This window comes from Ceratotherium simum, chromosome 1, assembly GCF_057802395.1.
Source record: "Ceratotherium simum simum isolate JZ-2026a chromosome 1, ASM5780239v1, whole genome shotgun sequence".
Taxonomy (NCBI): Eukaryota; Metazoa; Chordata; class Mammalia; order Perissodactyla; family Rhinocerotidae; genus Ceratotherium; species Ceratotherium simum.
The window spans coordinates 85,082,914-85,223,989 of NC_141900.1; the positions used below are offsets into that span (position 1 = coordinate 85,082,914).

General features: G+C 45.9%; 6 protein-coding genes and 1 non-coding gene across 12 annotated transcripts in view; 6 read left to right on the top strand and 1 right to left on the bottom strand.

Moving 5' to 3' along the window:
• The window catches only part of GARIN1A (golgi associated RAB2 interactor 1A), a 10,802-nt gene extending 377 nt beyond the window's left edge, over window positions 1–10,425 (top strand). The window contains exons 2-5 of the mRNA XM_004418717.3: window positions 2,582–2,766; window positions 3,621–3,870; window positions 5,396–5,514; window positions 10,094–10,425. Of these exons, the coding sequence (XP_004418774.2) occupies window positions 2,582–2,766; window positions 3,621–3,870; window positions 5,396–5,514; window positions 10,094–10,289 (750 nt within the window). The 3' untranslated portion in view covers window positions 10,290–10,425. The remainder of the gene's footprint in view (window positions 1–2,581; window positions 2,767–3,620; window positions 3,871–5,395; window positions 5,515–10,093) is intronic.
• Window positions 10,426–31,592: 21,167 nt separating this feature from the next.
• Window positions 31,593–53,055, top strand: GARIN1B (golgi associated RAB2 interactor 1B). Its single transcript, XM_087434267.1, has 8 exons — window positions 31,593–31,823; window positions 33,015–33,199; window positions 34,331–34,583; window positions 38,684–38,805; window positions 41,364–41,401; window positions 44,216–44,423; window positions 52,591–52,852; window positions 53,002–53,055. The coding sequence occupies exons 1-8, from the start codon at window positions 31,593–31,595 to the stop codon at window positions 53,053–53,055; spliced, it is 1,353 nt and encodes a 450-aa protein (XP_087290393.1).
• On the top strand, window positions 52,800–82,295 carry CALU (calumenin). 2 transcript variants are annotated; one of them, XM_004418713.2, is made up of 7 exons: window positions 52,800–52,878; window positions 62,408–62,639; window positions 68,614–68,807; window positions 72,867–73,033; window positions 73,756–73,816; window positions 78,431–78,630; window positions 79,904–82,295. In XM_004418713.2, exons 2-7 carry the CDS (start codon window positions 62,419–62,421, stop codon window positions 80,006–80,008), a joined length of 948 nt encoding a protein of 315 aa, XP_004418770.1. In that variant the 5' UTR covers window positions 52,800–52,878; window positions 62,408–62,418; the 3' UTR covers window positions 80,009–82,295. The 2 variants fall into 2 exon arrangements, with proteins under 2 accessions (XP_004418770.1, XP_004418771.1); XM_004418714.2 differs by lacking the exon at window positions 68,614–68,807 and adding an exon at window positions 68,881–69,074.
• A 1,272-nt stretch (window positions 82,296–83,567) lies between these two features.
• On the bottom strand, window positions 83,568–86,813 carry OPN1SW (opsin 1, short wave sensitive). Its single transcript, XM_004418710.2, has 5 exons — window positions 86,456–86,813; window positions 85,983–86,151; window positions 85,466–85,631; window positions 84,808–85,047; window positions 83,568–83,803 (listed from the first exon to the last, which is right to left on the bottom strand). Exons 1-5 carry the CDS (start codon window positions 86,811–86,813, stop codon window positions 83,690–83,692), a joined length of 1,047 nt encoding a protein of 348 aa, XP_004418767.1. The 3' UTR covers window positions 83,568–83,689.
• A 6,178-nt stretch (window positions 86,814–92,991) lies between these two features.
• On the top strand, window positions 92,992–93,063 carry TRNAP-AGG (transfer RNA proline (anticodon AGG)). The gene has a single exon. It is a non-coding gene; the product is annotated as a tRNA-Pro (tRNA).
• A 5,440-nt stretch (window positions 93,064–98,503) lies between these two features.
• Window positions 98,504–126,485, top strand: CCDC136 (coiled-coil domain containing 136). 3 transcript variants are annotated; one of them, XM_087430393.1, is made up of 18 exons: window positions 98,504–98,586; window positions 99,344–99,451; window positions 100,990–101,244; window positions 101,338–101,412; window positions 107,492–107,815; window positions 110,313–110,424; window positions 111,029–111,197; window positions 111,446–111,586; window positions 111,924–112,082; window positions 112,361–112,531; window positions 112,948–113,133; window positions 114,771–114,965; window positions 115,442–115,669; window positions 117,106–117,612; window positions 117,986–118,207; window positions 119,308–119,589; window positions 120,263–120,580; window positions 126,253–126,485. In XM_087430393.1, the coding sequence occupies exons 1-18, from the start codon at window positions 98,529–98,531 to the stop codon at window positions 126,361–126,363; spliced, it is 3,621 nt and encodes a 1,206-aa protein (XP_087286519.1). In that variant the 5' UTR covers window positions 98,504–98,528; the 3' UTR covers window positions 126,364–126,485. The 3 variants fall into 3 exon arrangements, with proteins under 3 accessions (XP_087286519.1, XP_087286504.1, XP_014640526.2); XM_087430378.1 differs by lacking the exon at window positions 126,253–126,485 and having other exon boundaries at window positions 120,263–122,572; XM_014785040.2 differs by lacking the exons at window positions 98,504–98,586; window positions 99,344–99,451; window positions 100,990–101,244; window positions 101,338–101,412; window positions 126,253–126,485 and adding an exon at window positions 103,072–103,374 and having other exon boundaries at window positions 120,263–122,572.
• A 5,975-nt stretch (window positions 126,486–132,460) lies between these two features.
• FLNC (filamin C) overlaps window positions 132,461–141,076 on the top strand; it is a 28,666-nt gene continuing 20,050 nt past the window's right edge. For all 3 annotated transcript variants that reach the window (XM_087430401.1, XM_004418707.3, XM_004418708.3), the window contains exons 1-8: window positions 132,461–133,040; window positions 137,384–137,632; window positions 139,230–139,327; window positions 139,479–139,629; window positions 139,725–139,843; window positions 140,039–140,116; window positions 140,316–140,478; window positions 140,654–140,854. In XM_087430401.1, the coding sequence (XP_087286527.1) occupies window positions 132,686–133,040; window positions 137,384–137,632; window positions 139,230–139,327; window positions 139,479–139,629; window positions 139,725–139,843; window positions 140,039–140,116; window positions 140,316–140,478; window positions 140,654–140,854 (1,414 nt within the window). In that variant the 5' untranslated portion in view covers window positions 132,461–132,685. The remainder of the gene's footprint in view (window positions 133,041–137,383; window positions 137,633–139,229; window positions 139,328–139,478; window positions 139,630–139,724; window positions 139,844–140,038; window positions 140,117–140,315; window positions 140,479–140,653; window positions 140,855–141,076) is intronic.

Genomic DNA, 141,076 nt, shown 5'->3' on the forward strand with positions numbered 1-141,076 from the left:
AAAAGGAGACTTCAGCGCTCACTCCCAGGCAGGGTCCACAGGCACCCTCCTGGGGCCACTAGCGCAAACTGGTTAGAGGGGATGAAGGTAGCTGCCAGAATCCCTGCTCTGAAATCTAACCTCCTCTCTCTGGGATGGTTTAGAAACAGCCTCGTTTGAGAGCAAGGCCCCTGAATAAATTGGCCTTGGCCAGATTCTACCATCCCTCAAAGGGTGGTGATATGATGGATGGAAGTGAGCATTTGTGGCATGGAAAGCATGGAGCCACAGGGATATGGGGCGGTCATTTTAATATGTATGACACCTACCGAGGTGCTGCCTGTCCCTCTCTCGTGATCTGGCCGGAACCTGTGCACCTGTGCTCCCTTGCAGGTGTGGCATAACCAGTTAATAAGCAAGCTGTGTGTCGGGCAGGAGGTGCATAGAGAGATCAGATATTGTCCCTGGTCCAGAAGCTTATGAATTTGTAGGTTTCAAGGGCATGTTATAAAATGGTAACTGTTAAGAAAGCTCTATGTCAGATGGCTCGGACCAACTGATCCCTAAAGCATGAGCACAGAGAGTGGTGCCGAGGGAGTTCAGAGCACTCTCTCTGGATTTTGGCAGTTGAAGAAGGCTTCCCGGAAGACAGGGTCTTAAGCCATTCTTTGAGATATTGCTGAGACTTTCGTAAGTGGAAGAGTAGGGAGAGGATGTTCCGGGTAGAGAGACCGCAGGTACCTGGTGAAGGCAGGAGGCTGGAATGCTCAGGGAGGGTTTGCAGTCAAGAATCCATTTCATGGGGGCCAGCCCAGTGGCGTAGTGGTTAAGTACGCATGCTCCGCTTTGGTGGCCCAGGGTATGTGGGTTCAGATCCTGGGCGCGGACATACACACCGCGGATTGAGACGTGCTGTGGTGGCATCCTGCCTATAAAGTGGAGGAAGATTGGCACAGATGTTAGCTCTGGGACACTCTTCCTCACACACAAAATATATATATATATATATCCACTTGGTGTAGTTGAAAAGCCGTGAGGAGTTACAGGAGAGAGTGGGCAAAATTTGAGGTGGGTATTGGGCTTAATTTGGAGACCTCTTCACAGAAAAGCGAGCTACTCTCTGATGAAGTCCCCCAGAGTTCTAACAGCTGGTTCATGGCTCTGGGTGCTCCATGTCCCTGCACTGCCCCAGGGAGCAGCGTAGTTGGGCGATCAGCGGGCAACATGGGGACGCGCTCATTCCTAACACACTCTCGGTAGAGAGGGAGCAGTAACATGGGAGGTCCAGATTCTAGTCCAGAGATATGGATTCAGGATACCAAATTCTAGTCATTTCTATTTGGATGTGATTCTATTTTGGCAGCAAGTTTATTCTCTTAATAAGTTCTCTTTGGCCTAATATTAGAACTGTTTAGATTCTCTGGCTGGACACTAAGTGTCTCAGGCAGCAGGAAACTCAGACTGTGCCCAGGAGGGGGAAAGCCCGCCTGCTGAAGCTGACCCACGGTGGAGCTAACGTTTCCTTGAGATGATCCTCCCACACCATTATGCTGCACCCTCCCTCCCGCTCCTCAGCATCACCCTCACCTCCCTCACCTCTGAGCAGCATCACCCACAAACATTTATTTAGCACTTACTCTCAGTGTGTGCAGCCCTCTCTTTTTTGTAGTGGATATGAGTTTCATTCCACAGCATGTCTCCAAGAAATGTCACTTTTTTTTTCAAAATCAACATTCACTTTTCTTGGAGCACCATCTGGTCAGGTTTGTGGGAACTTAAATTTCAGTCATCCCTGGGGCTTTCCCCATGTCCCCAGTTCCACTAGGGGCTGTGAAATGATCCCGATGGTCTTACAAAGTCTAGAACATTGGGTGAAAGCCCTCTTGTCTTGGGAATATAGGGGTCACTCCTCAGATGTTTGTTACCCTGGTCCCTGTGGTTCCTTAGAGGCCACAGTTTTGGTGCTTCTCTGCCTGCCCTGGACAGTGAGGTGGGAGTGTCTTAGCTGAGACACGGTGCCCCAGTGCCAGGCATCCCGTCTCCCTGTCCTGACACAGCCCCGGGTGCTGCAACAGAACAGGTCGTTATTACACTCAAGACTCAGTAACAAGCTGGGCCCTCCCTCATCTTGGGGGAAGCTCCCCAAACCTCCCTCAAGTTGGACTGCCTGGGTCTTTCCCATTCAACAGCTCTTTCCTCACTCTCCTCCTCTTCCGGAACTTTCTTCACACAATCTCCCATCCAGACCATTGGAAACCTCTCCTGGTTTCCTCTATTCAAACCTCCTCTATTCAAGGCTGGAGGAATAACATTTTAATGCCACTCAGTTTTTCTTACTAGTGCATCCTTTTAAAACTAGTTAATGCAGAGGACATGAAGAAGGGCAATATAGCGTTCCTTTTGGCAATGAGCTTAAGTCTATTTGGGGAGACCTACAAAGAGGATGGATGCAGGTCATGGCCCCACCCAATGTTCCACGTGCCTGCAAGAAGCACAGGTGCTCCAAGCCCGTCGCAAGTTGAAGTGCCACTTTCTAGCACCTGTACCTTCCACCCTTGTCTTTTGCTTCTCTCTGACCCACATACCTGGGGCTGATTTCTAGGTCACTAAGCCCGGGAACTGGATGGATGTCTGTGAAGGGTCTACCACTGTGATCCTCGGGGTGACCTCCTCGGTGCCCTCCTTGCCACTCCCCAACATCCTCCTGATGGCCAACGTCACCTGGCCGCAGGGTCAGTCTTCCACTTGGAGCCCACCTGGTTCTGCTCCAGTCATCACCCTCAGCAGGTAAAGAAATGCTTGAGGGAGGGGCCAGAAGGGGTGGGATGACTGACTGCATGGTTTTGCCGCTGGACTTTAGATGAAAAGAAAGGACTGTGTTCTTTAGTGTATAAACTATGTAGAGTTCATTCATTCATTTAACAAATATCTATTTAGTATCTGTTTGTACCAAGCACTGTACTTGGTGCTGTGGGTAGAGCACCAGTCCCTGTCTCAGCCTAGTTTTTGAGGATATTGGCTTTTGCTTATTTTTCCTTTTGCTTATTTTTATTTTCTCTATATAGACTTACGGGGTTTCCAAAAAAAGGAGAAGGGTATGAAAGTCAAATGGGATTTTGAGGTGTTGAGATGGAAAAAAAAAATCGTGGTAGTATAGGAGACGTCCATCCTTCTCCTTACTCTTTCAACACAGTTAATCAGGATATAGGGAGAAGGAGACCTGGAAATGGAGTCAGAAAACCTTGGTTCCAGAAAACCTTGGTTCTACTTAAGAAGAACTAAATTTGGGCAAATCACTTAGCTTCTCTGAGCCTCAGTTTCCAATTCTGAAAAAGGTAATTAATAATACTTATCTTTCCTTCATCAAGGGGTTGTTGTGAGGATTAAATGAGATATTATATGTTGACCATCAGCCATTGTTACTGATGTGGGCAGATTCTTTAACAACTAAGGCCCTGGACCTCAGAGAAGAGTCAGTCTTAGTAACCATTCCTACTCTCAGACCACGAGCTTTCTCTCTTGGACATCCCCCAAGCAGAGGTGGGAGCCTAGTGAGGTTGAGCCAGGCTCTAGGTAGGCACCAGCATGGTTGATTAAAATCATGGGCTTCTCCACTGTGGGAATTTCCTGATTGTGTCCAGGATTCTCCCCCTGAAGTATGTGGAGCTGCGAATCTGCGACCGGCTCCAACGCATCCTGAGGGTTAGGACGGTGACTGAAAAGATCTACTACCTGAGGCTCCATGAAAAACATCCAGAGGCCGTGTTTCAATTCTGGATCCGCTTGGTGAAAATTCTGCAGAAAGGTCTGTCCATCACCACCAAAGACCCGAGAATCCAGTTCACTCACTGCCTGGTGCCCAGGATGCCCAGCAGCTCCACCGAAACAACAGTAAGTGGGCCCTCCCGCCAAGATCTGTAGAGTCAGGGGGGAAGGGAGGCATAGCGCCTTGTGGGGACTGGTGGATATTCAAGTCTAGTGAATTGACGAGCAGACTTCATTTTCAAGGGTCAATGATATGCACACACCCAATTGAGATCTACAAACATAGAAAGCAAATTAATTTAGTTTTCCTGAAAAAGAGCTATAAAGTACTTAACTCACATAAAAATGGTTTTCTATTTTTTTGCTGGTTTTTTTTTTTTCAGTGTTATAAAGGACTAATGCTCCTTGAAGAAAATGAAAAAATTACAGGAAAATCACCCCCACTTCTCTCCAGCCCCAAGCAATCACTTGGAACATTTTGGCATATTTCCTTCTAGTCTTTCATTTTAACTGAAGTTTTAATTTATATATTTGAGGACATTAAATATATATACATTTCTGAATGTTGCTTTTTTCAATTTAGCTTATATCATAAGCACTTTTCCATGTCTTTTAAAAGCTCTTCATACACATCAGTTTGATAATTTCATGCTATTCAGTTGTATGAACAAATTAGAACTTACTTCACCATTCCCCTACCAATAGACATTTAGAGTTATTTCTAACTTTTCATTATTGTAAAGGATGCTAAAAACAAGCATGCATGTCCACATTTCTGATTGTTTTCTCAGAATAGACTTTTAGAAGCAGAATTCAAAGGGTATGAACATTTTTAAGGTTCTTGATACATATTGCCAGATTATTTCCAGAAAGGTCATACCAAATTATACTCTCTATGAGTGTCTGTGTCACTGAATCCTTATCACAACTGAGAAGTATGAATTTTAATAAATTTTCTAATATGATAGCTAAAAAGGTGGCATCTTTGATTTTCAATGAGTTTGAGCATTGTTACATGTTTTTTTTGTTGTTTTTTTGCATTGTCTGTTATGTTGTTTGGCCATTTTTCTATTGGCATCCTTGTATTTTTCTAAATTGATTTGTAAAACAAAGCTTTTTATACATCAAGAATTTTAACCTTTTAATCACAAGCTTTTGCAAGTATTTCCCCCAAGGATTTGCTTTTCCCTTTCAAGTTATTTAAGATTTTTTTCTTTCCTTTGACACAGAGAAGCCTTTCCCAGGACCTGCTGAGGGTAGAAGCACAGGAAGGAAAAGCTCAATAGATTAGATTGCCTAAAATCTTCAGATTTCAGAATCCAAACACTTTCCCCCTCTCATTTAAGTTGTATGCTTCAGGTATGCCATCACTAACTTCGAAAGTCAGCTTGTACAGCTCTCCTGCTCTGGTTCTTAATGTTCCGATCTTGTGTTCTGGGCGGAATAGTCACAGCACCCCATCAGAGAGAGGAGGTGGTCCTGCCCCGGGCCTCGTTTTTGGTCTGATGATGCTAGGGCTTAATGTCTGAGGAACAGGTCCCCAGGGGTAGGCTGGAAGGCTCAACTGAGTGCCTTCAAGGTTCCGGCCCGAGGAGGCCAAGAACTATCAGGGAGCAGAGCTGGTCATCTGACTGTATATTTCTCCATCCAGCCTGAAAGCAGCCTCCCATCATCCTCCCAGCCCAGTGAAAGCTTCCTGCTGTCAGCAGCTGAGCAGACAAGCGGCAGTTTCTCACATCTCACAGGAAGGTCTCAGCTCACAGCAGACAGGTGGGTCCTCTGTGCAGGCAGCCCCGCATCCCTTCCTGCAGCAGAGCCATGGATGGGGTCAGTGACACCCTCTACCAGCCTATCTCAGTTCCTTCTTTTTATTCTAGACAGGTATGCACGTGACTTTTACCCCTCAACTTGATTGTAAGCCTGTCCTTGAAAACAGGGTCTGTGGCTGATTGATCTGAATATTTCCTAGGCAAACCCCAGTGTTTTCATATGGAAGGTGCTCAGTAAAAGGAATGAGGGATGAGTCAATTAATTCAAAGAAGGGTAAGCTAATAAAGCAGGCTCATGGGGTCAGATCCTATCGACTATCTCCAATCCTAACTCACCAAGGTCCCATGGGTAAGACAATCCCATGTTCTCTTTGCCTCACCTATCTCTTCTGTAAATGGACAGTACAGACAGTAATCCAAAAGGGAGACCATGACTGGCTACAAAGTTTTACTAATTTACTAAGTAATTGTATTAGACTCTTTCTGTAACAAGCAATAGAAACCCAAAGCAAGATTGTGCAACCAGTATGTTAAACAAATACAACTTGTAGGGTGTCACCAAAATGCAAATTTATTTTTGTCTTCCCTTTGTAATTTTTTCAGTGGGAGAAATTTTCCTCTTGCCCCTGGATAAAAGCTGGTTCTTGGGGCTGGCCCAGTGGCGTAGTGGTTGAGTTTGTGTGCTCCGCTTCAGCGGCCTCGGGGTTCACGGGTTCTGATCCCAGGCATGGAACCATGCACTGCTCACCAAGCTGTGCTGTGGTAGCGTCCCACATACAAAATAGAGGAAGATTGGCACAGATGTTAGCTCAGGGACAGTCTTCCTCAAGCAAAAAGAGGAAGATTGGCAACAGATGTTAGCTCAGGGCGAATCTTCCTCACTCTCTGGGAAGGCCCCATAGCAGATGAGCTCCCTCTTAGAACATAAAAGGTCCTTTGGTCCCTTTAAATTGCAAAAGCAGCATCCATCCTGAAATTAAAATGTTCAGTGGGTGAAAATTATCCAAACTCTGGACTGATCACACCTTTTCCCTTTTCTCAGCCTGGCCCCATATTAAGATGGCCTTTCATAGTAGGGACTGGGTTGTCACTCTTCTCTTTCTGTTTGCCTACGTTCAAAGCTGACTTTTTTCCTCTTAGGTTCTTTGGGTTCTTTAAAGTCCCCCTCATGCCCCCCCACCCCGACTGCAGCTCTGGTGATGCTGTGACACCTTCCTTGCATGTGGCCACCACCCCTCCTTGCGCCCTGGCTCTGCAGGAATCCGAGCCACCCAGGCACTAGTTGTCAGAGTCCCCTCACTCCTTAAGGGAGTCCTCTTGGGTGGGGTTTACGGTGGCTCCAGGCTGGCTCCTCGCTCTGATACAGTCCACCTCTGGTCCTCAGGAAATGCCCTCTCACACTTCGGCCACTGGAGAGGAGGACTGTGCCTCCTGGACACAGAAGCAACTCCTCTTCACTCCACCACCAAAGAAACCCCCTCTCCCATCTCTGCCACTCTCCATGTTTCCTGGGCAGGAGTTGTGCCCCTACCTACTGGGTCTCCCAGACCCCGGGGACCAAGCTCAAGCTCTCTGGGTGGTCTCGGAAGCCCCTGTTTTTCATTTTCGGGGGAAGAGGCAGCAGCTCTATACAAAGGACTCTCCACACATCCTCTCTGTTGGAGCTTTTATAGCCTCGCTCCGGGGCAGCGTCCCAGTGGTGGTCATGATGGTCAGTTCTCTCAGGTCACACTGTGCCTTGTATGTACTTTCCAGTCTTCTGTTTGTTTGTTCGTTTCAAGATAGTTTTCTTGAATTATAATGTAAATTTTCTTCTTTGGGTGCCCTTATTATTTGTATGTTGGATCATCTTTGCCCATCTAATAGATCTGTCACTTTCTCTTTCTTTTATATTCTTTAAACTCTCCTCCCTTTAGTCCTCTATCTCCCTTGAGGTGATATCTGCTTTCTTTGATCTTGTGTTCTTTATAGTTTAGGCTTCATTTTGGAAATAATTTTTTTTTCCTAAAAATGTCTAATGTTTGTCTCAACTTTATCACTTCCTCCATAAATCTTTAAAATTCTGACTTCTATTGTTCTTTCACGTAGTCTGTCATTTTCTTAATTTCTTTTAGCTCATTTTGAGATGCTAGGTTGCAGTTTCCATGTGTTTTGTAGGCACATCTTTTTTTTTTTTGCGAGGAAGATCAGCCCTGAGCTAACATCTGCCAATCCTCCTCTTTTTGCTGGGGAAGACTGGCCCTGGGCTAACATCTGTGCCCACTTTCCTCCACTTTATATGGGACGCCGCCACAGCATGGCCTGAAGAGCAGTGCCTCAGTGCGCACCCGGGATCCAAACCACGGGCCGCCAGCAGCAGAGCACGAGCACTTAACTGCTATGCCACGGGGCCGGCCCCTGTAGGCACATCTTTTTAATGTACTTTCATGGTCTGTAAGGATTTATTATGCTTCATATCCTCCTCCTTTCTTATATAATTTTGTGTGTGGTTTGATTATGATCCTTTACTGATGCTTATTTTTACGTGAAATGGTGTTCCTGAACCTTTGGGAAGGTGGCAGGCGTCCGGTAGCTTTCCGGCTTCTGCTCTAGAGCTCCCTCTTGTGTCGTTCTTGTGAAGTGTTTATGGCCCTCTTTGGCTGTGTTCGTCTCTCTTACCTTCAGCTGACCTCTCTCTTTGCTTTGCTTCTATTGTCTCTATCTTACTCAATTTGTTTGTTTGTTTGTTTTTTTAGGTGGACTGACTTTATAATTTTATTTATTTATTTTTTCCCCCAAAGCCCCAGTAGATAGTTGTATGTCATAGCTGCACATCCTTCTAGTTGCTGTATGTGGGACACGGCCTCAGCATGGCCAGAGAAGCAGTGCGTCGGTGCGCGCCCAAGATCCGAACCCAGGCCACCAGCAGTGCAGTGCGCGCACATAACCACTAAGCCACGGGGCCGGCCCTATCTTACTCAATTTGGATTCAGTTTCCAGTGGCTTTTCCTTAGCTTGAGGCTGTGTCCTGCAAGGGAGAGTGTTCTGATGGTTTTGAGAGTTCATAGGGCACATAACGCTCCAGCCCCTTCAGATTTCACCACGGACCCCTGGCACTTACGTCCAGTTTCCTTCTTAAGTTGGCCTGCAGCACTTTCTGGAGAGACTGTGGGAGATTTAGGAGCACTCCTGTTTTTAGGTACATCAGATACCCTGTTGCTTCTCTCCACTTCCTCTCACACAGATACTGATATCACATGGGTCTTGAGCTGTCTGGCGCTTATCTCAAACAGACTTTATCTCAAACATGTGGGACTCATATTCCCCCAAATTTTGGTGGGAGGGGGAGGTGGGGTGAGGAGTGACTCCAAAGCACCATTGTAAGTTTGCTTCTGTCAGGTGCCTCAAAGATGTTACTGGCTCAGGAGAAATCTTTTATACTAGTTTCTCAGCATGGGAGTTCTTGGACCATTTCATTACAGACCTCAAACCAGCATGAGGACAGGCCCAAAGATAAGAAATTTCAGAAGACTTTTTTTTTGACCCAGAATCCAGGTTGATATAGATGAGCTTGTGACCCTGGATGGATTTCGTTCTGGTGTAACTTTTTGCCAAGAATGTAGCTTTGAAAGTCCTGGATTTATATACTTAAATACTTCAGTTAGCTCCCCGTCCAGCTTGGGCCCTAGACCTTATCTCCTGTGTCAGAGGGCCATGAAAACCCCAGCCCTGGGTGACCAAGACTGGCAAGTCACTCAGGCAGCCCAGGTTCTGCTCACACTCACTTCGCCGGTCTTTAATTTTTGGCCCCTGGGATTCTTCTTTACTTCTTGTGAGTTCAACAATGCATTTAAAATTATACTTTTTATATTTTATCTAGCATTTCTAGGTGTGTTGTGGCAAAGAGGTTTTTAGATTATTTGGCCACATTGCCAATCTAGCTAAAAAACTCTAAAATTATTTTCACTTAAAAAAAAAAAAAAAACTCACTGCACTTATGTATGAATAGTTACAGTGTGAGTGATTTTTATTTTCTTTTTGGTGCTGTTTTATAGTTTCAAGCTTTTTCATTTAGAATAAATATGTATTTCACTTGGAATCAAAATTTAAAAAAAAAATTTTAGCCACACTGTGTGTTTTTCTAGACACACTAAGTGGTTGTGATTTTTTTTTTTTAAGTTGCTACTGTTTTGGAGAACTGTCTTAAGGTTTTCTTTGTGCTTAGGCTGATGCCGGACAGGTTATAGTGGGCATCAGACAGATATCCCGGTGGGTTCAGATTTTGCCTTGAGTCGTGACATGTTAGGTTCTCAACACATAAAAGCAATGCTTAAGGTTTGGAGGAGTGACTGTTTGACTTCAGCAGAGCAGGCCTTAGCTCCAGCCTCTCTCCCACTTGGCTTTCTCTCAGGTCACTCTTAGATACATCATACCATATGTACATATTGTCATGGCCTGTCATTTCCATGTTCACATCTGTGTTCAAGGCATTTGTGCTGGAAAAGACGTAATTAGAAAACAGTTTTTAAATTAGATTTTTAACAATGCCTTCTTTTTCTTCCATTGCTTTCAATGATTCCAAAATTCCTGGGCTCCAACAGAAACTCTGACACTGCCATTGAGATAGATGATTTCAACAGCTGCAAGACACTCTCACCTGTGGCATCTCCAGTCAATATGAATGTACCCATGAGAGCCACCTTGAGCCACAGCCTCTGGGAACAAGACAATCCGGAGGAGCACTTCCTTCAGACTCCTGTAGCCAGTGCCCTTGGACAGAACTTTTTGGGACCCTGAGATGGAGCTAAAACGTGGCGATCTTCCCTGACTTTATTCAGTCACTTGCTACAACCTCCTATAATGCTGTGTTCCCATTGTGGGCCAAACTCCATGAGAGAGGTGAGATGGTGTTTATCACAAGGTGCTTCTGTACTTCCACCAATAAACCTACAAGTGAGTCCTTAATTGTTGTAGGCTGTGCTATAGGGGTCTCCAGGCTGGGGAAGGACTGATTAGGAGCAGGAGATCACTCCTTGGGAAAATAAGTGGGAAAAACCTTCTGTCTCTGCTCAGTTGAAACCCTAAAGCAGCCAAGCAAAGCCAAGAGAGCTAGTTCAGAGGAAAGGGGCTGAGGAGAAATCCAACTTCCTCTTTCAAAGGGGGAGGCAAGGGGAACAGGCTGGGCTGCTACAAGCCCAAAGTGAAAGAAATCCTGAGAATGATGGTGACCAGCTGGGAGATGCATTTGTGTTGCCCACTTATCTCATGCAAGAAATTGGGCCTTTACCGCCCCACTTCCTGTGTTAGGGTAAAGCTAGGAAGACTCACCCTGGGCTGTGCAAACTTTGGTTGCTAATGAAGACATGGCTTCTGGTAAGGAAGATGGTGACTGCCCATCACTGGAAGTCCTAATTGACTCTTCCTACTCAGGACCTAATGAAAGCAAATGGAAGACAGTGTCCATGTGTGTCAGGGATAGGGCAGGAGCTTGATCCAACCTCTGGACAAGTGGGGAATGTTACTTGGAAAATACTACCACAACGTTCAATAAATATTTATTGAGCTCCTGCTAGGTGCCAGACTCTGCCCGATGCTGGGTATGCTAGAGAGAACAAGACAGATGGACAGTTACATGCCTCTAGGGAAGGTATGGGAGAGATACTGAGCCCTATTTTGGAGACAGAGGAAGGCCATTAAGGTTGCCATGATGTTTGAGCTACCTTGTCTGCAAATAAAGGCTGGAAGACCTGCTTTCCTATAGTTCACACTGTAGGAAACATAGTGATGGAGGGAGAAAGAACATGACTGCCCTCCCCTTGTACGTGCTCAGTTGGACTGAGCAGTCAATCCTGGCTATTGGGTCAGAAAAGGTATCTGAGCTGAGAGGACGCCTAATGTTTGTGGGTTTCCCCCTGCCTCCAATAAAAATACAAACAAAACAAATTTCCTTTTGCCATGTCACAATCAAATAAGCTGAGCATTGTTGGTGCTGGTGAGAGACATCTAGAAGCTGAACTTAGGCTAATGTGGAGGGTGACCATACTTCCCAAGTTATGCTTGTTGTCCTAGTATCATTATTAAAATGTACCCATTCCACTTTCAAAAGTGTCCCTGTATGAATGGTAAATCATTCTACTATATTTTTTTTAATTTTTTTTTTTTTTTGGTGAGTAAGATCAGCCCTGAGCTAACATCCGTGCTAATCCTCCTCTTTTTTTTTTTGCTGAGGAAGACCGGCTCTGAGCTAACATCTATTGCCAATCCTCCTCCTTTTTTTTCCCCAAAGCCCCAGTAGATAGTTGTACATCATAGTTGCACATCCTTCTAGTTGCTGTATGTGGGACGCCGCCTCAGCATGGCTGGAGAAGCGGTGCGTCGGTGCGTGCCCGGGATCCGAACCCGGGCCGCCAGTAGCAGAGCGCACGCACTTAACTGCTAAGCCATGGGGCCGGCCCTCATTCTACTATTAAGGTGTGCTTACAAATACTTAAGAGATCTCCACCCCCACCTCTGTTGTCTTGGTTTAAACCTCCATCAACTCTCTTTAGACTATTGTGATAACACCATTTGGTCTCCCAGATTCTGTCATCATTATAACAATAATAGCTAACTTGATTGGACACCTATTATGTCCCAAACACTATGCTCAGACTTTATAAAGGTCACTTCATCCACACACCTCTTCGGGAGGTAGATACCCTTATTATCACATTTCACAGATGATGAACCTGAGCCACAGAGAGGTTTAAGAGCTTACTTAAGGTCATATAGGTAGTAAGTAGCAGAGCCAGGACCTGGGTTCTGAACCCAGTAGCCTGTCTAACTCCAAAGCCTATACTCTTGAGGACTCTGATTTCTTCCCGATCCATTCCCCTTCCACACCTCTAATAGAGCAATCTGTGTGAAACAGAAATCTGACTACAGCTTCCCTCTTGACAAAACCAAACTTTTCGATATAAAATGACCAGGCCTATCTCTCCAGCCTCTCCACTGGCCACTGGTCCCCTTAAACCTCAGGCTCCCATCATGCCAAGTTTCTTGTGGTTTCCCTAATGCACATGTGTTTAGATACTGCAAGGATGTCGCACGTCCTTCACTACCCAAAGCCCTGTCCTTGTATTTTCTACTATTGCTTTCAGGACACTTATCCTCACTGATGAAGTTTTTCCATGCTACCATTGCACCCTGCAAGTGCCTGTAGTATAGCATTTCTCACATCGTTGTAGTTATTTGTTTACATGTCTGTCTCCTTGGTGGGACTATGAACTCTTGGAGAATAGATACCATTTTATATGAGTTAGAGTTCTTTGATTTCCAGTAAGAGAAGCTGATTCTAATTTAAATGAAAAAGAATTGACTGGAAGGATATGAGTTGGCTCACAGAATCAAAGGGACAGCTGAAGAGCCAGTCTTGGAACAGCTCTGGGGACTCAGGTAGGGATGGCTAATTGACGATCTCATCAGACACTCTAGCAGGCTGGGTGGTTTCCCCAAAGGAAATTGAGGGCATTATGAAACAACAGCTAGGGGAATGGATGTCTGGCAGCTGATAACAGCAAATGTCCACCACAGCTTGACTCTCTGCTATCTGTTGGAAGAGGCACTCTGCCATGGGCCTCAAGTGTCTTGCACATCCTGGCTGAGTATGCCAGATTTCGAGGCCTGACTGTCCTCTGAGCTGGAGCCGTTTCTGTCACTAGTCACGTAGGCAATTAAGTAGGTCGAGGTGACTACTGTATGACTACCTTATAACTATGTGCTCTCCGGAGGAGGTTGCTGGTTTAGTTACTGTTTGGTTATGATTTGTTGAGCCCTCAGCCCTGGGTTCCTTAGCTGCATGCATCCATTGTGTGCATGGCCCTCATCTGGGCCCATCGTGTTACCCTCCAGGGCTTGGGGTCAAGGCAACCCATACTGCCGTGCTGATGCTCCTGCTGTTTGCTGTGCTATTAGTAATAAATTGTCTTGCTTTGATCCGTTGCATCTCATTGTCTACTTTGGGCTCCTTTGGGATTGTGGTAAGTCAGTCTGCTCGCTTGCTTGGTCATTTTCTTCAGAGCATTGTTTCTCCTTGTGAGAACCTGGGTTCTTCTCTGACACTGTCCAGACCCACATACACTCTGATTCTATAATTGTTTTTACTGTTAAAAATAATCTCCTACTAGCATACTGCCTCTATTTAGGGGGAAAAAACCCTCTTTCTAGAGAAAACGCAAAGCCTCCTCAGTCACTGCATCCATTTCCAAATCTAGGTTCACTGGGCCATGTCCATTCTTCCCCTGGTTTGTTGCTATCTTGCCTTCATATTCCAAAACTTCTAGACTGAATGGTAAATTGAAGAGCCACAAACACACCCTATGTACAATAATGAGAGAAGGAATAATTTAAATAATATACATGACTGCAAAGAAAGAAACATGGGTGGGAGCTTTAGTTCTTGTTCCTGCCTCTTGGTGACAAGGCAGTAGCTGGTGTTCATGGCTCCCCTCCTCTACTGCCCATTCCACACACCCCTTGCTTTGACCAGCGCCTCAGCTGGTTGGGGTTCTTATCCTGGTCAGAAGACCACAAATCTTCATTCCTGAGAAACCTAAGGCCTTGATGGTCTTGCACGTGTAGAGTCATATGCTCTTCTGTTAACTGAGCAGGGTGCTCTAGAGAGGCATCTCAGGGATTATCTGGGTTCCCTTCCTACTCCTCCCTGCCCCCAGCTTGTAGAAGCAACTCTTTTTGCCTTTGAGGGTAAGAGTCAATCCACTCCAAACAACTCCAGAACCTCTTTTATACATAACCACCATGTTCCCCTAATGGCAAGAGGAGTCCAAAATGGCAGCCTCAGACTCCGTTTTCACTCAGTGGAATGATTTTTCTGGTGCTGGAGGAATCATTTCCATCCTTAGGTATTAAAATCTCCAAACTTCGGACATGCAAGTTACAAAATTTTTTCATACAACTCTTGCTTAGGAAACTCCTGGAGGATGCACTCCATTAAAATGAAGTAAACTCAGAAGGAGGAAAACATTGACCCAGGAAAGGGGTGGGTTCAATGTAGGAGAGAAGTGAAGGAATGTCCAGGATGCTGAAGGGAGAGCCCACAATGACAGTGAAGGACTCAGGGCTTATTGGAGCAAAGAGGGGACTCTGCTAAATGCATCTCCACAAAGATCAAATTGGTGGAATGCCTGATAAGTTTAGATTTACACATATGGCAGAGTTTATGGGTGTGCTAGGAATAGGTATACAAGACCAAGAAAACAATAAAGTGACATAAATGATTAACTCCAAGAGGAAAAAGTTGTACAAAAAAGAATATGTCAAGTATATACTTTATCTGTGATTATTCATAATACTGTAAACATGGAACATAGATTTAATCAAAGATAACAAGAACCACATTTGGAGGATGGATGTGTGTCTGTGTGGTGGGGGGAAGGAGTGGGAGAGGAGGGAGATGAAGATTAGATCTTCACCTTCCATAGTTGGAAATCAATGGTTAATACCCAAAACTGAAAAATCAAGAGGTAGCAATATAAGTGTGTCGCTGAGAGATTTGAAGATAACTGTTCAAAAAAATGTCTAAAAGAGTTTAAAGTTATTATTTCCGAGAGATGAACATGGGGATGAAGGGCGTGTGGACAAGTGACTGCCACGTTTGATAATAAGCCTTGAGAACGCCTCGACTTTGTATACTATGTTCATGTAAAATTTTGATGAAAATCATTAAAAATTTAAAATAAAAGTAAAATTATGCAGGAGACACTTGTATCTCACTATGCAGTTTGTGTAAAGAAATATTGGCAGTACAGCTGAGGTATCTCTGTTACCCTCCTTGGTTTGGTCCTCAATTCCTTGAACCCAGGGATGATGATTATCCTGAATTTGCTGTTTATAATTTCCATGTTTTAAGAAATTATATCTAGGGGCCAGCCCAGTGGCCTAGTGGTTGAGTTCGGGGCGCTCCACTTCGGCAGCCCAGGTTCATGGGTTCAGATCACAGGGGCAGACCCACACACTTGTCAAGCCATGCTGTGGCGGCGACCCACATACAAAATAGAAGCAGATTGGCACAGGTGTTAGCTCAGGGCGAATCTTCCTCAGGAAAAGAAATATTATATCTATATCTATCTATCTGTATATGTTATTATATATCTGTATCTCTATCTATCTAGCTATATATCTATATCTATCTCTGTCTCTATCTATCTATCTTCAAGTAGTTTGTAGGTTGTTTTACAACACGTGCATGTTTTGAATAGGGATGAAGTGTTTAGACAGATGGTGTTATACTTTGTGTGTTCTTTTGAAACAGTTTTTTACTCAACACTATGTCTAAGAAATTCCATTCTGACTGACAGACTACACAGTAGCATTCAGGACCCCCCCATTGGTGTTAACTCAGAGTCAATAGCCCATGGTCCCTGAAAGTTCATGTAGTTCCCTTTTACCAGGGCACATTATCACTGTAAATGGCCTAAGGTCTCTTTGGGGACACCTAGGAGAAAGGTTCAGAGTAGGTGCTCCATGGTGTTTATAATAGGGTCCTTGGTTAAGTGTCCCGGGCTTTCCTACATTTGAGGAGCTCCGGGTCTGAGCATTGACTGAGAACTGAGGAGTGGTGAGCAGCCATGATTCTCTAACCTTATCATCAGAGCTAGCATTCTTTGATGAAACAAATGACCTTAGTCATTGCCTATCAATTATATTCCTAGAGACTCTAAATCAGTCCTATTTTTTAGTTGTCAACAACCAACTCTAACTAGTTCAAGCATAAAATGAACATTTTAAAGGATATCTGGTAGCTGACACACTCTCTAGAAAGGCAAGAGAGAGATGGCTTGAAGGCTTACAGAGCCAGGAGAAGGACCAATAGCCCAACCACTCTGCAGGACTGCTCCAACAAAGACCCTACACCCCCACTATTGCATCTGCCCTATTGTACTACAGCTCCCACCAGTGACCCTGGGCCAGGAGTCTGCTATCACTGTCTTCTAAAATTAGACACTTCTACTGCCACCTGACCCAGGAAAACAAGACTCAACACAGTGCTAGCTTCCTTATGTTGCTCACTCCCAAGTCAAGATCTCATGCAGGTAAGTCTGTTTGGCAGAACCTGGGTTCCAGGATGCACCTGAGCTGAAAGGGAGGCTGGGAAACTAAGGTCTGGTGTCCTCCTGGAGGAGGTGAAACTCACAGTATGTAAGTCCCCAAATAGAAGTACAGGCAGCCAGAAGGCATGAAAAATGTCCCCAACGCACCTTGATTAATTACAGACACAGTTTTTGAAAGGTTAAACCATTCTCAGCTCTGATTACCAAGCCTGACTGTACTTCTGCTCCTTGACTGCTCCCCAGAATCCTCTTTTCTCCACTGAGATCATGAAGCCCATTTACTGGCTTAGAGAGAGCCTATTAAACATTCTAGTGCTTTCTCAAAACCTTGGAGATGTGCAAGTATTCAGGGTCTTCTCAAAGGACAGTGTTGGGAGAGGGCAGCAATAGGTACATGATGGATCTAAGTTAGCATCTTTGTCTCCCAAAACCTTTGAATTCCTTTTTCTACATCATGGCAGGGAATTTCTGGCCTCTCATTGTTCTTTACCGTGAACCGGGTTGAATCCAGGTTCACTTTAGCCAACACAGCGAACTACTGGAAACATACAGAGCTGTGAGAAACAGCATGACCATTACGTCATCTCTGGCAAGTGCCCCCATATCAATAAAATCAGCCCTAAAATTATGTTCTCCCTCCTACATGGCGTGCCTTAAAATTTATTCTAATAAATACTCTCAGACTTTACAGATACTGTACAAATTGTCAAATTTCTACAATATATTTTCCTGGGTAAATACCTTCTCTTCCCTACTTTGATGCCTAAACTTACCTACCCCGACCCCGCCAGGCATTATGGAACTGAATTCTGGTTACCAGCCTACTAACACTAAGGGGAATTTTTAGCATCCTCCTGCAGGAAGGGAAGGCTTCCTCTCACAATTGATGGTAGTGGGGAGTTTTCAGAAGGATTTAGAGTTTGGATCTTCCAAGGCTTCTCAGCTGTCCCTGTTCCGGTTGTTAGAGTTTCCCTCTGTTTCTCTGTGCCTCTCTTTTCAACTGAAGCTGTGACTTCAACAGCCTTCGTAATTCAATAAACCAAAGAACCAACTCTGAGTTTTTTCTTTTAATTTTTTGTTCTCTTTAAGTTATTCAGTATCATCAGAAGCACCCATCCTACCGCATTGTCCTGCAATTCTTCTTACCCTTTATGCTGTCCTAAGGCAGCAGCCATCTGGTTCCCCAGATACCCTCTGTAGCCAGATGGTCCTAGTTATCAACAACTGATAATTTAATGAGCTGCGGACTATTGACAGTTGAGTTCCCTCCCCAGACTATTGGTGGAATCTTGCTGCATTCTATTCCATCTTCTTAGGTTAATAAGCTTCCTGCCATCCACTCTCTAGTACCAATTTCTATATCAGAGTTCTTCAGTTGCAAGCAACAGGAATGACTCTTAGGCTGAAAGAGCTTGAGGTTCGTGCCCTCCTGTCCATTTGAGGATGGCTCACAGAATCAGAGACAGTTGAAGAAATTGGCTTGGAAAGGGCAGACCCAGGGCAGTGCCAAGGATGTAGGACTCGGATTTATTCTACACTCTGTTTGGGACACGGTCACTGGCATGAATAAGTCTCCACCGTGTTCTCTGTCCTTGTGTTTTTCCATTTAACATTCAATGTCCCGGGAATCCTAGCTTGGACCTTGTGCCTACCTGTCCCAGTTATCTTCCTTTTTCCCCTCAAATCCATTCTTCCCCCTTCGCCACCCTCTCTGTGCCCTGGAACTCTTTTGGTTCCTGCCTGTTCTCCAAACTGATCTGTAGAGGCTGCATCAAAGGTCCTCTGGTTTCCAGGTGGGTTTGGCCAGTGGCAAGTCCAAGTGGAAGATCAGAAGGAGAGAAGAGAATGGGGTCAAGACAGTTATTCCCTCCCTTGTAGTCATGGAAGGCTGGCTGTGTCCCTTAACAGAAGGAAACTGCTCCTCTCATGGCGGCCTCTTCTAGTCAACGTCCATTTTCTTAGTTCCAGTAACCATTCCTTCCCCTAACGCTTCAGGTCCATGGTATGGACTTGGCTAACTGGATGTTCCTTCCTGAATTTAAATCTTGAGCACAGGTGTCACTCATCCCCACGAAGTTGTGGCAGTGGGGGCAGCATCCTGACCAGGCAGTGCTGGCTGTGTGACAGCCAAGCTTCCGCCCAGCTTATTGCTCCTCTTTTGGTTCCTGCCAAGAACCCAAAATCCCCCAAGCCTGTTTCCTTTAACTTTCAGTTATTGTCAAGACCCCTCAAGTAGTCTTCCAATAAATTTCCTTTGGCGTAGGTTGGCCTGTCGCTTCCTGTTCTTACAACCGTGAAGTCTAATTGATGTGGTGCTGCTCCCAGAAAAGTGGGTGCTGTGTAAGCAAACATGGCAACTATAGGTGTCTTTATAGGTGTCTTTTTCGTTTGTGTATCCTCCAGTGCCTGGTTCCTACAGGACACCCAATTACAGCTTGCTAAATAAATCCGTTTCTGCCATAGCCAGCTCTGGCTGCCCCACACTGTTTCTCCCCCAAAAAGGGAGGAAACTACAGCCTTTGCTGAATGGACTTATCATGGAAATTGACTTCCCAGAGACTATTTCTTAGATGAAAATACCACCACATATGGTATTGGTAAGGCTTTTAATGGCCAATAAATACATCATTTAAAAGAGAAAAGAAACAAAACATTGTTATCCAGAGTCAATTAGAGCCCACCAGGACATAACATTTGCAAAAATAATGTAAGAATGCATCTTAAAGTCTCTGAAATGGAATTCAGAGAAAAGAGAAAATGTCCTCAAGGAATAATACCAAGCGGGACCCACTTAAAAATGTGTGATGAAAATGAGATTGAAGCTTTGCAAAAGCCCTTGTATGTCTTAAGAAAAATAATAAACAGCTGGTCAATTAAGACTCCAGTGGTGTGGTGAGACAGCAGGGAGGGGAAACAGAGGACCTGGGGACACTGAGCATGTAGAAATGAGCGGTCCTGACCTGCCACCTGGGGGCACCACAGGATTCACTAATGTACTTGCAGAACCACAGGCCATTGATTTAGAAAACAAAACAAAATACAAATTTCTCATCTTCAGCAAGAATCCTGTTAGGTCAACTTAGCCAGAATTCCCCCTACCCCTCATGTTTCCTCTCAGTAATTTTCCTTCCACTGACCCCCCACCCTACTCCTTGGCTGTAAATTCCCACTTGCCCAGGCTGTATTCAGTGTTGAGTGCAATCTCTCTCCTCCACTGCAAAATTCTATTGCAGTGGTCCCTATACCTATTGTAGTCCCCCTCTCCCAAATACACTCTTCCTTACCATGCTTTAAAAAACAACCACAAGAACAAAAAGCCCACAAGGTATCAATCTTGAGAAATCCAAGACTATGGCTTCAAAAGAGGGAAACAACCTTTCCACTTCTTTATGTCTTCTTTGATTTCTTTTAATAATATCTTGTAGTTTTCAGTGTATAGGTCTTTCACATCCTTAGTTAAATTTATTCCTAGATATTTTATTCCTTTTGTTGTTACTGTAAATGGGATTGTATTCTTGACTTCTCTTTCTGCTAGCTTGTTATTAGTGTATAGAAATGCAACTGATTTTTGTATATTGATTTTGTACCCTGCGACTTTGCTGTAGTTGTTGATTATTTTTAATAGTTTTATGGTGGATTCTTAGATATTCCACACTAATAGATTGGAAGAATAAACATAGTTAAATGTTCATATTACCTAAAGCAATCTACAGATTCAATGCAATCCCAGTCAGAATCCCAATGACATTTCAGAAACAGAACAACGAATCCTAAAATTTATATTGTGGGGAGAGAGGGAGAATCCCCCTCTGCCCTTTCCCTTAAGGTTCTTATGGCTGGCCAAATAATCAACAAGACAAGTTAGCAGGAGAAAATAATACCAAGTTTAATAACATGTATACATGGGAGAAACTCAGAAATGAGCAACTCATCCCTCTGTCTAAGCTGCTTGCTTAAGTATTGTAGCTAAAGGTGCGGAAGGTGTTGGGGGTGGGTAGTGGTCTGGGACTTCAGAGGGCAAGAAGACAATTCTTTTCAGGGTCATCTATAGATAATGTGGTCAGGGAGAGAGAGAGTTTTTTTGATATAAGGGGTTGGTGCCCCTCCCATTGTAACATCTATTTTACATTATCATTACAGCCATCATGATAGAAGATCTGTTCCAGGAAGGAGCCACCATGTCAAATTCTTTAGGCAGTTATTGGGGGAGGTCAAATGTCCCTCAGAGAAAACAATCAAGGTAAAGAGATACATTTCAGGGTGGCCAAATCTTGATCTCCCACAATATGGAATAACAAAAGACTCCAAATAGCCAAAGTAATTCTGAGAAAAAAGAACAAAGCTGGAAGTATCACAATCCCTGACTTCAAAATGTACTACAAAGCTATAGTAATCAAAACAGCATGGTACTGGCAGAAAAGCAGACACACAGATCCATGAAACAGAATTGAGAGCCCAGAAATAAAACCATACATCTATGGATAGCTAATCTTCGACAAACGAGCCAAGAATGTACACTGGAGAAAGGAAAGTCTCTTCAATAAATGGTGTTGGGAAAACTGGACAGCCACCTGCAAAACAATGAACGTAGACCATTACCTTACACCATTCACAAAAATTAACTCAAAATGGATTAAAGACTTGAATGTAAGACTTGAAAATATAAAACTCCTAGAAGAAAATATAGGCAGTACACTCTTTGACATCGGTCTTAGCAGTATCTTTTCAAATATCATACCTACTAAGGCAAGGGAAACAAAAGAAAAAATAAACAAATGGGACTGCATCAGACTAAAAAGGTTCTGCAAGGCGAAGGAAACCATGAACAAAATGAAAAGGCAACCCACCAACTGGGAGAAAATATTTGCAAATTGTTGGGGAAGAGGGAGAATCCCCCTCTGCCCTTTCCCTTAAGGTTCTTAAGGCTGGCCAAATATTAAAAGACAGGTTAGCAGGAGAAAATAATACCAAGTTTAATAACATGTATACATGGGAGAAACTAGGGAAACTGAGTTTCTCTTCACAATGGCGAAAGTTTTCACCTTAAATAGCATATTCAGGTAGACAAAGGAGGATCTTGGGGGTGGGGGAGGAGACAGTTCTGGGGGATTACTGGAAAGCACAGCAATCAAGGGTATGTAGATTTAAGTCCTCTCCTTCCGTCCTGATAAGAGTTTCCAGAGATAAGGTCATCCCCCCTCTTCCCAGTACACAGAGGGAGATACCTTTAACCATTTAAATGTTTGGTAAACAGAACTTTGTTAAGAATGGGCTTAGCGAGGACGCTGCCAGTCTGTCCATACCCAGAGTTAAATCCCTTTAGGCAGTTAGTGGGGGAGGTCAAATGTCCGTCAGAGAAAATAATCAAGGTAAAGAAATATATTTTGGGGTGGCCAAATTGATCTCCCACAAAATCATATATCCAACAAGGGGTTAATTTCCAAAATATATGAAGAACTCATACAACTCAGTAACAAAAAAAAGAACAACCCAATCAAAAAATGGGTGGAGGATATGAACAGACATTTTTCCAAAGAAGATATGCAGATGGCCAACCGGCACATGAAAAGATGTTCAACAGCACTAATTACTTGGGAAATGCAAATCAAAACCACCATGAGATATCACATCACACTTGTCAGAATGGCTGTAATTAACAAGACAAGAGGAGCTGACCCAGTGGCGTAGTAGTTAAGTTCTTGTGCTCCACTTCCACGGCCTGGAGTTCACAGGTTCGGATCCTAGGTGGCAGACCTACACACCGCTTATCAAGCCATGGTGTGGCAGGCATCCCACACATAAAGCAGAGGAAGATGGGCACGGATGTTAGCCCAGGGCCAATCTTCATCAGCATAAAGAAGAGATTGGCAACAGATGTTAGCTCAGGGCTAATCTTCCTCACACACACACACACACACACACACAAACAAGACAAGAAATAATAAATGTTGGAGAGGATGTGGAGAAAGGGAAACCCTCATACACTGTTGGTGGGAATGCAAACTGGTGCAGCCACTATGGAAAACAGTATGGAGATTTCTCAAAAAATTAAAAATGGAAATACCATATGATCCAGCTATCCCATACCGGATATTTATCCAAAGAACATGAAATCAACAATTCAAAGAGATTTATGCGTCCCTATATCCATCGCAGCATTATGCACAATAGCGAAGACATGGAAGCAACCCAAGTGCCCATCAACAGACGAATGGATAAAGAAGATGTGGTATAGGGGCCGGCCCGGTGGCACAAGTGGTTAAGTGCATGTGCTCTGCTGCGGCAGCCCGGGGTTCACCAGTTCAGATCCCAGGCACACACCAATGCACTGCTTGTCAAGCCATGCTGTGGTGGCATCCCATATAAAGTAGAGGAAGATGGGCACAGATGTTAGCTCAGGGCCAATCTTCCTCAGCAAAAAGAGGAGGATTGGCATCAGATGTTAGCTCAGGGCTGATCTTCCTCACACACACACGCGAAAAAAGATGTGGTATATATATACAATGGAATACTACTCAGCCATAAAAAAAGACAAAATCGTCCCATTTGTGACAATATAGATGGACCTTGAGGGTATTATGCTAAGCGAAATAAGCCAGACAGGAAAAGACAAACACCATATGATTTCACTCATATGTGGAAGATAAACAAACACATGGATAAGGAGAACAGATTAGTGGTTACCAGAGAGGAAGGGGGTGGGGGGAGGGCAAAAAGGGTAAAGGGGCACACATGTATGGTGTCGGATAAAAACTGGACTGTTGGTGGTGAACATGAGGCAGTCTATACAGAAACTGATATATAATAATGTACACCCAAAATTTATACAATATTATAAGCCAATAGACCTCAATAAAATAATTTTTTAAAAAAAGAGGGAAACAACCACTAAGAGTAGTAAAGCTTCATAAAATAGCATTTAAAATGAAAATTAGAATCATTAAGGCTAAGACCACTCACAGGAGCTATAACTTGAATGGAAACATCCAGAAATACAACAATCTAGAGATATTCTAAGAGGGGGTAGTTCTGGTTTTTGCTCTGTCTCTGATTCCTGCCTGACTTAGGATAAATCAATTTCACCATTGGGGATATGGATTTTTTAAATTAAAATAACACCAAAATTTTTAATTATATACAAACAAAACATTGTTTTTGGATGTTAATAGTTGCAATAGTAACTGGAAACACACCTTGTATCCATACAAAGAAATATTCATAGACAGTTTATTCTAAATTATAAATTTAGAATTTATAATTATAAATTTTTTTTTAAGATTTTATTTATTTATTTATTTATTTTCCCCCCAAAGCCCCAGTACATTGTTGTATGTCATAGCTGCACATCCTTCTAGCTGCTGTATGTGGGACGCGGCCTCAGCATGGCCAGAGAAGCGGTGCGTGGGTGCGCGCCCAGGATCCAAACCCGGGCCGCCAGCAGCGGAGCGCGTGCACTTAACCGCTAAGCCACGGGGCCGGCCCTATAATTATAAATTTAAAATTATAGTCTCTAAGGTCTCTCATTAAGCACATTGGCTTGCACAAAGAAGGAAAGGAATTTCTGTCACTTCCACCCCTCCCCTCTCTGCAGTTCAAAGGTCATGTCTAGATGCAAGAACGTTGCAACTAGTAGTATGGGATTGTCACACACGCATACTCAGAATATTCCATTTGTAAATGCTTTGCATTTTTAAAAGTGTCTCCACATCTACAATCTAACATCATTCTCATAATTGTGTAAGATAGCTGTTATTATGAACTATACTCCAGAGATGAGAAAAGTAAAGCCTGGAACAGCTTGGCACGAGCTTTGGGCACCTTGTGATTCTCAAAGTCCAGAGAGCAGTAGGGCAATGGCCTCTAGGCCTCTTCTCACAGGCGTCAGTCCACATCGTGCCCATTCCCGTCATCACTGAGACCTTTGGTTGCAGGCTCGGCCCAGCCTAGTTGCTCAGCCAAGGGGCCTGCGCACCCCAAGACCCAGGTTCTTTCACATACCTACGTAAGCAGAGCCGACAACTGCCACCAGGTGGCGCCAGACCACAGCTGGGACCCCCCCAATGGATCGGATCTGCGCCTCCTTGCCCCTTGGCTGAGTAGGCTAATCCCAAGCATTTTATTGACTTCGCGGTAACACCATCCCACCCCCATTGACTCTTTGGGATCCCACTTATCCATGTTTTTGAGTAGTCAATTCAATACACCTTTACAGGTCTTTTTTTGTAACTACTGCATTCTGGGTACAAGCTTCTGATTAGATTGTATTATGACTTCTAATAGAATCATGCACTAACATTCACATATTGGAATATATATTGTTTTATTATAGTTTTTTCCCCTTTATATTACAGTTGGGGCAGTATATCGACTTTTGAAATAAAATAGGTAGGTTATAATCACGAATTTTATTTCAGAATGGTAAAAGGGGTGTTACAAAATATTTGTCACGAAAAGGAGACTTGGGTCTGACAGGATTGAGAACCGCTGTCTTGGAGTATGGACCTTCTCCTGAATACTGCCCTGTTGACTTTGATGATATTTGAATAAACAGCAACTTTTCAGCCTCCTTCGCTCTCTCCACTCTTCTCCTGCTCCCAACCCCACCCTGGGGCTGCTCCTGGAGGCTCCTTTGCTCTGCTGGTCCCACACCTTCTCCTTAGCTCTCAGGGAAGCGAGTCCCTGACAGCATCACTTGTACCTTGTACAATCCCAGCAGAGCCATCACCGCTCCTCAGGCTCTCTCTCACTCTCCCCTGCCCCACGGCTACATCTTGCCTGTTCTGCCCTCACTCCCACTCACTTCTCATCTCCACTCTCTTCTGCACTGTCTGTCCAGGTGAGAACTTGGGCTACACTCTCTCCTGACAGTTTTTTAAACATTCTCTTCTCTAGTTGGGAGTGTATCCTGTTCTCATGGAGTAATCTTTGTCAATTCAGCCTGCAGATCTGAAAACTGGCGAGCCCAGCTGAGGTCTGTGGAGACAGCGCTGTGATCAATAGGGGCCTCCACTCTTTTTTTTTTTTTTTTTTTAATTTTTTTGTGAGGAAGACCAGCCCTGAGCTAACATCGGATGCCAATCCTCCTCTTTTTGCCCAAGGCTAACATCCGAACCCATCTTCTTCTACTTTATATGGGACGCCACCACAGCATGGCTTTTACAAGCGGTGAGTTGGTGTGCGCCCGGGATCCGAACCTGCGAACCGCGGGCCGCCAAAGTGGAGCACGCACACTTAACTGCTGCACCACTGGGCAGGCCCCTAGGGGCCTCCACTCTTGAAGATTTTTCTTACGATTGTTTTCCCCACGCTGATTACTCACTCCCTCGGGCTGCCTCTCTCAATTTGGAGGGGAGGAGTTAGTTCGTGAGAACACACACAATTATCTTAACCAGCTCTCTTTCTCTATCGTCAGACCATAACCAGATTTTCTGTTCTCCATATTCTTTGGCCACCACTCAACCTCTTTCCTTGTTAGGTTTCCACTAGTTAAGTTTTTGCTATTAAAAAAAATTATTATGTATTTACTGTGGATGTCAGAGGGAGTAATTCTGTGACATGGCTTCTTTGCAGAAGCTGCTGATTATCCACCAATATCCTTAAATAATAAATAATAGAACTCCCCAGTTCCAGGTGGGCTCATGGCACCCAGCTAAAAGTTACATTTCCCAGCTTCCCTTGTATCTGCGTGTGGCCATGTGACTGAATTCCAACCAATGGAATGTGAGCAAAAGTGATTATGCCATTTCCAGGTCATGACCTTAAAAGGAATGAGTGTGCACTCCCCTTCCCTTTCCTCCTTCTCACTGCCCAGGATGCAAATATGATGGCAGGAGCTGGAGCAGCCAACCTGGAACCCAGAGATGGAAGCCATATGTTGAGAATGGCAGAGATACTCTACCAGTTCTGGACTGCTTACCACTGGACTACTGTGTAAGAGAGAATCAAAATTCTGTCTTGTTTAAGTCACCATATTTTGGGGTCTTTTGACTACCTAGACTATACTCTAAGTAATACAGCTTTGTGCCACTACATTTACCCAGAAGCCTGTACTTCCTTGTTATTTGTACTTATTTGTGGGTTTTTTTATTTCAAATTTTATGTTTTATGTCTTCCTTTTTTTCAAATTAAACTGTTGGCTAGTGGTTTGTCTAATGTTTCTTTTTCAAAGAACCAGTTTATGGATTTATTTATTCTGGTGTCCTTAGAGTTTTGAGATTATTTTTGCTACCTTTACACTTGAATGAATTTCTAGCCATTTATGGAATTATTGGGTCACATCTTTTCCTCCTCAACATTCCTTCTACATTGTCCCGTTGTCTTATGCCATCTAAAATTGCTGAAAAGAAGTCTGAGGATAGTCTCACTGTATTCCCTTTTTTTGTTATTTATGAGGAAGATCAGCCCTGAGCTAACATCCATGCCAATGCTCCTCTTTTTGCTGAGGAAGACTGGCCCTGATCTAACATCTGTGCCGATCTTCCTTCACTTTATGTGGGACACCGCCACAGCATGGCCTGACAAGGGGTGCGTCTGTGCGCACCTGGGATCCGAACCGGGGCTGCCAGCAGCAGAGCGCAAGCACTTAACCGCTACACCACAGGGCCGGCCCCTCATTTTATTCCCCTTGTTAGACTGTCGGCTCCTCTGTCTGGATGTTTGTAGTAGAATGCGTCTGCTATCTCTAAGATTTAGGAACTTCACAAGAACCATTCTGGTCTCAATGATTTCTTTGCTCAATTTACCTGGAATATAGTAAATCCTGTTCATTTGCCAAATTGAGTCTTCTTGTTTCAGAAATGGCTTTTTCTTTTATGTTTTTGACTACTTTTTCAATTCCATTTGTTCTGTCTTTGTTGGGGACTCTAGCTGTATGTTGGATCAACATAAATGTCTTACAGATCTATCATTTTCATTCCAGTCAGTTCATCCCTTTGCCCTTCTTGGCTGTGTTCTGTGTGACATTCTCAATGCTGTCCATTTCACTGACTCAGTTTTCTGTCATGTCAACTCTACTTCTTGTGGCTTCTAATGTGACTTACAGATATCGAGTGGGTTTTTTTTCTATTCTTTCCTTAACTTTTCAAGTCCTCTCTTCATGTAATTTTGATCTCTCTGATTTTTTTTGTTTCATAGGGTCCCATACTGTATTTAATTTCCTTGAAAATGTAAAGAAGATTCTTTTCAAAGACTTTATTCTATTTCCTGGAATCATTTTTCTTCTGATATGTATTCTCTGTATGTATTTTCCTACAGACACTCATTAGGAGAAGAGAGTACTATCTCACATAGATCCTATGGTAGCCCTTTACCAAGAAATAGTGATGATTTTAGTTTTAAAAAGTGCTTATCTGAACCCATCAGCCCTTTAGATATAAGTTCTGTTTCACAGGAAATATAGTGGCTAGAGAAGCAAGCTAAACACCACAAGGAAGTAACCAGACAAATCCAGAAGGTGGGACATTCTGTAGGACAACTGACTCCATTGCTTCTACTAGTAAGTGCCCATAAAAGGGACGGTACTAGATTAAAATAAACTCAAGGGGAATGTGTGGTCCTGGATTGGATACTGATTTGGATAAAGCAGCTGTAAGAATAATTGGAGTTAACTGGAGAAATTTTAATATGGCCTGGAAAGTAAATGAGATGAGAAGAAAGTATGCCAAAATGCAAAGGTAGAGAGTGTTTACTAAATAAAACAGGTTATAAAAAGGTTATAAAACAATTTTTAGAGTATGATCTCATTCGAGTATGCACACACGTAGTTGTCACAGTGATGTTTTCTCGGAGGTAGGAATATGCTGTTTGTTTTTTATTTATTTTATTTTTTTTGCTGAGGAAGATTTGCCCTGAGCTAACATCTGCTGCCAATCTTCCTCTTTTCATATGTGAGCTGCTGCCACAGCATGGCCACTGACAGACAAGCAGTGTAGGTCCACACCCGGGAACCAAACCCGGGCCACCGAAGTAGAGCGTGCTGAACTTAACCACCAGGCCACCAGGGCTGGCCTCTGTTTGTTTTTTAAACTTGTCTGTATTTTCTCATGTTCTGCAAAGCACATATACTGCTTACATAATAAAGATTTTTTAAACAGGGCCACAGATTTAAATGAGACAGATTTACTAGGAAGATAATAAAGTTTAGCCTTCAGCGTCCCTTACTCGCACAGGCCCTTCCAAGGCCCTAAGAGGACCTCTAGCAATTTTGTATCATACTTTTGAGGGATTTTTAAATTTTATGTTCCAGCATTTTTTTGTTGTGGTAAAATATACAATTTACTATTTTAACCATTTTTAGGTTTATAGTTCAGTGGCATTACAGACATTCACATTGTTGTGCAACCATCGCCACCACCCACCTCCAGGACTTTGTCATCTTTCCAAACTGAAACTCTGTACCTATTAAATAATAACTCCTGATTCTCCCCTCCAGCCAGTCTTTTTGTTTTTAAGAGTCTCTAAAATTGTATAAGCTTTAAACCCCACAAAACCTGGATCCAGTCCCAACTGACAACCAGATCCCCTAGTCATGCCTGAGCAAGCTTTGAAATGATATCTGACACTGCCAAGGTGACTTTAACCTCAAACCAAAGGACAATCAACACAGTCGAGGAGATTGCCACCAAAGTGCTCATGGCCGAATGTGCAAAAGGCAACGATTGTGGCAGCATCAGCATCACTGAATACACCGAGACAAAAGCAATGAGTTTCTTATATAATTGGAATATACATTTATACAACTTTCCCCAGAAGCTACAAGTTTGTCATCTTAAGGTCCTAATTTCTTCTAAATTAATCTTATTTTCTTCACTGCTTAGAATTATTGGTAAATAGGACCATCATTTCCTGTAAAATCAGTCCAGAAGAGTAGATAGGAGTTTTATATAGTTGTATCAGCTAGTTTTAAGTCTGGCTCAATATACCAGAAAACCCTAATTTATGTCTCTCATACTTAAAAGAAATCTGGAAGTACACAGTCCAGAACTGGTATGATAGTTTTGTGATCATCAAAGAAATGGAGGACTTTTATCTTACTATGCTACTATCCTTAGCATGCCACTTCACAGCCAATAGGGCTGCTCAGGCTCCAGCCATCAAGTCTGTATTCCAGCCAGAATAAAAAAAGCAAGGAGTGAAAAAGACATGCCCCCTTCCTACAATGATTCCTCACAGAAATTGCACCTAACACTTGAGCTAACATCTCTTTTGCCAGAACATAGTCATATGGCCTTATCTAGCTGTAAGGTAGGCCAGGAAATACAATCTTTATTCCAGAAACATGTGCCCAACTGAAAATCAGACATTCTATTACTCAGTGAATGAAGAGAATGGATATTGGGATAGGCAACTAAGCATCTGTCAGACAGTTTTTAAAAAGATTCGGTGGGCTAGTTTTTGAGGTTTGGTGGGGGCAGGTAGGAAGGGATAGACATCTTAAAGCACTATTTATATCATTGCTTAGTATTTTGTTTAGAGCTAAAAGCTCGCTTTCTTAATTAGTTTTCTAGACTGGGTCTAAAGCCTCTTCCACACACCACAGAAGTGGACTCAATAGGCTTGAATGGAAAGCAGAAAAAGTCTGTTTACAATTTCTGTCTGTTTTGAAAACAGTTTCTGTTTCAATCTTCTCAGTTGAAGGGGACTTTTGAATGTCTCAGTGGCCAAATACGTCCAAACCATACATCTAAGCCAGGAAGCTTTCCTGTTGTGGGTAAGCTTTAACCGTGAAAAGCATCACGCCGGTTTATTAATTACTGCCGCTTTTGTACTGTGTTTTCCGTTTCCAGGGAAATGCAAACCACAGGACGTGGTCTCTCACCCCATCCTCAGAGATTGTTACCATGGAGGACACTTTTCCCACATGGTAAACAAAAGAAAATGAGGAACGTGGGCTCAGAAGTTGTTTTCCCGACCTGGAAGCTGTTACAGGTGCTTGAGCGGGGGTGTAAGAGAAATGCCCAGACGAGGGGCTGATGGAGCCAGATGAGGAAAGCCTCAGGACCCCTTCAGCCTCTCCCTGACTTGATAACGAGATACCAAAATAAACCTCCATGCTTGTCTGCTGCATTTTTGGTTGTCAAATTGCTTTTCTAACTTGATTGCATTTGACCTTGATGGTTAATACATTATTTAATAAATTCTGGAATTCTGTACAAATTAGAATATGATTTCTCCCTGAAATGGACTTGAGTAGTGGGCAGCCTGCTTGGTTCTTTGACCTGATCTAGCCACCCCAGGATTTGGGCTCTTTCTTCCTCTGGCTCAGGGATGAAGAACATTGTCTCTCTGAGAGGGGGGATGGCCTGTTGATCCAGCAGGGCTGCTCAGCAGGGTTCCATTCCTCCAGCTGGCACCCTCACAAAGCCAGCTGCTGGGTAAGAAACTAATTCCTTCTACAGCTCCTTCAGTTTGACCTTCTAAGGAAAATAGGCCCGCAGACGTAACCAGCCATCCATAGCAGAGCACACAGCAGGCACCTACAGCCCTGCAACTCCTTCCAGAACCAGAAAAGGCTACTGCAGATAAACCAGGGTGTGAAGCAGCCCACATTGTGGAAAGCTCAGGAAGGCTGGGTTTTAAGTAGACGACAGCTCTTAAGACTCTTGGGGGTCGGTTGCATTAAGAGTAAGGGAGGGTTGAAAGGCAGGGAGGGTACTTTCCTCTTCTCAGTGGAAGGAGCTTCCCGGCAGCCTTCCTTCCTTGCTTCCTGCCTGGCTCACTGCTTTCTCAGCAAGTTCTGGGGGAGCTGTGTCCTCCGGGCCTGAGAAGGGCTGGGGAATGTCAGGGCATAAACAAGCCAGAAAAGCGCTCTGGAGGAAAAGGGAGGCTCCTCTGCATTTCCCTTTCCCGCAGGCCTGCCCTGGTTTTTCGTGATGTCATCCATTCATCATTGTGATCTGGTTGGCGGTCCCAGGCTTGGCCAGCTGCCCAAGGCCAGGAGGGAAGAGAGAGATCCCAGGACAAACGTGCAGTGGGCCCCTGAACTTGTGCGGAAATGTCATCAATTCCACAGAGAAAGAAGAAGACAGTAAAAGTCACAAGATCCTATCCAACCTTCCCTACCCTGAACGCCTGGGAAGAATTCAGGGGCCTCTTGCCTGTGGATGGGGAGCCAAACCCTGGAGTGGGCCTGGGTGTGGAGGAGGGACTGCTCTGCCAGATGGTTCATTCTCCGGAATTCAACCTGTTTCCTGACTCAGTGGTGTTTGAAAGCAATTTTGTCCAGGTACTCTTGGGTCGCTCCGAATGGCACTCCTTGGGTCGCTCCGAATGGCACTCCTTGGGTCGCTCCGAATGGCACTCCAGATTCTTCTAAACCTGTTCCCAAGATGTGACCAGGAGAGTCTGTCCCTGGGACTGGAGTGGAGTAAGAACCGAGGCGAGGAGAAGTCAGTGGGCCCGGAATGCAAGGCCACCCTCACTTGACCCTGACTTTGCACAGCCCCAGACAGGGCTTCTCCTGCAGACAGGTGTCACTCTGGGGAGAGAGGTCAGGTGTTCGCTGCTCTCAGTGGAGGATTTGGTATCCGAATCCCTCAATTTACTTCCTCCTCCAGGCTGTCAAGCCAAAGCAGACGAACAAAGAAGCAGTGAAACCAGATGCCCTTTGTGGGCTCGGACAGAACTGCTCTTTGGTGAAAGAATAGGAGCTAGGCACCCAGAGAGACCTGGGCTCAAAGTCTAGCCCACTGCTTTCTCGTCGGGAGACGTCATTGAGCAAGTGACCCGTGCACCCTGAATCCCAGTTTCCTCTATTGGAGGAGGGGCTGGACTAGCCTGGTCATTACATGTGAACATGGCAGGCAAAGGCCTTAGTACAGCGGGCACTCGGTGCATTTTTGCTTCCTTGTCCGGGCTCTCCTCCTGCCAGATGGGACCCGGGATAAACAGGACTTGGGAGCTGGAAGGGACCATAGAGTGTGGGAAAGGTGCAGGAGATAACAGAGCCCCTCAAAGAAGGGCCAAAGGACAAGTTTTTCAAAGAAAAGCCAGGACACAGTCTGGGCAGAATTCACAGAAGTGTGACACATGTCAGGGAACTCCTGGGGTATGGTTCTCGTGGGCAATTGCTAGCAGTAGGGAGTATAAATACTATGACAGTTGCTTAACCAACATAGATCAAAACAGTGGTTCTCAACAAGTGATGATTTTGCCACCACCCTCCGACCAGGGGGCATTTGGCAATGTCTGGAGACATTTTTGGTTGTCACAACTTGGGGTGGGAGGGGATATTACTGGCATCTAGTGGGTAGAGGCCAAGGATGCTGCTAAACATCCTACAATGCACAGGACAGCCCTCTCCCCCAAACAAAGAATTATCCAACCCAAAATGTGAACGGTGCCAAGTTTGAGAAATGCTCAGCTAAAACCACTGCTTCTGCCAAATGCTCAGACTGTGCCCGGGGCTGCTTTGCAGGTCAAAAAGGACAGGAAGTGGATAAACATCTACAAAGCCTCCAACACCATGGCCCTCGGGGTCACCTCCTCCGTGCCCTGCCTGCCCCTTCCCAACATCCTCCTCATGGCCAGCGTCAAGTGGCACCAGGGTCAGAGCCAGACGTGGAACAGACCATCCACAGCCCCACACATCATCCTGAAGAGGTAAGCAACACAGACGGGAGCGAAGGACAAGCGAGGTGAGGTGTGGATCCTCGAGGAGCGGAGGCTGCTTTGTGACTAAACTCAGGGTGGGAGAAAGCAGAGACGTCATCAGCAGGGATGTTAATTTTTTTAGACAGGCAGTGCACTGGAAGCATTGAGGCCAAGCGGGGCAAAGGGAGGCGCGAGGGGGACAGGAGTGAGAGGCCAGTCGACATGCCTGCTTTCCTTCCTGCTGCCTGCACCCCACTGAATCTTAGGAAATCTCTCCCCCTTTGGTGGAGGAGCAAGGAAGCCAGGAGGTCTGACAGATGGAGCACTGGTTGGGAGATGCAGGTTCTAGTCAGAAAAATAATTTTTGAGTCATAGGTTACTTGCTGCATTTCAGTTTTCCTCCCAGTAACATGAGTGGAACTAAGTCTCACTTAGAACTGTGACATATAGTGACGTCATGCTTGTCTAGGATGAAACAGCCCTTTTTGATATTTGAGCGTCTTGAGGATATTATCTCAAGAATCTCTAGATATTCCCAGAAGTCCAGGTAAACCCTTCATTTCTCCACGTTGCCTCAGTGCTAAATAAACCTCTCCGTTATATTCTGGGTGTACCTGTAGCCCGGCCCCTGCTGACTGATACCAGATCCAAAGCCAGCTCCTGAACCTTAGCTCCTTAGGGAAGAGTAACTGGGGCATTAAGGTCAGTGACTGGCCAAGCTGGACAGTGGGGCCAACTCTGTGGCAGAGGAGGGCAGCTGCCTTTGTGCTATCAAGAAGGAAACTGAAAAACCCTATGATCCCAGCTACCTTACTCCTAGGCTGTCTCTCCCAAGCAGACTCCAAGGAACACCAGCATGAGCATCATGGCAGGCTGGGTGGAGGTTAAAATGAAGATTCCAGGGCCACAAGCCAGACCTACTGAATCTGAATCTTTGGGGGTGTCTTCAGGTGTCAGCATTTTGAACAAGCTCACCAGGTGAATCTGATCTCCCCAAAGTTTGAGCACCACTGTGCTAAGCACTCTCTCTCCTACCCCCAAAAGGCTCAGTTCTGAAGGAGACACTCCTCATTTTAATAAACATAGTGTCAGATCAGAAGCACTGGGGTCGTCAATGTGTGTCTTCCCTCGTGCCTTCAGGATTCTCCCACTGAAGTTGGTGGAGCTCCAGATCTGTGACCACCTTCAACGCATCCTGCGGTTGAGGACAGTCACTGAGAAGATCTACTACCTAAGGCTCCACCCTGACCATCCTGGGACTGTCTTCCGCTTCTGGATCCGACTGGTTCAAATTCTGCAGAATGGCCTGTCCATCACCACCAAAGACCCTAGGATTCTTGTCACTCACTGTCTGGTACCCAAGAACAGCTACAGCCCCTCAGGAGATTCTAAGGTAAGTGGGCACCATTGCTGCCTCCAGCCAAGGCCAGAGCTGAGCTGTAGAGCTTAGGTGAGCTGGTATGTGGGCATCGTGTGAAGGTGATTCCTGCCTTAGGCCTTTTCTACTCAGTTTTATTGAGGTACAACGTACAACCATAAAATTCACCCGTTGTAAGTATACAGTTCAACACTTTCAGTAAATGTAGAGAGTTGTGCAACCATCACCACAATCCAGTTTTGGAACATTTCCATCACCCTAAACAATTCCTTTGTGCCTATTTGCAGTTATTCCCTGTTCCTACTTCCTGCCCTAGGCAACCACGGATCTGTTTTCAGTCTCTATTCACATTTCTGAGACATTTCAGATAAATGGAATCCTACAATATATAGTGTTTTGTATCTGGCTTCTTTCACTTAGCATAATGTTTTTCAGGTTCATCCATATCATAGCATGGGGCCAACTCTGTGGCAGAGTCACAGTTATCAATAATTCATTCCTTTTAATTGCTGAATAGTATTCCATTATATAAATATACCACATTTTGTTTATTCATTCACCAGTTGATGGATATTTCAATTGTTTCCAGTTTTTGGCTATTATGAATAATACTGCTATGAACAAGTTTTTGTATAGACATATATTGTCATTTGTCTTGGCTCGATTCCAAGGAATGAAATCACTGAGTCATATGGTAAGTTATGTTTAAACTGGGAAACTATTTTCCAAAGTGGCTGCACCATTTTACATTTCCACCAGTAATGCATAAGGGCTTCAGTTTCTCCACATCCTCACCAACAATGGTATTGTCTTTTTTATTAAAGCCATTCTAGTGGATGTGTAGTGTTTTTAATTTGGATTTCTTGAATGACTAATGATGTTGAGCAACTTCTCATGGGCTTATTAGTCGTTTATATATCCTCTTTGGTGAAAAAGGTCCAAATTGTCTATTCAAATCTTTTGCCCATTTTAAAATTAGGCTTTGTCTTCTTATTGAGTTGTAAGAGTTCTTTGTACATTCTGGGTACAAGTCCTTTATCAGATATATGATTTGCAAGTATTTTCTCCCAGTCTATGAACTTTTTCATTTTCTTTTTATTTTTTTTTTAAGATTTTATTTATTTATTTATTTTCCCCCCAAAGCCCCAGTAGATAGTTGTATGTCATAGCTGCACGTCCCTCTAGTTGCTGCATGTGGGACGCGGCCTCAGCGTGGTGGGAGAAGCGGTGCGTCAGTGCACGCCCGGGATCCGAACCCGGGCCGCCAGCAGTGGAGCGGGCTCACTTAACCGCTAAGCCACAGGGCCGACCCCCATTTTCTTAATAGTGTCTTTTGAGGAGCAAAATTTTTAATTTTTTTTTTTGTGAGGACGATCTACCCTGAGCTAACATCTGCCAATCCTCCTCTTTCTGCTGAGGAAGACTGGCCCTGAGCTAACATCTATGCCCATCTTCCTCCACTTTATATGGGACGCCACCACAGCATGGCTTGACAAGTGGTGCGTTGGTGCACGCCCGGGATCCGAACCAGCGAACCCCAGGCTGCCGCAGCGGAGCACGCGCACTTAACCGCCAGCGCCACTGGGCCGGCCCTAAAATTTTTAATTTTGGTGAAGTGCAATTTATCAATTTTTTCTTCTGTGGATCAGGCTTTTGGTGTTGTATCTAAGAACTCTTTGTTCAACCCAAAGTCACAAAGATTTCATTCTAATAAAATCATAATATCCTAAATTTATAGATTTAGCCCTTACATCTAGGTCTATGATCCATTTTGAGTTAATATTTGTGTATAGTATGAAGGAAGGGTCTAAGTGCTTTTTTTTGACATGTGGATATAAAATTGTCCTAGCACCATTTGTTGAAAAAGACTATCCTTTCCGCATTGAATTGTCTTGGCACCTTTGCCAAAAGTCAATTGACCATAAATGTAAAGATTTATTTCTGGATTCTCAATTCAGTTCCATTGATCTGTTTGCCTATTCTTGTGCCAATACCGCAATGTCTTTTTTTTTTTTTTTGAGGAAGATTGGCCCTGAGCTAACATCTGTTGCCGATCTTCCTCTTTGCTTCCTTTTTTCTCCCTGAAGCCCCAGTAGACAGTTGTATGTCATAGTTGTACATTCTTCTAGTTACTCCATGTGGGACGCTGCCTCAGTATAGTTCGATGAGCGGTGCATAGGTCTGCGCCCAGGATCCAAACTGGCAAACCCTGGCCCGCGGAAGCGGAGGCGCAAACAACCGCTACACCACTGGGCCGGCCCCTACCACAATGTCTTGATTAATGCAGCTTTATAGTAAGTTTTGAAATTGGGTGATGTAAGTATTCCAATTTTTTTTTTCAAATTGTTTTGGCTATTCTAGATCCTTTGCATTTCCATATAAATTTTAGAATCAGCTTTTCAATTTCTACAAAAAGCATGCTGGAATTTTGATAAGGACATCTTGAATTTATGCATCAAGTTGAGGAGAACAGCCATCTTGACAATATTGTCTTCCAATACCTGTATGTGGAATGTCTTTCCATTTATTTTGATCTTCTTTAATTTCTCTTAGCAATGTTTTGTAACTTTCAGTACACAAGTTCTGCACTTTTTTGTTAAATTTATTCCCAAGTATTTGATTCTTGTTGATACTATTGTGACTAGAATCATGTTTTCTTAATTTCATTTTTGCATCATTCATTGCAAGTATAGAGAAATAAAACTTATTTTTGTATATTAATCTTGTTCATTAGTTATAGCAGTTTTTATGGATTCCTTGGGGTTTTCTACATACATACATACATGTTATCTGTGAATAAAGACAGTTTATTTCATTTCCAATCTGGATCCATTTGTTTATTGCCTTATTGCATTAGCTAGAACCTTCAGTACAATGTTTAATATAAGTAGCAAAAGCAGACATCCTTGCCTTATTCTCGATCTTAGGGGAAAACATTCAGTCTTTCATTAAGTATAATGCTAACTGTGGGATTGTTGCAGACACCCTTTATCAGGCTGAGGAAGTTCCCTTCTATTCCTTGTTTATTGAGAGTTTTTATCATGAATGGATATTGGATTTTGTCAAATGCTTTTTCTGCATCTATTGAGATGATCATGTGGTTTGTCCTTTATTCTGTTAATATAGGATATTATATTGATTTATTTTCAGATGTTAAACCAACTATGTGTTCCTGCAACAAATTCTACTTGGTCATGGTGTGCATAATCCTTTTTATATGTTACTAGATTCAGTTTGCTAGCATTGTCTTAAGGATTTTTGCATCTATGCTCATTCAAGATACTGGTCTCTGGTTTTCTTGTGATATCAGGCTTTGGTATGAGGATAATAATAGCCTTATTGAATAATTTGGGAAGTGTTACCTCCTCCTCTATTTTCTGAGTTTGTGAAGAATTGGTATTATTACTTCTTCAAATATTTGATAGAATTCACCAGTGAAGCTACCTGGGTCTTTTTACCCCAGGCCTTAGTGTGATGAATATAATCCTGATCTGAGCTACAACATAAACTCCGTGAAGATGGAGATTTTTATCTGTCTTTTCACTCTATTCCCAGTGCCTGGCACATAGTTGACATTCAATAAATATTGAATGAATGAATGAATGAATGAATAAGAGTGGCATGCACAACTAGAACACTTCAGGGTATCACAGGCAACAGGAGAGAAAGCGATTTTACCCAGGCATAAAAAGCAGCTCAATATAAGATTTTTCTAAGAGGAATTAATTTTTAAAACATTTGTTACATTCCTACAATAAATATTCGATCCCTCTACATTTAAATATAAAACCAAGTAGCATATGCTTTATTAAAGTTTATATTAATGGGCTATTCAATAACATATTAAGTTATGTTAATAAGAATAGTTTATCTACTAAATTATATTTAAAGTATTCAGGGATGACATTTTCCTTAGGACACCAAAGGATATTTATAACAATACAGGGGGCGTAAACAAACAGATATGGCCTCAGAATTGCCTCTCTGAGCAGCTGGCATGGCTGCCCAATGGAACAGTTTGAGTTCCAACACTTTAGGGTCTGGACCATGATATTAGGAAAATGCAGAGACCCTAAAGCCTTGACCACATGGTTTTGCTTTTTTTCTCCATCTAGTTAGTACAGAAGAAACTCCAGGCCTCCCAGCCCAGTGAGAGCCTCATGCAGCTGATGGCCAAGGGGGAGAGTGAGGCCCTCTCTCAGATTTTTGCCGACTTGCACCAGCACAACCAGTTCAGGTAAAATCAGGCCAGCCTGACATCCCTTCCTGCAGCCCAGATAGTCCAGGCCATGAGATCCAGAAACCAAGTAACCTGGTTACTGAGCACAGGGAGGGACATGAAACACTGCCACTCTGTATCCAGTCTTTATCTTTGACTCAGGCAACCTCTCCCAGTTCTCTGTGCCTTATTCTCCTTCTCCACACAGCAAGCATGGTAGGCTTGGCTCCAGAGGAGGAATTTTGTAAAAAATGAAATAAAAAGTTAGCAACACAGGTGGAAAAGTAAAACCTAATTTCTAATCCAGCTCCTAATCCTACAAAGAAATAACCAAAACGTTGTTTAAAACAGCGTCTACTCATTGGGTTCCTTTACTGACTTACCTGGCCTCTGCTTAGACTTTGTGGAGCTTCTGTGGTCATTTTCTAAAAAACCTCCATTGTGCAGGCCTCGCTTCTCCATGCCTAGGGAAATGTCCCTGTATGTACAGATGACTTAGGGTTGAGTCTTAAGACTGGCTGGTGTGAGAGACACAGGAGTTGAGAGCACTTAGACCACAGGGCACCATGGCCAGAGAGCAAGGAGAAAGTGGGAACCAGGGTCCTCATGAACCTGATTTGTGGGGTAAGAAAAGGGAGAATAGAAATAAATTAGTAAATGTCACCAGAAGAGTAAAACAAGGTGTCAGAGAGAAGGAGACTTTTGTCATTCAGAGACAGAGCAAAAAAAAGAGAAGTTTCTGAGTGCTGGTAATAAACTGAGAACCAGTAGAGCTCAGAGGAGGCAATCTCTCGTAGTGGGTAAGAGCTTGCACAGACCAGGGCCCAGGTCACTGCTCTGACCGTGAGCTCTTGGGCACATTGCTCTTCTGGGCCTCAGTTTTCAGATATGTAGAATGGAAATTATGATAATGCCAACCTCATGCAGATATTGTCAGGATCAAAGGAGCTCATACGCATCAAGAGTATGGCACCCTCCTCAGCAAATGTAGAGGCAGATATAAGTAAACTCTCAATAGATATTACCTTGTGTTATTAACTCTAATTTGGGCTGGCAATAGAAAAGTATCAACACGAGAAAAAGACTTATTAGTTGCCTGCTGTTAAAGAATTTATACTGGGGTCATCACTCTGTATATCTCAGAGAAATCTGTGATTAAGAAGTTTCTGGGTAAGAGGTCACATTGGTGAGCTGGAGAGCGCTGGACTCGCAAAGAGCAGGACATGTTGAAGCAACTTTTTTTTGGGGGGGGGAGGAAGATCAGCCCTGTGCTAACATCTGCCAGTCCTCCTTGTTTTTTGCTGAGGAAGACTGGCCCTGGGCTAACATCCATGCCCACCTTCCTCGTTTTTATATGGGATGCCGCCACAGCATGACTTGCCAAGCGGTGCGTCTGTGCATGCCCGGGATCCGAACCGGTGAACTCCGGACCACTGCAGCAGAGCGCGTGCACTTGACAGCTTGCGCCACCAGGCCGGCCCTTGAAGCAACTTTTTGACTGTCTCAAAATGTTAAATCACAGGTGTTTCTATTACTGTTTGAAGGCCAGCTTCTGTTTATATTTCTTGGCCACAATTCAGTCACCTGGCCACACCCAGCTGCAAAGGAGGCTGGGAAATGCGTTCTCCATTCTGCATAGCCATGAGCCAACACAAAATCAGATGCTTTGCCCCCAAGGGAGAAGGGAAGAAGGGATACTGGTGAGTTTAGAGAAAGGAAAGGAAGGGAAGAGAGGTGGAGGTGTAAGGACATAAGTAGCAGTGGGCAGCAGCCGAGCAAGGCAGGGCCTGGGAAGCCACGCGAATGAATTTAGACTTTGAGTGTAATGGGATCCTTAGCAGCATTTTAAACAGGGAAGTGATCCAATTTACATTTTGAAAAGGTCATGCTGGCTGTTGCAGTGACGGCTGATTTGAAGAGACGGAGAGTAGGTGTGGAGACACCAGCCAGGAAGCCATGGCAACCTAGTCTGGGCTGTCACATACAAAATGGATCAGAGGGATGCGAGAAACAGGGAAAAATTAATTTTTGCTTCAGAGGGATGCGAGAAACAGGGAAAAATTAATTTTTGCTTCACTGTTATCTCAATAATTGCTTTGTACAGACATTTAGTTTCTTCTCTTTAATTTCCCAGAATAAAGCCCTGAGTGATGATTTTTCTCCTCATTCAGGCAGGTTCTAGTCTGGTTACAATTATATCAGATTTTGCACATTGGCAACAACATGCAACTTACAGCAAACAAAATAAACGGCTGAGACACAGGACTGAACAGATGGAGTTATATCCACTCATCCTCAGCAAAATCAGCAGCATGGGTTCTGCTCCCCACCACCCCACCCCATCCCACCTCCCCAGCCCATCCCACCTCCCCTTCCTTATTTTCTTCTGCTACTTTAATGTGCGTCACACCCACGCAGTAGAGCCACAGCTGGCCTTCTTCATATTTATATCTGCATCTCAAACTTTTGCATCAGGAAAAATATAACTAGAAACAAGACTTGAAATGAGAGTTTCATGCTCTATTCTTTTCCTTTTGACCTTCATTTCCTTGATCCTGAAATGGCTGGAGTTCCAGGAGCAGCAAAAAGACAGACACCAAAAAGGACAGCTCAGGTAACAGAGGGCACAGGGCACCCGTGTCTCGGAGAACTTTATGCACCGCAGTTGTAGGAATAAGATCCCCTCCAGCTCCCTACCCGGCTTTCCTGGTGCTGTCAGGGTTGCCACCATCCTTCCATACCTTAGTGAGTTCCTCTAGGCTCTTTGGACAACATCATCAATTTGGCACCAAATCCTACCAATTGCTTTCTTTGAAATGTTTCTTACATCTTTTACTTCATTTCTACTCCCACAGATGCTACCTAGTCCACCTTATCACCTCATGCCTGGACTACTGCAGTAATCTTCCGCTAGTTCATTAATTCATTTATTCATTCAAATACATGCGTCGAGCACTTGGTAAGTGCCGAACACTGTCGAAGGCTTTGGAGTCCCAGTGAAGAAAGACACAGTACCTCCTTCAAGGGGTTTATCATTTGGTAGAGTCAGATGGGTAAATCCTAAAATTACAAAACCTCTCCCTCCAGGCAACATTCAAAGCTCATGCCTGGGGTGCTTCAGAAGCACAAAGACAGGGGGTCCCTCACTCTCCCCAGGAAGCTATCCTGGAAGGCCTGGGACGTAGGTGAGCTGAGTCGTAGAGGAGGGTACAAGTGGGCTGGCTGAAGTGGATGAGGCAGGGCATTCTAGGAAGAGAACCTGTGTGACAGAGCACGACACATTGTGGAAACAGCAGCCAGCTTCCTATTTATTTCCAGGTTCCAGTTTACCCCAAATCCACGCATTTTGGCATGCATGACCCTGCATAAACGTCCTCTATTTTACCCATCTCACCTGATGGCTCACTCCTCAAATAAGAGCCCTCTGTCTCATCTTCTCCAGCCAAAATCTTCTACTCTAGCCAAATCTTAGCTATGGGGAACATGCCTCATTCATCCCCTCTCTGTTCCCTTTCCCCCGATGCTCCACGCTAAATCCTACCTATCATTCCAGATACACCTCACAACACCATCCTGCCCAGATGAATCTTGCCCCAGGTGAATCTTGACTTAGTTATAACCTCTCTTACGTTATTCCCTAATTATTTTGTAGGTTTAAGTCTTGTTTCTTCAACCAATACTAAATTTTTTTCATTTCTCTGAATTATCCACAGCAGCAGAGCTGGGAACACAACAGGAGCTCAATTAATATCTGTGCACCACACCACTAATAAATTATTCCTCCAAATTGGCTCAGGAGGCAGCCAGAATATCATGTTATATTTAGAAATTTAGAGGAATCTGTAGACTCCAGGGGAGCTCTGCCAACTTTCATCCATTCCAGGGATTACAAACTCAAGTACCTGCAGGTGGAATAAATGGGTAAAGAGTCTAGGTGATGTGGATATAAGAAATGGTTAACTTTTCTTTCAACTCTGTCATAAGTAAAACAACAGCTTGGCTGACACTTGAATTTAGCATTGAGGAGACAATAGGGAGTGGTGGGGACAGTGGCAACGAGAAACGAAGGTTTCAATTAAGGCTTCAATTAATTGTTGCCATGCTGGAACACAGGCCTGGTGTTGCCAGATGATCTGATTTTTCAAGAGAAGCCAAAAATATGGATTTTTATGTGACATATTCTCCACCCCATAAAAAATTAAAGCACAATATACGCCAACACTTAGTGGGCAAACAAAATATACCTGCAGACCAAATTCAGCCTGGAGGCTGCCAGTTCACAGCCCCTGCTCTACATGGTGAGGAGAGCTGATGCTGGCTCACATCTTCTCTAAGTCTATGAATGCTTTCTCACGTTATGTGACTGATAATACAATGGTGATTCATTTCTGTTTTTACACATATATTCAAACACACACACAAACACATACACCATACCCCATGAAGTTAGGGTTGAGGAAAACAGAAATAGAGAATATTTCAAACTTATTTCTGGGACTTCAGAGAACAGCTTGAGGATATCTGGTGTGAGGGAAACTACCCCTCCCAAGATGTCCCTAGGCTGATTTCAATTAATCATCCTGGGATGTCCTCAGGACACTTCTCTTTCCTTGGAGCTGAAGAAACTTCTCTTTTCTCTCTGGGCTCAGTAGTGTACTCTTTCACTTTGGAAGGACAGTCACACCTAAGCCTCTTTGAACTTTTGAATGAAAAGTGAGAGAGAGAGAGCGCACTACATTTGGAAAAACCAGTGTCCCAAACCTTACCTGTGTGGCTGAACCTTTCAACTCCCCATCAGCGGGTGGTGTGGCCTATTGCACTGCTTCCCAAACTTTAATGTGCAGACAGTCCCCTGGGGATCTTGTTAAAATGCAGATTCTGAATCAGTGGGTCTGGGTGGATCTGAAACTATGCATTTCTAACATGCTCCCAGGTGATGCCAAAGCTCCTGGGCTGCGAGCCACCCTTTGAGTAGCTGAAGCCAAGTGGACCAAGAACAGGCTCTGGCTTGAGGCCACCTGGGTTCAAGGCCATTGCCAGTTCAGCAAACTGAATATCCTGGGGAGATTCACTCGGTTAACCTCTCCAAGCCATATAGGTTCCCTCCTTTTACTGGCACTGCCTTGTTCACGTGATGTCGTGGTAAAAACACGGGCTCTGGAGCTGGGCTGCCTGGCTCTGCCTCCTCATTATATGACCATGGTTAAGTTACTTAACCTTGCCCAGCCTCAGATTCCTCACCCGTAACATAGGGACTATGGCAGCACTGAACTCTCAGGGTTGTTTTGAGGATTAAAAGAGCATTAATGCATGTAATTGTTTGGAATAGTGCCTGGCCCATAATAAGCACCCCACAAATGTGGGCCATAATCTGTGAGCATGCTCTGTGAATTAAAGTACAAACAAATGCATTCCCTTTTTGACCTAGAGAAAGATACTCCCGGTGAAGACTGCATCCCTTGCACCCGTGACCTCAGTTGGAGGGATTCGCTCACCTATGGAGAGTGGGAAAGAGAGAACCCCTCTGGGCCGCAGCCCCTCTCACTCCTCAGCACTCTGGCAGCCTCCACAAGGCCACAGCTGACCCCACTCATAGGTACAGTCATGGGATTAATCTGGCTGCCTTCATGGGACAGGCCTGGAATTCCATCTCAGGCTCACCTAGGTTCAGGTCCTAGGGTCCTGGGGTGATTCCAGGAAGCTGTGGGGTGGGAGTGGAGGTGCCAGCCACAGCCACCTCAACCCTCTTTTTCCTGCCCTGTTCTTCTCTACCTTCAACTGGGCTGAGTGAAACCCTAAGCATGGCACCTCCAGAGCCCCCAGAGGCCCCTGGGAGTTCCTGCAAGTGGCTCTGAATGGAGACCAGGATGACGCTATTGTCACTAGAGCTGCTTTCTCCCTGCTGGGTGGGAGGCATGAGGGTTCCTGTGGGCTCTTCCTTCGAGGAGGTGGGGAGCTGGCTCTCCCTTTTCCTTTCCAGAGCTCTGGGGGAGCCCCAACCTTCTGCTGCGGAGGGTAAGAAGGAGCTAGGCCAAGAAGGGTGGGAGTCAGACTTCTCTGGGGCCCAACCCTTATCTCTCCATGCTCCAAGTCTTATCCACCCATCCACGTACTCATTTCACAAACATTCGTTAAGTACTCCCTATGTGCCTCTGTCTGACCAGAGAAAGATCCCTAAAGAAGGTAGGAGTGGTTTATACTTTCTAAAGTAAAATACTATTAATAAACCACTAACTCTTACAAGATACCTGTTATTAATAGTTGACAAAAAAATTAACATAAGTATCTATGTGCTCACAGGAGACCTTTTTAGGCAGGTGATGTCCTCTTGAGCATTATTCTCTCCTATACTAACAGGAAATTCTATCTGAACCACCCTTTCACACTGGAGAGAATCTACGCAGCCCTCACCAAAGCCACTCTGCAGCATTCATCTTTCTGAGGGGCTCTGTCTGGATGGAGGGGAGGAGAAAGCTGCAACTACAGGAAAATAGAACCATCTCACGCTGATAGCATAGCCTTTCCTTGGAGAACGATTTGGGAGCATGGCTCCCGGACGAGAAGCATTATTCCAGCATTATTCCAGCACGTAACTTCATGTCCTCACCACCACACCTCACCTCCGTTCCACCACCAGACGGGCACAGGAGGACATGCTCTCAGGATGCCCAGGACCAAGAGATGGAGAGAAGGAAGGAAAGGGAAACAGGACCAGAGGAGAAGTGGAAAAGAACAAAATGGAAGTGAAGAGGAAGGTGGAGGGAGGAAGTCAGAGAAGAGGGGAGATACGGAGAGGTGGTAACAGAAAGAAATAGAAGAGAGTTGGGAGAGAAGCTGAAGAGGACGAGAGAAGAAATACACTGCTGAGAGATGCCAAGCTTCTATTTATCTAATTTAACTTGAAAGTAAGGCCATATACCAAAAAAGAAATATGTTTTCTTCTCTGCTCAGATTACTCTGGACAAGTATGAGGGGTCAGAAATGAATTCCAGCCATGGGATTCTCCTTAAATTTCCCTTTCTACCAGTTTTTCTTGTTAGTGCCTCTTTTCTGATTCAAGCTTTGGCCTTCTTCCTTAGCCCATTCCCTATCCGAGACTTGCTAGCCTGGCCCTGGTGTTCCAAATGGAGGTTTGGGGTTGAGGCTGCAGAAACGTTCCTGCAGGAGGTGGTAAGACAAGGTGTGTGAGGAAGGGAAATTTCTCTTTTGTATTCAAACTTTCCAAGTCTGCTAATATCTCAGCCCTACAAACACTGGCTCAATTTCTTTTGCATATGACACCCCCTTGAAATGTCAACATACCTTGTTAGTGCTTATTAAATTAGTGATTCCAAAGAGAGGAGACACAGGCTCAAAGCATAGGTAACTCAGAGATTTCAGGCTCAAAGTATAGGTAAAATCAGGGGTTCACAAATTATCAATCAAGAGAGTGTCCCTTGCCCGGTGGCCTAGTGGTTATGTTCGGCGCGCTCTGCTTCAGTGGCCCAGGGTTCAGTTCCAGGGCATGGACCTACACCACTTTTCAGTGGCCATGCTGTGGCAGTGACCCACATACAAAATAGAGGAAGATTGACACAGATGTTAGCTCAGGGCCAATCTTCCTCAAGTAAAAAGAGGAAGATTGGCAACAGATGTTAGCTCAGGGCCAATCCTCCTCAGCAAAAAAGAAGAAAAGGGGGCTGGCCCTGTGGCTCAGCGGTTAAGTGCGCGTGCTCCACTACTGGCAGCCCAGGTTCGGATCCCAGGCGCGCACCGACGCACCGCTTCTCTGGCCATGCTGAGGCCGCGTCCCACATACAGCAACTAGAAGGATGTGCAACTATGACATACAACTATTACTGGGGCTTTGGGGAAAAAAGGGAGGAGGATTGGCAATAGATGTTAGCTCAGAGCTGGCCTTCCTCAGCAAAAAGAGGAGGATTAGCATGGATGTTAGCTCAGGGCTGATCTTCCTCACAAAAAAAAGAAAAAAAGAAAGAGTGTCTCTCAGATGACCCATGGACTGGCCTCTTTGTTTAAAATGCACAATATTTCATATTCAATAAACCAGACAATGAGTATTTCAGAAAACCTGCTCAACTTTCCAATTAGAAAGGTTTTTGGGATGTCCTGCTTTGATTTAAGACATCCTAGGAGGCTCTTTTTCTTCACTGAAGTGGTTTTCAGACTGAAATGGTTGGAGGGCTACAAAGTGAGCTCCTAGATCACCATCACTCTTTCCAAGGATGACTTATGTCCTAATTCTTGGTGATTTCAAAATCCACATAGATGAATCGTCCTATAACCTGGTCACTGTTCCTTGAACTGCTGCCCAATGGTCCTGTCCTCCACCCTCTTCAGCCACTGACACCCATGATGTTACCCGAGAGTTTGTCATTAATAACTGCATACCACCCCCTTATTCCCACCCTCCAGCTATCCCACCTCCTAACTTTCCCCCTGAGTCCAATAATCCTTCGATCCCCCCAATCCTACAATCTATTGCTCCTTCTGGGTTTTCTCTGTCCCTCACTCTCCTCACGTCCTCATTTCCCTTCCCTCCATCCTAGATTACGTGATGAATCATTATTATTATCACTCCCTTGCATGCACCCTCAACACCTTTGTGTCTCTTCCACTATAATCACTTGGCTAAGTCCAGCTCTCCACCAACTCCATGCCTGCACATGCTGCTAAACTTGCCTAGAGAAAATACATGACATACTAACCAGTCTCACCTCAAAGTCATAATCACAAGCCTCAAGAGGGTCCTTAATGTTGCCTGGAGATCACACTGTGCTCCCCTCATCTGTTCTCTGCTGAATGGCTATTTCACACCTTCTCTCTCCTCAAACCCCCAATGCCTCCTGATGACCCAGCTTCCCATTTCACTGAGAACACAGTAGCAATTGAAAGAGAACTCCAAGCTCTCACCACCATGTCTACCACTTACCTAGAACCAGACCCATGGATCTAGTTTCTCTCCTTGTTACTATGGAAGAACTGTCTCCGCTCTAAGCAAAGTTTAACTCTCTCCCTTTGGTACTGGATCTCATCCCATCTCACCCACTCAAGGACATTGCTCCAGCACCTCTCCCCTCTTTTTCCTACATCATCAATTTGATCCTCACTCCTGGATCCTGCGCACCAGTAATAAACAAGCTGGTATTTCTTCTAAACATACTGTTATTTCTTCCATTTTAAAACAGAACAAAATAAAACAAAACCTCTCTTAGCCCCTCTGTCCCCTCTGCTTCATTTTTCTCCACCCCTTTAAACTCCTTGAAAGGGTTTCTAATTTCTTGCTTCCCATTCTCTCTTGAACCCCTCCGGGAGGTTTTTGTACCCACTACCCCACCAAACCTGACCCCCACATTGCTAAAGCCAATGGCCAACCAGTCCTTACCTCACTGTTAGCAACATGTGACATATGTGATTACTTCTTTCTTCTTGAAACACTTTCTTCACTCGGCTTCTATAACACTGCATTCTCCTGGCTTTCCTCCTCCTTCACTGGCTTTTACTCTCATTTCCTTTGCTGCTTCATTCTCATCAACACCCCTCTACCATCTTTGAACATTAGAAATTTCCAGGGCCTGCACCATGGCTCAGCGGTTAAGTGCGCGCGCTCCGCTGCTGGCGGCCCGGGTTCGGATCCCGGGCGCGCACCGACACACTGCTTCTCTGGCCATGCTGAGGCCACGTCCCACATACAGCAACTGGAAGGATGTGCAGCTATGACATACAACTGTCTACTGGGGCTTTGGGGGGAAAATAAATAAATAAATAAATAAATAAATAAATAAATAAAATTTAAAAAAAAAGGAAATTTCCAGGACTCAGTCCTTAGGTCTCTTCTAATCAAAACTCATGGCTTTCATACCACATATACACCAATTACTCCCAAATTTGTATCTCTAGTCCAGACCACTGGAAACTCCACAGATACATATCCAACTGCCTACTTAGCATCTCCATTTGAATGTCTAACAGGCATCTCAACACGTCCAAAAACAATCTCTCAATATTATCTTCCAAAACTTGCTCCCCGCAAAGTCTTCTCCATCCTAATAAATGGCAGCTCCACTTTTCTAGTTGCTCAAAATCTTGGAGTCATCCTTGACTCCTCTTGTTCTCTCCACTCCATTACCAACACACCAGGAAATCCTTTTAAACTACTTTCAAAACATATTCAGAATCTGACACTTCTCACTATTTCCACTGCTACCACCCTGGATCAGGTCATCATCATCATCACCTGGATTGTTGTAAAGCCTCCTAAGTGGGCTCCCTGTTTCTAACGTTACCCTCTTCAGTCTAATGTGACCCTTTTAAAGGCTTAGCTCATGTCACTTCTCTGCTCAAAATCTGCCAATGGCTTCCCATCTGTATTAGGATAATGCTGGCTCTGTAAGAGATAAACCCAGTGTATCAATGGCATAAAACAACCAATAGAAGTTTATTTCTCACAGAAAGTCCAAAAAGGGTGTGCCTGTTTGGTGAGTGGCTCTTTAACAGGAAACTGGGCTCCCTGCAGGTTGTGACTTTGCCATCTGCACTACACGGCTTCTAGGGTTGCCACAGAAAGAGAAAGAGCTTGAAGAATCACACACAGCAGGTTTGTATGGCCAGTACTGGAAGTAGTGGATATCATTTCTGCCCCTCTTCCTTTGGCCAGAGCTCAGTCACATGGCCACACTGCATGGGAGGCTAGGAAATGTAGTCTAGCTGTGTTCACAGGATGAAGAGGAAATGGTTTGCTAAACAGCCAGTCTCTTCCACACCATCTCACTCATAGTAAAAGCTAAAGTCTTTACAATGGCCTAAAGGTCCTACATGGCGTCCCTCTCCCCTTTGCCCCCATCCCTGTTTCTACTTCTCTGACCTCATGTCCTCTACTCCTCAATTACTCCACTCCAGCCACACTGGCGTCCTGCTGCTCCTCAAACACTCCAAACATGCTTCAGCTCAGGGCCTTTGCCCTTGCCATTCCCTTTTCCTGGAATGTTCTTCACCACCTTCAGATGTTCACTCACACCTCACCTTCTTCATGAGCCCTCTCTGGCCACCTTTCTAAGATTGCAACATCACTCCTGATAGTCCCTACACTCCCTGTCTCCTTTCTTGCCATATTTGATTTCTTAGTACTTATCACCACCTCTCATTCTATACATTTTTCTTTTTTATCTGGTTTTATTTTGGCTACATACCAGAATATAAGCACCACCAGAGAGTGTAGTCCATTTTGTTCACTACCGTATCGCTAGTGCCTAGAACAGTATCTGGCACACAGAAAACAATATATTTGTGGAGTAAATGTTCAGTAGCACCATATGAACAGAGTTGGGATGCCTGAAGGACATTACCCTTTTGAGGTTGACATCATTATACCTGCCACAAACAGTCCTTCAGTGCTTCTCTCAGAGATAGAATCCAGGGCTAGATGGGCCTTGAGTGCAATTGAGGTGACATTTCTTATGTGTGTCACCCCCCAAGTCCTTTCCTCCTCTACCCACCTTCTAACTCTGGAGCTCCCAGGAGGTCTAATCTGCTTTTCTCTCCTCAGAAAGCTCATTTGTTCTCATGGCTCCATCAGCTGCCTCTTGGCCAATGACCCTTCTAAGTATCTCCTCCAGCCTATTGGCTCTTTCTTTTTAGATGTTCTGCCATCACCTTAGATTACTATGTCTTGAACTCAATTCACTATTTCTCTCATCTTCCACTCATGTAGTCATTCTCCCAGTTTCCTATGATTAAAACTTTAAATTTTTGAGTGCTGCTCCTTCATTTCTTTCATCCAAGCAGTCAATAAATCCAGGATTTGTTTTCCACTTTTAAAAGTTCTCTTGTATATAAGTGTTCATTACCATTTCCCTTTCTCTGCCTAGGCCAGGCTCTTATCCACAGGGAATCTCAGGATTGGAGGGCCACATCCCTGGCAGAGTCCTGCTACCTCATCCAGCCTCCTTTAGGACACTTCCAAGATGGGTGGCTCTCCCACTAGGCTACAGTTTTGTAAGGGCAGGGACCATGCCCTCTTCACTGTGGGTTCACCAGCACCTAGCATAGTGCCTGACTTCAAGGAGGTATTTTTAAAAGTTTTTTAAATACCTCCGGATGCAGCCTGTTTTATAGTTAATCCTTATTAGGAGGGCCGGCCCCGTGGCTTAGTGGTTAAGTGCGCGCACTCCACTACTGGCGGCCCAGGTTCAGATCCCATGAGCGCGCCAACGCACTGCTTCTCCGGCCATGCTGAGGCCGCGTCCCACATACAGCCACTAGAAGGATGTGCAACTATGACATACAACTATCTACTGTGGTTTTGGGGAAAAAAAACGGAGGAGGATTGGCAATAGATGTTAGCTCAGAGCCGGTCTTCCTCAGCAAAAAGAGGAGGATTAGCATGGATGTTAGCTCAGGGCTGATCTTCCTCATAAAAAAAAAAAAAGAAAGCAAAAAAAATCCTTATTAGGAGATGCGCCTCCCTGAAAGAACCACTTCATTCCATTCCACCTCCCACATAGGCACAAGCTTAGAAACCTTCAGAAGATGACCCACAGTTCCCACTGCCTTCAGCTCAGGCTCCTCAGATTGTTAAGACCTTCCACTACCTAGAGAAACTTATCATCTATGCTTTCCCTTCATGCCCCCCTCTCTTTTTTACCCCCCTCACCCCCTACCTGGCCTAAGAATTTACCTCCTACTCTGACCCCAACTTGCCCTTGTTCCTGTTATTCCTCTTCTGAATAGCGCATTCAGGACTTCCTTAGTCCTGCCTGAGTCACACCTCCTTAGGAAGCCCTCTCTGGCTACCAGAGAGGTCACTGTCATTCCTTTGTCTGAATTCCCAAAGCATTAGTTGTCAACTTCTGATCTTGGTGCTTAAAAGTTAACTAACTTGCTTTGTATTTAATTCTTTCATGAACATACTACTTGTCTCAACTGGATTTTAAAGTATAGAGGCTTTATGTGCTAAGAACACAGTAGGTTTATATTCCATTTGTGTTGCAAACATAGTAGCCCTCATTTAACATTTGTTTTAATTTCATGACACGAAAATAAGTGAATAATTTCCTGTGTTCCTCTTAAATCAGGGACGTGCAATGGGTTCCACGCATTCAGTTCACTTAACATTATTAAGCATTTACTTTGAGCTGGGCAGCAAGCTCAGACCTGTACATACAAAGATGAACAAGGTAGATCTCTACCCTGGAGCTTAGTCTGCAGGAGGATAGATGGATAAGCAGTATTTTATAGCAAAATTTGGCAAAGCGTACTAAAGATACAAAGTGCTATGAAGGCAAATAAGAGAGAAATTATTATGCCTAGTAGGGTGAGGAAACGCTTCTAGAGATAATATCTGAGCCAGGATTTCTGTGAACTGGGACTTCTATTCGCATTGACAAAGCAGAAATTCAGAAAACGCACTTATTCCAAGCGGAGGAGGCCACTTGATGAAGAGAGGCCATAGATGTGAAAGGGCGGGTGGTTCGGGAACACAGAGATGATGGTGGCCAGAGCGCAAGATATGTGAGGGGGAGTGGTGGGAGACGAAGCCGAAAGATACACTGGAGCCAACGAGTGAAAAGGCTCCTGTAGGCTACCCCATCAGAACAGTAGTGCTGAAGGGAAAGGAGAGGTTGGGGCGACTGATACAGTCGGATAATTCGGCTCTGGGTGCCTGTGGGCATGAAGATAACCGGCGGGGTAATGCAAGAAGCCCTGTGGAAGCCGAGTCACGCGCTGTGAACCCGGACGTGGCGGCCAGACAGCCGCGCCCACACGCCACCCGGAGTAGGGGGCTGAGGCCCACCAAGCCCGCAGGTCCGGGGACCAGAGCAGGGCGGGAAGCCGGTCCACGCAACTCGGCGCGCTCGCGGGGACGTGGCGCTTTCCAGCCAATCCCAGCTACGCGACTGCGGGACCAATGGCTGTCCGGGGCAGCTATGCGTCAGCGGCCGGTTTGTTGACGATTGGTCGGGAGGCCGCCGGCGAGGCGGAGAGGGGCGGGGCGCGGAGCCGCTTCCGGTTGGGCGGTGCTTGTGCGCGTGAGCTGAGCCGGTGGGTGAGCGGAGGCTGCGGCACGGTAGGCTGTGAGCGCTGTGAGAAAAGGTAAGTGCGGTGGTCCGCGGCCCCTACTCCGCAGCCTCGTCCTTTTTCGCTTTCTTTTTGTCCTGAGGCCTCGTTCCTGACGCGGGATGGGCCTCCTTCTTTCGGGGCCTGTGTTTTTGCTAGCTCGGGGACCCGGGGCCTGAGCCGGCTCGCGACCCCAGGGCCCTCGGCGCGTAGCCTGGGTTGGAGGCCGCCGCTCGCCTTTCCGCTCGCTGTGAGAAGGGGCCCGGGTCTCGCGAACTCGGGCTCCCGGCTTTGCGTCCTGTGGGTGCTGTTTTGTGCCTGGCTTGCTACGTCCTCTGTCCGTGGGCCTCGCCACTCACCGAGTCCGTCCGACTAGGGGCCACTCTTGTTTGCCTCTTGAAGGTCGGAGGGCATCAGGTAGTGTTATTCTAACAGCTCCCTGCCACCTCCCACTCACCGGCCTGCTTGTGTCCTCCGGCCCCACCCCAAGGCCACATCCCCAGGGTAGGGTGCATCTGCCAAGAAAGTCGTGTTCGCTGACTTTGAGGGTGTAGAAACAAGGGGAGACAGAAAGCTTGAAGACACTCTGTGATTTTTTTTTAAAAAACTTGCTGTAATTTTAATAGCCGAATGTTTCAAGCTTCTGTGTTTGGCTGCGTACTTCAATCAGCGATGGAAAATAGTTTTGAAAGCTTTATTAGGAAGGTGTATTTTTACCTTGTTTTGTTGCTTCTAGCCCCAGACCCTCGTTCTGATTTTTGGCATGCTGTGTTCAGAAGTAAACTTAATTCCCTGTAGCTGCCCTGATTAAGACTAGAGTAGTGTGGTTTGCAGTTTTGAAAGCTGCTTTTGGGTCTCCTGCTAAAACTTTAGGGCCTTTGATCTCAATTTCTAAGTGTATAAACTCCCAGAATAATTTCTTTGAAAATTGAATTGCATTCACATCCTGGCATGGACCATGAAGTCAAGGTTAATGAATCGGGAATAAGGTTGCTTCTGATTTTTTTTTTTATAGCTGGCAGGTAGAGAACCGTGTAATCTCTGATAAGTTATTCTTTGCTTTGCGGTAGAATGGAACTTGACACAAGACAAATGGGTTTGAACTCATTCAGTAAATTTAGTTAACCAAGTACTAAACAATGGCCCTCACTGAAGAGTTTACGTAGTACAGTACAAATGAGGGTCTAGAGATAACCTGTAAATTGTGTTTATGTGTAGAGAGGATGAATTTGCCCAGGCCTAATCTGAGTTTTACAGTCATTCGGGGATCTGCAATAGGATTTTTTTGAGAATCAAAACCGGGAGAACCATGAGCTGGCAAAGATGAATTGAGTACGCCTGAGTGGATAGTACTCAGATACAGCTCTGAAATCAACTCATCATCACTCTCAGTATAATCGTTGTTTGCTCCCATTCGTCCAGTGATGTATCAAAAGGTTCTTATTGATGACATTTTATATATATGTTGCACCAGTATAGGAGATCAGTACATTGATATTAACACAGACTTTCTGTAACCTGGGTGTGCCAGAATTGTTGGAAGGACACAGGTATAGCCAGGGATAGCTATTAGAGATGCTTGCTAGGCCATAAGGTCCTTGATTCTCTCTATGAACTCTTAAATATGGATGTTGATGTTGTAATTTATGTATTAGAGTTAAGACAGCTGAAATAACACTTTGCCTTTTGCTGGCTGATGGCCAGATCCGGTAAGGGGAATTGGGGGTTGGGGAGCACAGACAGGCAGGAACTACATTGCTGCCAAGTGCCCTCCAACTAATCCAGTGAAATGTATTGGTATATAAAAAGTACAAGACGCTGTATTAGGGACTGTAGAGGGATATTAATTTATATTAGCTGAGATCCCTGCCTTCCAAAAATGTAGCATCCCTAGGGGAGTCTCCTATAGGAGACAACTTAAAGTAGCCTATGGTCATTATTGTGGAGTGGTACAAGTTTTATAAAAGTTTAGGGGAATGGGTACAGATCACTTCCTCCTGGAGTGGTCATAGTACATAGGTCTTTTCATCTAGGATTGTAAAATTATTTATAGACATTTGGCACTGAAGGAGGTTGAACTAAAATAACTACCAAATTCTCAAGGACTTTATGCATGTTACACATGCACAGCAAAATTACAACTAGAAACCAAAGTTCTCGTCCCTACATGTTGCATAGCATTTCTATGGCAATTATGTATTCAAGTTTCATCAGCCAAAAGGAAACTTTTTTCTCCCAAAATTTCTAGAACTTTTTTTTTTAAAGAAAATTTTCCACTCTGTAGCCAGAAAAATTAAAGTTTGTACTGAATTGTTTTGGTTATAGAACCAGTGAAGCCTAAGGAATAGTTTGTCCTTCTCAAAGCTTTTCTTCTACAGCCAAATGTTGCACTTTTATATTCTCAGCTGTCTTAAAAATCTGTGCCTTCAGTCACACAAATAATTTAATTGGAATGTATTAATGAACTAATGTAAATTTGCTCCATAATTAAAGAAACATTGAATAAATGGTTTGTCATTGTCATAACTTTTATCAAATCGTGAAGGATGACATTATTACTTTAATGTGATAATCCATTAGTGGTACTTGTGCTAAAGTTTGTAAGAGAAGAATATCAGATAGCTTTGATTTGTAGATTTTGTAACCTGGACCTTAGTATGTATAGTTAAATTGCTTTCAGGCTGTTCCCTCCAATCCACAATTGCAGTAGACCCTTAAGCAGTGAGGTCCTACTTTTGCTGCATTATAGAGGAATGCCTTTCTTTGCTGAATATCCAGCTCAGAGAACTGGAATTTTACCACCACACCCATTTCTCCCACTTGTTAACATTGAGCAATGGGTCTTTGGTCAACCAGAATAACTGTGGGATCACTCAATGCTAATGTTCTTGAAAAGTTAAATCTAATCCAGACATCTAAATTTCTCTGAAATAATTTATTTTAAGTGTTCTGTGACCAAAGGATTTTTACCAAAAATGACTGGGAAGGAAGAGAGGAAGGAAATAGCAAGAATTTAGAGCTTTCAAGGAAATTTTTGAATGGATAAAATAAACTGATTCTTAAGGCTGATCATTGTTACTGAAAGAAATTCAAGCTTATGCTATTAATCTTTTCTCCTTATAAATTAACTGGAACAATTCATTAAAATAACTGTGCAGGAGACCATTATTGGTGGTCTGCAAAAGGATGATAGTTAACTTGATATCTTTTCTGTTCTAGCGCTTTAGTTTGTGTCTCTAACATGGCACTGTCCAATAGAAATATAGTGCATGCCATGTATGTAATTTTAAATTTTCAGATGATTTAAAACAGGTTAATTTTAATTAACAGGTCAATTTAATAATTACTTTTAATAATTTGTTTAATCCAATACATATAAAATACCATTCTTTTGATATAAAGTATAACACTTATACCACATCTTAATTCACACTAGCCACATTTCAGGTGCTTAGTAGCTACATGTGGCTAGTTACTGCCCTGGACAGTGCAGGTCTAGATTTTTTTTTCTTTTTAAGAAAAAATATTAGATGTTACCCTGGGTGAGGGAGGGGCAGAATTTTAGAAAGAGAAACTTATATGTCATTTGAGAAATGGGAGATGGAGAGATGCATTTTTCACAACCACTGATTTACTTTCTTTCTTTTTTTTTTAATAATTTTATTTATTTTTTTTTTTCCCCCAAAACCCCAGTAGATAGTTGTATGTCATAGCTGCACATCCTTCTAGTTGCTGTATGTGGGATGCGGCCTCAGCATGGCCGGAAAAGCGGTGCGTTGGTGCGCGCCCGGGATCTGAACCCAGGCCGCCAGCAGCGGAGCGCGCTCACTTAACCGCTAAGCCACACGGCCGGCCCTGATTTACTTTCTAGATCACGTGGTAAAAGCTCATACAACCAAGTCCTTCATTTATGTATATTACATATTTTCCTAATATTCTGTTATCCATTGATGTGTAGCTGTGATGAGGGGGGAAGGAGAAAGAGAAGGGTCATTTAGCTTTCTGTCATTTGGTTTTTGGTTGAAAAGAGAAAGATACTTCGGAAATAACTGCACTAATGTAGTTCTTCAAATGCCTTGTGTGAAAAATTGTTTTGTACCGTTCTCACGTCTTCCTACGTAAGATATCCTTTGTCTTGGGGGATATCCTTTGTTTCTACTTGAACATGTTTATGTGTATATGGATTTAGATCAATCTAGTACAGTCTTTTTTTTTTAGTGTCTATATTCATAAAACAAGAGGCCTTTTGTTAAAGTTTCTAATAGCCAGGATTGGTATATTATATGTGGGCGCAAAGAGCATTGTTGTTAGTGCCATCGAGTCGATTCCAACTCCTAGCGACCCTGTGTACAGCAGAGCAGAACCCTGCCTGGTCTTTTTGCTCCATCCTCTCACCTTCCAGCACTATATCAGACAATGCTCTGCTGCTATTTACAGGGTTTTCATCGCCAATTTTTTTGGAAATGGGTGGCCAAGTCCTTCCTAGTCTGTTTTAGTCTAGAAGCTCCACTGAAACCTGTCCACCATGGGTGACCCTGCTGGTATTTGAAATACCGGTGGCATAGCTTTCAGCATCATAGCAACACGCAGCTGCCACAGTATGACAACTGACAGCCGGGTGATGTGGTTCCCTGACTGGGAAACAAACCTGGGCCGCAGCAATGAGAGCACCGAATCTTAACCACTAGACCACCAGGGATGGCTAACAAAGAGCATATATTTAAAACAATTTTTAAAAAGTTAAAGTGCAGGTTTTTCATTGCCCAACTGCAGAGAGATGAAGGTAGGACCAGTGGCTTTGTCTATCAGGTGGTCCTTGATGACTCTTTTAGGCAGTTTCATCAGTGGTAGATAGAAAGCCAGATTTCAGGGTGACAGTATGTGGTGAGGAAGCAAAGGCAGCAGTATAAACAACTCCTAGAGACTGTGTGGGTGAAGGAAAGGGAAGAACAAACTTGAAAGAATAGTAGGGTCTGGGAAAGGCTGGTTTTGGGTTGTAGAGACCTGAGAAGTATTAATTGACAGAATAAAGTAACCTATAGAGGGGTGGGATTGAAAGTTTCATTGAGAGAGGGAAAGAAAAGAGAGATGGATAAATGATAAAGCCAAATCACCTGGCCTTTATTCTGGAATTCTTCTCTTACCCTTGTATCACGATGTTAAGCCTCAAAGTTAAATGTAGTTTTCCCTCTAAATCACAGTGAATCAATCCGTCACATTTCTGTATGTTACATGTATCAAAACTTTGTACAGTATCTGTGCTAGGCCCTGATAGTGTTAATGGGCTTAAGCATTTATTCATATTGTAACATTTGGGGGTTGCAAACATTGTTAGGGTATTATGCAAGAATTGTTAGGATGTTTTATTCTAGGGATGTAATTAATCCTTTATAAAATTTTCCTAAAGGTGAAGTCTCCCTAATAATAGGCATAGGGAAAACCCTCTGTTGAAGTAACTTGATTTTACTTGATTCTGTAAGCCTCTAACATGGATATTTTTTGGATGTATCACAAAATATCAATAATGTGTAATTTGTTCCTTGTCTCTAGAGACTTTTGTCTAAAGAATTATTTGTAGTGTGAGATGGAAGTTACATTTTGCCCTAGAATAAAGTCATACTCACTTTGATATTTAAGAGAACCAGTAAGTCTCTAATTTTCTCTTTACTGTTCCAGTAATTTGATTGATCAGTTGAATTATTGAAGGGCAGGTTGGAGTGTTATTCTGGAGTAGTAGGTTTTACTTTAAAAATAGGGTTGGGGCCTGCCCAGTGGCGTAGTGGTTAAGTGTACACGCTCCGCTTCTGCAGCCCAGGGTTCGCAGGTTCGGCTCTCGGGTGCACACTGACGCACTGCTTGTCAAGCCATGCTGTGGCGTTGTCCCGTATAAAGTGGAGGAAGATGAGCATGGATGTTAGCCCCGGGCCAATCTTCCTCAGCAAAAAAGAGGAGGATTGGCAACAGATGTTAGCTCAGGGCTGATCTTCCTTACACACGAAAAAAATAAAAATGGGGTTTATGTCTTAAGAATAGATATGTGTTTTTCCTTCAGTCTCCTTTTTCAGTCTGGAGAAATGGCTTGAAAATGTTTGCTTTGCTACCTAATATTGAAAAGAGTTTTTATAATATTGTTTAAAGAGTCATACACACAAAAAGGTAATACACATGTGTGTACTCATTTACAAAAAATAGACAGCACAACATAGTACAGTATTAAAGTTCACACCAGCCTCACCATGCCACCCCCAGACTCTTACCCCTTGAGCCTAGGGGTTACCACTGTTTACAGATAAATGTTTATCCTTCCACACTGTTTTTGTCCATATATGTTATATTTTATACAATTATAAACAACCTGAAGAGGTTGTTTGGTTTTGCTTTTTACATAAATGAGGTCTTGACATTGTTTTGCAACTTGCTTTTTTTGTTCACTTAGCCTATCTTGGTGACTTCTCAGTTTCAGTGCAGATAGATCCACCTCATTCTTTTTAACCTCTGTCTAGTGTCCCATAATATAGATTTAATATACATTTACTAGTTCTCTGGTTTAGTTTTCCATTTTTTTATCATTATAAACTATCATCATTGAACACCTATGTACAAGTATCTTTGTATACACATTTGGGTGTTTCAATGGGATAGCATGAAATGAAATGTTGATTAACTTTCAGAATCACGGCCAAGTTCTAACATTGGTGGGAACAGCTTAAGAAAAGTTCCACCTTGTTCCCTTTTCTCTGGTCTTGCTTTCTGCCATGGGTTTTCATCAGTCTTAACAACCATCCAGTTGAGAGTACCTTTTTTTTGAGAATGGGCACTTGGGGAGTGACTGCCTCCTGTTATCTCCTTAGCTACATTTCTGTTTGTCTTATTGGCACTGTCCTATTTACTCTAGAACACTTTCTACTCTCTATTCATGTATCCTCCTCTGCCATTGCAGGACCTTCCCACCCTCCTCCACTGAGCTGCTTTCCCAGTGATTGCATACAGTGCCAGTGATTGCATACAGTGCCCTATGTGCCCTTTTACAGCCTGAAAGTTGTTCATAGAGGCCTCAGGTTGTACCGTTGTATCATCAGTTCTCTAGGTTATATTGGGATTAAACATATTTTTCTATTTGCTTGCCTTCTACTTTTAAGGCAGTTTATATAACATGCTCACCATTAGCTGTGCTAAGCATTTTTTAGTTTATTGAGTCCAAAGGACTCTATAAATCCAAGGTAATACAATGTAACTTTCTTTAGCTGCTGTTTGGCAGTTACAAGAAAAACAGATACATTGAACTATGTCTAATCTATTAGCATATTTAATTTCCTTATCCCCTGAATAAGGAAAGTTCACTCTCTTCATTCTAGTTCCCAAAACTTTGAGGCAGGATCAGATATATGCAGTTTCTTCATATTAGGTGTACTTTCGGGTCAAATTTCTTAAGATGTTACTATGGCTGTTTGAGTCTTTGGTTAATATAGTGGTTCTCAACCTGGCTGCCTTTTAAAAATAATGGTAAGGGTGTAATTTGGTGGTCATATTTTCTAAAAACTCACCAGGTGAGTCTAGAGTCTGGATTGAGAACCACTGAGGTAGAAGCTATGCTGAAAGAATTTTCATATGTTTAAAAATATTTACAAATAAAATGTGAGCCCTTAGACTAGATCATTCCACTAGTGACATCCTGGGGAAGGTAAAGTCTGTGGCTGGTTTAATCTGTAGATTAGGACAAGGAAATGCATTTAACTTTCATGTGATGCAGTGTCCCTCTGTACTGTAGCCTTGTGTTAGTTTCCTAGAGCTGCTGTAACAATTTACCACAAACTAGGTGGCTTAACAGGACAGAAATTTATTCTGTCGTAGTTCTAGAGGCTAGAAGTTAGAAAGGTGTTGACAGGGCCATGCTCTCTCTGAAGGATCCAGGAGAAGATCCTTCCTTCCTTCTTCCTAGCTTCTGGTGATTGCCAGCAATCCTTGAGGTTCCTTGATGTTCCTTGACTTATAGATACATCACTCCAATCTCTGCCTCTTTTCACAACCTCGTTCTCTTCTCCGTGTGTCTGTGTCCAAATTTCCCTCCTTTCATAAGGACATCAGTCATTGGATTAGAGCCCACCCTAATCCAATATGACCTCATTTTAACTTGATTGTAGCTACAAAGATCCTGTTTCCAAATAAGGTCACATTCACAGGTACCAGGGATTAGGACTTCAGCATATCTTTTTGGGGGACACAGTTCAACCCACAGCAAGCCTCATGCCTAATAACCACCTACCCATCCAGTAAGGGAGCCATTAGTCATAAAGGGAAATGAGTAAGAGGTAATGTGAAATTGCAAAAACTTATTCTCACCACAGGGGGAAAAGCATCCAGAATCTGTGCTCTACTGATGAAGGATTAGTTAAAATATGAACACCTGGGATAATCTTTCCCCTTAATTTTTAACTTTACAGTTTTTTCTCAAAGACCTTAGTCTCCCTGGATAGTACTGTGGGGTATCTGTAGAGCACGCTAAACACGTTACTATATTGCAGCTTCTCTGCAATTTTTTTGTCACATTTTTCAATAAAATTTTCCAGGTTTGTGTTTGTTCATTAGAATGACCTTTGACTGCAGAGCTTGTGAAGGTATGGAGTAGGGCCTGAGAGTCTGTACTTTGAGCAGTACTACAGGTGGCCCTTATGCCTGGGAAAGTTTGAGAAACACAATTACGAAATGATAAAGCAGTTGTTATCCATCACTGCACCATCTGAATGGTTTAATCTTTGAAGGTGATTTGAGGTTGAGCCTGGGCGTGGGAGTTGACTTGGTGCTGTAGGCCAAGGAAACTGCCCAGCTGTTTCATTGGTTCCTAATCTAATGCTCATCAGAATCACCTGAGAAGCATTTACAGCTACGAATGCCTGGATTCAACTTCAGAGATTCTAATTGAATAGGGGAAACTTTTTTAAAGCTTCCTAGGTGATTCTGATAACCAGCCAGGTTTGAAGACCAGACCACTGATATAGTACAAAAAGTAAAGTATTTGGAGTCAGTAGGTGTGGATTTAAATTTTGGTCCTTTCACTTTTAAGTCCTATGAACTTGGGCAAAAGGATTCAAGTTCTGTTTTGGTATTTTTTAAAGGGAGACTGCTTACAAGGTGGGTGTTTTAACTATAATTCCTTGTCACCCTAGAATCAGATGAAGGAAACTGGTGAAAATTTCTCACCATAAAACTGGAAAGTCTGGGGAGCCAACCTGGTGGTGTAGTGGTTAAGTTCACGCACTCCGCTTCAGCGGACTGGGGTTCACGGGTTTGGATCCCAGGCACAGACCTACACTGCTCATCAAGCCATGCTGTGGCAGCATCCCACATACAAAATGGAGGAAGATTGGCACAGATATTAGCTCAGGGCCAGTCTTCCTCACCAAAAAACCCTGGAAAGTCTGATATCCTACCGTACTTATTTTATGAATTAAGTAATAATATTTGGAATAATATCAAATTAATAATTTAACTGGATGTGAGCTTTTAATTTTTCTTTAATTATTAAGCACGGTGCTTTCTGAATTAACTAGCTTTCTTTATCTTTAAGATCTGATTATCATGGACCTGCGACAGTTTCTTATGTGCCTGTCCCTGTGCACAGCCTTTGCCTTGAGCAAGCCTACGGAAAAGAAGGACCGTGTGCACCATGAGCCTCAACTCAGTGACAAGGTTCACAATGATGCTCAGAGTTTTGATTATGACCACGATGCCTTCTTGGGTGCTGAAGAAGCGAAGACTTTTGATCAACTGACACCAGAAGAGAGCAAGGAAAGGCTTGGGTAAGGTGCCAGCTCTCAGAGGGCTAGTTAGAGTAATGACATTTCTTTATAAATCAGCTCATTCTTTTTTTCTCTTCTAGCTCAGTCGCCCAGTAAAGCTGTGTTGAGCTACATTTTCTGAAAGCTAACCACAGAATTGCTATCACTAAAATTTAATTAAGCACTTGTTTTCATACATTTCTCCACTGAATAACAGTTTTTACCTCATTCTAAAAAGTAAAGTCATTTTTGCATGAAAGTACCAAATCCTACAGGACCCATCTTGAACTGTATCATCTTGATTTCAAAGGAACATTACATGGGGAAGCTTCTCATCCCTGCTGCTTTTAATTTTTAAAACTATCTGTGACCTATTCATTGTTGCCTAAGCCAAGTCTTTGAGGATAATAAACTGCAAATTAGACCCCGGGACTAATTTCTGTAAAGTTTATGATTTCTGAGAACGCCCTTCACCTGCTTTGTTTTCATTCTCAGGTATTTGCTTAATTAAAAACAAAAACCAAAGGCCAGCTCCATGTAGTAGTGGTTGAGTTCGGCGCACTCCACTTTGGCAGCCCGGGTTCACGGGTTCGGATCCTGGGTGCAGACCTGCACCACTGGTCAGCCATGCTGTGGGGGCGACCCATATACCAGGGTAGAGGAAGATTGGCACAGATGTTAACTCAGGGCTAATCTTCCTGAAGTGAAAAAAGCAGAAGATTGGCAACAGATGTTAGCTCAGGGTAAATCTTCCTCAGCAAAAAAAAAAAAATGAACGAACCAAACTTGCCTTTTAGGAGACTATAACAAGTAATGATCTTTTTTTTTTTTTTTTTTTTATAATTTTGTTTGTTTATTTATTTTTCCACCAAAGCCCCAGTAGATAGTTGTATGTTGTAGTTGCACATCCTTCTAGTTGCTGTATGTGGGACGCGGCCTCAGCATGGCCGGAGAAGCGGTGCATCAGTGCGTGCCTGGGATCCGAACCCTGGGCCACCAGCATCGGAGCATGCGCACCTAACCGCTAAGCCACGGGGCCGGCCCTAAGTAATGATCTTAATGTCAGAATATGAGTTGCTGTTTCAGTAACAGCTGTGCCATAGTCAGGTTCTGTGGCTCTCTCAGCAGGCAGCTTTTAACCTAAAGAGTTGATTTGGTAGAATCCCAGTTGATTATTTCTAACTGAGGATCTGAGAATGTCTTTTTGTTTCTTCCAAAGACGTGCTTTTTAAGGAAATGCAGGTTAATTTAGTGAACATTTTCTCCTCAATGAGCACCGTTGGTTTAACTTTCTGAACTATAATCAAGACATTTGTCTGGAAAGTTGTACCACATAGCAATTTCTAAAAATATTTTACCCTCATGGATAGTGCTATGATTAGAAGACATTATAGAGTTTGCTTTGGGTAATACTTTAGAGTAAATTTATTTTATTCTTTCATTGAGTTATCTGCTAAGTGGAGGGTACAATATTTTGTTCTTAAACGCTGACAGAAATAATCAAAAGATTTTGCTGTGTAGAATGAGAGACTATCCCAAGACATTTGAAAGTAGATAGGGAAAACAGAAAGATATGAGAGTCAGTCTTCTGTTAGGTTGCTTTTCTAACTCTAAGAGACTATGCTCACTTTTCATTTTAATCTTATAACTGTGCTAACATTTCGGACTGAAAATAGGGATGCATGAGGTGTTCACAGTCTTCATGTCTTGTCTATTAATAACGTACATATCCAACCCACATTTTGGTTTGCATATATGTCTTTGCAGAATTACTCTTAAAATAGTGAAGAGCTCTTAGGTTTGGTGTCAATCAGGATGTTCTCGTTCTGTGCAGGTAGTGGAATAGCTCTGCTAGCAGTTTTCAGTAGAGGGGAAATGTTCCTTTTTGTCATCAGTAACTATCAAAAGTTCAACATGTAAGCAAACTCCATTTTTGGTTAGAATAAGATGGTTAAAATCATGTTTTTCCTGGAATGTATGAATGAACTAAGTACTATTAGTTTCTCCCAAATTTTGGAGATAATGACAAATATCCCCAGTTTATAAGGTGACATAGTTGGAAGCAAGAATTCCAGGTGAACTTTTTTTTTTTTTAACTTATTCACTGTGGCATTTCCAAACATTGTTTTGATGGGTGACTGTACACCAGAGTTTGAGAACAACAGATTCCCCCTCTTTTCCATCTGTCTAGAAGGCAAGTAATTATTAGGAGATAAGATCATTGTTTATACCTGTAGTTGCAAAAATTCACTACTATTTTTAAATCTTTAGTTATAATATCTAAAAGACCACAGAAAGCATTTTATAATTTTATTTATTTATTTTTTCCTCCAAAGCCCCAGTAGATGTATGTCATAGCTGCACATCCCTTTTAGTTGCTGTATGTGGGACACGGCCTCAGCATGGCCGGAGAAGCGGTGCATCAGTGCGCACCTGAGATCTGAACCCGGGCCACCAGCAGCGGAGGGCGCGTACTTAACCACTAAGCCACGGGGCCGGCCCATGGGAAGCATTTTAAAACAATTTTAATATACAGTTTTCAGTTCCTTTTTCTTATTAAGAATGTTGACAAATAGAACATTTTTTCTTTCATGTGTGTTCTCAGCACCCCCAAAGAAGTCTAAGCATACTTAATTTTCATTTATGTGTCCTTCAAATGAGGGTTTGTTTGGAGATGATGTTCCTTAATATAAAAAAGTTCTCACTCTTGATATATTTGCTATAGAAATGAACTAGAGCAGTTCATCATTCTTTTTGGGTCATAGGCCCAGCCCCTTTGGGAGTCATGAAAGCTAAGAACTCTTCCTCAGAAAAGTACACGTATATGACTATATATAAAATTTTCCATACTGAAAATTTCAGGAATATTGTGAACCCTACTGGAGCTCACTTATTGACCCAGGTTCTTAAAAAACTGGTTTTCTTATGCCTCTTGAAATGTAGAGGTGTGTGTTACCTCTTAGGAGAAATAACATAAGGTCCCCTAAGTACATTGTGTCTGTTCTGGAATAAATGCTTATTTTATTTAGTGGCATCATAACTGCATCTATAGGATTCTCCAGTGTCGTAGGAATACGATACCATTAGCTTCATAAATTTACACAGGCTTTTAAAGATCAGAGTTTAGAGCTTCATGCCTAAAATAGAACATGCCGACTTCCAGCATACTTTCACAGCTGCCTGCAGGCTGAGATGGCCAGCGAGATAAGAATGACTTTTTATATTTTATAATGGTTGTTAAAAAAAAAAAAAAAGTGAAAGACCCTACATGGCCCACCAAGTCAAAAATATTTACTATCCGTCCCTATCTAGAAAAAGTTTGCCAACCTCTGGATTAAACCATTTGGGATATTTCTCTTGGAATAAATAGAATGGCATTCAGCCAGCTTCATGTAGAAAAGCCCATCTTGAACAGTCATAAGCCTTTTTTTTTTTTTTTTTAATCTGAGTGATCCTTCTCTGAGGTTATTTATAATAGTTTAAAATTTTGTTTTGGGAATGGGAGGGGTTCTGATAGCTTGTCCTTTTTTTCTTAATGTTACAGTGGCACTATTGGTAGCCAGTACCATTTGGACACAAACTGGATCTCATAGATAATGCAGAAGTTTTTAATACTGGTATAACTTAATCTTTTAATATATATATTTTTTTAATAATTTTATTTATTTATTTATTTTTCCCCAAAGCCCCAGTAGATAGCTGTATGTCATAGCTGCACATCCTTCTAGTTGCTGTATGTGGGACGCAGCCTCAGCATGGCCAGAGAAGCGGTGCGTCGGTGCGCGCCCGTGATCCGAACCCGGGCCGCCAGTAGCGGAGCATGCGCACTTAACCGCTAAGCCACGGGGCCGGCCCTTAATATTGTTTAATGTTTTTTTTTTTTGTTTTTTTTTTTGTGAGGAGATCAGCCCTGTGCTAACATCTGCCAATCTCATCTGCTGAGAGAGACTGGCCCTGGGCTAACATCCATGCCCATCTTCCTCCACTTTATATGGGATGCCGCCACAGCATGGCTTGCCAAGCAGTGCGTCGGTGTGTGCCCGGGATCCGAACCTGTGAACCCCAGGCCACCGCAGCGCAGGGTGCCCTCTTAACCGCTTGCACCACCAGCACTGTCACCGGGCAGGCCCTATTTAATCTTTTAATATCGGGTTAAAGTTGCAAATTTTTTTTTTTTTCTGAGGAAGATTAGCTCTGAGCTAACATCTGTTGCCAATCCTCCTCTTTTTTGCTGAGGAAGATTGGCCCTGGGCTAACATCTGTGCCCATCTTCCTCTACTTTATATGGGACGTTGCCACAGCATGGCTTGACAAGCGGTGTGTCGTCTGTGCCCGGGATCCGAACCTGTGAACCCCGGGCCACTGAAGCAGATTGCACGAACTTAACTGCTATGCCCTGGGCTCGCCCCTAAAGTTTCAAAAATTTTTTTGTCCTATGTCCACGTAGATAGAGGAGAGTATTTAAGAGATGGCTTCTTGTTGCTTTACCTTTTCTATTAACATTTTAGAGCAAAAGCTACAAGATTACACATTCTCTGAAGGAAAATGCTTGTTGATTGTAGGATTAAAGTAATAGACAGTTATGGCTAACACCATATCAATATCAAGATGAATCTCTTCATAGTGTGGCTAGTACTCTTGTGATTCTAATGACTTTCTAATGTTGTGTTCATGAAATGAACACAAACTGGCAAAAGACATTATTTGCTTTCAAATGACAATCTTTTTCAGTCCTGTAAATAATAGAGCATAGGAGTATGCCAAGATTTCAATTCTGTTGGAAGTTTTTATCTGAAGTTCCCATTCCAAACTGGGCTACTTACTTGCGTAACTTCACATAGGTTGTCTTAGCCTCTTTAAGTAGGTGATTGCATCTTTAAACAGGAGTTTTCATATCGCCCATATTTTGAAACCCTTAAAGTGACAGAGCTAGAAGAAGGAAGCTCATGAAGGGCAAAGTATATTTTTTATTTTTGTAGTTTTGCTTTATCATCTGCACTCTAACCCTCTCAGCTTATTAACATTCTCATAATCAGGGATATACTTTCTTACCACATAATTTCCTCAGACTTCTCAGTTTTTGTGGTTATATGTAAAACTCCAGTTCAACATAGTATATAATAAGCTGTTAGCCATTTTTTAGAATAAGCATGCTTCTGTCTTTATGTACTTGATTTTTTAAAAATAATCTTGAGGTGTAAGTGATCCTCGAACTATTTTTGATATCTTTATATTTTTAACAAAAGTGTTATCTTTTTTAAAAACGCAGCTGAATTTTTTAAAGTCTAGTTTAAATTTTTGAAATTTTAGAAAACCATGTCAGTGGTTGTGATTATTTACCAAGAAATTGAGATTCTGCTAAAAGCAATAAAGGAAAATATAAAGATTTGCAGGTTTGATACATAGAGTGGAGAACCGAGATAGAAATGGATTTTCGCTCCTGAATTCTGACCATCGGCTGAAACTTACCTCTAAAGGGATAGGCTGGGTTTGCTTTTGGATCCAAGTGCACCAGCCATGGACTGTGCTTGCCTTATCCAGATGGCTCATTACACACCAGTAATGGGCCACTTAAGAGAAAAATTTTCAGTTGCCTGTTTAGCAGTTTTGTTTTGGAGACAGTTTTTTTTGTGTGTGAGGAAGATCAGCCCTGTGCTAACATCTGCCAATCCTCCTCTTGTTTTACTGAGGAGGACTGGCCCTGGGCTAACATCCATGCCCATCTTCCTCCACTTTATATGGGACGCCGCCACAGCGTGGCTTGACAAGTGTCGCGTTGGTGCGCTCCCGGGACCCGAACCGGCGAACCCCGGGCTGCCGCAGCGGAGCATGCCCGCACTAAACTGCTTGCGCCACTGGGCCGGCCCCTTGGAGACAATTTTTTATTTCCATGCTTTAGCCCTGGGCAACACCTGTGGTCACAGCACACACCTGGCTAAGTCCAGAGCCTTGTGTCCTTTTAACCTCTTGCTGGATTTCTCTGCATTTTCTACAGAAAGATTGTAAGTAAAATAGATGGCGACAAGGACGGGTTTGTCACTGTGGATGAACTCAAAGACTGGATTAAATTTGCACAAAAGCGCTGGATTTACGAGGATGTAGAGCGACAGTGGAAGGGGCATGACCTCAATGAGGACGGCCTCGTTTCCTGGGAGGAGTATAAAAATGCCACCTACGGCTACGTTTTAGGTAGGTCCCTACTATCTGGGGGAAAAAGCCTTGTGGAGCCGGCACCTTGAAACGTAACTGTTTTGTCTTGTAGAATGATTGTAGATAAAATAGACGCGGATAAAGATGGGTTTGTGACGGAGGGGGAGCTGAAATCCTGGATTAAGCACGCCCAGAAGAAATACATATATGACAATGTTGAAAACCAATGGCAGGAGTTTGATATGAATCAAGACGGCTTAATCTCCTGGGATGAGTACAGAAACGTGACTTATGGCACTTACCTGGGTAAGGGGCAAGATGTCAGCCTGGCAGAGACCATGGGCTTGAGTCAAAGAAACAAATGGGTCACGAAGTAAAGGAAAGGAAGAAATTGTGCTTATTTTAAATAGTTTGATGCTGAACTGATTTCTCTTTATTTTATTCATTTTAAATTGTATAATGTATTTTTTAATATTGGTTTTCTAAAGTCTAGCGTCTATATCTTTAGCATTTCAAATATATTTTATCATTTTTTCTTTCTGTCATACCTCAGACTGTTTTTGGAGTAGATCTTGTTTAAAAGGCTGCATTATTCCAACAGTGCAAAGCAAGAGGCTTTGAGATGTCTCTTGACATGGTCACCTTGAAGTGTTGCACCTGAAATTCAAACCAAATTAGATTCCTTTATAACTGGTGAAAATAGGAGGAAAATTACTGTCTTTCCTTAATAAAATAAAGATCAAATAGCTTTCTTTTTTGGGCGGGAAGATCAGCCCTGAGCTAACATCCGATGCCAATCCTCCTCTTTTTTGCTGAGGAAGATTGGCCCTGGGCTAACATTCGGGCCCATCTTCCTCTGCTTTTTATATGGGACGCTGCCACAGCGTGGCTTGACAAGCGGTGCATCGGTGTGCACCCAGGATCCGAACCTGCGAACCCCAGGCCACTGCAACGCACTTAACCACTGCACCACGGGCCTGGCCCCAATATAATAGCTTTCTTTGATAAAAGTTAACTATTTCAGTATGTCTGCTTACTGAAGTTTAAAAATGAAAATTTCCCATTTGTTTTCTCTGGCACATGAGTTTATCAGCCTGCTTTGCAAATGCCTCAAGGCAAAATAAATGTGACTTTAATTGCTTTCTGTTGATTTGGTAGCTTTATGCTTGGGCCACCTGTTAGTAATTTTCTTTTACTTATTAGACTTGCCTGCTGCTGACTGCTAGGTGGCGATCTTACCAAGTTGATGACTTAGGATATTTTTCTTAGTGAGATTCCTCTATTGTACATGGTTACAATTTGAGACAAGAATGTGTAAACGTTACTTTTTGCATTTTTATCCTGGAAATGAGGCAAATTTCAGAGTTAAAGCAGGTGTTCACCATTGACTAACATGCAGGGAGTGTATAATGGTCTGTTTCCTCCACTGGACAGCCAGCTGTCCGTGTTAATTACAGGACTGCATGCATTTCTGGTGAAGAGACTTTTATTTCTGTCAGGCTTGTTCTCATTCCTAAGACTGAAGTGGCAATCTCTCTCCATGCTTGACACTTAGCCAAGAACCAGACATATCCTTCACTCATTTAAGAACATGTGTATTAAAACGTCAGTGCAGATGGAAAGGCATCAGTGCTTCTTGCTTTCTGGCAGAGACCCAATACCCTCCTGATCTATTTAGAATTAATTGTAAATATAAAGCAAAGGGTAGGCTATTGGTGATCTAAACAGAATGGTGTGTTAATAAATTTCAGCTCAGACTTAGGCACTCACTTGCTGCCCAGAATAAATCTTAAACTCTTTGTATGATTATGTGCATAAAAATCTGTTGAGAGCTCTGTTGCCTCACAGGGCAAATGATTCAATGTAATGGGTATTTCTACTGACTGAGACTGCATACGCTGAAGCATTGGCTGGAGAAGCAATGTCTTTATAAGGCATCTTTCCCTGGAGGCGTGTGGGTGGACAGAGCTCAGGGGGTAGTGAGTCGGCTTATTGAAGTGCTACGGAGTTTTATGTGAGAGTGTGTTCCTGATTCAATTTTGAGTTCAGGTATAAATCATCTTAGCTTTTAATTAAAATCTGTCTTAATCTGCTTTCCACAAAAGGAACATTAACACTATCTTTGCCCCGAGTAAAATACGAAATACTAAAATCTACCCTGCCTATACCAAAACTAGATCAGAGCCTACCCAAAGCTGTTTGCAGGCCAGCAGGGAAGTAAACTGGTGCTGAGGATGGATAGATACCGTCACTTGGAGCAGTGATGATAGGCACATGAGTTTAGTCATTAAAAACAAAGTTTTATGTCTTCCTTTTTCTTCCTTCTATATGTGCATGCTATCAGGCTACTTGATTCCAGTCACCATGTTTTACCCTAAGGGGGAGAGAAGGGCTCTTAGCTAAAAATCTAGTCAATGTATAAATTGTCTGTTTTCTGTTATCTTTTTTGTGTATGTTACATAGTTGGTACTGAAACTTTGTTTTGAAGAGATGACTTAGTATCTGAGAAAAGTGGTATTTTCCTTAAATTCTCCATCTCCAACCTATTATGGTTTTGAGTATACACATATAGGGCCCCCAAAGCCTCATGATTTAATAAGCTGTCTTACTGAATTTTGACACTCAACAAAGAATGAAGCTTCAAGCTTCTCAACTCTCAAAATAGAGCAGTAGTTTTTTTTTTTTTTTTTTAACTGTGCTTAAATTATGGAAAGATTGAACTACGGTATCAAAAGTCAGCAGTGTGATGTTATTGTTCAGGGGGCCCTGTGGGTCTTTTTATAAAACTAGTACCGTATCTTTTTTTATTTGCTCAGTATGTTGCAGGAGCAATCGTTTCTTACCTTTAATGTGGTGTCTTTTACTTTTCAAAATGTCTTCACATGTTATTTTATTTGGTCCACACAGCAACTCAAATTGAAAAGGTTTCTTTTTCCTTTTCTGCAATTAATGCCTTCACATTTTTTCAGCTTGAAACTAAATTTCATTCTTCTAGATTCTTATGTAGAGACTGAATAGCTACTGCTTGTGCAGTTCAACATCCTGACAGATGGATAGTTCCAAATTCAATTTGGTTGTAATCTAATGTTTATTTTTTGTAACGGCTTTATTGAAGTATAATTGACATGAAATACATGGCACATATTTAAAATGGACAGTTGATGAGTTTTCACATATGTGTACATCTGTGAACCCATCTCTACGATAAAGATAAGTGAACATATCCATCACCTTAAAGATTCACGTCCCTTTCTAATTCTGCTCACCTTTCCTATCCCCCGTCCGTAGGCAACCACTGATCTATTTTCTGTAACTCTAGATTAGTTTACATTTTCTAGAATCTTACATAAATGGGGAGGAGGAATGAGCAGTACTTATAACTCGTGGTAGATTTCTGAGATGGCTGAAAAAACTAAAGTGTGACCTTTCAAAGGGTGATGTTCTGTTGTTTGAATCCAAGTGGCGTTAATATGGGATAGAAGGCCTTTGATATCTAGCTTCTTAATGGGAGCCTAATGTTTAATAAAAATTGCAATGGGTAACATTTATTAAAAGCCAGCCATAAGCCAGGCACTTATTCAAAGCACTTAGATTTGTTTGCTTATTTAAACCTCATAACAGCCCTATGAGGCAGGCACCATTATTATCTCCATTTTACAGATGAGTAGATTAAAGCACAGTTGCTTGCCTAAGGTCACACAGCTAGGAAGTAGTAGATAGAATTAGGATTCAAACCCAAACAGTATGATGTTAGAATCACCATTGCCCCTCAGACATAAGTAGAAAACTCGAGTCCTTTAGTATCCTTAACACCAGTAGTAGTGGAGCGTTACATAATTGGTTACATAGTCCAGGAGCCAGGGTTCCATGTTGAATGGCAAACATTTATATTCAACTTGGACCTGACTTTGAGGTCTTTGATTACTGGAGCTTTAGCCCCAAAATGAATGTCTTTATACTGTTGCAATTTTGCCTGTGTAATCCAGAGTTATTTCTTCATTGATTGGTTTATCTTCCTTGGAAATTGATTCCCTAGCCCACACATTCTCATGTTTTCTGCAAGTCCTTTAAGATTTGACCTAAATTTTTGTTTTCTAGATGATCCAGACCCTGATGATGGATTTAACTATAAACAGATGATGGTTAGAGATGAGCGGAGGTTTAAAATGGCAGACAAGGATGGAGACCTTATTGCCACAAAGGAGGAATTCACAGCTTTCCTGCATCCTGAGGAGTATGACTACATGAAAGATATAGTAGTACAGGTGGGTGAGAGCGAGGATTCTCAATGGAAACTCAGTTTCTCTTCTTGTTTACGCTGTCTTTCCTCTTTAGCTTTTCCTCTGTATTTGGAAGAATGACTTGCTATACAAGTCCTGGCCAGATTTAGAGTCCAAGCTCTGTCGCTATGTTTTTTGTGACCTTGATCAAGTCATTTATCTTGTGTCTTTGGCTTTCTGTTTAGTATGACAATGCTTAGCATCAGATAATGTGTTTTACCATTTCATTAGTGGCTTCATAGAAGCATGGAGGTAAATCCTATTTTTTAAAATATCCTATGACCAGTAATCAGACACTGAGTAGGAGTAATTATAGTGATACTGAAGAATTCTCACAGAAGGCTGTTACCTATAAAACAGTCTGTAGCTATAGGTATACTTGCTGGTCACATCTCCTGGTATAGTATGATTTAAGCATGACTAGGGCTACCAGATCATCATGGGCTTGGTGGGGTGGTTCGCTATTAAGCAGTGCCAGTGTTCCTCCAAGAAAACTCATAGTTATTTTAGGTTGAAGCATTAAAAAGTGATAATATTTTACCTTTTTTTAGCTAGAAAAATAGCAATTGCCTATGGTTTAACCATACTCACACACATAACACATATACTTGTATACATATACACATGTACGTGTGTGTGTTATAATGAATGATAAATAATTGCCTAAATACTAACTTTAATAGTCTCTTCTTATTATCTTCATCTAGGAAACAATGGAGGATATAGATAAGAATGCTGATGGTTTCATTGATCTAGAAGAGTATATTGGTAAGTCGGTTTCTAGTGTATTTCTTAGAAGAAGGTGAGAAGCTTTGGAAAATATGTTCACTCATAGACACAATTTACCCCATGGGTCAACTCTCAGGACTTCATTTAAGCCAGACCAGCGTGAGGAGTAGTAGGTCGTGATAAAGTATCTGTAGCCCCCCTGTCCAATCTAAATGTAAATGTGAGCCTCATATGTAATTTTAACTTTGCTAGTAGCCACATCAAAAAAAAAATAAAAAGAAACAGATGAAGTTAATTTCAATAATATATTTTATTTAGCCTAATATTCCAAAATACTATAATTTCGACATGTTATCAATTTAAATTATTGGAGTTTTTTTTTTTCATACTAAGTCTTCAAAGGTATATTTTACACTTATAGCACATCTCAATTTGGACCAACCACATTTCAAGTCGTCAATAGCCACATGTGGCCACTGGCTACCATACTGGTCAGCACTGATATAGTGCATCCCAGTTGCCTTATGGAATTGACAGTAAAGAGTTGTAGGGAGCCTAGACTGGCATTAGGAAGCCCAGGAGAAGAATGTAGGGAATGGAATAAAAGAGACAGGTGGGTACATAAGTGACCAAGAGGGGCTGATTCCTCTTAGAGCCTTTCCCTTTTTTTTTTTTGATCTTACACTTCAAGGCTAATTTCTCCCAAAAAACTGTATTTTTATCCTCAGAATAATTTCAGAATTTACCCATTGCTTTAAAAAAAGGAGCTGCATATCTTACCAAGTAGTTAAGCAAATTGTTTCACAATTACTGTGATTAAGTTAATTAATGTAAGTAAAGGAGGAGAGATGGAAGGCATTAAGACTTTTGTTACAAATGTCATTCCATTTTGAAAGATACTAGATAATTTTATATTTCATATTCTTTTTTTTTTGTGAGGAAGATCAGCCCTGAGCTAACATCCATGCCAATCCTCCTCTTTTTGCTGAGGAAGACCGGCCCTGAGCTAACGTCTATTGCCAATCCTCCTCCTTTTTTTTTTTCCCCTTTTTCTCCCCAAAGCCTCAGTAGATAGTTGTATGTCATAGTTGCACATCCTTCTAGTTGCTGTATGTGGGACGCTGCCTCAGCATGGCCGGACAAGCAGTGCGTCGGTGTGCGCCCGGGATCCGAACTCGGGCCGCCAGTAGTGGAGCGCACGCACTTAACCGCTAAGCCATGGGGCCAGCCCCCCTATATTGCACATTCTTATTTTTACTCATAGTAAGTTAATTCTAGTAACACCACTGGTTTTGTTTTTCGTATGCCAGTTTGTTTTTAGACCTCTGATCTTTACCTGAAATGTTTATTTTAAGCATGAAAGGGAGACTTCAGCCCTGCTTCTATCACGTGTCACTTAAACTGAATTGCACCAGTCACTCTTTTACTCAGATTTTGTCTAATTATACCTGCTATTTATTTTCTAGTGTTATCCCAGTTGAATTACTCCTTGAATATTTACCAGTCTTTTCTTCTAAGATTCAATGATGTACCTTGAGTTTTTTAGAGATAGAAGGATGAGCAATGGAAGATAGGATTTTTTTCCAAAATGATTTTTTTTTTTTTTAGTGGAGTTCATTAGCACAGCCTGGGTGCATTTACTGAGCCCGTTTCAAAGTTGAGTATTTCTACTTTTAAATATTTTGTCTTTTCATTCTTGGCTTTTGCCATTTTATCACCATTACTAAAACTGAGGAACTCATTTGAACCTCCTGAGGAGAGGAATTAAGTTTTATAACTAAGTACCATCATTATTAAGCATTGAGGCCAAATAAGGAGATATTTCTGTCTCCTTCCCCATCATATAGATTCAAGGGCAGAGGAATTGTGTCTTGAAACCACTAAAACTATCCATTGTGTGTGGGTTGCTTTCTTTTGCAAATCAACTGATGCAAACACTTTCACATCTGGGATGCTGAGCTTTGTAAAGCCAAAAGTCTCCCAAACAGTATCTTCTAGTTTCTAGAGATGTGCTAGTTTCTACCCTGTTGAGGAGCAAGACTGTAAAGAAAAAAATGGACTTTGCCTCTTACATTTAGCATTAAGAAGTACCTAGAGATACAATGTTGAATTCTTTTTATTCTTTCAGTTTGTTATAGAGCATTGCAAACATACTCAAAATTAGAAAGAATAGTGTAGTGAATCCCCGTGTACCTATGCCCCAACAGCCATGAGCCCACGGCCAATCCATATCCACTTCCTTACCTAGACAGCTACTTCGAACTTGGAATCAGAAAGTGCCTTTTTTTCAACTTTAACTTTCAACTTCAACTTTATTATTTTGAAGTCAATCCCAATCATCATCTCATTTCGTCTGTAAACGTTTGGTTATGTATCTCTTGAGATGCATATATATCTCTAAAAACGTTAACATAATCTCAAAAAAATTACTGATTCCTTAATGTCATTATATAGAGTGAATCCTTTTTAAATAAACTAATAGTATTGTTCTTATCATCTTTATTCATCTAGCTTTAAAATGTACTTGCATTATGTTGTATATTGTAGCTTATATTAAAAGTATGTCTTTTAAGCACACATTTTTCCCTCTCTGATTCAGAACTTCCCAATCTGTATACTATAAACAGTGTTCTTGACCCTCAGGACAGCTAGGGCAGGGCGCTGCCCCAGTGGATCATACATGTACTACATTTTCTGAATGTGCTGTAGCATGGAAAAAAATTGGCAAGTCCTGCTCTTAGGACCTCCTTTGTGTTTAAGACAGAGGAGTAGTCCTAGTCTTAACCCTCAAGTTCAGGAAAATGACAGTACTAACTGTCAAATGACAAAAATAATACAATTTAGTAACCAGTCTGATGTCCTTTATTCAAGAGAACAATCCATGGATTGGGGGAGTACAGTGCCTCACAAGCAGTGCAGCACTGTTTGCAAGGGATTTTGGGCAAGACTGAGTTTTAGAGTGTTAGAAGAGGCAACACAGAAACGTTGGCTAGGAGGTGGGGGATTTTCTTATAAGGCTAGTAGCCTAGCCTATTTTCTAGGGTCAGGTAAACTACCTAAAGCTGGGTTAAAGGATTGTGATTGGTGATTGTTAGGTTTCCTTGGCAGTGAGACATTTCCTGGAAGTGCAGGCTGACTTAGGTTTAGGTCTGTAGCATGGGCCGGACCACTGGGTGGGCCTCTATTTTGTGGGTCCCAATATACGAATTACCTTTATCACAACTAAATAACTACCTTTCCTTAGAACTGCTAGAAACTATTTAGACTTATATTAGGTGTCTTCCCATACCTTTCATGAAGTGTATGTACACTTACTTAGATGTAGTATAACTCAGGAGTCTTCAGACTTTTTCACTCACATAATTCCTAAAAGAATTTTGACAAACAGTGTTCCCTTACATATTTTAAAGTTCATGTTTTAAAATATTTAAATAGAAGTTTAAACAGTTGTGAAGAATAATCTTTTTGGTTGTAAATATTGACATTTTAAAGTACTTTAACTCTTTTTTGTGTGTTTGTGAGGAAGATCAGCCCTGAGCTAACATCCGATGCCAATCCTCCTCTTTGTTTTTTTGCTGAGGAAGATTGGCCCTCAGCTAACATCCGTGCCAATCTTCCTCTACTTTATATGGGACACTGCCACAGCGTGGCTTGACAAGCGGTGCATCGGTGCACGCCTGGGATCCAAACCTGCGAACCCCGGGCCACTGAAGTAGAGCGCACGCACTTAACCGGTTGCGCCACCAGGCCGGCCCCATAGAGTACCTTAACTCTTAAATAAATCTAGTAAAATGTAAATACCATAGCAACTTCTTACCTGCCATCATTCATGTAAATAATTGGAACAAACCAACTTTATAATTTTATTGATTTATTTTTTTCCCCCAAAGCCCCAGTAGGTAGTTGTATGTCATAGCTGCACATCTTTCTAGTTGCTGTATGTGGGATGCGGCCTCAGCATGGCCGGAGAAGCGGTGCATCCGTGCGTGCCCGGGATCCGAACCCGGGCTGCCAGCAGCGGATCACGCGCACTTAACCGCTAAGCCACGGGGCCGGCCCGGAACAAACCAACTTTAAAAGATAATTAAGGAAATTCAGATTTGAACTGGGTATTAGATAATACAAAAAAGTTGATTTTGTAAAATATGATAATGGCATGACTATTTAAGAAAATGTCCATCAATTTTAGGAATGCATTCTAAAATATACTTAGTAATTGATTTATAGACAGTTTGGCTTATACGTTTCTCAAGTTTCCATGAGAATTTAAAACAGCACCTTTCTAAAACCAATGGTCGAGTTTAATTAGCTACCTTGAAGTGAAATGGAGTGTAGGGAACAACTATCTTATAAAAGTTAGTCTGTCTTTCTTGATGCTGGTCATCTCCCTTTATTTCTTCATTTTTTAAGAGATAAGGACTCTGCTCTCATATCACTCAAGATCAACAGCTGGAAACACTCTTGTTGCAAGATCAATAATTAAGCTTCAGGAAAATACCTTGCTTTCTAAGGTCTCTCTAACCTAAAATACCCTTGTATGTGCTATTCCATTCCAGACAGATGGATGAGGAAGAACGGTTAGAGTAGATTAGCATGGGGCAGTATTTAGAAAAAGACAAATGTATCTTTTGTTTGTACGTCTGTGCACACAAGGTGACATGTACAGCCATGATGGAAATGCTGATGAGCCAGAATGGGTAAAGACAGAGAGAGAACAATTTGTTGAGTTTCGAGATAAGAACCGTGATGGGAAGATGGACAAGGAAGAGACCAAAGACTGGATCCTCCCCTCAGACTACGATCATGCAGAGGCAGAAGCCAGGCACCTGGTCTATGAATCTGACCAAAACAAGGTAAGTTTGGCCAGGCCTAAACAATCTAGCAGTGATCAAACTGTTTCTAGGAGATTGCCTAAAAAGTTCCTATTAAGGTACATAGAACATTTAAGGTCTTAATTAGTCTAAATCTGCTATGGGTCTGAAGTTGGCGATTGAAAGCTTAAAGGGCAGCACTAGCTATCTGATCTCATTTTAGAAATCCCTTTGCCCAGTGTTCATAGCATTGGAGGAATTTAGGCTTTGGAAAAGAGCCTCTGTATGTAGCCTGTGCCCAGCATGCATCATCTTTTGGATCTTTGGATCCCCAGGAAATTTTCTTTGCTTTTTTTTTTTCCTTTGTTCTTTTACCTATTACAGGCTCATTTTACCTACTCAAACCTAGTTATTTCCTTCTTAAATCAAATATCCTTTTTATGTCCTTTCTAGTAGGTTATATGTCAGCTTTTCTCTGGATCCTGTTAAAATTGTCCTTAATGAGTTATCTGAGGCATTCAGTTCATTAAAAGAGTGGTGTTATCACTAACCCCTGTCATCTTTTTCGGAGGTTGAATGCCCTGCGTAGAGTAACCTGAAAATCAGTCTAAGGGGGGAGGGATGGTTTAGTATTCTGAACATTTCTTTTTTCTAAGCTAATCTTCAGTTTCAAACACAGTTTCTTATCATCGAACCTTTTTAAGGGTCAGTCTGTTTTGAGTTCTTGCTCAGTCACTTCAGTAGCCAGGTGCTATGTCCTGAGATATGTGAGAAAAGGAAACTCATGTAGTCATCCCTTGCGAGTCTGGCCTACATAATTTTTGAGATGAGTGTCTGAGCCTTCATTTGGAGTTGTGTCTGGAATCTGATTGGTGGCTAGGGCATGGTGGAGGTAAGGACTGTGCTTGATATTAGCAGATGTCATTGTTCCTGTTAGGCAGTGACCTCATTCACGTTGAAGTATTTTACCCAGTTCTTCTTGACTATCTCTTACCCATACCTAGGAGATGTCCCACATTTTGCTCAAAAGAGAACATTTTCTTCTCAAGAAACAAACCCATGTCTCTAGCATTGAGTTATTGAACTATATTATTTCCATCCTTCCACTTTTAACTTGCTTGATAAGAAAAACATGTTAATGGCTATTTTCTTCCCTCTATGTGTATGGGTAGGGCGGGGGTGAGGGTTGAGTTCACATTTAATTTAGTGGGAATTAGAATCTCAAATCTTGACTAACCCGTATTCTGTAGCAGTGTTTCTAAATTAGGAATGGGAAATATACTTTGCCTGAATTCTCTATTCTTTCTAATTTCAGGATGGCAAGCTTACCAAGGAGGAGATTGTTGACAAGTATGATTTATTTGTGGGCAGCCAGGCCACAGATTTTGGTGAGGCTTTAGTACGACATGATGAATTCTGAGCTGCAGATAGAGGAATCCACATTTCTTCAAAAGTAATTTATTTTTACAGCTTCTGGTTTCACATGAAATTGTTTGCGCTACTGAGACTGTTATTACAAACTTTTTAAGACATGATAAGGCGTAACGAAAACCATCCCGTCCCCATTCCTCCTCCTCTCTGAGGGACTGGAGAGAAATCGTGCTTCTGAGAAACAACTCTAATTAGTACACTTGTGTTTGTAGATTTACACTTTGTATTATGTATAACACGGTGTGTTTATTTTTGTATTTGTTCTCTGGTTGGGAGTATGATATGAAGGATCAAGATCTTCAACTCACACTTGTAGGCAGACTTCAGCCCTTCACTCTTTCTCAACCCTTACCATATAATTTTTGTAATTCCAACTTAACTAATTTTTTAAGCCTGAGATCAATAAGAAATGCTCAGGAGAGAGAAAAGGGAAAAAATATACCCCACAATTTAATTTAGAGAGAGAACATTTAATCTCACCTACTGAAAAGTATATTTCCTCAGTAGTAGGGGCCGTATATTCCATTCAGTTGCTACAGGTTCACCAACTGATCCTGGCATTATCTGGGCAAGGACAGATCCCTGTGCTGTAAGAAAACTTGGCTCAACTTGATTTCATTCATTCTTTTTTTTTCTTCCCCATAGGACTAGCTGTTTGCTAATTTTGTTAAGCACAGCTGTGGTGGGAACAGTTAGGGCCAGTGTCTTGAAAATCAATCAAATCATGAGTGTGATCTCTTTACAGAGCTATAAACAACTGGAAAACTGAAGGAAAAATATAAGTATTTTCAGGGCACACACTTTTTCTGGGTATGCATCTGTTGCAGTGCTCAAGACTGTCTTGCCTATTGAATCACTGTAAGTGCCCCATTTGGCTCCTATTTCCCCAGGTGTTCTGAGGAACTGATCTTGCTTTCACTGCAGTTAAAGTGTACTCCTTTCCAATCATGTCACTGAAAGTGCCTTTAACGAGAGAAATGATCACTGAATGAGGATTCTTTTAAGAAATCCTAAGATAAAGAGAAGATTATTTGGACCACCTTATATGACAACTTAGAACCTCCCAATGTAATGGGGATTTTTTTCTTCCCTTTCTCTTTCGGACAGTGGTTAGATAGCAGTATTAGTTAGGAGCTTGGTTGCAGTGTTCTTATCTTGTGGGCTGGTTTCCAAAAACCATGTGCTGCTGAATTTACCAGGGATCCTCATACCTCAGAATGCTAACCACTTACTACTAGCTGGAGAGCTTGAGCTCAGACTCAAAGATGAGAGGGCATACAGAGAGGGCTCTTTGGTTTGAGGACCATTGCTCACCCTTCCTGCCTTTGACCCGTCATTCCCTATTCCCCCATGTCTCCCTCTCCCCACTGCCAAAAGAAAAGTTTATCATGGATCCACAGATTGCCAGTCTTTTTCAAAGAGAGGGCTGTAGAAAGAGCTGAAGAAACCATCCTCTGTTCCCAACTCACTTTACCCATATTTTACATAACACAAACTATCTTTTTTGGTCCCTTTCTTACAGATGGACCTCTTTTGAGAAGAATTATTGTATTCCAAGTCTTTAGCCCTCAGGTTACTAAGATAAATATATGTATATCTAACCTGTATTATTTCATATATCTTTCTGGATAATACATTCAGGTGGTGCTGGGTGATTATTATAATCTGAACCTAGGTGAATCCTTTGGTCTTCCACGATCGTGTTGAGGTGGGCTGCTTGGCCTGGTAAAAAGCCACGTCACGTAACTTCATCCCAGCTTTTGCATTGACCTCTTCAGAGTGGATAAACTCCTTAAGTTTAACCCCCATATAGGAGAATGGAAATTCTCTGCCCTCCAGATTCCCCATTTTTATTGTTAAGAAGACCGGAGATAATTAATGATGCCACCAACCCTGGCTTAGTTAGAGAGGGCACATCATGAGCTGTGTGGCAGGAGAGCCTCACAGCTCACCAGGTGCAGAGAACCCAGGCCTTATGTGAAAGTCACGCACTTAGAAAGCAAACCTTCATGTGCTGAGATGGCAACTTCTGGATACTGGGTGCTAAGCAGCAAGCATTGTACTCTAATCTGTAAGGATCCCCCTGGATTATCTTTTTGGTTTAAATCAAGCTTGAGGCTGGTGAACAGTACCTGCACACCCACATTGTGTGTTCTGTGAATGCTAGCTCTCGTGAATTTGGATACTGGTTATTTTTTATAGAGTGTAAACCAAGTTTTATATTCTGTAATGCAAACAGGTACCTATCTGTTTCTAAATAAAACTGTTTACATTCATTGTGGGTATGGATGTCCTTTATTCTTTTAAGAAATGGAACTCTTGGGGCTGGCCCGGTGGGGCAGTGGTTAAGTTCGTGCACTCCACTTTGGCAGCCTGGGGTTCTCATGTTTGGATCCTGGGCATGGACCTACATGCTGCTTATCAAGCCATGCTGTGGCAGGCATCCCACATGTAAAATAGAGGAAAATGGGCACGGATGTTAGTCCAGGGCCAGTCTTCCTCAGCGAAAAGAGGAGAATTGGCAACAGATGTTAGCTCAGGGCTAATCTTCCTCACCAAAAAAAAAAAGAAAGAAATGGAACTCTTGCTTAGAATTATGGGTGCTATAAAATGTCACAGAAAAGGAGCTCTCTTAGAAGGTTTACCATGCCCCCTTCCCAACCCAGAGAAGTTACTTGACTGCCTTCTCCCAAATTGGTTCCTTCTTCCTATTTCTGAAATCTCAAGCGTCCTTCTCGCTACAGCTGTAACCCTTCTCTGCTTCCCTTGGGCCATCTGACTGGAGAGGAACCCAGCTGCTCATTACATAATTATCTGATACCGAACACAAGCCATTCCTGAATGTACACACAACATTTATCTTGATTTTTATTTCAAAAAGGCTCTTCTTTTTCAGGCGGCAGAGAGGGGTAGTATAAAGTGTAAGGTAAAACAGTTTTTTGAACCCTTTGCTATAGTTTGTAAACGGTATTAAGATGTACAAATTCATTTTGAGAACATGAAGGGAATTAAAGTATTAACTTTAGGAGCTTCACAGCCTAAGACAGATACATAGGTTTAGCCAAATAGCAGAGGAGAGGGAGAGGAAGCACCTGGAATAATTCACACTGGCTCAGGGGCTTATGGACATGGCTGTCCCTCCCAAAAGTACAGCGACTATTGGCAGGGATAGAAGTTCTGTCAAACTCATATTTGGGGCCTACTGAAGGTTTTATTTTTTTTTTCCTTTGTCTCTCCCATTTCTAAGGTGTGTTCTTAAGTTTGTCCTAATTCAGAATATATCATCTCAAAACAGATCCCCAGTAGGAAAAAAAAAGTTACTAAAAAGGAAAAAAATTGTCATCCATACACTAAAAAATTAGCTGTTCTCCTTTATAGTCGCCTTGTGTGTAGAAATCAGTTCTCCAAGTGCTGTGAATGGTTCCACTTAGGTGTACAAACTGATGATTGTTGCAGTGGCCTTTGGGGTGTTCTGAAGTCAACCCAGCTGGAACAGTAGCTTTGTAGGTAGAAAGGGAATAATAGGAAAATGGAAAATTGACCCCCCAAATTCCATCACTCTCCTTTCCATCTGTGTTCTGTGTTGTTAGTAGTTTGGTTTTTGACCAAGAAAGTAGAAATTTCCTTAAATATAAAATCCTAGTTGCTGCAAATAGGCCAATACGGCTCTTTAGTTGGGGTCAACTTGGCTAGAAGAGACAGTAGAAACTTCTGTTTTCTGGGAGGTGTCAGACTCATCTGTCATGGACTTCCCACACACCATCTCCATGATGCAAGCCCGGAACTGGAGGGAAAGGGCAGAATTGGAGATAGCCCCCTTGGCAGACGGTACAGAGGAAATAACATCGGGACATGTGGGAAAAAAGATCTCATTCTTTGTATCCCCAAAGCCTCAAACAGTGCTTATACCCAGGATCTCCTCAGGTGGCTTTGAATAAATCTTCCCAATCCTGAGAGGTAGCTCGATTCCAGTCTAGGACTACCTGCTACTCCTGGGTCTACAATAATAGTCCCTACACATTCTGGCTAACTCGGAGGCCTCACTGTTGGGAAACCTCACAAACCAGTGTGCCTAATAAGAGCACTGTCAAAAGCAGCCCCAGAGTAGGCCTGCCCACCCACCCCACTGTTACTAGAAGGTGCTCCCAATTGGGAAAGGACTGCCAATTCTGTTTCCATCCAGGAGGTTTCACACTAGTTTTGAATCCATCTCTGGGATCGAGGAAACAAAATAACTATTAATATTTCTCAAAGCAGGGTGTTTGCCCTACAAGACAGGAACTCTCCTAGATTCATCTGAGTTTGCAGTTTTTATTAGCTGAGACTCAGGATTTGGGATAGGAGGCCACCTGGTACCTTCAGATGATAAGCTGTTTTAGAGACTTATGCATGTGTTGCAATTGCTGTGCTTCACATATGCTCCTTCTGGCTAGAAGTTGGAAGGGAAAGGAATAAGAACTCGTGAAATAGAAGGACTAGAAATTTAGGGGAACTATAGATCTGTCGGTTTTTTAACAAAGTGGAACACTTCACTTCTCATCCTGCCCTTGGGAGCAACTTGATTTTTATGGTTCAAGTTCCATCTTCCCTGGGTTCCATTATCTTGTCTTGATGATTACACCTTCCTTCCTGTGCTTACCAAGGGCTTCCCAGCCTACTAAGGGTTTCTATGGTTTTCATTGTTCACCCCTAGGAACCCTTTCAGTAGAGTCCAAGGTTAAAAGTCAATGGTGAGAAGAACCAGGTCTTATGGACTAGGGTCTCAGGAGTGTAAATAGAGAGCTTTACCTGCTTATTCATGAAGCAGTAGATGATGGGATTGTAGACACAAGAACTCTTGGAGAAGAAGGCAGGAATGGTGACAAACCGTAAGTCCAGCCCGTGGTTATGGTTGTTGACCATGTACATGGCCAGAGCAGCATAGGGCACATAACAGAGACAAAAGGATCCCACCATCACTACCACCATGCGGCTCACCTCCCGCTCAGCCTTCTGGGTTGTAGCTGACTCCTGCTGCTGGGCTGCGACCTGGGCAGAGCACAGAGAGAACATCAAGCCCTCCCTAGCCTTCAACTCGCAGAGCTCTGGACGCTTTTCTACCAGGGAGCATCTGCTCCAGTTGCCTCCCTTCTGTCCCAGCTTCTGGTCTAGTCCCTTGGCTCTCCTTCCTTGAGACAGGCAGGATGGAGACGGCTCTCCGGTCTCTAACACTGGAAAGGATCACATGCATCTCTTGACACTTATATTTGAGCAGGGATTACTCCACCTTATTCTTCATTACATTTCATCATTCTCTCTGCCCCTACTTCCTTCACTGCTTTTAGATATCCCGTCTGCGTGGCTATCGACACTTCCAGATGTCATGTTCTAGAACACTCACCTACTCTTACCTCTCCCTTGGAGCATGCTGACCCCCTCCTCCCTGACCCTCACAAAAGCCACTCACAGCTCTGAGGGTCCCCAGCAGCTGAGAGTAGGAGAAGCAGATGAGGGAGAGAGGCACAATGAAGCAGAAGATGAAGAGGAACCAGCTATAGTACTCGCTGCGATATTTGGTGCCCACGGTGTACCAGTCGGGGCCACAGGAACACTGTAGGCCCTCGGAGACGAACCTGTAAGGGACCAATCACTTACCCTTACCCACCAGACAAGTACTTGCTGACCGCAGGGCTCACCACAAGAATTAGTGGAGTGGGAGCTGAGATTCCCAGATTGTGTTCTCCACTTAGAACCCAGAGGATGCCCAACGAGTGTGGTCAGGGATTTTCTGCTCTCACCAGCAGAGGTTATAGCAGTTCCAACTGCAGAGTAAACTTCAGCACTTGTCTCCCAAAGCCCTTTCCCTTACCTACTCCACCAGTTCTTTAAAAAGTAGAGGTCAAAGACTAAAAGGTTATACCCAACTCTTTCCACCCACACCAACCTGAGCTAGCTAAGTCAGCACCACTGCCCTGCACTCTCACCGGCTCCAGCCAAAGAAGGGTGGGATGGAGACGCCAATACCAATGATCCAGGTGGCCAGGACCACCATCAGTGCATGCTTGGAGCTGAAGCGGAAGTTGCCGAAGGGCTTACAGATGACAATGTAGCGCTCAAAAGCCAGGAAGGCCAGTGACCAGCCTGTTACCAGACCTGTGGAGAAACATGAGGGTAATGGGGTAGACAGCCCTGCCCAGCCTGGCAGGTGGAATAGACTACAGACAGGGTGAAGCAAGCACGGGAGACAGGGTAGGACTGATGGTTGGAGTAGAGTTTGGGACTCAGTTGGTCAAACTCTAGGCTGGGCTACTTTGTACCCCAGTATTCAAAAGAGCACCAAACTCCTCTCCCCCAAACTCCTCTTTAGCAACCTACTCTAACCCAACAGCCTGGTCCCTGGTTCCAATCCTGGAGCGGTATCCTTTGCCTCCCTGCCAGCCCGCTTCCCCTGCAGTACCTGCTACAGAGCCCAGGCAGCCCTCCAAAGCACAAACATGGCGGCCAAAGATGAAGTATCCATGACAGCTGGCAATGAAGACGGGGAGGACAGAGAAGATGCAGACAAGGAAGCCCCCAAGGGACACATTGACCAGAATATAGTTGAGTGGCTGCCGCAACTTTTTGTAGCGCAATGTGGCCACAAGTACCACGGCATTCAGTGGCATCCCTACAACGAAGACAATGCCCATGAAGGCTGCCTGGAGTTGAAAGGCCCAGACAGGTGCGATGTGGTACTGAGGCCCATCCCACGGCCCCACCGAGGAGATGTTCTTGAACAGATATAACTCCTCCTCCTCCTCTGACATTTTGCTCATAGGATGTCCCCCACCCCCTCTGATTCCTCTTATAGATTATCCTCCCACCACCACTTCTCCCCTACCCAGCCAAAGAACCCCTCCTCCAAAGCCACTTTTGGACTCTCCGAGTGATCAGTACTGATCCTAAACCTCCTAAGGACAAAGTTCGGGATTAGAGATCCCCAATCTCCCACCTAAACCTCCTTTTGTGGCCCCAAAGCCGATTGTGTGTTCTTCAGAGGATAAAAGATTGGGCTCAAAGATTCTGGAAGGACAATGCTGGGTGCTGGAATGAACAGGAGTTGGCTCACTGGGTCCTGTGAGATGCTGACCTGTATTCAATAAAGATGCTTCCACCACTTTTTTTTTTTTTTTTGTCTTTTGAATGGAGCTATCGAGGGCACCCATCTCCATTTGGCTTCCGGCACCACTACATTCCTATAGGTTTCTACACCCCATCTTCCCCTTTATGGAAGGTGCCCTCTGAGTCACCGTCTCCAGAGACCTTGGGCTCTCAGCCAGCGTGGGAATCAGCCTCAGGCTGCAGGAAGGGGCAGAGAATGGGGGGTGCCCTGGAAGCACCTTAGTAAACAGCCTTCATGGAACAGTGCAGTGGCAATGTGACAATGCCTAGAGGTGTAAGGCACAGCAGGCTGCCTCTTTTCTTCGTGTTGAGTCTCCTCAGAAAGCGTACCTTTCCTACTCAGACCTCCTCCAGCCAGGTTGAGGTTGGTTTGCTCACACCGTGTCCCTCTCATGTTCATGCCTGTCCCTGTCCTTAGTTCAGCGGTGCCCAAACTGCCAGTCTTCCTCCTGTCTGCTCATCCAAGTCCCGCCCAGCCTTCGCAGCCTAACTCGCAAAGACCTCTTCTGTGAAGCCCACCTCAGTGATGGCCAGCTCTGCTTTAAGCTCCACCTGCACTTACAGTCAACACTACACTTCAGCCCTTATGGATGTGTCTTCTTCCCCACCTCAGTAGACCATCAATATATAGATAAAAGTGACGTTGTTTAAATATAGATAAGTTAAAAGTGAAAGGATGGCCCAGTAATAATGGCAGAGTAGTTTGTATCAAATGAATCCCCCATAGGTAAAAATGATAAACTCTGGACAAAATTTGAAAAACAACTACTTGAAAGCACTGTACCCCAAATCAGGCAGAAACTGAAAGGACTAAACCTTGAGTGAAAAGAACCTTCTACATTTAAATGGATTTTTTCCTGAGGGCACTCTCCAGTCTAAATGGCAAGGGGCAGCTGGAACTCAGGCAGAAAGCCCAGCTTTTATTGGCTTGAAGAGTCAGGGGACAGGGTCTGGGGCTCCAGAGCAGCTGAAAATTGAAGGTGGGTTTCCTGGAATGAAGGAGGCCACAGAAGGGGAAGCCTTCAAGTCTATGTATAAACTCCCCTCAAATCCTAGGCTGACTGCTGAGCTATGCATGGAGGAATCTCCAAGGAGCACAGCAAAGGTGGGAGCTGAAAGTCTGAAAGCTGAGCAGAGATTTTGGCTGCTACCCACTGCAGCAGAGAAAGCATTTGAGTTTGATTCCCACCAAGTTAGAGGAGCTGGGCAAACACTTCAGGCTTTCCATTTAAAACTCCCAAAGGCCACACCTTAGGACTAAAATCTACATCCCTTGAATCCTGAGCTAGAGAGGCTCGATGGAGACTTGTCAGCCATTTCTGAAAGGCTGACCTTTTCATGCACATGTGCATACACACACACACAGACACACACATTCCATACAGACACTCACCCACAGGTAGGATTCCTGGCAAGATCCAGCTAAGGGTCCAGGAATTGCAAGGCCGCTTGGTTTCCGCTAGGTTGCCTGAGTCAGCGCATCCCTTGTCCTGGGCAGGCCTTTAGGACCAGGGCCAGAGGCCACCCCTGAAGGCAGTGTGTAAGGTGCCTATCCCTGGGCAGGGAGTGTGGCTTGTGTTAGCCTGGGCTGAGTGGAATGAGTCAGCCTCAGCTGTCTGTAGGGTTCTGCCAAGGTGCCTACCTCTACAAATGGTTCTGACAGGAGCCTGCAAGGGCAGCCCCTGGGCTTAGACTGCCAACCCAACAGATGTGGGTAAAAGACACCCCAGGCCCTCTTACTCCCACTACCCAGGCCAGGTGGCTACATCTTTGGCCTCTCCCAGTACTGTCCTGACACATTCCCAGACAGTCCCCACCCACCCTACTCCACCCCACATCAGAGGGAGGGGCAATGGGCCCAAGCTAGGGCCAACCCAGCCCCAGCTAAGAGGGGGCAGATGCCCCCTGGGGGGCTCAAGCCAAAAAGAAACTTACCCAAGCATAGAGTCTCACTGGTACCTAAGCAAAGGACAAAAAATTTCCAGAGTCATTGAAGCCATAGAGTAGGGGGAGGGGAGAATTTGAGGGGGGAGCATTTGGTAAAGGAGGAGGGTAATGATACAAAAACAGGAGACATTTTAAGTACATTTAATATTTATATATAGTGCCCTTTTCAGGTTTAAAGTCACTTCATTAATTTAGGAACATGATAATACACTAAGGCTTTACAGAAGATCATGTTAGGTATATTTAGATCAGGATTTCTCAACCTCAGCACTATTGACATATTGGATCAGACAATTCTTTGTTGGGGGCTGTCTTGTGCATTATAAGATGTTTAACAGCATCTCTGGCTTCTACCAGCCAGATGCCAACAGCACCACCACTACCCTAGTTACAATAACCAAAAATGTCTCCAGATACAAATGTCTCCTGAGAGGAAAATCGCCCCCTGCTTCCCTCCCCTCTGGTTGAGAACCATTGATTTAGATTTAGACTTATAAACTCCCAGAACTGAATGGAAAACAGTAAAGAGAAAATTTGTTTTTTCCAATTGTTCTAAGTGACCAGAAAAAAGGAAAGTCCTAGAAAAAGAGGATATTTTCTGAATAGTTCCAGAGTTTATTTTTTCCTATTCTCTTCCATAGTGCGTTCATTTATACTCCCACCTCTTCCAGAAATAGTTTAAGGGAGGCTTGCAGGAATATATGGGACACAAGAAATCAGGAATCAAATGTAGGAGCAAAAGAAGAAAGAGAAACAGCAGAGGGGAGTTCAACAGACAGGAATGAAATTGAAATATGACCACCCCGTGAGCTTGCAACTGATGGACCACACATTCGTGCCTTCCAGCAACTACTCATTTACATAATTCAGTGTCCAGAAAGTAAACAAAAGCCAACTGTTCTTGGCATTATGACAGACAATAATGCCTCCCCAGGGACTTCACAAAGGAGACATTAGTGTGATATTATAAACAATGTCCTCAACAACATTCCTGAGTAGACACAACCACCAGTTTCACAGGATTGAGTCTACTACTGAGTATTACCCTCATGTGGACTCGACATAAAGCACAGTTTAGAACTGGACGTAAACCAGAATCGTTAGGATGGGGGCCACTACCAGCTCTGCTGGGCTGCTCAATCCAGAGGACACTTCAGCTCTCTGGAGGCTGGAAATGCATTTCTCTCTATCCTCTGCAATCGTTGCTTCTCTCTGCTTAGTTTTTTTATAATTTAACTTCCGTTTTTGAGTGGATTATATATATGCCCAGGGCTCACATACAAAAAATTCAAAAAGTACAAATGAATATACAGTGAAAAATAAGTTTCCCAGCCAGCCACCCAGTTCCCCTTTCCAGAGGCAACCGGTGTTTGCTTGTTGCTGTGTTTTTGTTGTAGGAGGTGACAGTGAGCTTGAGATGATGTGTTGTGACAATGTTGTCTGTTAAATACTGACCGTAAGGCTCTCCAGACAAGTGATGAGATAAGAAAAAGGTCAACATGTTCTTGTGAAAAGAAGGAGTCATCCGAGGATTTGCCTGACTAAAACCATCCTCATGCCTGGGAAGAAATGGAGGAAGGTCCCAGAGGTAGAGCCACAATTCTCCCCAGAGAATTCCATCTGTGGCTTTTTAAACACAGACAAATGAGTCATTGAGGGCCTAAAGTCCTACTGCCTGGAGCAAGGCCACAGTAATTTTACCCTGGAAAAAAATGCTTAGTAGGTGCCAATGGATTTCCACCATGGCAGCACTCCTGCCCCGGGACCCCACCATCCTGGAGGCATTTGGAATTGTGTGGGGCAGTTATATGGCTGCCACAACAGGGGAGGAGGGATTACTGGTATTTAGTGGGCAAGACACTGCTCCAGACAGGCCACACAAAGAAGGATGATGCTGCCTCAGATTCCAACAGGACCCCCAGAGAGAAGCACTGGGTGGGGCCCACCCGCTGTCTCAGTTCTGAAACATTCTCAGCAAAGTCCCCCTTGAGCCCTAGCGTGGAGCAACCTCACTCCCCGGCACACCCACCAAGAGGAACAATTTAGGGAATGTGTGCTGAGGTAATGCAATGACGCGCCGAATGTGCTTTTATTTATAAGCCACTTTAAAGCTGGGGAACAGCTACCCAAAAAAGTCTCTTTGGTTTTAGACTAGATGAGCTGTTGCCTTTCTCTCTGGCCATGATTAGTTAGCAGAGCCAGCTGTCTGGCCCAGACACTCCTAGATGGAGATAATAAAACTTCATCCCCTGGGTACAAAGGAATGCTGGCCAATCCATTCTGTAAAGTGAGGGCCATTCTTCCTTCCTGTCCAAGAGAGGGATGGTTCATTAGGAAGCCTGCTTACAAGGATGGAGGGTGGGAGGGTTTCTGCAAGCTTGTGTTTCTACTTGCAGCCAACTGATGAGGATTCACCTGAATATCTGTTGCCACAGTGATGTTTTGTGCACGCTCCTGACTTTCTTTCACTCATTCATTCATTCATTCACTCCACAAACATTTGCTAAGCGATGTCTACAACAACAGTTATGCTGTGAGGATGAAATGAGATTAATCTGGTAAAGTGCTTACACAAGGCCCAGCACATAGAAATGCTTGGAAATCTTTTGCATTGTCAGCAGGATTGCCAAGTGCTGGACACAGGGCAGGACCCAAATAAGACAGGCTTCTGGCGCCACTGTCTTATTTGGGCTCCCAGCCTTACAGAGGGCAGTCCCCCTGTAAGCAAGCAAGGGTCCCCAGGGTGATGGATGTGGTGCAGTGGAAGCACAAAAGGGAGTCTGGCCGAGCCCACAGGGGTCTCCAACAAAGTCCCAGTTTCTGAGGCTCAACCTCCCCTCTCATGCTCATTTGGGAAATTCCAGCCCCAAGGACCTCCACCCAGGCCACCCTCAGCCTGTCGGCAGTTTTGTCCCAGCAGCTCCCTGGGCAGGACAGCAGGGCTGGCTGGGGTGAGCAAGGGAGTATGGGTATGTACAGGATGTATTCCCATCTCTGCTTTTCTAGAAAGTCTAAGTAGCAGTGTGCACTGCATTTAAAACAGGCTTTGGATTCAGATAAATGTGCCTCTTATAAGCTGAATTTAGGCAAATTTCTTTTTCTTACAATGATAACAGCTACCTCACAAGGTTGTTATGAGGTCCAATAAGATCTGTAAAGCACAGAACACATGCCCAGCCCATAGGAAGCATTCAGTGGCAGCTTTCCTATTGTGTATTTTCCCCTTCCCTCATGTTGCCATCATAATAACCTCTTTCCTTTGTACGGCACTTTACAGTTTGCAGAGTGCTTTCTCGGACATTGTCTCACCTGATCTTCAAATTACACTATAAGGCAGACAGGACAGGTGTTACTCCCCCAACTGACAGATGAAGAAACTGAGTAATTTAGCAAATGTTGCCTAGTCATGGGTGATCTGGGACAGCCTTCTGGGTCCTCACCTAGGAGGCTGATGGGCTTGAAGGACTTTTTTCTAGTGGTCTGATCATGAGGTAAGAAAGAAGAGTGGTTCTTCACTGGATGCAGGAGATGCTAGACAGGCTCCCTCAACCAAGAGTTCCCCTGGAAGTGGAGGTGGCTGGAGCCTGGCTCCTTCTCTGTCCTTCCCCAGCGGCACCCTCACGAACTCCGCTTGGCAGCCCTGGGGGAGAGCTGGCTGGCCACGGGAAAGAAGGGGCCCTGCCTGGAGCACTGGGGCATCTGTGTGGCTCTGCAGCGGGCCTGGGAGGAGCAGGAGAGAGCCAAGGGGCTAAGCCTGCTGGAATGCAGCCGGCCTGGGCTGGGAGCCAGCCTGGAAGGAGAAGTGAGGCCGCCTTTCAAAACTGCAAACTGCAGCTGCTGCCGATGTGGCAGGGAAGGCACATCTGGCCAGAGGTACCCACCAGTGGCTCGTTGGTCTAGGGGTATGATTCTTGCTTAGGGTGCGAGAGGTCCTGGGTTCAAATCCCGGACGAGCCCTTCTTTTCCTGGATTTTTTTTTTTTTTTTTTTTCAGTTCACTGCCACACGCATATAGACTGACTGCCCTTTCTAGAATAGAAGCAAAGAGATGGCCTAGTGGTGAGTAAAGAAAGGACTCTGAGGACAAGCTGCCAATCAGTCTCCCCATAGCCTGTGGCCTGTATATACTCCATTATTTCCACTGAGGCTAAACTGAGCAGGAGGGGACTGGCAGAGCATCAGGAGTTGAACCCGAGAAGATTAAAGATTAAAGTCAAAGGGTTGTATGTTGTTAGGCAGAAAGACAGCCTCTAGAGGGCCTCAGAAAAAGAGCAAGAGACCAGGACAATTTGTGGGGTGGGCCTGAGCTGGAGGTCAAGAAAAGGCAAGCTCTCCATGTAAAACCCAAGCTATGAAATGCACTGGATTCAAAGCCCAAAAGCCAGGATTAAAGTTATAATTCTGAGTCGCAGTTTTCCTCTTGGTAAAATGGGAACAGTAATATTATGTCTCAGAGTTGCTGGGAAGATTAAATCAGAAACTGTATGTGAAAGCCCTCTGCAAACTATAATGCAGCTTACAGACATAGGGATCGTTAGGAATAATACTAAAGATAGAATCTAGAAGGGAACTTCCGGCAACGTGACAGACTGAACTAATGTAGTTATCTCCTCACCCAGCACCCCCTAAAACACACACAGAAGTGTTGCATAAAATAGAATTTAAAAATTAAAATATCGACAATTGCAAAAATTTATTTTAAAAAGGGAAATTCCCAGATATCAGAATTGAGGAAGGAATACAAAGCCAAAGAAAAAGGAAGAGGAGGCTGTCACAGTGGTCCATGGTGGGTTTCAGACATAGATATATGCCCAGAGACCTGTGGCTGTGGCTTGTTTTTTTTTTTTTCTTTGGTAAGTAAGATTGTCCCTGAGCTAACATCTGTGCCAATCTTCCTCTATTTTGTATGTTGGTCACTGCCACAGCACGGCTTGACAAGCAGTGTGTAGGTCCTCACCTGGAATCCAAACCCACAAATCCCAGGCTGCCAAAGAGGAGTGCACAAACTTAACCACAACGCCACCCGGCCAGCCCTGGAACTGTGTTTTAATGCTTCCAGTTATAGGATATGTGGCTTCAGCCCACTAGAGACAAGGACCTGGGACTGAATACCCTGCATAAAGCTCAGAATATCAAAGATCTACCTAGTCCATGGAAAAAAGACTAAAAACAACACATACCAGTCCAAGGAGGCAGAGAAAAGAGATAGAAATACAAGTCAACCCTGAGAAATTGAAGTCCCAAGCCTAAGCAAATGCTTGTATTGCATCTGGACTTATGTTGTCTGCATAATGCTGCATCCTCAAGCAGAGAAGTTAAATATAGAGCTGGTTTAGGACCCTTGAAATTCCTAGGAATGTGACACAGCCCTGCAGAAGCAAGAAAGAGCTCTGTGAGAATGTTTTCATAACCCAGGGCTCTGTGGGACTCTCACTAAAAACACACACACACAAACAAAAACACCTGCTGAAGAAGAGCTCACAATAAAATACTATAAACTAGACAAGGAAGCAATCCACTATAGGGTAAAGTCAGCAGACACAATAAACAGAAGAATTAACACTCCAATAACTGCATAACAGAACAACATGAAAAATACTATGTAATAAGCATATCTAAAAGTATTAAAGATTAAAGACAAGAAAATAAACCATAATGAAAATATTGCACTATGAAAAAAAGAAGCTTATTGAGGGGGAAAAAAACAAATAAAACATTAGGAAATGAAAGACATACCACTGAAATTAAAGACTCAATGATGCATTAAACAGTAAACTAGACCCAGCTGAAAAGAGAATTAGTGAATTGGAAGATAGAGCTGATGAAATCATTCACAATATGGGGGGAAAGGGGAAAATATGAGATAGAAAATATGATAGAATAGTTAAAAGATGTGAGGGAAAGAAGGAGACAGCCTATCACAACATATATATAATAGGGGTTCCTAAAAGAGACAGAGAGAATGGGGGAAATGTAATATTCCAGTAGATAATGGTTGAGAGTTTTCCAAAATGGAAGAAAGACACAGTCCTCAGGTTGAAGAGTCCTGAGCTTATAAATACATTGTGGTAAAACTGCAGAATACTGAAGAGAAAGAGAAAAATCTTAAAAGCAACCAGGAAAAAAAAAGCCTGTTTGCCTACAAAGATAACAATTATATTGGCAGCTGACTTCTTATTAGCAACAAAAGATTATAGAAAAAATAGAATATCTTCCAACGGCCAAGAGAAAACTGTCACTCTAAAATTCTATCCCCAATAAATTTTCATTTAAATGGTGTGAAATAAAGACATTTTAAGACAAAGACTGAGAATATTTACCACTCAAAGACTTTCACTTAAATGCCACCAAAGGATACTTCATAAGAAGGAAACTGAAATAAGAAGAAAGGAGTAGCCTGCAAGAAGGAAGGGTGAGCAGAGAAATCCAGAAACATGTTAGTGAATCTAAACAAGCATTGAAAGCTACTGTTAGCAGAGTGCAAATTGGTCCAATTTGCTTTTGCAATTGCCTTATAGAGCAATTTGGCAATAACTAGTAAAGTTTAGGATGCACATGTTCTATGACCCAGAAATTCCATTCCATGTGTCTACCTTAGAGAAGTGCTTACATATATGCCAAGGAGGCATGCACAGCACTGTCCACTGCAGCATTGCAGCATCCTTTATAACACGGAAAACTGGAAACAGCCTAAATGCCCATTAGCAGAAGAATGGCTAAATAAATTGTAGTACATTCAAACAATGAAATAGTATTCAACAGTTAAATTCATGAACAGGAGCTACATGAAACAACATGGATAAATGTAAAAAAAAAAGTTGAGAGAAAAAGTTTACAGAAGAATGTATACAATATAATACATTTAGATAGATTTTTAAAATACACAAATCAATATTCTGTGTTGTTTGTGGATATATACATATAAAGTGAAACTATACATCCATAAATAGAAGGGCTATCTCTGAATCAGACGTGGCAAGAAATGAACAGTCATTGGATTTCAGTGGTGTGTAAATGGATATTTGTTATGTTATTCCCTGTAGTGTATTTTACTGCGTGTTTAAAAGATTCACTTTTTTTTTTTTAATGAAGGGATCTAGGCATTTCAAAATAAGGGTAAAGGGGGATAAATGGCTGCATCAATCCTCAGAGGGGATGATCTGCTGGGATGGGATTAGGAGGGAGGCTGAGTCCTGAGTCCAGGGATTACAAGGATTAATTCAGATCATCCCCCTAAGCTGATCACCTGGTTGGCAACCTCACCACACCTGGCCCTTCAGAGATGCATCCCTGAACTACCATCCACTTCCCCTTATACTTGCTAAGCCCTTTCCTCCTGCCACCTAACTTCACCCTGACCCTCAACCAAGTGTTGGTCTGGCCAAGGTCTGAGTCTTGAGAATAAACTGGCTCAGGTCCCCCTGAACGCTCCCCAAATCAAGGGTGAATGGTGACCTGTACCCCAAAAGCCAGGGAAAGATTAGTCCTAATACTCAGATCAGAGCTCCCAGAGGAGAGCTTGGACTCCTGGGTGTCACAGTTGACAACTTCATCCCCTGCCCCTCCCCCCATCAGCCAGGAGGTCAGCAGTCAAGGTCAACTGCTAACTGACCCTGCTGGCTGAGCCAGAACCAGAAGGAGCAGTGCTGGAGCAGAACAGCCACTGGGCTTCCAGCATTAGGCTCCGTCAGTCCCCGGAGTTCTATGCCCCCCTCCCAGTGCTATCCCCTCTCCACCATCCCTGACAATTGCCCTCATCCCCAAGTCTGGACAGGCCTGATATCTGCAGCAGACCCTCTGGAAGGGGCCTGTGTGAGCTTGTTCAACAGCCTTTCCCGTAGGATCTAGAGTGGAATCCTGTCCTCTGGGGAGCAAATGAAACCTCCTTGATCTGTGCTCATCATCTCTCAGAGCACCAGGCTGGGGGTATGAGAGGGAGAAAAAAAGGGGAGCGAGAGAGAGGGAGGGAGAGAAAGACTTATAGGGCAACATTTAACTCCATGAATGTGAAATCATATGTTAAATGATAAGGCAGTGCATTAACTGTGTAGTTGGGAGATTTACTTTTACTCATTTGTTCTATGTGTACTTTGTCAGATGCTGGAGATACAAAAATGACTAAGATACTTCCCAACCTTCCAGAAGCTGGGCAGACAGAGAGTAAAAACCTGACCTTGACAACCCAGAGTGAGGTGCTGCCCCAGAGGGAAGGAGGATGGGGTGGAGCAGAGCAGGGGCAACTAATGGGGTCGGGGTGGGGCGTCAGGGAAGGCTTCGTAGAGGTGACTTCAGACTGAGGGTTGAAGGATAAGTAGGGGATGTCCAGGCAAAGAAGGGCTTCTTTCCTGAGGAAGATGGAGGGCTTGTGACCTCAGAGCCTGTGGAGGTGAACACAGACAATATTTGCCCGTGACCTTGTGAGTGGATGTGCAAGAGAAGGGATTGGTGTGCCCCTGGCTGAGGAATCTCTCAACACTTTTCTGGATGCACTGGGACACCCCGGTTCCCAAGTGTATCCCTTTGTTTCCTGACTGAGACCTGCACAGATGTAAGAGCAACTGCCTCGTCAAGATCCGGCACCCGGTAGACATTCTTTGACTAGTGAAATAAGCCCTCTGGGCTTCCACATCTCTCTTCAATGAGAGGGAATCAGCAGTGCCCACTCTGATCAGGCTACTGGGGCAACGTGTGTGGGGGTCGTGGCTCACAGCCCACCGGGTATGGTGCCAGGTGGGAAGGCAGGGCGGTGGAGAAGGAAAGTCTTCGGGCAGAAACGGCTACGTGAGGCCACAGAGTGGGCCCTCCTAAGAGGGTCCCTCGTTCTGGCTTGGTGGGAGAAGGGGGAAAGCAGAGAGAAAGGGCCACGCAGTTCGCGTATCTCGGCCTCAGTGTCCCTCCTCCTGCCGTCATGCAGCTCCGGGGCGCGAGGGGCCACAGCGCCGGGCTGGGGCCGGCGGCCCGGGGTCCGCGCTGTCTGCGGGAGGTAGGGGGCGCCGATCCTGCTCGGTGGGAGTGGGAGTGTCTGAGCGTTCGGAGGAAACAGGCCGGGAGGATTTGCCCATCCTTGTCCTCCCCCATCACTGAGCGGGGCGGGGCCCTGACACAGGGCGCTGAGGGGGTCCCCGCGCGCAGCCAACTCCAGGCGGGACCCACCGCCAGAACGAAGGGATCTTGTCTCTCTCTCTTGGGGCAGCCTCAAGTCCCGAGTGGATCCCGTCCGCCCGCCGGCACCGGGTGGCAAAGCCCGGGTGGAGGGAGGGCTTCCGGGCGGCTGCGGGCGGCGGGCGGGGGCGGAGTCAGGTGGCCGGGCCAGGCCCCGCCCCCTCGGCCCGGCCTCCCTCCCCCTGTGCAGTCGGCTCCGGGTCCCCGGCCTCGCTGCTGCGGCGTCTGCTCCCGGCGGTGGCGGCGGCGGCGCGAGCGGCCATGGAGGCGGGCGCCGGGGCCGGCGCGGGCGCCGCGGGCTGGAGCTGCCCCGGCCCAGGTCAGAGCTGCCCCTCCCTCACCTCTCCACCGCCACTCCTTCCTCTTCTCCATCTCTCCTCCCTCCAGACCCCTACGTCCTCCCTCCTTCCCCTGCTCCCCACCTTTCGGTCCTGAGTCTTCCTCCCTGCATCCTGCCCCCTACCCGGGCCCGGTCTCCATCTTTCCGGGCTGGGTCTTCCCCACACCAGCCGCATCCTCCCTGGCAGTGCCTCCCCTGAGCCCCCTCCATCTCGTCTCTCCAGCCTAATGGTGCTTCCAGCCCTGGAGGCTTCAGACCCTGCACCGCCTCCGGCCCCGAAGGCTTATGAGCGCGGGGCGAGGGTGGGGTGGACAAGGTCCAGTGAGAGAATGGAGGCGAGGGGAGAGGCTCCGCCCCAGAACCCCTTCCCACACGCACCCCCCCATCACCTCTTCCTCCAGCCTCTTCTTTACTGGCTCCTGCCCTCTCTCTTCCATCCTTGCCCATCTCCTCCCTGTCCCCTCTGGACTAAAGAGACACACACCCTTTCTGTCTGTGCAAGGGAGAGGAGCCTGGAACAGGGGGTGCTGAGGAGGTTGGGCAGCTCAGGGCGGGGTCCCTGCAGGCCCAGAGGGTCTGCTGAGGGAGGGGAGTCTCAGGGCTGGGCAGAGGGAGCCAAGCACTTCCACGGGGATTAAAAACCCCAGGGTTCCAAAGAGCTAGAAGGCGTGTCCCAGTCTCTACCCCCTGCCCCCCCCCCCGCATCCCATAATCCTTTCTCTCTCCCTGCTCACAGGACCCACAGTGACCACTTTAGGCTCCTATGAGGTGTCTGAGGGTTGTGAGAGGAAGAAAGGCCAACGCTGGGGGTCCCTGGAAAGGCGGGGGATGCAAGCTATGGAGGGTGAGTTTTCCCAAAAAGCTTTCTTTCTCTCCCCTTCACCCAATTTCCCTTTCCTCCTTCCTCCCTCTGACCCCAGAACTCTGAGCCAGGGCACAGCCCTTTCCCCAGTTCACCTGAGCCCCCTCCACCCTTCAGGTCTGAGCTCCACCCCTCCTCAGGGCTCAGGCTTTGAGGGAGGTTCTGGGTGCATCCCTTTGGGGCCCTAATCACCAGCTAACCAGGTTGTGTGTCCCCGGGGGGAGCTGCCAGACAGAGAAAGAGGCCTTGCTGGACAGAGCTTTGAAGCAGCCTTTCAGCAGGGGGTTTGTTCTCACTGCCTGACCTAGATCCCAAGCTGTCTCTTATTTTGAAAAGCAGGGACCTGAGCATGTGAATTGTTTTTCTGGTGCCACCAGCACTAACTTTGAATGCAAGCCTTGTGGCTTTGGTTCTCTAGGATAGCTTACTGCCTGAAAGAGATTGCCTGGGAGAGGGCCAGGTGAGAAGGCCAACACTCATGTATCCCCACCACACCCATGCAACTTGGCAGTTGCTGCCAACACGAGGCCCCTGGAAGGATGCTGGTCTGTTTTCCAGAACTTTTTGTGAGGTGTCCCTGGGCCCCTGTGCACACTCAGTGTGCGCAACCCTGCTTCCCCAAGAGGGACAGATAATGCCAAGGGTCCCAGATGAACCCTAGGCAGCTGTTATTGGAGAAAGTAAGGCCAGGGATTCAGAATTTTAAAACAAAGCAAGCAACTACCATCCAGACAAGATTTTGCTATTTAGAAGAACTGCATTGCAGCAAAGGAGGGGGTGCTCGCCAACCAGAGACTAGGGACCAGCACACCCCAGTTTCTTAATGCATTAAAATGACAGGGTTTCTTTTACACACAGGTACAACCTCAGACTTCCCCTGAAAACTGCCTGGTGGTCAGCAGGGGAGGAGGGGCCTCACAGGCTCCAGAGGGGAGAGGAGACCTCTCCTTTTCCACAAGGCTATTTGACAGAACACATTTGGAAGGGGCCCTAGTGTTTGCCCAGTGAAACATTTAGAATCATTTCATTCAGAGGTTTTCTTTCTCCATGTACTGACAGGCAATGCTTTCTTATTATGGAAAGGCTAATTCCTCACAAGCCACCTGGATAATTTTTTTACTTCCTACAAACCTCCAAACTGCAACTTTTGCCCCATTTTGCCTAAAGACACACCCAGTGTGTCCCACTACCCAGAGACTAGCACTGGGAGAAGCAGGTATTGTTGTGCAGGCTTCACATGGCTGAGCCAGCACTCGGCTGCTCAGTTTGTGCAAAGGCAGTATTAGGAGGCCACCAGGTGCAATACTGACCCAGAAAGGGCTGGGAGGAGGATGGGCTACCTCCAAACTTGACCCTTACACCTGAGGACTCATCATGAGTGCAGGTCCCCCTCAGGGGCTCCTTGGGGGACACCAGGTGGCACTATTATACCATCTCTGCCCTGGCACAGTGAGTTGAGGGCCCTCCACGTGGAAAGGAAGTTGGCTCTGACTCCATGGCGGGATGGGTGTCTCTGCTAGGGGAAGTGTTACTCCCAGCTCTCTATGAGGAGGAAGAGGAGGAGGAAGAGGAGGAAGAAGAGGTAGAAGAAGAGGAAGATCAAGTGCAGAAAGGTGGCAGTGTGGGCTCCCTGTCTGTTGGCAAGCACCGGGGCTTGAGCCTCACGGAGACGGAGCTGGAGGAGCTGAGGGCTCAGGTGCTACAGCTAGTGGCAGAGCTGGAAGAGACCCGGGAACTGGCAGGGCAGCATGAGGACGACTCCCTGGAGCTGCAGGGTGAGTGCCCGTGATGGGACCAGAGGGCTGGGGCCCAAAGGCTCTGTGCTCACTGGATCCCAGGCCTGAGGCCATCTCCCCATCTCTCTGCAGGCCTCCTAGAGGATGAACGGCTGGCCAGTGCCCAGCAGGCAGAGGTGTTCACCAAACAGATCCAACAGCTCCAAGGTAATTCCCGGCACTCGGACTGCAGGGCAGGTGGCCATCCAAGTACTTTTGTACTGAGGGTTTAGCTGAAGCAGAGCAGACAAACATAACCTAATTCAGTACTTTCTCCTCATTTTTCTCTACTATCTCACCCTTTTCTCCTTGTCTCTCCATTGTTCTCTTTACCTAATGTTTTTTCTTTTTTGCATCTCTGCCTGGCTTTTCTGTCCTCTCCTGCCCTTTTTTCTCTTCCATTTCACCCCTTCTCCCTGAGTCTAACTCTTTCCTTTTTCTCTCCTCCAGCTTCCTCCCTTCACACCTGCATCCCTTTTCCTTTGTTCTGGTCAGTGCCTGGGCTAGGTAATCAGGGCTGAATTCCAAACCAGACTGCTTTCCCCCATCCCTCCAAGGGCACCGTGGGCAGAGCGGTGAGCCAATGAGAAGTGACTAGAGGGGACTCTATGTATCTTCTAAGGGAAGCAGATGGGAATGCTTCTTTTGCTCCCTAGGACCGAGCTTGTGGCCCCAAAATCCCTTTATTCTAACGCCCACATCCCTTTGTCTCTGGGAAGCAGCAACACAGGTGGCCCTCCACAGCACTGCCAAATAAAGAGGCAGCTTTTCTTACTTCTGTGGGCTTCCGGAAGGTTTAGGGGAGCTGCCCTAGAAAACAGCAGGGACTCTCCAGGGCAAACTGAGATCAAGCCAAAAGGAAAGTATAAATGGAGAAAAAAGGAAGGCTGGGAACCAGGGCTGGAGAGGAGCAAGCAAAGGTGGAGGAGGAGGAGGGAAAGAAGATGTAAGCAAAGGTAGATGCAGCAGAAGTAGACAGTAAACGAGGGGAAGGCAGAGGAGAGAAATGGCACAGAGAAAAGAGTATGAGCATTGGTCTCAGGTCACCTAGATTCTTTTTTTTTTTTTTTTTGTGAGGAAGATCAGCCCTGAGCTAACATCTGCCAATCCTCCTCTTTTTTTGCTGAGGAAGACTGGCCCTGAGCTAACATCCGTGCCCATCTTCCTCCACTTTATGTGGGACGCCACCGCAGCATGGTCTGACAAGTGGTGCATTGGTGCGTACCCGGGATCTGAACCCAGGCCACCAGCAGCGGAGCACACACACTTAACTGCTACACCACAGGACCGGCCCCGTCAGGTCACCTAGATTCTTGGGCCCAGCTGTGCCACATAACGAACTTTGTGATCTTGGGCAAGACTTTCTTTCTGAGACTTGGTTTCTTATCTGTAAAATGAGGCTAATTCATTTGTTTATCAGCCATTTATTGAGTGCTGTTAAAAAGGAAACAACAGGCCCAAAATGGAGTCACTTGTGCTAAGCCCCCATATCCGCAAACCAAGACTTAATTGCAGTCTCAGCCTCTTCCAGGAATGTGACCTTTAACCAGTTAATCTGGAATTTCCTGGTCAGCAAGAGTGAGGTAATCCAACTGATAGACCCCTTCCATCTCCCCAAGAAAAATGAGGTAATCTGTTCTTTCCTTGTCCATGCCCCTTTCTGCCTATAAAAGCCTTCCATTTTGTACAGCTCCTTGGAGTTCCATTCTATTTGCTAGATGGGATGCTGCCTGATTCATGAATCATTGAATAAAGCCAATTAGATCTTCAGATTTACTTGGTTGAATTTTTGTTATTTAACAGATTCTATATACTTGGAGGACCAGCTTTGAACAAGACAGACCAGATCCCTGCCCTAATGAAGAGTACATTCTAATGGGGAGAGGCAGAAAATAAACAAATAAACAACACAAGTTCAGGTGGCGATAAATGCTATGAAGACAATATAACAATATGGTATAGAGAGATGGGCTGGGATGGGAGTTTATTTTAGAATGGGTGGTTAGAAAAGTCCTCTTTGAGAAGATGACATTTGAGCTAAGACCTGAATAATGAGAAGGATCCAGCCATTCAAAGATCTGAGGGAAGAGCACACGAGGCAGAAGGAACAGCAACTGCAAAGGCCCAGAGGTGAGAATGAGTTGCATGTGTTTGAGGGACGGAACAAAGGCCATTGTGGCTGGAGCAAAGTGCATGTGGAGGCCTCTGGTAAGAGAGAGTTGTGAGAGGCAGGCAGAGGTCAGATTACAAAGGGCCTTGTAGGCCAGCTGAGAGGTTCGGCTTCTATTCACAGCATAGTAGAAAGACATGGGGGGGTCTTAGCCAGGGCTAGGGTGATATGATCTGCTTTACATTTTTAAAAGAGCACTTTGGCACTGTGTGGAAATTGGGTGGAGGGAAAGGAGGCAAAACAGTGAGTCTGGTCAGCCAGTTATGGCAATAGTTCAGTCAAGAGATGATGGTTGCTCAGACTAGAGCAGTAGAAATGGAGATGATTTGGAATATAATTTGAAGGTGGAGCCCTTAGGACTTGCTGAGTTAGATGGGGGAGGGGATAAGAGAGACATGAAAGAAGACTTTACCCTGAGAAACTGGATGGATGGTGGTGTCATTTATTGGAATGGCGAAGACTTGGCAAGGAACAAGTTTGGGGGCTAGAGGAACCATTTAAGACATGTTTCCTACATGTCGAGTTTGAAATGGCTCTTGATGTCTAAGTAAATATGTTAGGGAGGCAGTTGGATATATGAATCTAGAACCAGGGGAGAAATCAGGGCTGGAGACATCAATTTGGGAGTTATTAGCATATATATGGCATTCAAATCCATGGGAGATCATCATGAATCACATGGAGAGATATAGGAAGAAGAGAGAAAAGGGTCCAATCTCAGGGGTACTACAGTATTTAAAGGTCCAACGTAAAAGGAGAAATTAACAAAAGAAACAGACCTACGAGGAACTACTGAAGCATTTCATGCCCTGGAAGCCAAACACAGAAAGTGTTTCAAGGAGATAATGACCCACTGTGTCAAAAGTTGCTAAGTCAAGTAAGATGACCATTGGATTTGGCAAGATAGAGGGCTCTGAGACATTTTAGTGAAGATAGAAACCTGATTGGATTGGGATTGAAGAGGAAAGGGGAGGTGAAATGGTGAAGGTTTTTCCAGTAGTCATGTTTTGAAGAGAAGCAGAGAAATAAGGGAAAGAGAAATGAAGTCAGGGGCGAGTTTTTCGTGTTTTTTGAAATAGGACACACTAGATCATGTTTGTATGATGAAGGAAATGATCCAGTAGAGCAGAAAAAGGCCTTTGCTTGGAGAAGTGACATTCTTCCTTTCAAATAGGAAAGTCAGAGAATCTAAGTAGCGATGCCAGTAGGCAACTGCCTGGGAAAATAAAGTTCTAGAGCGATTCCCCACTCAGGGCTGTTGCTAGCTAGCACTAGATCTCATCCTAGCGAGGTCGGTGGCGCCCCGCGGGTCTGGTGAAGGCGCCCAAGCCCCATCCCACGAGGGGAAACAGAGACCGTCCTTGCGCACGCGCGTTGCCCGTTTCCGCCAAGAGGGGGCGCGCGCGGCCTCAGAAGTAGCTGGTGTTGAGAGGCCGTTCCGGCCGCCACAGCCCCGCGGGGGCCGGACCGGCCGGCGGCGGGAGGCCCCCCAGGGAGACCCTTGCGGGGGGCCGACGAAATGGAGGCCATAACCAGTGAGTGAGAACCGACATCTCTGCCTCGCAGCCCGACTCCCGGGCCCTGGGCCTCGTCCCGACGGTCCCAGCCCCACTCTCAACCGGCGCCAGTTCTTCGGAACCCGGGTCAGGCCCTTCCAACTCCCAGCCTGGGCCCGCCCCAGCCAGCGTCCGCCCCGCCCAGCTCCGGACAAGCCCCTCCCCCAGGCGGGTCCTGCCGGGTCTTGTTGCTGATTCAGAGCTTCCTTAGGCTGAGGGAGACCTCCCCCATTCCCCAGTGGATCTGAGAATGTCATTTTTTAGGGCTAGACTCCAGGGGAGAACCTAAGTGAGATTTGAACCCTAACATCAAGGGCATAGTAAGGAAGTGGGTCAGCTCCCCACAGAAAGCCCGGCCCTAGGGCCTATATCCTAACAGCCAGTTGACTTGTGTGTCTCCCTCACCAGACGGTAGGCGCCAAGAGGCAGGCCGCCTCTGTGCTGTTCCGTAGTGGGTAGAGCAAGGACTTTGTTTCTTTCCAATAGGACGGAAGTCAGAGAATCTAAGTGGATATGCTTGGGCTTGGCCCAGAGGTGATGATCAATTAATACTGTTGAATAGAGAGGAGACAGCTAGGATCGTTCTAGAGAAGGAAAGATTGGCAAAAGATGTGCCTGGAGCTGCGCATGTGAGCTTGGGAGAGTAGGGCAGGAGACCTTCCTCCCTGCTCCCCAGACACCCTGTCCACTCAGCATTTATATCTGCAGGATGTCCAGATTTTTCTTCTCAAACATCTATGTTCTGTTCTAATTTTTAAAAAATACCTAAACATGTAATTCTGTACCTATAGTACTCGGTAAAAGTGTGTTGCAGAGATGAACCCCTGCCTCATTTATGCATGAATACAGCAAATATTTAGTGAGCTGCATTATGCCAGGTGCTATGACAGACCCTGGAGCTGTAATGGTGAGCAAAACAGATGTGTTCCCTGCCTTCGTAAAGCTTATAATCAAGTGAGAGAGAGACCAAGGTTTTATACACAAACACACTGCAAAGTACAGGTGATATGAGAGCACTTAATAGAGGTCTTTGATTAGTTTTTTGAGGAGGTCAGGGGAGAGACTAGGGAAAGTTGAAATCTGAATGGTGAGTAGAATCTAGGGGTGAGGGATGGGGACAAATGTGCCTTACAAAGGGTTTGTGGGAAGACCCTGACTCTCTCAACCCAATCCTCATTAATTTCCTAATCCTGGCCCCCAAATCCTGAATTCTGTATTGGTGTCAGTGCCTTTTACTGTGCACTTTTAGATTCTCCTCATCCCAGATGGGCACCTGTGTCCAGAAACCCTGAGATGCTCCACAGATACTGAGAGCTCTGACACATTTCTTTTGTAAATTAAAATCTATTATAAAATAAAGCCTTGTTGTGAAAATTCAAACAGCACAGATATATTTGAGGTGGAAAGTAAAAGTCCCCATCACATACTATCTTGCTTCTCAGAAGCAACTACTCTTTATGGTTTGGAACATAGATCTTTCCAGACCTTTTTCTATGTCTTTGTATATTTGTGTGTTATATATTATACATATAAATATTTTTTGCAAAAATAAGATAATACCATGTATTTTACAGCTTGTTTTTTTTCTAATTAATATATCATGGAAACCTTTTCAATGTCTTCTCTATAGATCTGCCACTTTCTTTTAGATGGCTGCATAGTATTCTTTTTTGTGTGTGTGTGAGGAAGATCAGCCCTGAGCTAACATCCATGCCAATCCTCCTCTTTTTGCTGAGGAAGACTGGCCCTGAGCTGACATCCGTGCCCACCTTCCTCCACTTTATATGGGACGCCACCACAGCATGGCCTGACAAACCGTGTGTTGGTGCGCGCCCGGGATCCAAACCCAGGCCGCCAGCAGTGGAGCGTGCACACTTAACCACTACCCCACGGGGCCGGCCCCCTGAGCTGCATGGTATTCTGTTTAACCATCATCAGTTTAAACAATCCCTTATAGATCAGCATTTAAGTTCTTTTCCCATGTTTGCGTATCATGTGATGAACCTACATTTGAATTTCAGCTCTGAACTCTAAATATACATTGTTTGGGGGCCAGTACTTACCACAGGCAGTTCGTGGGAGTTCTGAGGTTCTGTAATTTCTAAGCTCCCAGACTGAATAGATGAGAATAGTCTTGTAAGTTTTTTAAGTCAGGGAATTTTTGGAAAGACTCAGGGCATCAGTAAAATACTGTAAATTAGGTTTGGTCTTTAATTGTCAGGCGATTCCTTAGAAGCACTTAATACTTTTTGTTTGTAGTAGCCTAAATTGTTGCTTTTGGTGCCAAGCCTTAAAATCTACCTTTCTACTGTCCCTTACTATATAGATTCACTCTCTATTCCCTTCTTAGGTATTCCCTTTATTCCATACCAGATAAAGCTATACTTCTCTGATGGGGTAGAGACTAGGTTGTCAAAGAGTTTCCAGATGAGAACTAAGTCTACCTTTAATTTTGTGCCTCTAGAACATGGTAGATTAGTTCACTTATCCTCTTAACCATTCCAACCTTTGGGCTTTGCAGGTGAGCTGCGGTCTCTACGGGAGGAAATTTCCCTGTTAGAGCGTGAGAAGGAAAGTGAACTTAAGGAAATAGAACAAGAGTTGCATTTGGCCCAGGCTGAGATCCAGAATCTGCGACAAGCAGCAGAGGATTCTGCGACTGAACATGAGAGTGACATAGCATCCCTGCAGGAGGATCTCTGCCGGATGCAGAATGAACTTGATGACATGGAGCGCATCCGGGGAGAGTATGAGATGGAGATCACCTCCCTCCGTGCAGAAATGGAAATGAAGAGCTCTGACCCATCCAATAGTTTAAGTCTCTCAGATTTCTCTGAGATGCAAGGTATGAGAGAGCAGGCCCTCCTCCTGGTCTGTTATTAGAGTCAAACAGAGGGAGATAGTGTGCAAGAAGATGGTGAATGGTCTTAGATCATGAATTGGGAACCTCTAGAAAAAACTTCCAGGTTGAATTCAAGACATTAAGGGAGAAAAACTTACCCAGATGTCACATAACCAGTCCTTAGTGGTGTAAGAAATGGCACCATGGAGATGTACTCTGAGAATTCTTCCTTGGAGAGCCATTGGGCATTTGTGGATTTGACTATGCTAAAACCCTTCCTGGGAAAGTTTCCAGTTCTGGGATGGGAGTACAGGGGCCTGTCACCTTGGGAAACTCTTCCTGCTGCTCTGGCATCGTGGCGCTTTGCCTGGGCTGCTTTTGGGGGACCTCTAATTCTGGTCCGAGGTCCCAGGATGCTAATTCTTAGGCTTCTTAAGCCCTCCCCAAAGTAGAAGCTTTAGAGAGCAACAAATGAGAGCACAAGACAGCTGGAGAGGAAGAGAGGTTATTTCCAGTAATGCATGAGGTACTCAAAGCTCAGAGCTCTGCTTTCAGAGAGTGAGTTTCCCAGCCAGTTGCTAGGATTCGTGACATCAGAGAGTTTGCCTTTATTCTGAGGCTAGATTTATGATCTGGGTATAATGGGAGGCCCTATATTAGGCCAGGTCAAGCAGGGGCAATCAACAAGGAAGCAAAAAATTGCAAGTTTTCCCAGCTGTAACAAGCCTCTCAGAAGAGCCTTTGGACTAGTGGTGCTAGGAGAGGGAGGCTAGCACAGTGGAAAGGCTTGGGCTGGAGTTAAACAGACCTGAGTTCAGAATCTCAGCTCTGCTAATTAGCAGGATGAACTTAGTCTGGTTATTATCTCTCTGAACCTCAGTGTCCACATCTGTAAAACATGGTTAATAAAACTTTATAGCTAGATGGGAACCTGTAACAGGAAAAGGACCAGATTTCTCTCAAAAGTAGAGAAATCTGAACAAAGTATAGAGTTTAGTTAATAGTAATGTAGCAATGTTGATTCCTTAGACATGCCAAAGGTACCCACAGTAAGATGTTAACAATAGGGGAAACTAAGTAAGAACTGTCCCAGGGAATTCCACGTTATATTCGCAACTTTTCTGTAAATCTAAAACTATTGTAAAATTAAAAGTTTATTGGAAAAAAAAGAAAAGAAAACCTTTCAGGGTATTTGGAGGATTAAATGAAATGCCTAGCATGTTGAAAGCACTCACACACTGACTGAATCTAAGGCTGAAACCATTGAGTCTAATGCTTAGCGCATGGTTGGTTTTCATTAAAGATTAGTTTCCTTCCTTCCTTCCTTCTATGGTGATCTGCAGTATTCTAAGGACTTCTGACTGAAATAAAGAGGGAACATTAGAAGTGACTTTCAGGGTGTTGAATCTTACGGCAGGTAAGATAGGCCTTGTGTTCTAAGTAGAGCAAGTTAGTGTCCTTTAAATGTCAGTAGAATTAGTATTCTAATAAGAGAGAAATAGTTCTTTTTTTGTTTGTTTTTTTTGATGAGGAAGATCAGCCCTGAGCTAACATCCATGGCAATCCTCCTCTTTTTGCTGAGGAAGACTGGCTCTGAGCTAACATCTATTGCCAATCCTCCTTTTTTTCCCCCAAAGCCCGAGTAGGTTGTAGTATGTGATAGTTGCACATCCTTCTAGTTGCTGTATGTGGGACGCTGCCTCAGCGTGGCCAGATAAGCGGTGCGTCGGTGCGCACCCGGGATCCGAACTCAGGCCTCCAGTAGCAGAGTGCACGCACTTAACTGCTAAGCCATGGGGCCAGCCCCGAGAAATAGTTCTTAATCATGAAGAAACAAAACAGATCTGGGCGTTTGTATCATTGCAGCACTAAAAATTGTTGGTACCTGGTACTTAGGGACATGTGCTAGAGCATTTCAGCCAGATCTCTGCTGATGCTTGAGGATGACATGTGAGTCTGGTTGGGATGGACTTTTCTGTTGAAGAGAAAAGGTCATTAGAAAGAATTCTTGACCACATGCAGTCCAGTGTATTCTTTGTGGTGATGGAGAAAGTAAAAGGACATTCAGGATGCCTGGATTGGCAGTGTGACGTCTGGCAGTTCATATCTCTCAGCTTTTGTACTAAAAGCGTAATAGGAAGGTAATCATAAACAGTTCAATGAGAACTTTAAATACAATAAAGCAAAACTTAATTAAAGCCCTTACAAGCTCCTAAAGTCTCCAGACTCTGCCTTGGTTAGGGTTTTGAAGATGAGCACACAGGGCAAATCTTCTGGAAGATGAAAAGAAGGGCAGCTACCTGAAAGAGGACAAAGACCCATGGCAGTGTGGAATTTTCTGGGCCCTGTCGTCTAAGCCTCTGCATGTGGTATCTCCTCTGTATTTAGAAAAAGAGAAGCTATTCAGCCTTCTCCTATCAGCTTTCTAGGCAGGAAAATTGGGGCTGGTCACCACTGCTTCCTCCCTAGGATCTCACCTCTCTCCGCTTGACCTCTGCAGAAGAATTGCGGCAACTGCGGGAACGCTACCGCTTCCTGAACGAGGAGTACCGGGCCCTGCAGGAGAGCAACAGCAGCCTCACAGGGCAGCTTGCAGACCTGGAGAGTGAGAGGTACAGCCAGGAGGCTAGTGGGCTCTGTAGGACTTTGCCTTGGGCTTTTCCCTGAGTAGAACTGGTGAAGACAGATGCCCGGCTAATGAGCCTCCCTCTGCTCCTGGAAAGCCAGTCTTTTTCATGGTATCCAAAGGATACAGATACATGCTTGCCTAGAAGCAAGCATGGGGATCCAACCCAATTATCTCAGGACTAGAGTTGAGTGAGTTCTAAAATTTAGTTTCTTCCATTCTAGGCATTGGGGGTCTGGTTTGTTCTGCCCTAGAGTAGATCAGAAGTGATTCCTTTATTGTCCACACAGACTTGATTCAGCCTAATAGCATCGTGCCTCCAGATTGGAGCTGGCTTAACACCAGGCCCAGCCTCGAGCCCAACTGGACTAGCAGTCTTAGGGTCTCCCAGAGCCTGACATGCTTTTGCAGACTCAGGTGCTGGGGACTTTTTCTCTAATCTTCTAAGTGTGTTTATTTGAGACGTAAATCACAATAGAAGGCTCCTTACCATCTTTTGCCTAAAATGAAAGCCTCAGGACCAAGCACACTTGACAGATGATGCCAGCAGAGGTGTCTCCCAAACATGGCTCTGGGGTTCTGGATTACAGGACACGAAGAGCAACAGAAAGGTGGCTGGAGTCCCAAACACTAAAGAGTATGATGTCGGCAGAGTCTCAGACTTCAGAGATGGATTTCCTAGAGCCTGATCCTGAAACCCAGTTGTTGCGACAGCAGCTGCTGGGAGCTGAGGAGCAGATGCATGACATGCAGAACAAGGTAGGGAAAGGCAGGCACCTTTCACTCTGTCTCTTTTACCTTCTCCTGGCCTGCAGTAGAAACGTCTTCTTAGGCATGGGGCTGACAAAAGAGGCATGCACTATGGCAGGAGATAGTACTTTGGGGTCTTACTTGCTTGCCTGATGTAAATATTCCAATAAAAGGAATGCCATACTCTGCTCAAGCCTGTTCTTGGAGTGCACGTGGTACCCGTAGTAAATCAGCCTTCCTGTTCCGTTTCCGCACAGTGTAAGAAACTGTGTTGTGAGTTGCAAGAGCTACAGCATCATCACCGGGCCAGTGAGGAGGAGCAGAGACGGCTGCAGAGGGAGCTCAAGTGCGCGCAGAATGAGGTGCTTCGGTTTCAGACTTGCCACAATGTCACCCAGGTAAACACTGTCAGGGGAAGGGCATTTGGGGAGGGCAGAAGGGCCTACATGGAGCTGCTGCTTCAGGGGAGGATGAATGCAGAGTAAGGGTGTGCTCTGCTGACTCTTGCCCTGCAACCAAGGGTACAGTCTACTGGTGACCAAATGGAGAAGTCGCATAGCATTGCATTCTAGAAATGGTAGTCATTATTGAGTACCTGCCTCAGAGAAGAAATGAAACGATAGACCTGTGGGAGCTCCTCAAGATGTCCGCATCTGGAAAAGAACCAAACTGGTCGGTAGAGGGGTCTGCTGTTTGTTGAGTGTAACTGTTCTACCTACATCCTCCCCACCACAGAACGAGGAGCTGAAGACCAGACTCTCTGCCCTGCAGCAAAAGTATGATGCTAGCCAGGATGAGCAGAATGAGCTGTTGAAGGTGCAGCTACAACTTCAGACTGAGCTCCAGCAGCTCAAAGTCATGAAATCCACAGTCACAGAAAGCCAAAGTGAGAAGGTAACAGCACCCAGAAGTGAGGGGCAAGTTAGGTGCTAAGTGGTTTTGGGGAAGGTGGATAAGAGCAGAGAGTTAAAATACCTCAAGCTACCACCTGTGCAGCACCACAGGTGAAGAACTCCAGCCACCACTGAGTACTCTGTTAGATGAGAGGAAACCAGTAAGTGAAGGGCAGGGAGAAGTCGATTCTTAGACTGTCCGTGTTTGAGTGACTCAGGCAGAAGAGTGAGTGGGTTGAGGATCCCACATGTACTGCCCAAAGGCCCCCTCCACTATAGGAGTTACTGTGCCGGCTACAGAAGCTGCAGCTCCAGTACCAGAACATCATGTGTGAGAAGGATAAGCTGCAGGAAGTGCAGCAACAGCTGCGGGAGGACCTGCGGTACTATGAGGCAGAGGTGCAGCGCCTCAAGGACATCGTGGCCTCCTTCCAAGAGAGCAATGAGAAGGTAAAAGAAGCTTCAGGTGAGGGAGAATGTAGCAAGGTGGAGTCTTCTGTGAGAGAAACAGTGCAGAGGAGGAGTGGGAATGGTAGGAGTTCTATGGAGTGCATAGCTATTGGTGAGGGAGATAAAGAGGTGCTTAGTAGACAGGTGATCCCAGAGAGTCATGATGCTCTCAGTTTCCTTTGATTTTAAATCAGAAAATCAGCCTATAAGAAGGAAGCCCTTTCCCTTCCCCACCTCCCCAAAAAGGAAGCCCCAAAAGGACTCTGTGTAGAACCTAGTAGGGACTGGTCCATCTCGGGTAGCCCCCATTGGGACTGGACAGGACAGGGAGGATCCCCTTAGTCCTTGCCTGAGAGGAGAGAGTGCAGCCACAGGGGTTCCTGGGATGATGGCGAGGCCTACCTCCCCTGCCCCAGAACACAGAGATGCACGCCCAGCTTCAGGAGATGAAGCGGCTGTACCAAACCAGCAAGGATGAGCTGGAGCGACAGACGCACATGTATGATCAGCTTGAGCAGGACCTCCTGCTCTACCAACTGGAGCTGAAGCAGCTCAAGACCACCCAGCCCATCCCGGAGGACAAGGGAAAATGTGCCAATAAGGTAATTGTAATTAAGAGAGGTGAGATCTTCTAGGCGCTTCCTCTGGAGAAAGGAGGTATAAGGGCAAAAGATGAAGTCATCCACCCAAGGGGCTTGATGAGCTTCTGTCCACTCACAGCTAAGTGTGGCAAAGCAGGAAACAGAGGCAGACCATGCTGTTAACTTTAAAACAGTTTGCCTTGACCTTTAGCCCGAGCCACAGCTTAATGGATCAGTTCATCTGGATCCAGTCTGACCACCTGAAGGTTTTACACATGATTCCATATGTGTAGACATTTATACCTTGTTATTAAAACTGTAGTGATATCTTGTTATTTGTGGAGAAGAACATTCACATAGGCCCATACACACAACCATGATTGTTAGAACCAGGAAGAGAAGGTGCAGTTTTCAAATGAGGCAGATTGCAGATGCTCTTGTCAGATGGCGTGGTCTTGTGCCCGGAGCGCTGATTGGGTATTAGAAGGACCTAGGTTCTTCCAGGATTTATTTGTGACTTCAGAGTAGTTAAGTTCTCTAAGCTTGAATTTTACCCTCTTTGAATTGAACAGAGTACTACTCTTATCTCACTTCCTTTTAGTAATAAATCCTGATAGTGGTAAATAAGGCCTTCCTCATTTTCTTTTTTTCCATAGTGTGTAAAATGTAAGTCGTTATTAGTTACTCTGTGTTGAGCACTTTCAGCTCCTGATCACTGATAGAAAATGCTAAGACGTTGAAGCATGATGGAGAAAAGGCACAAGATTCTCAAAAGATGGAGGAGCAAATCACATTCTGCCAGAATACTCAGTAGCTCTTGCCACAGCCAACAGCAGGCTGTGTCCCCGGAGAAAGGCTTTCAGAAGACACAGAATTGGGCAGGTTATTTGGCCTGCCTCAACAGTCTTGCCTTTCTGCACCCAGGCTCACATTTCCCTCTTCCTCCATTCCCACTCAGTTTAGGAGTCCAGGGGGCCCACGACTTGCTCTTCACTTCCTCTCCTAGTGGAAGAGACTATGGGAAGGGAGAAGCATGGTGGCGTACAGAGCCAGCTTTTTCTCTGGTTATGAAACAGCATTGAGATTAGTTTGATATTAGAAGATTTGGGTTTTTGGAATCATGGGATGATTTTGTCTTCTCAATCCAAATTCAACAATAGCTCATATTTTTCTGAAGATCTTAAAAGATGATGATAAAAAAATGGGAAAAGTTAGGGTGAAATTAAGTCTTTATTGGTAAGGAGCATAATTAGGTATAAAAACAACTGGGGATAATGAGAATAACAGGAACTAGAATTCCTAGCAGAGTGGGAAAATGGCATATACCGGAGGAAAGGGCCAGAGGAAAGGGAGGTGGGGAAATAAGAGGGGAGGGGCATTGATTACACCCCCTCTCAAACTGCCCTCGGAAGGGACTAGTAGACGAAATTTAGAGCACAGCCAAACAGCAGTCCCGAGCAGCCTGCTGGGTTCCCATTCAGCATCTAGGCCTGTCTGGGTGCAGTGTGGCTTGGGATGATCAGTCCAAGGTGACTGTACAGGGAGGGAGACCCTGGTGAACTAAAGAGGCGGGAGAGCACAGAAGTGCTCTGCTAGCCACACAGTGCAGGGAAATACCTTATAGAGTAACCACCCTTCCACACCTGCCCCATCCACAGTGTGATACAGTGCTGGCCAGACTGACAGAATTGCAGGAAAAGTACAAGGCCAGCCAGAAGGAGATGGGGCAACTGCAAATGGAGCAGTGTGAGCTCCTGGAGAATCAGAGGAGGATGCAGGAGGAGCAGGGCCAGCTGCAAGAAGAGCTGCACAGGCTCACGTTCCCGCTCCCCAGATCTGGTCTCTTCCATAAGGTAACCACAGCCAGGGAAGGGCTGCTAACTATGGAGAAGCTGCTTTGAGAAGCTTGCTAGGTGTGACTATACTGGGGAAAAATAAAAAGGTGGGGACTGAACTTCTTTTCTTAACCAACCATTCCTTTCTCACCAATCTCCTCAAACCAAAAAGTTCAATATAGCTGATTAGCATTGTAAATCTTAAAATACATTTTATACTATGGAATCTGTCCAGCATTTTATATTTCGATATTTAGTCTATCTGGAGAAAATGTATTTGAAAGCACTGTATAAACTACAAAATATATCTAAACATACTTGATCATTACTACTCAACTAGCAGGTCTCCATGGAAGGATTCCCCCTGTCCCAGAAGGGCTGTGCAGGGCCAACACAGAGATTCCTGAGGGAAGGGTGCCCAGCAGGAAGGAGGCAGAGGTCTTTCCACCTAACCACCATAGTTCCTGCCCGCTTCCTTCCACTCTACCTCACAGAGTCAGGAGCTACTCACAAAGTTACAAGACTTGTGCGAACTACAGCTGCTCTACCAAGGCATGCAGGAGGAGCAGAAAAAACTGATTCAGAATCAAGAATGTGTATTAAAAGAACAATTAGAGCTGCATGAAGAGCTACAACTTTTCAAAGAGTCTCGTTTCCGGGAAGTGTTGGAGAATCCTGAGGGTTCCAAATCGCCTAAGTCCTCAAAATGTGGTCATGACAAGGTAACCATAGCAAGAGGCAGGGAGATAGTTCTGGGGGCAACAGCATGGCAGAGAAAGGGGCTCCACAGAAGGGTCAGGGTTAGGAAGGCCTGTTTGGCCAGGAGTAAGGATGAGACTAAAGCCCTACCCGTCCCCAGCCATGACCACTCTTGGGTTAATTAAGATGTGGCTGTAGATACAGCCTGAGGACCTCACCCAGATGCCCGCCCAATTGAAGCACTGGGAGCACTTAAAGTGGGGATGACCCACAAGTCTGTAATCTCCTGATAGTTTGACTTAATCCCTTCAGCATATCGTTTTCCAGATGTGTAATGTCAACTTAGTGTTTATTTGGATTCCTTGGGAATGACTCTAAACATGTCATCCTTTTCTCATGAGCTGGTTGATAATTGAGAAGTATACTTTTCAGTGATCAAAATCTATAACCTTTTGGTGTTCTGTATGAGGCAAGTCTGGGGCCATTCATTTCCAAGGGAAGAATTCCTAGCATGTGGGGTTCTTGGTACTGACCACGCCGTCTTCTTTGGAACTTTGGTGGCAATAACAGCCAGGTCAGGGGTTAGACTAGAGAATCGATGGCGTCTCAAGCACCAGCAAGAGGTCACACCTCTGAGGTCACACTAGTGGAGGTTTCCATACACGTCTATTCAGGGCTGGGGGATGAATTTGGTCTGAGGTCTCAGTGGAGGCAAGGAAAAGCAGGTAGACAGTTTCATTTTAGGCTAAAGCTATTCATTCAGATATTAGCCTGGATGGGGAGATCCAGGGAATAGCAGAAGTCTAAACGGTAAGATTTGATCAGATTCCAGGGGCGTCAGATTTCAGCTTGGATAACACAGAGACCAGGAACCAGGTATAAAATATTTCCTTAACCGATCAAATCTCATCCTGGGCATCAGCAGCCAGGAAGCCAGGCCGAGAGGGCCTGGGACACATGCCCAGAGGCCAGATTCAGGAGGTACAGGGACTTGTAGTGAGACCTTGATTCCAAGTCCACATCTTCTGAGGAAGTAGTTCTTCATGTGCTCACATTCAAGACCAGGGCTGATTTTAGAATTGGGCGTTGGGGAGGGGACTGAGGCTAAAGGTCATGATAGTGACTACATCTGACTGAGAAGAGGGTAGGGAAGGGAGCCAGAGTGATCTTGAGACCCACTCAGCTCTGCTTTAAGGACAGAGGGATGTACTGCAGCACAGAAACCAGCAGAAATGGCAGCCTGGAAATCCTGGAGTATCTGCCCTGGGAAGATTTTCCCCAGTGAGCAAGAAACTGACACATGCCAGTTACTTGTAGACTAAGTCCAAGACCTAGGCTGTGGTGAGACTGGAGTGTGTAGGTGTGCAGTTTTCTCAAGTGTGCTCTCAGACATCTGCGCCAGGAGGCACGCAGCAGTGTCTAGAGTAACGCTGATGTCTCCCCACCCTACGCCCGGCAGTCCAAGACGATCATCGCCCAGATGCAGGCTCTGCAGGAGCTATACGAGGCCAGTCAGACTGAGCAGGAGCTGCTGCAGCAGGAGCAGGGGAGGCTCCTAGAGGAGCGGAAGAGGCTGCAGGCCGACTTACAGCTCTGCCTGGAAGAAATGCAGTTGCTCCAAGTCCAGTCCCCCTCTATAAAAATGAGCCTTGAGTCCTACAAGAAGAGTTACGATAGCATGGCCCCCAGCAGCGAGAATTGTCACAAGAGTTATGGTAGCAGCGTTGATGACAGCGAGAGCTATCACAGGAGTTACAGTAGCACCCAGGCCAGCGACGAGAGCCTTCTCAAGAGCTATGGCAGTAGCACCAGTACCAGTGAGACCTGTGAGAAGAGTTACCGCACCAGCAGCAGCAGCATCACCTATAAGAAGAGTTATGGCAGCAGCAGTAACTCTGACACCTGTCACAAGAGTTACGTCAGTAGCAGCACTGATGACGAACCTGCTGAGCCTGAAGATATAGAGGTAATAGTAGGCAGATGACAGGCCTGACAGGGAAAGAAGGTTCTTGTCTTATTAAGCAATAAGTCACCAGGGGAAGGGCACAAGAAGTGAGGTGGGCAATGGGGTCAGAGCTGAGCTGGGTAACTTACTGGAAATGAATGAGGCAGTCTGCCCATCTAATATGGAGATGCTTCCATCTGGATGGAAGTCCAAGATTCGGGACTTTTCATCAACACAGTCATCTCGCTGTTTATGGGAAGAAATGCAGTATTCTCCCGGGGCAGCTTCAGATCCTTGTGGCCGTTGTTTTGTACCCAAGAAAGGGCCTAGCAAAGAGAGTGGGTGGAGGGCAGGTGCTTCTCAGGGTGCCGTCATTACCCCCTGCCCTCCACAGCACTTTGAGGACATGGTTGCCAAGGTGTTGATCAAGCTGCAGGGAGTGCAGGCCATGTACCAGCTCAGCCAGGAGGAGCATGACCAGCTGCAAGAGCGGATGAAAAAGCTGCTGGACAAGCAGAGGGAGCTGAAGGAAGAGCTGGAGGCCTGTGAAAAGGAATTCAAGGAGTGCATGGAATGTCTGGAGAAGCCTGTTACCTCCCAAAATGACAAGAATGAGGTAACTGCTGTCAGGGGGGTGGGGCTTCTTCTAGGAGTCCCTAGAGCCAGTGGAGGTCATAGGTATTTCAGAGAGGCTGGAGAGAGAGGGACAGAGCTCACCACCAGCTCTGCATAGATGCCCTCTTCCTGGTCACAGGGACAGAGCAGGGACTGAGTCCCAGGAGGCTGGGCGGTCCACTGCATCCCTGAGGGACATTTCTCAGGTGCCCACCATGCTGGCATTTACTGATCATCAAGACTCTGAATAATATTTCTCTTTTTCCCTTTGCCACCTCTATCCTCTCTTTTCCTCTGTCCTAGAGCACTTCTATAGAGTTGTATTTTTTCACCTGCCAGTTTTCTTTAGTTATTTTTTGTGTATTTGTCTTGTATCTCTAACTGGATTACAAGCGCCTCAATGACAGGGCCATATCTCCTTCTTTTAGATCTCTCATAATGCTAAGAAGAGTGCTCTGCATCCATTAGAAATGGGACAGAAGGCATTGTCTCTGGCCAAGAGTAGTCCACAGTCCAGTGGGGGTCACTGTGTATGCGTGGGAGAGGTTCAGATAGCAATAAACACATGGGCCTAGGTTGCTTAATATTGGTACCTACCGAGGAGGCCATGATGTGCTGCCAGAAGACAGGAAAGACAAAACCAGAGATTAGGGAGCAAGGTTGGAACTTGCCTCTGTTTCCAGGGCAAGGTGCAGGAGCCCAGGTTCACTCTCCGGAATGTACAACACACTTCCTTAGGTGATTGTACCTGTTAGAGAAATAGCTTGGGTGAAGTAGGAGTTCCCATCGAAAACAACTGTAAAGTAAAGCCCCGAGCTGCAGAAGGGGTAGCCGTTTAGTTATTCCCTAGACAGGTCACAGTAAAACATAATTTAAATCGTCCTTTTTTGATCATGTCAGATGTAAATCAGGTGCCTCAAGTTAGGGAGAAACTCTTTATAAACTGCTTTAGAGGCTCGTTTTCCACGGTTGAATGTTTTCTTTATTGTCCACTTCCCCATGGGCTTTAGCAGGGACATTTCTGAGGCGGTGACCCCCAGGCAGGGTCCAGGTTGCCCACGTAGGCCCAGCTGGGGGTAACCGGCCCTCCACTACCAACAGATCAAAGACCTGCAGACCAAGCTGCGGGAGCTGCAGCTGCAGTACCAGGCTAGCATGGACGAGCAGGGCCGGCTCTTGGCAGTGCAGGAGCAGTTGGAGGGGCAGCTGCAGTGCTGCCAGGAAGAGCTTCGCCAGCTCAAAGAGAAGAGGTCCTCTGTTACCAAAGAAACCAAGGGAAAGAACGGCAATAAGAACATGAACAGGAATGCCAATGGGGTTAAAAATAAAAAGGTGACCAAGCCATGCCTGGACAGTCCTGAGGGCAGCTTTGAGACCAGAAAGGTGAGTAGTAACCTTAGTGGCCAGATAAGCAGAAAGGTAGAGGAGATCCTGGGAAGAAAAATCATCTCCACTGCCATTCCGACCAGGTAAGGTATTTGTAGAGAAGCTTCTGGTATCTTGAACATGTCTAGAGTAGTTCCATCTTAGGAGCAATTTGGTACTCCCTTTTCCTGTGAAGTTAAGGGGAGAGTGGCATACAGACACTCCTCCCTGGAGTTACAGCCTGAAAGGACCACAGCCCCTAGGCTGGACGACTGCTTCAATTAGCCCAGCCCAATTTTCTGGAGCCCCTGTTCTTCCCGGGTCACATGCCCCAGAGAGGGATTTAATCAAAGCAGTTGTGTACACATAAGTGAAAGAAGATGGGGTAAGATAGGAGTGGCCATGCAGGGGTAGGAAGCAGCAGTTGAGGTGCAGAGCTCAAGAATCTTTAGCTCTGATAGCTATCTGAAATGGCTAATGGCCAGATGGATGTATCAGTCCAGAGGGGCTGGGTGTGACTGCCCTCCACACTGTGCACAGGGAGATCGACTTAGTCCCAGAATACAGTGCTGCCCACGCATTGTGTCATGCTGGGAAGCAGAGTGTTCTTGAGATAGGTCAGCATTGTCAAGAGGGTAGGAATCTTTGCAGGTAACAGCATCCCCCATCCTGCCCTGCCTCCACCCCACAGAGTCTGGAGGTGGTGCTGTACTACAAGGCCAGCCACAAAGATTTAGATGAACTAGCAAAAGAGGAAAAGAAAGAGGAAATGGACGACCAAAAGAAGGAGGAAATGGAAGAGGAAACGAAGGAAGAGTCCTGGGAAGAACTAGTTTCTGAGCCACCAGATCCTATAGAGATTAAGTCCACAGAAGATCCAGAGGAGGGACAAGAAGAGTTCCAAGACCAGGAGGGCAAGGAAGAAGACAATGAAGATGAAGAAGATGATGACTCTTGCCCTGAAGCTTCAGAGGAAAACAACCCCCTCAAACTTTCTGAGAGCAATAAGGTAACCGCAGCCAAAGGCTGGATCAAGTGGGAAGTGGGCTCTTGGGCCAAGGTGCCCCAGTATTCAGGGGTGACCAGCCCTAGGATGGACTCCTACAAGAGTAGAAGCCAGCAAGCTCTGAGCCATAGCACTCGGGGAAAGTGGAAATGGAGACGGGACTGGAGAGAGCAGTCTCTCTGCGGGAAATGGTAGGCTTAGACCAATTTGCTGTGGAACTGTCTCACAAAGACCACCTTTTCTGGGAACCAAGGTGGGGTCATTGGAGTCTTACTTCTTTTCATTTACATGCTAGCCCTTGTTACTTATGTCTGGAGGGCTCTTCACTCTCCCCTTAGCACTGCACTAAGGACACTGACAGTGCAAGGCCTTCTTCAGGACATTTCTGTCAGCCTGGGCAAGTCACTCAGTCCCGCTTTCCCATGGTGCCCTCTTAGGTTTGACCTTTGTTGTTGCTGTTAGGTGTCTGGGGAGGCTGGTGTCGCCCACTGAGCTCTATATATTACAGAGCATGAAGGTAGGGGCTGGGGATGATCAGAAGTGATAGTCAAAATATTTCAGTCTGTACAGCAGGAGCATTGACCAGTCCAGGGGGACCAGCCAGAGGCCTAACCCCTAAGTTACTGGATCTTGAAAAGTTGGGTGGGAGTATCCTGGGTAATTTACAACCGTGCGAAAGTATTTCTGTATTTTAGCAACTGGTACATCTGTACAGGTACGTACCCCTGAATTCCTGTCCCAGTTGAGGATAACTGGGGGCTCTGGTTCCCTGAGGAGTTTGAGTACTTCTTGAATAAATCTGCAGTTTACAGTACAGGTTCTTTCTGTCCCTCTAAACACCAGGGAAGAAAACAAGTCTTTTGTGGTGGGATGTCCCAGTCAACTCTAAGGATATCTGGAATTTTCCGGCAGTTGAGTCTGCAGCACTGGCTAAGGATCCAGCGTGCAGGTGTCTGTTAACCCTGTGGCAGAGAACCATTACTTAGGATGTGAAAACTAGGAGCAGCCGCAGGCTCTTGCCCAGTGTTATATTGCTTTGAATTCGTCATATTCTACCACATGCTGGGTCAGAGCCTCATAGATTTCCTTGCCTTGAGTGCTACATTTCTAAACGCCAGACCTGATTTTTCTACTTCAAAGTCAAGCACATTCATTATGTCTCCATATGGAGGTGTCCCTTTGCCCCAGTGAGTCCTGCATCTTTTGCTGGCAACTCTACTGGCATATGTGTTACCACCTTCAAACTCAGTTTCTCTCTGGAAGATTATTGCGTCAAAGAACTAGCCCTTCTCCATTGTTAGCTTGTTTTAGTGCATTTTGTCTCACAATGACAGCATTAGACTTCTAGGGGATCACAGGGACCAGAGCCCAGAACACTGAGACTTGGTGGAAAGCAGCCAGAACAAGTGGGCTAACAGGCACAGGTGGCCTGGCAGGAGACTAGCTCTTCTTAGGGTGACCCAGGCAAAGTATACATCCTTCTTTCATCTCAGAGAGCCCAGCTTTACTCTCTGGAGCTTTACTTTTCTAGAGTTAGTGACTTACAAGAAAGGTCTAAGTGCAAATAAGCCCTACTTGACAAGGTATGAGAGGATATGACAAGCCAGAAAATGACCCAGCACCTGATTTGGAGCTAAGCTGCTGCCTAACCCATTCAGTTTTGCATCTCCTACAGGCTTCCAGTGGGAAGAACCAGGCCCAGGTGGCAGAGAAGAAACTGCTGCTCTGACTTACCTGTTGTTTAACCTCTTGATCTCTTTCTCTTTTCCCTTTGTTTTGTCATCTTCATTATCTGTTGGATTCATGTGTTTATGTCTTTTTATACCACCTCTCATCTCCTGGTCTCTCCTCGTGCTTCTTTCTCATTTGATATGTTGCAGCCATCCCCTGCCCCCAACCCCCCCATCTTCTCCTTGCCTCTCGTAGGCCTGGTGGTCATATCGGCTTTGCTCTGGTGCTGGTGGGCTGAGACGTCGTCCTAACGCAGGTACTGGTATTGCGTCCTCTCCTGAGGGATACAGGGAGGTGCAGGTTGCCCTGGCCTCTCCTCTTCCCCTTTTCTCTCAGCTGCTTGCTTCTTGCTGTTGCCATTTTACAACAGATGATACTTGGGTCTGAGTTTTAGCCCTGGCTTTTCCTTGGGCTATTGCAAAGTCCGTAACATCTCTGAGCATGTCTTCGTAATACATAGGGAGTTGGAAGGCTTACCATTGACATGATTTGAGTTTCTGTCTTCTGGCTGGGAGAAATTTGGATGATCTCTGTTGCTACTTTCAAAGCTGCCTGACTACTGCTGATGAGCTGGCGTTTGTCCGCAAGGCCAGCCTGGGTGCTCTTTGTCTTTGCTTAGCCCCAGAGCCAAGCTCTCACCACTGTTGCTGCCCAGATGGCAAAGTTAGGAATCACTGCCTCCCACACTGGGTGAGAGAGGGGGTCTGGAGAGCTGTGACCCCCGGGGCATTTGTATGAGGGCAGCCTCAGTTCATCCTTCAACCTTGGCAAAACCCCTACCATATTATATACTTTTTGCTGAAAAGTCCTCTGGTTTGGGACTTCTGGTCTCTAGAAAAGTCAGAACACGAATGCCAGGAAATATTTGGTAGTTCTCTGTTTATCCCTGTTGGGGGTCAGATTTTATTGTAATTGGCTTCCCAAGCTAGGCTTTCTGGAGAGAATGTGGTATTGGTGAAAAGTTTCCACTAACCAGAGATGCAAGTGTTCTCAGGGAATCAAGGCTGATATATTCTGGGCACCTTCCAGTTGGCCTCAGTCCATGTAATCTGGTCTGTCAACAGGATACCAAATTCAGGAGGCAGAATGTGGTCTTATGGCCCAAGGTAAAACCTGCCTTCTGGAGTCCACAAACTGTTCTCTCTTGACCTGTTTTGGCTCCTTTCTCATGCTCTCCCTGCCGCTCCCACCCCCCACCTGCTCTTCTCACATCCCTGTAAGTGGAGTGTAGTCGGCTTACTGCGCAGCTTCAGAGTGGCAGCGGAAGCATTTCTTGGTAGCACTTACACCATTTCCTTTTCTCTCCTTCCTTTTTTCCCTCTCACTTTTTTTCCCCTCTTCAACCCTTCTCCTTTCTTCTTAGTTACTCCCCACAGACAGTTTTTAACTCCTTTAGTGACAGGGGTCTCTCCCTATACCTGTTCATCTCCTGCACACTCCCAGATTTCTGAGTCCCTTTGGGATGAGACCCAAAGCATTCAGCCATAACCTTTCACCAGCTCAAACTCAGCCAAGCCCAACCCTTACAATCAGTGAGAGGCAGGAAATCCTGGGTAAGGGTCTTCCTGGGGGAGCCTGTTATGCCCAGAGCCTGGCTACGCCCCGATACGCAGCTCCCCATCCAGGAATTGAGGCAGCATAGTAGGGTAGAAAGTGTGGCTGACAGTGGTCAGAGAACTTGGGTGAATCTGTCTCTACTTCTTAGCTTTGTCCCAGTGGGCAAAATGCATAATCTGAACATTAGTTTCTTCAAATGTAAGCAAAGGATGATAAAACCTCTGCCTTCCTCATGTGAGGATCGGATGAGTCCATGTATATAAAAGTACTCTATGAATGATAAAACACCATATAAATAATAAAAAGAGCATACACTTAGTATATAACACATGCTATGTGCCAGGCAGTGTTCTAATTGCCTTCCCTGTATTTACTCATTTAATCCTTGCAACAACCCCATGAGGTAGCTATTATTATTATCATTTTATATGTGATAAAACCAAGGTATACAGAGGTTAAGTAACCAGCCAGGAAATTGTGAATCAGATTCTAAGGACTCAACATTAGCAACAGATAAAATTCCAATCCTGTTTCCCCTTATCATCTCTCCTTATTTTGAGGAATTCTCCTTGGTTGCTTCCAAGTAATTAGGAAGACACCATACTTCTCTTTAGGCAGCCTCGGATCACATTAGCTCTCTTGATAGTTAATATCACATTGTTAACTTATTTCATGTATTATTTATAAAACCCCTTTGCACACTGCATATGCTAGGCCCCCTCTCCCCATTCTCTACCTGCAGTTGATTTTTTGGAGCCAAGGCAGAATTTTCCATTCATCTTTATTAGAGATCATCCATTGATCTAACCTGTGAAGTTTGTTGTTTTTTTTTAAATCTTGACTGTGTGGTTTCAAAATATTCACTTTCCCCACCAGCTTCACATAATCCTCAGGGGTGACAAGCCCATCTTCATATCTTCATCCACGGTCCAGATGAGGGCCGAGCCTCTAGAGTGTCGTCTCTGCAGGCTGTTTCATCCAGTTCATTGGTCGCTGAACAAATGGTCATACAACAAACTGGGCTGTCATCCTACTCTTCTGTCCTCACATTCTCTTCAAGGATATCATGGAAAATCTTGTCAAACACCTTAAGTCCAAAAACATGATTTTCTTGATCTGTCAATTTAGTAACCAGTCTGAAAGGAAAGCCTTACTCCTTTGGGACACCCAGTCCAGCCCTTTACTCAACAGTTCTAGAATCTTGCCTCTGCCTGGTATAAAGGGCACCAGTTCACATTTATGGGTTTCAGCTCTTTCCTCCTTTAAGAACATCAGACTGACATTTTTAGCAATGTGTATTAGGATATCAGCATCTGAGCATATAAATATTTTTTCCAACTCCCTTTTCAGTTATTTTCTTACATAAATTACTCTGTATATCTACCTCCAACATCATTTTGCTTTCCATTTCATATCTTCTGTTCTTCTTAGTAACTATTTCTACAAATGTAGGAGATTTTCTTTGCTCTTTATAGTTGGCTAAAAACCTTTTTAGATCCATTATTCTCTGAGCAAATGCATTCTTAACATTAATGAGTTATACTCCATCCTTACCTAAAACCATCCTTCTGTTTGTTACTTTATGCCATAGCTTATGATTCAGAACCCAAATTCTGTCTTTCAAGTAATACAGTAAAAAAAAATAGGAACTGTTTCCCCAAGCATGTATTTTCTTGTTTAAGATTTCATGTTCCCTAAATGATGCTTTTTTGTTGTCCCACAAACCAACAGAATTTGCTATGGTCAGCAGTCTGGAAGCCTCAGCACACTCTAGCACATGCCCAGGAAGTCAGTCAACACACCAGTGACTGGAGGTGTTTTAATGACCCTGGCTTTTGCCTCCCAGGGCCAGTGACTGGCTTCCTTGAATTTCCTTGAACCAACATCATTCTCCTTAAAAGGTTTGGGCCACCTCAGAGCCTCATATTTGCCTGCACCCTGTGGTGCACTTTCTTCACAGTCTTATCATCCTCTTGACTCTGAGTTCATTTCTTCTCCATAAAGCTAATGAGGTGCTGCTGCTTATCCCAAAGGCCCAAATTTACCTTCTTTTTCTTGCCATGACATCTGATCCTTTCTCATTGCAACCACTTGGATACTCTTTGAAGTCTGGCTCCTGAGCTTGCCTTCACACACAGGAACTGGTATTCTCATCCCATGGGGCGTGAACACAGGCAGTCACCTCAGGTGATACACATGGTGTTGTTCCAGATATCTAGTGGTGCCAGGACTAAGACCACATTGTCTCCAGCGGTTACTCAGGAGGTAAGAGGGACTTGACGATGATGTTCCTGAGGTGTCTCTCCAGCACCAGTAGGCAGGGGATCTCTGGCTTAGGGAAGAGTTCAGAAGGCTAGGCACTCACCATTTGTCTTTGGTCCCCACAGAACATGTTTGGGATGTGGAAGCCTATGGTGTTCTTGGCTATTGCAGCTGTGGCTCTGTATGTGTTACCCAACATGCGACAGCAGGAGACAGAGTTCTGCCTCACGGAGTGATGGCAGACCTGGGCCAGCTGAGGGGGCAGATCCCTGGTGGCCACTACCCCAACTTTTGGCAGGACACACTGTGCCAGAGCCCCCGCCCCACCCATATGTCCCACATGTTCCCATCTCCTTAGCCTCAGTCACCCAGGCTGGAAAGGCTTATGGGGAGCTGCTGGCTCCCATCTCCTGCCTTGTATAAGAACCTGGGTTCCTTGTAATTAAATATCAACCTAATTACATGAGACTGCGTGGCTTTTTATTTGTTAAATACCTCACAACACAACCAGAACAAAGTGGTTCCCCTTTGATCATTTACCTCACATAAAGGTCTGGCCCCTAAATATGATTTCTCAGCCTACAAATGACCTCAGAAATGAGGCTGGCTCCTGTGCTGCCAGCTGAATCGCAGATGGATTGGTCTGTACATATTAACCTTATCTCAAGGAACTCACCTGAGTACAGAGAAGTGGAATGAACTGGTTACTTTGTGTGAGGAGGGCCAAATGATCTGCCCTTAGGATCCTTGCCCACACCCATCTACTGTGAGAAGGACACCCTGAGAAGATCTGCGTGTGAGCCTGCGTGGCTTGGTCCTTATGATTTCTGAAGGGATTTGCTCTCAGAGATGCCTTATTAATCACTCAGGGTCCTGGCAGTAAACACTCAAAAGCTTTAACTGAGGAATGTTTAATGAAGGGGCTGTGTACAGAAGGCATAGTTAGGAGAACCAACAAGGAATAGCAAAGTCCAGCGGCACCAGCAACAGTGGGAAGTGGCTACCGTCCCAGGCCTGAAGGGGAAAAGGGAGGTAGCAAGAGCTGGGGGTCTGAACAGGGGCCCCAGACACACATGGTGGCCACAGGGGGATGCGGCCCTTGTCAGAGCCCTAATGAAGTGGGAAGTCTATGTACTCCTCCACCCTCTCTTCCCACCTGCCAGTTTCCTGTTGGTGCCTCTCATTGGCTGATCCCCACTGGCAGCCAGAGAACAGAGGTGCCCAGGTGATGTAATCTTTCAGGGTCAGCCTCCTGGAGCAGAGGCAGGGAACTGAGAATGGATCTAAGTGGGGACAAGCAGAATGATGAGGATAATTTACAAGTGTCCTTGTATACCTTCATTTCTGTGGAAACATTTGTTATTGGTTTTTCTCATCATGAATGTTTCTTATGAAAGCCCCCAAGTGTATTCATAAGCCACAGTGGACAGAATGGACCCCATGACTGCTGGCTTCCTGGGACCCCTCTCTCTGCCTCCTTTCCAGTTTGTTTCATTCACCCAAATATCCAAAGCAACACATATCTATAGGACGTGTACTGTGGTGGGCACTGCTAAGCACTAAATGGATTCATTTCTTCTCCAGCCTTTTCTTAGGGAGAGTAGCAAGGACATTTAGAATTAGGAGATTTTAAAATTGTGTGCAGCCCAGAAGAGTGACAAGGCTGAACTGGGAGTGCATCCTAGCAGGCCTGGGGCCAGTGCTGAAATCATGACCAGCCCCTATAACAGAGCTGCACCTGGGTAGATTGAAGGCAGTGCCACCCATTCTTGTACCTCCCTCTAAATGACTCCTCTTTGAAGACAGCACTGATTTAGGGGGCCCTAGCCCCTTGTTATTTAAAAAGTATGGTCCATGGACCAGCAGCATCAGCATTGTTAGCTTGTTAGAAAGGCAGAATGTCAGGCCCCACCTCAGACCTACTGACACAGAATCTGCATTTTAACAAGATCCCCTGTTGAGCCGTATACACAATAAAATTTGAGAAGCACTACCCTCAGTTATATTCGATTGTGTGTTCTCAGTTGTAACCTAATTGAAGAAATTCCTTCACAACCCCCTTGGCCACTGGCCCCTTGCAGTTGAGTGTAGTGAGACCCTGCTTATTATCCACTTACTCCGGCCACCAGTTGGCTGGAGAATATATGTGGTGGAAAGGACTGGAAGATTACCTACCACCGGGGATCACTGGTTTGACTTGGAATTAGAAGCCAAGATGGAGGTCATAATCTGGTAGGCAGTCGGCCCCCACTCAGGACTTTATCTAGTCCTTGCCAGACCCGAACCTAGAACCTGGGCAATGACAGGAATGTGTTCGGTTTGCTTAGAATACAGAGTTCTTCCCTTTAGGACACTGGCCCCTGTTGGCTCATTTTAGATGGCCATCCTCTTCATTGGTTTGGGCTTTGTGCCTCCTGGTCTTGTTGATACACTGTTACCAGAGTAGATTAAAGAGGTCTCTGTTTTGAATGTGCAACGGTTGCTTGAGCTAGCTCTAAGTCTCTAGTGGTGTCTCTGAGAAGCCACAGGCAGACACACCCCCAGGCAGAGGTACAGATACAACCAAAGACTCAAAACACCTTCAGGGGCCTTCATCTCCCCCCTCTACTACCCTCTGCGTAACTACTTCCTTTCTGCTTTCTCCCTGCACAACGGCCCCCTCTGCTTTCCCTTCCCAGGCCACATGGTAGCCCACACCACCTGCCACTCCTGTCAAGGACCAGCTGCTATTGGGGGGCAGGGTGGGTTCTAAAGATCAGAAGTACTCCGGTTCTGATTCTGGCAGGTGGAGTGTTAGGATGCAGGGAAGGGAAGAGGGGAGCAGTGTGGAGATCCTGGCAGTGGACTCTACAGGGGATGGAGACAGAGCCATGAGGAAGGCCTAGCTCACCAGAACCCACATGGTCCTGAACATACCAGTAGAAGAAGCAAACTTACTTTTTTCTGATCACTTATTAGCTGCCAGGCACACATAAAATGTTAATCATTTTATATGTTATCTCCTTTCATCTTCACACATAAAAAATTAACTCCATTTTACAGATGAGGAAACTGAGGCAAACGAGTTACATTACCTGCCTAAGATTAGAGAGCCAGAGTGAAGAGGCTGAATTCAGCCTACGGGTCTTTCCACCCTACCATACTGTCCCTGGCATCTGGGTCAGTACCACTGATTGATTAAAGCACCTGCTGTGAGCCTGGGCAGCCTGGTATCATCACAGGTGACTGTGGAAATGTCCCTAGCTCCAGGAAAAACAGGATTTTCAGACATGAGCCATTGGCCTCGCTCACTCAGATTCTGCTCAGCACAAGTTAAATATGGCCAATGTTGGGGGCCGGCCTGGTGGCGCAAGCGGTTAAGTGTACACGCTCCGCTGCGGCAGCTCGCACACATGCACCGCTTGTCAGGCCATGCTGTGGGAGTGTCCCATATAAAGTGGAGGAAGATAGGCACAGGTGTTTAGCCCAGGGCCAGTCTTCCTCAGCAAAAAGAGGAGGATTGGCAGATGTTAGCTCAGGGCTGATCTTCCTCACAAAAAAATATATATATATATGGCCAATGTTGGTGGCTGACGAGCAGTGCCCCTTGATGGGAAAGGGAGGGCCAGGTGAAAGACCAGGCAACCTGGGCTCCTGAGACAGGTCAGCTGGTGGTGAGTCAGGGGGCTATAAACGGCCTGTGGCCCCAGCCAGCACTGCCCCAAATAGTCAGCTGATGAAACCCCCTGTAAGCCCCTCTGTGTGCCCCTGCCTGGCTTGAGGAGGAACACATCAGCCCTGTTCCGGGAGGGGGCCGCACTTGGCAGGCCCCAGGACCAGCATTGCGCACGGTCTGTTCCAGCCCTCATGGCAGGGCCTGGGGCCTGGGCTCTGGACTCATGGGCTATATTGAGGACTGAGTCACCCACCTGCGCCTGGGTCAGGCTGACTGTGACTGGCTGGCTGGGGCCTGAGTCAGGCCCGGATTTATCCTGGAGAGCAACAAGCTCGGGTTTCTGGGGGTGGGGGGTGAGAAGGGTGCTGGGAACCATCCTTGGCACTGGGCATGCTCCTCTGCCAACCATTCACTCTCACTCCTCTGGGGCCAGCACATGGACCTCTGGAGAGAGGGACTGAGAAGCGGGAGAGGGGAGGCTGGTCTCAGGAGTTTTTTCTCCACTTGTTGGCTTCCCTCTGAACTTGCCCACCTTAACAGAGGCCCTCAACTGACTGAGGGACCTCAGGTAATGCCACAAAACAGGCCATTAGGGTTTGTAAAGGTGCTGTCAGCTCCAAGCAAACCCACCTTACCCCCTTCTCTCCTCCCCAGCAGCTCAGGGAGAGGAATTCATTCTTTCTCAGATCTGTACCTCAGTTTCTTCATCAGGGCTTCAAAGACAACATTGCTGAGCCCTGAGCTGGCACCTTAGATTGGGTGCCAAAAGTCTACCTTTTTACACACACACACAGTTCCCTTGTGAGACCCAGTGATGTGTCATGTGTCCCCAGGAGCTGGGCATCTCTCCATAGGAGAGCTCAGCCTCTCAAGCAGACAGACAGCACTGATGCCTGATGGTTAGTTTTGGCCATGGGACAAAGGTGGCATGGGGGGATGAGAGTTCTGGAGATAGGGAGGTGGGGTGCCAATAAGAGAGTGGAATTCCTGAGCACCTCGTCACAGGCAGCCGGCAGAACATGAGCCGAAGGGCTCAAGCTATTTATACCTCGCCTGTCACTATCAGGGCCCCCAGAGCTCCTCCTCTCCCAAGCCACACACAGCAGCTCCCTTTTCTGTTACTGGTCCCTTCTCTACTCCTCCCCCTCTCTACCTAATGAGAAGGGAAAGAAATCATTCATGGACCCCTTTCACCATAAGCACCGCCCGCCACAAAACCCCTGAACTTCTTTCTGAGCTCCATAAGGGGGATTGCCCTCCTTTTGCCCTTGGGGAGACAGTCCGCAAAGATGCCCACTATCCCCTTCCTTTTCACTGGGCCTGGGGGGAGAAGAGGAAAAAGGTAGAATGATTCACCTATAAGGTCCCAGAACCTTCCCAAACTTCAGTCATCACACAGCTTGAGTTAAAGGCTGTTTGGCCCAAACTTACTGGGTCTAGAAAGATGGAAAAGCTGAGGAAGTTTGGCCTAAAGGATATATGGAATACATGTATGCTACAGAATTGCAGAATATATATTCTCTTTATCTAAGTAGAGTCTACAGCTCTTTCACCCCTCCCAGGCCAGCTCCTCTGTTTTAAGTGCCTCAGTTTCCTTTCTGTCACCATTCCCTAGGCCTCCAGCCACCCTTGGCTTGCCCTGAGCCCAGTCTTGCCTAGGTTCCTGGCTGGCTCCCTTGGGCTCTCCCTGCCCACCGGCCCCCCGGCACGTTTCCCCCTGGCTGCTCTGGGCAGGGCTCTCCCTGTTTGTGTCTGGCTAACCCGTCCTTTTTCTGGAAAGATCTACCCTGTGGCCCAAATGGGCACATTGCCCAGGGGGCTCCCTAGTACTACCGGGCAGAGTCTCTCTCTCCCCTCTCATCACCTTGGTTGAGTCAGACTTGAGGGGGGGCCCACAGTGTGACTCACTGGGTACTCTTTTACTGAGCTCAGCTTCATTCTGAAGGGATGAGGCCAAACGGGCTGGTGACAGGCACACTGAGTCAGGGGCAGCCTAGTCTTTCTCCTGGAACCCTGGGTTTGGGCCTCAAATGAGACTTTGCTACCTGTAAAGCAGAGCAGCCCCCCAAGCCTTCTCCCTAATTGACCTGGGCAGTGTCCCTACTTCCTCTCAGTCTGTCTCTACACAAGCACACACACTTCCCTTCCCTGTCTGCAGGTGGACAATACCCCGGGCTAGGAGCCAGGACTCCTAGACCCTGTCAATGGCCCTGCCACCAACTCAGACAGAAAATTTTGTCAACACCAGATCAATGTATTTTGCCCTAACCACTGGCCTCAGTTTCCTTATTTATCTCTTTAGTCCCGCGGGGTGTGGAGAGGGCATATTTCATCTGCGACTGGCAATGCTTAGTTTTGGGGTGTTGGGTGCCCTCACCCCCCACCTTCCAGCTCCGCTATTGACCTCTCCAGCGGGGCGGCCCTGGGGACCAGGACCGGGGACCGAGCTCCCCTGGGCCGCAGACCCGGGCCGGGGTGGGACCCCCTGTCCCGCCGCTCGGCCGCGTGGGGGAGGGGCGGAGGAGGCGGGGCGGCCGGCGCGGCGCGGCCCCCACCCGCGGGCCGGGCGGCATTCCTGGGAGGCCGGCGCTCTGACGTGGACCCGGGGGCCGCGGGCACAGCGGGGGGGGGCGCGGCTCGGGGGCTTCTTAAACCCCCCGCCCCGGCCCGGCCCGCACTTCCCGAGCACCGCTCCGCCCCTGGAGGGAGAGAAAGAGAGAGGCGGCCGAGAAGCCGAGGAGGCCCGCCGCGACCCGCCAGCCAGGGCGCGAGAGACGTGAGAGCAGCGCAGCGCGGAGCTGCGAGTCCCGCCGTCGCGCCCCGACAGCGCCCCCTGACAGCGCCCCAACCCGAACCCAGCCCAGCCGAGCCGGCCCGCAGCCCTCGCCCCAACCCGCGCCAGCATGATGAACAACAGCGGCTACTCGGAGCCCGCCGGCCTCGGCCTGGGCGACGAGGCGGACGACATGCCGTCCACGGAGAAGGACCTGGCGGAGGACGCGCCGTGGAAGAAGATCCAGCAGAACACGTTCACGCGCTGGTGCAACGAGCACCTCAAGTGCGTGGGCAAGCGCCTGACCGACCTGCAGCGCGACCTCAGCGACGGGCTGCGCCTCATCGCGCTGCTCGAGGTGCTCAGCCAGAAGCGCATGTACCGCAAGTTCCACCCGCGCCCCAACTTCCGCCAGATGAAGCTGGAGAACGTGTCCGTGGCCCTCGAGTTCCTCGAGCGCGAGCACATCAAGCTCGTGTCCATCGGTCAGTGTGGGCGGGGAGGGCGAGAGTGCACCGAGGACGGGCTGGCCCGTGGGGGCAGGGGACACGGTGCTGGGTGCGCGCGGGGAGCTGAGAGAGAGGGCAGAGAGCGGCCCCCGGCGCAGGGAGAGGACCTCGGCCCCGGCTCTCCCGCCCTCCGACGCAGGCCACGCGGGCACTGCCTTCACAGCCCGCGCAGGACAGCCGGCATCCCGGAGGGGGCCCGGGGACCAGACCTTACTCTTCCTGAGTCCTCCAGCTTCAAGCTCCCTCCACCCACTCCCACCAACCCGCTTCTACTCATTGTCCCCTTTCCTGCCATCGGGCAACCCCAGCCCATGCTTGAGAGGACAGGGCCAGTGCCCATTACTGATTCCTGGGGGCGTCTCCCCCCAAACAAAGCAAATGGCTTCCCAGCCTCCCAGCACCTCCACAGGGGAGGAGCGGGCTGAAGGCAGGTCCCAACCACGGCCTGATCCAAGGGCTCTGAGGCAGAGGGAGAGCTGGTGGCGGGGCAGGCATGTGCTCAGCAGCTGGGTTCAGGCGCGGGGGCCGGGGCAGGCAGGGCCCAGCCTCAGAAACCTAAAAAGGCACTGAGCGAGCGCAGGGAGCCTTAACCCCTGCCTAGCCTTCGCGCGGTTCAGCCTGTCCGGGAGGGGGCTCCTGGACGTCGGTGCCTAGCCCCAGCCCACCCCCTAAGCCGGGATTGGCTGCAGCTAACGGTCTGGGCTCAGGGGAGGGAGGGGAAGCCTGTAGAAGGGAGGAAGTCATTGAGTGTAACCAGATTTGGAAGGTGTGTCAGTGTTGGGTGGGGGTGGGGGAGGTACTCTAGGCTAGGGAGCTGAGGAGCAAATGATCTCTGAGTGGGGAGAGGCTGCCCCTCTCCTCACTGTCCTGTGGTCGTCCCTGCAGGCTGGGGGCGAGGGGAAGACCCCCTACCCCTGTGCTGAGCTCTTAAGAGTCCTGCTGTGATTTACAGGAAAGGCCCTTGGGCGCTGCACCCTAGGGCCACAGGAGGGGAGTTTCACCTGGGGTCAGGTGCCTCCCCCACCAGGCTGCCCCAGAAACTTCCCCAGATAATTGGATGTCCACCCCCACTCTCCCTCAGGGCATCGCTAGGCCTCCTGAATTAGCAGCTGAGGTCAGGCCGGGGCCCTTTGCCCTGTCCAGTCCCCTCTCTAGGCTTTACCCCCTCCTGCCCCAATACTGCCCCCCTACCCCACCCGCTCGCTGGGGCCTGGAAATAGCCCTGCCTCCGTGACACAGCAGATGTCTCTGAGCTTTCCAGAAGGACAAGCCTGAGGACAGGGGGTGGGGGAGGGGGCCCTGGTGTGTGTGCTGGGGCTGAGGGCTCCCAGAGTGTGTGTGTGCGCGTTGGGGGGGCGGGTGGTCAGACGCAGTCTGCCCTGGGGCGGTCATTCCCCTGCACATTGGGATTTGACAGACAGGACTGACTGTCCCAGGTGGGGTCTCCGAGGGGAGAGCTGGGGCCTCACCAAGAGTTTATAGGAAACTACTCAGGCTTCCCCTCCCCTCCCCGCTGTGGGGGCGCTGGGCCGCTCTCCAGGCCTCATCCTTCCTGAGCGCACCTCTCCCCTCCCCCATGGTGGTGCCTGGCTCCGGCCCCTTGGCTCAACTGTGGAGGGGCCGGCTCAGAGTAGAGGGGGAAGAAGCAAAAGCTGGTTTGGGGGTGGGAGGGAAGCTCCTCGGTTCCTGCTGAGAGGAAGGGGAGCCATTCCCCATTTGGGCCAAGTGGCTCACTCGCACTGATGAGATAAGCTGTCAGCAATTCAGCTGCTGGGCCTGAGGCTGAGGCTGGAGGGGAGGGGACACAGGCGGCAGGGGCTGCCCAATGCTGAGGAGACGTAAAGGGGTTCTCCGCCAGGAGCAGCATCCTGCTTACTCTATTCCCTCTGTCCCACTTAGAGGTGGGAAGGGGCTGCCCAGGAAGGGGCTGCCCAATACCCCCTCTGGGTGTTGTCTCTGGACTGAAATTGAGCGTCTGGGCACTTGGGAGTGGGGGGTCAAAAAGACTCCCCACTTCCATTTCTAGGAGTGGAGTGGAAGCTGGGGGTGAGACATCCACCTGAAGGAGGGGGTACTCAGTCTGGGCTGAGGAGCTGCGTGCCCTTCTTACCCTGTTACCCCTGTCTCGGCCCCCACCACCCCCTCAGCCCCTCGGAACAAAGAGGCCTGTGAGGCAGCTCTGTCCCGCAGCTGTTCCCCAGTTGCTATTCCTTCTCCTTGAGCCAACAGCCAAAGGAGGGGCGGGAGGGGGCAGCAGCTGTCCCGGCACCTCCCTCTCCTGGCCCTCTGTCCTACCCCTCCACTTGAGGCCTGGGGTGGCCTCAGGGACTGGCTGTTGGCTCCTCCTGCCCCGTTGGGGGTATCCCTAGGCAGGCGGGGAAGTGGTGGCTCGCTCATGGGGTGTGAGGGAGGAAGCCTGGCTGGAGCTGACCTCCCCTCCCTCTGCCTGCCCTCTGAGGCGGGTGAGTGAGAGGAAGGTCATTGCTACCAGAGTGGGACTCTGGGCCCCACCCCTCTCCTGCCCCAAGCCGCACCGGACCACTTGCTGTCTGGCCCAGGGCCAGTTGCTGGGGAGAAACCTCTCTCTGTAGCAAATATGAAGGCCCTCCCTCAGCCCTCCCGCCTCCACCCCCAGTAGCCTCAAGGCCTCCCTCCCAGGGATCTGGCTCTTCTGGGTGTGTGAGCACCAGTTTTGGAGTCAGGGTCGGGAGAGGCTGTGGGGCACCGGGTGTCAAGACTGTGTGAAAGTGTTGTGGGCCTGTATGTTTGAGAGAGAAAGCACCGCACCGGGAGGCTGGGAGTGAGTGTGTCATGGAATCTGAAAGCTGCCAAACCATTGTGCTGCAGTGGAGCCAGGGGGAGAGGGGGTGGGCCGGGGAGCTGCTAGGGAAGGAAGGATGAATCAGTGAAAGGGTGGGGGAGCCAGGGGGACCAGAGCCCAGGGCCGGAGGGTCAGAGAGACTGAGATTCCCCTCTTGGGGGCAGATGGGGGTGGGATGGGAGATGCTAGGGTTCCCCAAACCCTCGGTCTCCTAATGCTGTCCATCCCCCAAGATCTAGAGGGGGAGCAGGAAAAGATGTGTAAGGGGGCCCTTCCAGCCCCACCCTATTCCATCTCTCTGGCAACACCAGTAAACAAGACCGAGTCTTCCCTCCCCTCCCAACCTCCTAAAAGCAGTGCTGGGGAAGCTGATGGATTTCAGGCCTGCATTGTCCTCTACGAATAAGCTGGTTTCCAAAGATTTACACTCTAGGTCACCCTTGGCTCCTGGATATTTCTCTCTGGCTGTTAAAGGGGAACTAGGCCCTCTAAATCTTGGGGAACCAGTTCTGGTCCCTAGTACTCCTCAAAGGAGGGAATGGGTAGAGCCTCAGCTTCTGAGACTTGAGTCCACATGGGTGACATTTCTTGTGGCTCTTGTGAAATCCTACTGGCCCCAGCATTTGAAAACATGATTTTCAAGCCTCAACAGAGTGTGCATTGTACCCCCTACCTCCTCCCAGGACTTTGTTCCAAAAGCCTTTTATGGCGTTCCGAGTAGAATTTGGCTGGAACCAGGTTGGTCCTACTCCTCTCCAACTTCAGTTTTTAAAACATTCATTCATTCCACCAGTATTTATTGAGACCTTACTAAGTTCTAGGCTCTGAGTATAGAGAGAGAAAATCCAGTGTCTAGAGAGAAAGAAGCCAGATCAGAAAAGAGTACATCCTGTATGATCCATTTCTATAAAAGTCTAGAAAACGCAAACTCATCTATGGTGACCGAGAGCAGATCAGTTGTTGCCTGGGAAGAGGGGACAAGCAGAGGCAGCGGAGGGATGACAAAGGAGTATACACAAGAAAACCCGAGGAAGGGATGGAGGGGTTTACTATCTTGACTTGCAGTGATGGCTTTGTGGGTATATGCATATTGTCCAAGCTTATCCAGTTGTACTCTCGGATATGTGCCGTTCGTTGTGTGTCAAGCATACCTCAAAAAAACTGCGAAAAAATGAAACAAAACAATGTCCGCCCCCAAGAGGCTTCCAACCCCAGATAATTGCATGGATGCCTTAGCCCAGTAGGAGGCCCCCTCGAGTGTTGTGATAGAGGTGCAAGTACCGACTGCAGGAACACACTGGGAAGCAGCCTCATTCCGGAATCCATGAAGGAGATGGCCTCTGGGCTGGGCCTTGCGGGAGGGAGAGAATTTGGTAGGCAGAGAAGGGGGTGGGTTCCAGAGGTAGTAGGCCTGACCCCAGCACTCTAGCAGCTGCCTCAGGAGCTGGGCAGCAGAGGGAGGGTCCCCCGAGCCCAGTTTGTCCCCTCTGCTCTGCAGACAGCAAGGCCATTGTGGATGGGAACCTGAAGCTGATCCTGGGCCTGATCTGGACGCTGATCCTGCACTACTCCATCTCCATGCCCATGTGGGAAGATGAGGATGATGAAGATGCCCGCAAACAGACACCCAAGCAGCGTCTGCTTGGCTGGATCCAGAACAAGGTGCCCCAACTGCCCATCACCAACTTCAACCGTGACTGGCAGGATGGCAAAGCTCTGGGCGCCCTGGTGGACAACTGTGCCCCTGGTGAGTGGGCCTGCAGGCCTGGCATGGAGCTCGTAGACCAAAAAGAGAGCTGGAATGAGCTGGTGGTACTGAGGCCTATGGTTATCAGAATGCATATGTCAGGGCTGGGGGATGAGGAGCACCTGTGGGGTTTGCCCCCTGCTCCAGCTGAGAATCACTGCTGGAGTCAGGCCCTTTCTGATGGCTGTGCCAGATCCTGCAGCAGCAGGAAAAGGTTTAGAAGCCCTCATTTTACAAACAAGGACACTGAGGTCCAGAGAGGACCAGTGACTTGTCCAAGACCACACAGCTTATCTGGCAGAACTGAACTAGAGCCCAGGGCCTCAAACACCTGCTCCATGAACTTCCTATTTTGCTATATGGGCGCCATTTCTGCTCAACTGAGAGAAGGGAAATGTGGTGGGACTTATAGCAAGAAGGCCAGGAGTTACAGCCCGAGAAGGATCCTCTTTGTGAGACCCTGGGACAGCCTTGAGAAGGGGCTGAGGCCCAGGATGATGTGGGCTGAGACTGGTGTGGCCCTGCCCAGTGGCAGGTGACCCAGCCCTACCCTCTCAGTGTAGGCCCTGGCCTGGTCAGGTGGGGCGGCTCAGGGCCCATGAGGAGACTGAGGCTTCACAGGCTGGAGCCCTACCCCGTGACCCTCATCTCCGGAGAAGATAGGTCTCCCCCTTGGGTCGGTCAGCTCTGCCTCTGGGGAGCCATGGCCCCTTGGGAGAGTCCTCGCCCAGCCTGGGGTCAGCTGGGGAGCAGGGGGTGGGAGGCGGGGGCACCGCCGCCTGGGAAGCATTCCCAGCTGCTGAGCCATTGCCCACAGCTGATGCGGCTGCCAGCAGTGAGCTCAGCTGTTCCGGCCAGTCATGGATTCCAGCCTTTGAGCCGGCCCCCTCCCCGCTGAGGAGCATCACCCCCTCCTCCTGGCTTTGGCCTGGACCAAGCACCTCCCACCCCTGCACTCCTTCACAGGAGTGATCTGGGGCTGCCTCAGCATTCTTTCTGTTAAGAGGGCTGGGTTCTGGGTGCCATAGAGGAGAACCCATCCTCTCCCAACAGGCCCTTCGATCCTTAGTTTCCCCAAGTGGTCAGTTAGGGAGGAGAGAGAGTCTTATGCCCTCAGGTGGACGTGGGAAGTGCTTGGAGATCTAGGACTTGAGGGCAGCTGTGAGAAGACCTTCAAGGGGATGGGTTGGAGGCATATGTGACAGGGACTCTGACCTCCTCTCCCACCCTTGAGGCAGCTGGAATGAGGCAGGAGGGGTCTGGGAGGTACCCTCTTAGGGGTCTGGTGTTCAGGGTCTGTGCTGGGGCCTGGGCAGGCAGGAGGCCAGCTGGCAGGGCTGGTGCCAGGCTGCGTCAGCCAGGACAGAAAGCCTCATTGTTGGTGCTAGGCAGGGCTGCTGTGCCTCTCAACAGTGATGGGCATCCCAGCTGATGGGCCATAATGTCGGGGGTCAGCAGGAACCTGGCTGGTCAGGGGCCGAGAGCTGCGTGGGAGGGCGTGTGAACCCACAGCCTGTGAGGGTGTTGGATGACAGATGCTCTGCGTTCTGGCTGACTGCTTTCTCCTAATCATCGTCTCCGTCCTCCGTCTCTCCAGGCCTTTGCCCCGACTGGGAGGCCTGGGACCCCAACCAGCCTGTGGAGAACGCCCGGGAGGCCATGCAGCAGGCGGACGACTGGCTCGGGGTGCCCCAGGTACCCTTGCAGATGGGGTGGGGGGACAGTATAGGGGCTGGAGCACCAGGGGTGAAGGTTGGGTCTGTAACGAACCTGGTCAGGATGTGAGTGAGAACTGGGGTTGCCAGTTCAGGAGGGCACCCTGTAACTCTGTTCCTCCCTGTGGCAGGTGATTGCCCCCGAGGAGATTGTGGACCCCAACGTGGATGAGCATTCTGTCATGACCTACTTGTCACAGTTCCCCAAGGCCAAGCTCAAACCTGGTGCCCCTGTTCGCTCCAAGCAGCTGAACCCCAAGAAGGCCATTGCCTATGGGCCTGGTATGTGTTGAGCCCCTGACAGCCCTCCCCACGCAGCTGGGCACATGCTAGGACAGGTCTCCCTAAGTAATGTGGCTCTGCCTTCTGCCCCTCAGGCATCGAGCCCCAGGGCAACACGGTGCTGCAGCCTGCCCGCTTCACCGTGCAGACGGTGGATGCCGGTGTGGGTGAGGTGCTGGTCTACATTGAGGATCCCGAGGGCCACACCGAGGAGGTATGGAGAGGCCACTGGGGACAAGAGGGAGTAGCGTGGGATTGGAACCGGAGACCACGGGCCAACAACAGAATGGCCTGGAGATGGCTGCCAGAGCCACCCACTATGCTGGAGACTGGGGGAGGCTTCACCCTGGGGGCCGCTGGCACTGTGGGGTCAAGAGGGACTACTTCCAATCTTTTCCCTTCCCAATAGGCGAAGGTGGTTCCCAACAACGACAAGGACCGCACCTATGCTGTCTCCTACGTGCCCAAGGTTGCTGGGTTGCACAAGGTATCTCCCGCGGGCCCTCCCCTGTGCTCCCCATTCCATTCACATCCTTCGCTCTGGCTGACTGGACCCTCTCTCAGCTGGCACCCCAGCCCGGGGCACCAGCCCCCCACCTCTCACCCTGCTTGGCTCTGCTCTGCCCCTCCACCACCTCTCAGAACTGCTCTCCCCTGCAAGCCAACCTTTGACTCCTGACCCCCAGGTGACCGTGCTCTTTGCTGGCCAGAACATTGAACGTAGCCCCTTTGAGGTGAACGTGGGCATGGCCCTGGGAGATGCCAACAAGGTCTCAGCCCGTGGCCCTGGCCTGGAGCCTGTGGGCAACGTGGCCAACAAACCCACCTACTTTGACATCTACACTGCGGGTAAGGATGGGCCCCAGGGGGATGTCAGGCGGGCAGGCCCATGACTGTGTATAGGAGGTATGGACGGGAGACCAGGGCAGAGGTCCCAGCCAGGGGATGGGTGGTCTCAGGGTGAGGGAGCCCCAAGCAGCTGTGTGTGTCCAGAGCAGGGGCTGATGGCCTTTGTCTGTGGCAGGGGCCGGCACTGGTGATGTTGCCGTGGTGATCGTGGACCCGCAGGGCCGGCGGGACACAGTGGAGGTGGCCCTGGAGGACAAGGGCGACAGCACATTCCGCTGCACATACAGGCCTGTGATGGAGGGGCCCCACACGGTGCATGTGGCCTTCGCTGGTGCCCCCATCACTCGCAGTCCTTTCCCCGTCCATGTGGCAGAAGGTAAAGGCCCTTTGCCCATCCTCACAGACACCCTCGCCAAGGCCAGGACACAGAGAGGATTGTCACTAAATTCCGGGTCTGAGGATTTATGGGAAATGAAGCACTGAATCCAGGAGCGAGTGGGGAGCCAGCTGAGGTTTAAAATGGGCAGAATGAACAGCCAGAGGGTGGGGCTCCGGAGAGGTCTCATCCTGATCATCTCTCCTCCCACTACCCCCGAGG

Bases quoted from the DNA above. Each gene is read 5' to 3' on its own strand.
- OPN1SW (XM_004418710.2), bottom strand. From the start codon at position 86,813: ATGAGCAAAATGTCAGAGGAGGAGGAGGAGTTATATCTGTTCAAGAAC. The intron at 86,152-86,455 runs GTACTGCAGGGG...GTTTCTCCACAG, and splicing joins CTGCCTGGGCTCTGTAGCAG to GTCTGGTAACAGGCTGGTCA. The intron at 83,804-84,807 runs GTAAAGCTCTCT...CTTTCCCTCCAG, and splicing joins ACTGCTTCATGAATAAGCAG to TTCCGGGCTTGCATCATGGA.
- GARIN1B (XM_087434267.1), top strand. From the start codon at position 31,593: ATGTCATCAATTCCACAGAGAAAGAAGAAGACAGTAAAAGTCACAAGA. The intron at 31,824-33,014 runs GTACTCTTGGGT...GCTGCTTTGCAG, and splicing joins TTGAAAGCAATTTTGTCCAG to GTCAAAAAGGACAGGAAGTG. The intron at 41,402-44,215 runs GTAACAGAGGGC...TTTTTGACCTAG, and splicing joins CACCAAAAAGGACAGCTCAG to AGAAAGATACTCCCGGTGAA.
- CCDC136 (XM_087430378.1), top strand. From the start codon at position 98,529: ATGGAGGCGGGCGCCGGGGCCGGCGCGGGCGCCGCGGGCTGGAGCTGC. The intron at 107,816-110,312 runs GTATGAGAGAGC...TGACCTCTGCAG, and splicing joins AGATTTCTCTGAGATGCAAG to AAGAATTGCGGCAACTGCGG. The intron at 115,670-117,105 runs GTAACCATAGCA...TACGCCCGGCAG, and splicing joins CAAAATGTGGTCATGACAAG to TCCAAGACGATCATCGCCCA.
- CALU (XM_004418713.2), top strand. From the start codon at position 62,419: ATGGACCTGCGACAGTTTCTTATGTGCCTGTCCCTGTGCACAGCCTTT. The intron at 73,034-73,755 runs GTGGGTGAGAGC...ATCTTCATCTAG, and splicing joins TGAAAGATATAGTAGTACAG to GAAACAATGGAGGATATAGA. The intron at 73,817-78,430 runs GTAAGTCGGTTT...TGTGCACACAAG, and splicing joins TGATCTAGAAGAGTATATTG to GTGACATGTACAGCCATGAT.